General features: G+C 42.9%; 3 protein-coding genes across 6 annotated transcripts; 2 read left to right on the top strand and 1 right to left on the bottom strand.

Moving 5' to 3' along the window:
* The first annotated feature begins 13,581 nt into the window (after positions 1-13,581).
* LOC139434989 (uncharacterized) lies at positions 13,582-15,068 on the top strand. Its single transcript, XM_071205271.1, has 2 exons — positions 13,582-13,860; positions 13,920-15,068. Exons 1-2 carry the CDS (start codon positions 13,582-13,584, stop codon positions 15,066-15,068), a joined length of 1,428 nt encoding a protein of 475 aa, XP_071061372.1.
* Positions 15,069-15,846: 778 nt separating this feature from the next.
* On the bottom strand, positions 15,847-26,580 carry rhbdd1 (rhomboid domain containing 1). Its single transcript, XM_034098093.1, has 8 exons — positions 26,290-26,580; positions 25,431-25,594; positions 20,790-21,069; positions 20,470-20,602; positions 18,891-18,979; positions 17,783-17,848; positions 17,197-17,313; positions 15,847-16,544 (listed from the first exon to the last, which is right to left on the bottom strand). Exons 2-8 carry the CDS (start codon positions 25,581-25,583, stop codon positions 16,426-16,428), a joined length of 957 nt encoding a protein of 318 aa, XP_033953984.1. The 5' UTR covers positions 25,584-25,594; positions 26,290-26,580; the 3' UTR covers positions 15,847-16,425.
* Positions 26,581-30,525: 3,945 nt separating this feature from the next.
* Positions 30,526-82,669, top strand: eml2 (EMAP like 2). Of its 4 annotated transcripts, none has more exons than XM_034097301.2 (22): positions 30,526-30,808; positions 51,048-51,275; positions 51,687-51,804; positions 51,894-51,995; positions 62,806-62,834; positions 66,109-66,238; positions 67,100-67,249; positions 67,820-67,889; positions 69,249-69,359; positions 69,460-69,555; positions 69,716-69,850; positions 70,650-70,749; positions 71,282-71,436; positions 71,634-71,759; positions 72,093-72,224; positions 72,343-72,410; positions 72,752-72,840; positions 72,922-73,019; positions 76,787-76,874; positions 77,016-77,111; positions 78,106-78,236; positions 81,163-82,669. In XM_034097301.2, exons 1-22 carry the CDS (start codon positions 30,607-30,609, stop codon positions 81,283-81,285), a joined length of 2,577 nt encoding a protein of 858 aa, XP_033953192.1. In that variant the 5' UTR covers positions 30,526-30,606; the 3' UTR covers positions 81,286-82,669. The 4 variants fall into 4 exon arrangements, with proteins under 4 accessions (XP_033953192.1, XP_033953191.1, XP_033953193.1 ...); XM_034097300.2 differs by having other exon boundaries at positions 51,048-51,284; XM_034097302.2 differs by lacking the exon at positions 30,526-30,808 and adding an exon at positions 42,131-42,256 and having other exon boundaries at positions 51,048-51,284.
* Positions 82,670-106,345: the final 23,676 nt, after the last annotated feature.

Raw genomic sequence — 106,345 nt, 5'->3', positions numbered from 1 at the left:
GTAACGAAGACGGCTGTGGCTGCTCCGCCTCTGTGGGCGAGGCGGGCAAAGCCGGCGAGTCGGGCAGGAGGACGTTAGTGTCCACGACAGTAACGTAATGTCCCCATGATCTGAACTGTTATTACCTGCAGTAGATGCAGTGTATGCTGGCGAAAAGGGCTGGTTGTTTTAACCATTTTCTGATCCATCATTGACTGCTGTGTAAGCACCTTGCAGATGACGAATGTGCAGCGGCACAGGACACGCGCACCTGACATAATAACGTTACGTACCGTTTAAATTGATCAAATAAATGCAGCAGACAATGCTATTCAACCACAATATTCTTCTTCTTCTTCTTCTTCTTCTTCTTCTTCTTCTTCTTCTTCTTCTTCTTCTTCTTCTTCTTCTTCTTCTTCTTCTTCTTATTATTATTACTACTATTGTTAGTAATAGTAGGCAAAATGTAATATTTTTCACTTTTCATTTTTTTCACTTTTTTTTTTTTTACTTTTCATTTTTCAAATGAGGGTGCATAACGACTCAACTGAGGGTGCAATGCACCCTTATGCACCCCCTTAGAACCGGGCCTGCATCTAAAGTCCAATCTTTAGTACAGATCTCCCAGCTTTGTGTGCGAGTTTGTTAGACTCGCTGTACCTGAGAAGCCCACGGCGCAGGCCATGCTGTAGGACTGGTCCTGGGTCAGCTCTGTAGGACTGGTCCTGGGTCAGCTCTGTCAGTTCGAGAACCACTGCATTAGCATGTCATTACTATAAAGCACAATGGCCAATACGGTTTATTGTTAAAGCCCCTGCTGGAGTCGAACTTTACTTTAAACAAATACTCTGCATAAGAAAATATAATTAGTATAGTACAATCATTTCATTAGGTAAAGAAAACATATTTCCCTATAACCTGTTTTTTGGTTGCTTTAATGTGTTCAGTATGTTTAGTAATTGCTCTTTATATTGAGGCCTAGCAGGAAAAGTAGTGAACCACACTTGGTAGTGTGGGTATATTGTTGAACTGATGTGGCAAAGTACTTGCAGTACTTAATTTCACAGCATGAAAATGTGTGAGTCAGTGCAGAAGTGGGTCACCCATATAGCAGAGATGAATCATGGAACTCTAACTCTGTAGCTTACTGACAGACATGCCACATCTGATCTGTAGGCAACCCAGGAGGAAAGAGACAGTCTGAGATACAGAGAGATGGAGAGAATGCTGAGGCAAAGAGAGGTATAGTGAGATCAAACCAGAGCTGGATTGGGTTAGAAGAATCAAGAGACAAACAGAAAAAAACATCAAGGGAGGAGAAGAGAAAGGAGCACAAGGAGGCAGCGATACAGAGAAAATGGGGGAAGTGAGTGAGGAGGATTACAAATTCAAAGGGAGAAATATTCCTAAAGCAGTGGAGAGAAGATGCACATGCTGAGATGCAGCAGTGTAAGAGGGAGACTGTGTGACAGCAGCAGCAGCACACACAAAAAACGGTTAGAAAAGAAGTGTAGGAGTAGATTTAGGCTAGAGCCACACGAGGACAATAACGCAATAGAACCAAAATCGTTATCAAAAAAGTCTTCCATCCACACACAACAGGCACCAGAAATGTGTCCGTTCACACGGGACCGCTCGAAAGCGCTGGAGACGCTGTAATACATATGCCAGGCCTGTAAGTGGCGCTGTACTTCAGCACGAAACCGCTCGAAAGCGCTGGAGACGCAGTAGTACATATGCCGGGCCTGTAAGTGGCGCTGTACTTCAGCACGAGACCGCTCGAAAGCGCTGGAGACGCAGTAGTACATATGCCGGGCCTGTAAGTGGCGCTGTACTTCAGCACGAGACCGCTCGAAAGCGCTGGAGACGCAGTAGTACATATGCCGGGCCTGTAAGTGGCGCTGTACTTCAGCACGAGACCGCTCGAAAGCGCTGGAGACGCAGTAGTACATATGCCAGGCCTGTAAGTGGCGCTGTACTCCGGCCACAAAATACACCAAAAGTAGCGAAGAAGACTTCTCAAGCATGCATGGTTGCCATGGTCGCCCTTCTGTTTATTCTCCGCGCTGGATTTAGCAGCAGAGGTGGGGTTTCGCCGGTCAACATGTCCGTTAAAGTTTAAATCTTCCGGACAAAATTAGAAAAGTGCCAAAGGTCAAAGGTCTTCTTTGTTATTTATTGAGCTTTAAAACAAACGAATAACGACTCTATATAATAATATAAGAATAATAGACGGAGGACAGAGCCTCTCTTTTCACCCCCTCTCCTGACAGCCCGTCAGTATCTGTGGTCTCATGCAGCTGGCTGATCCAGTAATGAGTGACCCGACAGTACAAATAAACATATTTATAATTAGTTTAGGTAGTTTGAGAGGTAATTAAAATAGCTAAGGGTGATGATCTAACTTGAAGTGTGTGTGTTGTTCCGCTCATCGCTCCATCACAGCGGGCGGAGCTGCAGGGTATCATGCAGAGCTGCGTGTCTCCTCTCCTGTCCGATAAGACTTCACTCGCGTTTATGTCCATATCGATCAAATCTAGCTGGAAGCTCCTGCTGGGTGCACTGCGAGATACCGGGACCTGCCTCGAAACACTGGGGCTATTGCGTCATCGTTATCAGGAAATGATCGTAAAATATATTATCTCTTCGATTTACACACGGCATCTATTGCACGTCTGTCCGTCCTGGGAGAGGGATCCCTCCTCTGCTGCTCTCCCTGAGGTTTCTCCCATGTTCCCTTAAACTGTGGGTTTTCTCTGGAAGGTTTTCCTTGTACGATGTGAGGGTCTAAGGACAGAGGGTCTAAGGACAGAGGGTGTAGTATTGTCATACTGATATTCTGAACAATCTGTGCTGTTGTATTTGTTGTAAAGTGTCTCTACTGTAGGATATTTTTATTATATGTAGGCCTACAGCACTTTGGCTCGACCAAAAATCGTTTATAAATGTGATATAAATAAAACTTGATTTGATTTGAATCAGTCAGGTCGATACATACATCAATTTCTAAATAATAAACATGAATCATTTTTTTCATCCTCCCCTTTTTTTACCAATCAGAAAAAGGAGGGAGTTGAAATAAAGTTTTGGAATAGACAATTACTTACATGAAGCCAATATTTGGTATAGGAAGTATTTTAAATGTAAGGTGGAAATAACTAACTCATTTACTAAACTCAAGCACAATTTTAACAGTAGAATCAATTTTTTAGCATAATATTGCTGCAAAAACAATAAAAAAAAGGTCAGCATTTTAGCTATGCACCTCAGGACCTTCATTTGAAGTTAAATGCAAATCCACAGGTCTCAAAATAGACTTACTAGATGTCTCTAAGCATTTATACTTATTTTGGGTAGGTTCTCCTGGCGATGGTCCTTTGCGAAAAAAAGAGATAAAAAGAGCGAGCTTTATTTTAGTCATCGTTTTTCTCTTCCTTCCTCTGAACCGACATTTTCAAAAGCATGGTCTCAAGAGTTTAAACCTTTTAACAATGCTTTGACTTCACACTTTTTATGCCTGATTAGTAATTGTCCCAAAACGGAGAAAGAAGTACAGCGTTGTATCCCACACAATTGTTACTACAAATTAGATGTTGATGAGATTTACAAAGTATAATGACCACATTTATTAGGTATAACACCTTTTTAAGTTCCATCCATCCATCTTCTCCCGCTTATCCGTGGTCGGGTCTCGGGGGTAGCAGTTCCAGCAGAGAGCCCCAAACTTTCCTTTCCCTGGCCACATCAACCAGCTCTGACTGGGGGATCCCAAGGCGCTCCCAGGCCAGCGAAGAGATATAATCCCTCCACCTGGTCCTAGGTCTACCCCTCGGTCTCTTCCCAGCTACCTAGGGAGGCGCCCAGGTGGCATCCTTACTAGGTGCCTGAACCACCTCAACTGGCTCCTTTCAACGCGAAGGAGGAGCAGTTCAACTCCGAGTCCCTCCCGGATGGCAAGCCAAACCCTTAGCCAGCCACCCTGCAGAGAAAACCCATCTCGGCCGCTTGTATCCGTACGCCTTCTCCAAGTCTACAAAACACATGTAGACCGGATAAGCGTACTCCCAGGCCCCCTCCAGGATCCTTGCAAGAGTAAAAAGCTGATCCGTCGCTCCACGACCAGGACGGAATCCGCAGTGTTGCTCCTCAATCTGAGGTTCGACAATCGACCTGACCCTCCTTTCAAGTACCTTAGAGCAGGGGTGCCCAACCTTTTTTGAACCGAGAGCTACTTTTAAAGTTGCCAGTCTGCCGAGATCTACCAGTCCACATAGAGAGGCGTAGCTGTACTGACAGCCTACTACCAGGTAAATACACACTTCTACTTGTATAAAACTGACCTTTGTACGATGAATACTTCATAAAATACTGCAGATCCTTTATCTTACCTCTTTCTAATCTACACACATACAAGTATTTAACTGAAGTTACACAACAGTGTTGTTGATACAGAGTTGGAGTTTATTCACACGTCACATACTACAGTGGGGTCACGCCGGCCAATCACAAAGCTTTGATGCGTTCAAGTGCATTATTCTGGCAAAGCAAGATTAGACATTAACGATAAAACAGAATATTGTTGTTCTATTTTTAGACACATCTTGCGATCGACCGGGAATCTCCCCGCCCAATCGACTGGTTGGGCACCCCTGCCTTAGAGTAAACTTTCCCGGGGAGGCTGAGTAGTGTGATGCCTCTGTAATTGGCACACACCCTCTGATCCCCCTTTTTGAAAAGGGGAACCACCACCCCGGTCTGCCACTCCTTCGGTACTGTTTCCGACTTCCACGCAACGTTGATGATACGTGTCAACCATTATAGTCCCTCAACACCCAGAGCCTTCAGCATTTCTGGGCGGATCTCATCCACTCCCGGGGCTTTGCCACTGTGGAGTTGTTTGACGACCTCAGTGACCTCCCCCCGGGAGATTGGCGTTGATCCCCGTCATACTCCAGCTCTGCCTCTAACATAGAGGGCGGAGTTGTCGGGTTCAGGTGTTCCTCAAAGTGTTCCTTCCAGCGCCCTAACACTCCATCAGTTGAGGTCAACAGCGTCCCATCTTTACTGTACACAGCTTGGATGGTTCCCTGCTTCCCCCTCCTGAGGTGTCGGACAGTTTTCCAGAACAACTTTGGTGCCGCCCGAAAGTCCTTTTCCATGGCTTCTCCGAACCCGCTGCTTTGCCTCGGCCACGGCTGAGGCTGCTGCCCTTCGGGCCTGTCGGTACCTTGCAACTTCCTCGGGAGTCCCCCCCGGATAACAAATCCCTGAAGGCCTCCTTCTTCAGTCGGACGGCTTCCCTGACCACTGGTGTCCACCAGGAGGTTCGAGGGTTACCGCCCCTTGAGGCACCTTGAGACCACAGCTCCCCACCGCGGTTTCGGCAATAGAGGCTTTGAACACCGCCCACTCTGGTTCAATGTCCCCAGCCTCCACAGGGATGCCCGAAAAGCTCCGCCGGAGGTGTGAGTTGAAGGCCTCCTGAACTTGGGCCTCCTCCAGACGTTCCCAGTTCACCACTAGATGGTGATCAGTTGACAATTCCGCCCCTCTCTTTACCCGAGTGTCAAAAACATACGGCCTCAGGTCCGATGATACGATAATGAAATCGATCATGGACTTTCTGCCTAGGGTGCTCTGGTACCACGTACACTTATGAGCATCCTTATGTTCGAACATGGTGTTTGTTATGGCCAATCCATGACTAGCACAGAAGTCTAGTAACAAACCACCACTCCGGTTCAGATCAGGGGGGCCGTTCCTCCCAATCACTCCCCTCCAAGTGGGAGTTAATAGCTTTTTAAGTTAGCTATTTAAATTCTCTAAACTAAATAGTTTGTAGTATCAACATATGAATAGGCTCTAATGAATATGCCCTTTAACAAAATCTCAGCAGATTAATGTGTTTCTAGGAGAATGGATATAAAATACTTTAATTCCCAGGTCTCATTGACCTTGGGAAGACATGTCCCCATTTGTCACATTTTTTCAGAGGTCCTGATATATCCTCTAAACATGTATATGCGTGTGTGTTTGACCGACAACTCCCGCTCTGTCCTGTTGAACAGAGCTCTAATCAACGATAATGAGTGAAGACACTGGCGTGGGTGTACAGTAGGGCTGTGCATCTTCACTCGTCTCACGATTCGATTATCCTGTCAACGATTCGATTTAATTCGATATCCCGATGCATCACGATTCATACCAATGCGTTGCATCCTCAATTTTCTATATTACTGCACATGGCTTATTTTTCATCAATGCATACAGTAAATAGTAATACATATGAACTCTCTTTTTATTATTTAAAAAGTGCTTCAGAAATCAATAACATAAATGTCTTGACATTAATTTATAAACCAAAATAAATTAATTGTATAGGTCTAGCCTCCGTGTGTGAAGTTGTTCCATCCTCAAAAAAAAAAAGCTAATGCTTCTGCAGTCTAGCTGCAGCTTCTAGCCACGGTCTTCTGTTAAAGAAAGGACACTGAATGTCCTGAATGTGGCATCACACACAGGACTTGAGTCTGAACACAGCAGACAACAGGAGTATTTACAACAGCATATAACTAAAATAGTGCATGTGGGTGCACACTTACATTCTCTGTCTTACTGTTACATAAATCCCATGAATGTATGAGATTAAATTAGCTTCATTATATCTCAGTGATTAAGAGAATAATAATGTTTCTATCGGGTCACTATCAGCCTGTCACTCATTATTTTCAGGGAGGGGGCGGGGCTTGGAGGAACGGAGAGGAGACGGTGATCGCGGAAGCTTTTTTCCTCCTGCCTTCACAAACTTTACACACGTATATATCGTCTGCAAATTGCTAGAGGACATTCATACTCTGCAATCCAAGACTTAATTAAATCCACCAAAAACCTGACATGATTGTAACGCAATTATTTTTGAAAAACATAAACCCCTGTGTCTCTGAGCCGCAGCGACACGGAGTGATTCAGAGCGGGTCCTTCTGCTGTTGCTTCTGGACTGGTGGTGTTGTGTTGGTGGATAAAGCAGACTGCTCGGTGTTTGGTGTTGCTGTGCCGTTGTCACGTCTGTTCCCTGATCTCTGCGTCACCGACCGATTTGATATTAAAGTGACAGAAAAAAAACGTTATAGTAAAGCCGCGGCCGGAAAATCAGGAAGCAAATGTTACTACGCTATAATCGATTATCTTCCGTCACTGCATCGATACCGAATCGTCCACGTCCGCATCGCAATGCATCGTAGAACCGATTATTTTCAACACCCCTAATGTACAGGGCCTTTGATAGCGTAGCAGGAAGTTCCATTAGGATCCACTACAGGGCAGGGAAGAACAGGGAGAGTAGAGAACAAAGTCAGCAGGATAATTATAAATGAGGGTGTGTGTGATGGGGGATTTCATGAGATGATCCTATAAATAGTGTGGAAAGTTGCTTTAGGTATCAATGGCAGCTTGAAACTCTGGCACACGAGCGATACAACTGTTCTAAAAATGTGCCTTGGGCTTATACCTCTGCACAAGTTAATACCATTCTCCACGAGACTTTATGAATTGCTGAGCAGGATTTAAGTATGATGAAGTTAATCACTGCTCTGCGGGGAAAAAGAAAATGTGATCAAACGCTTGTTTCATTTGAACAGTGGTAAATGTATCGCTCCAGTGGGAGTCTATTGTGATCTCCGCTGGCTCAGGCAGATGCAGAGACTAATTGACCTTTACGTTGGATTGAGCGGAGGTCATTTTTTTTCTTACCCCTCGATTCCACCGGATCCGTCTGCATCGCGGGTCCGTCTGCGTCGCGGGTCCGTCTGCGTCGCGGGTCCGTCTGCGTCGCGGGTCCGTCTGCGCCACGGTTTTGTTCTGGCCTCCTCCGATGTCATACCATACCGGGTGCGTTTCAGAAGTGGAGCGTCTTGCCTGCCAGCTCACAGTTTTTGTTGATTTGGGCATATTTCCTGGACAGGCTACTTCGTACAGACAAAGTTAATAATAATTGTAATATTCCAGTTATAAACGACATTAATCAAAGATGTGTTGCTGTATTTTAGTGGTAAAAAAATGCATTCATCATCATAATTATTCTATATACACTGAACAAAAATATAAATGCAACACTTTTGTTTTTTCTCCCATTTTTCATGAGATGAACTCAAAGATCTAAAATATTTTTTATATACAAAAAATAACCATTTCTCTCAAATATTGTTCACAAATCTGAAAAAATCTGTGATAGTGAGCACTTCTCCTTTGCCGAGATAATCCATCCCACCTCACAGGTGTGGCATATCAAGATGCTGATTAGACAGCATGATTATTGCACAGGTGTGCCTTAGGCTGGCCACAATAAAAGGCCACTCTGAAACGTGCAGTTTTGCTTTATTGGGGGGGTCTGGGGGGGACGAAAACCAGTCAGTATCTGGTGTGAGGGGTAGGGTTAGGGTAATGTTGTGAATCGAGTGGCCTGTGTTCATCGTCCATAACATACGCCTGCCCATAACATAACCCCACCACCACCATGGGCCACTCGATTCACAACATTACTCTAACCCTAACCCTAACCCTCACACCAGATACTGACTGGTTTTCGTCCCCCCCAGACCCCCCCAATAAAGCAAAACTGCACATTTCAGAGTGGCCTTTTATTGTGGCCAGCCTAAGGCACACCTGTGCAATAATCATGCTGTCTAATCAGCATCTTGATATGCCACACCTGTGAGGTGGGATGGATTATCTCGGCAAAGGAGAAGTGCTCACTATCACAGATTTTTTCAGATTTGTGAACAATTGTTTGTGTATATAGAAAATGTTTTAGATCTTTGAGTTCATCTCATGAAAAATGGGAGCAAAAACAAAAGTGTTGCGTTTATATTTTTGTTCAGTGTATATATAATTTACATTTTACAATTTGTTCTCCCCAGTACACCAAACCTACTCTAGAATTGATTGTTTTTTTAATAGACCAAAAATGATTGCCCATAACTACACAGGTGGAATACAACAGTATAGTCATATCAGACCATTGCCCAGTACTTTTGAAGCTCCGTTTTCTGGAAAATATATTCTGCCAACGCGTATGGCGCCTTAATCCTAGGCTGCTTGCGGAAAAAAACGTTGTTGACTTTATAAACACAGAAATTGATTTCTTTCTCGAAACCAATGAGTCCCCAGAGATAAGTTATTTCACACTATGGGAAAGCATGAAAGCATATGTAAGGGGGCAAGTGATATCTTATAACGCTGGTGAAACTACAGGTAATTAAAACGAGCTACAGAAGAAGCTTTTGTGCCATCAACTTAAACAGTCAGCAACAGCAGGTTTTATATCTGCAATACAAGATGAGGAAGGTAATATTGTCACAGACCAACAAAACATTAATGCCCAGTTCCAGTCTTTCTATGAGAATCTGTACACCTCGGGGCAAGTAGCAAGGAATTAGTAGATGACTTCTTCAGTAAAATTGAAATTCCCTCCTTGGATGAATCAGACAAATCTGGACTGGAGAGAAATATAACCTTAACAGAGATTGGCAACGCAATTAAAAAAATTAAGCCCGGAAAAGCACCATGATGGTTATCCAAGTTAATTTTTTAAGAAGTTTGCCCCTAAACTACTGCCGCTATTAGTAAAGGTATTCGAGGAGGTCCTGGTTAGGAAGGCTCTTCCCCGAACTATGACGCAGGCCTCTATCTCACTATTACTCAAAAAGAATAAAGATCCGTTGTTGTGTGAATCATATTGCCTGATTAGTCTTTTATGTTGCGACTATGACATTCTAACCAAGGTCCTAGCAGGGAGGTTTAAGAGAATTATGCCTACATTGATACATCCAGATCAGACTGGTTTCATTGTGGGTAGACAACTTTCAAGCAACCTCCGCCGTGTGTTCAATGTTATCTACCAGAACCTGAACTTATACCCTTGGATGCACAGAAGACGTTTGATAGGATTGAATATAATTACCTGTTCACTGCGCTCGAGAAGTTCGGCTTCGGCCCTACTTTTTGTTGGCTGATCAAGATCCTTTATACAGCGCCTAAAGCTTCAATTCGAACTAATGGGATAATGTCTCATTATTTCCCACTTTTCCGTGGGACACGACAGGGTTGTCCACTGAGCACCCCGATATTCGATATTGCTATAGAGCCCCTGGCAATACTGTTAAGAGAGACCGCTAGTCTAACTGGAGAGCAAAGGGGGGGAGAATTGCATAAGTTGCTCTATGCGGATGATCTTCTTCTTTTTCTTTCGGATCCCCATGCCACTATACCTATTGCCTTGGAACTTATCGCCGAGTTTGGCCGGGTGTCGGGCTATAAACTGAACCTGAGTAAAAGTGTTCTATTTCCCATAAATGATAAAGCACGTAAAATGTCATATCAGAATTTCCCTTTCACTATGTGTAAGGACAGCTTTACATACCTAGGTGTCTGTGTCACGTACAAATACAAAGCTCTGATGGACAATCATTTGAAAACAGTGCTTGATAAGGCTAAACTGGATACGGAGAGATGGTCGACTCTCCCCCCGTCACTAGCTGGCAGGGTTCATTCTGTTAACATGACGATCATGCCCAGGTTCTTATTTCTGTTTCAGGCAATCCCAATCTTCATCCCTAAATCCTTCTTTAGGGAATTAAATAAATGCACTTCCACTTTCATTTGGAATAAAGCTGTACCTCGAATTAGGAAAGAGTATTTGGAAAGGCCAAAGGGGGAGGGTGGTTTGTCCTTACCCAATGATTTGTATTATTATTGGGCTGCCAACATCCACAAGCTGATGTTTTGGGTTGATGTGACGGACGAATCCCCAGTCTGGTCTGTAAAGGAGCAGCATTCAAGTAATCCAGTGTCACTTTGCTCTTTAATTTGCGCTCCACTACCCTTGAGTAAAAACTACTGGACGAATAACCCAGTCATCCAAGGCTCTCTAAAGACATGGACTCAGTGTAGAATTCATTTCAAACACAAACAGGCACTTATTGCTTCCCCAATTCTGGCAAATGTCAATTTGTCTCCATCTCTCACTGATCCATCCTTTCGGTTATGGCATGGGAGAGGGATTAGGTGTGTTAAAGATCGTTTTAAGAATGGACACTTTATTTATTTTGAGCAGTTAAAGAAGGATTTCAATAGTCATTTGCATTTATGTGAGGACCCACTTCTCTCTAGCAGCCCCACAGAGTACCTGGATTGATGACTGTTTAAATATGGATCCCTGTGACAGGGGTCTGGTGTCTGTATTATATGACAATATTCAGAGGGTCCCCGCTCCGTCGCTTAATCACTTAATGAGGCAATGGGGGGGAAGAGCTGGGAATAACTATATCAGATACTATTTGGCAGGCAGCAATTCAATTTGTCCACTCGTCCTCAATGTGCATTAGACATGGGCTGCTACAATTTAAGGTTTTGCATAGGTTACATCTATCTGCAAGTAAACTGGCCAGATTTTACCCAGGTCTAGACCCAACCTGCCTCAGGTGCAGTCGGGACGCGGCCAGCCTAAGTCACATGTTTTGGCTCTGTCCAAAACTGGCCCCTTTTTGGACTGGTATATTTAAAACCTTTTCGTACATGTGTAACCCGGCGGTGGATGCTAACCCATTGACGGCATTATTTGGCGTGGTCACACAGGATACACGAATATCAACTGATCAGGCTGAGGCTGTGGCATTCTCTACCCGACTTGCTAGACGTCTGATACTCTTTAGTTGGAAGAAGGCTGCACCGCCGTCTCACAAGCGCTGGGTAGAGGAAGTAATGTCCCATCTGAAACTTGAGCAGCTAAAGCACACTACCCGGGGCTCTATCGCAAAGTACTATAAGGTCTGGCAACCATTCCTGTCCTACGAACGAATTCTCTAACATTGAAATAACGTAGCTAACCCCACCCCACCACATTGTTTTTTATTCATTTATGTTTTCATTTTTACTTTTGGTTATTTAACCATGTCGTTTTTAATTTCATATTATAATGTATGTGTACGTTTATTTTCTATATACATAGTTTGTATCTCCTCTGGATGTCAATTGATATTTTGTATACTTTCTGTGTGTGCTGTATTTTTGAATGTTGAGTGCTGCGGTTTGTTATATGTGGAAAATCAATACAAATATTTGGATAATAAAAGCTGTATATGTTTTTTGGGAGTTTGATTTATTTTAAATTAACACAAATACGAAATGAAAACCTATAATTGCACACTAAAACCATTATTTCAAAAAAAGAACTATTTCACATACATTACATGGGAGCCCCCCATCGATTGATGCGCCCTTAGCATTCGCCTATACTGCCTATGCAGTAGATGAAATAGATTCTCTGTCATGGTGTTTGTTTACCAGCTTCAAGGTCACCATGTTGGAAAGATGACGTTTTAATCGAACATTGGAACTTTTTCAGTGCAGATCTCTATTAAATAACTTGTTATGATCTTTATCAGTTGAAATGATTTCTTCCACACCATTTTTTTTTCTTTTTTCTACATGACTGAAGGATGATGCAGATACAAGCAACCAAAATGCCTTTTTCCACTGCTATTTTACATAGAAAGGAGCCAGTTGAGGTGGTTCGGGTATCTGGTAAGGATGCAATCTGGCCGCTCCGTCCAGCTGGAAGAAGACCCAGGACCAGGTGGAGGGATTATGTCTCCACGCTGGCCTGGGAGTGCCTTGTAATCCCCCAGTCAGCGCTGGGTGATGTGGCCAGGGACAGCGAGGTTTGGGGCCCTCAGCTGGAACTGCTTACTCCGCCTACTGACTCCGGATAAGTGGATGAGGAAGGATGGAAGGATCGTTTTTTCTAAATATATATATATATTAAAAAAATATATTGATCAATCTTTTTCCCACTTATTTTAATTGATCAAACTGTTTTATATTGCCCAATAATAGGCTTTACTATCTGAACATAAGAAGAAACCTTCTGTTCTTAACAAACTCTCTAAATGTAACATGGCTGACTGTTTCCCTGATAGAGAAACATGTGCTCCTGTATTTACGCACCGGAAGTCCCCGTCTTGGTTTATTCAAAAAGGAGAAAACAATAAAATCACATGTATAAACAAGTTTTATTAAGGCCCAACAGCACTTTTTACACAAAAGCAGGTAAACAGTTTGCCTAATTTAGTAAGGTTAAGGGTTAAGGTTGTTATGATAACAAAAGTATGTTAAGACATTAATGAATTGTTGCCTCTGCGATTGGCTAAAGAAATAACACAAACCGCTTCTCATGTCATATTGTTTGTATTGTGCTTGCAACCATGACACCTGGAGTAGAACTCACACTTCACAGATATGAGCTTTTGATTGACTTCCATGGGTAAAGTGATTCAGGTACACTTGGCAGAGGGGAGTCAGAAACTTGCTGAAGGACTCTTCAAAAGGGCTCAAACCTGAATCCTTTGATGATAGACTATTGATGAAGCCACACTAAATGCTCAAATCAGGTATTTGTGTACCTCAGTTTCATCTCTGCTGCTCGGTGGCAGCAGGTTGAGCGATGTTCTGCATGTGTTCACAGACACGTGTGATGCACGACGCACGATGACAAACTGGTAAGAGTCATAAAGCCAGCGACACGTCGAGGAGCAGCTTTGGAATGCACTCATGCTACAGGCAGACGCCACCTGCTGTGAGCGGCGCTTTGTCATCCTGTCCCCATCCTGTCATCTCTCCGTCACTCTGCAGCCCCCACCCTTCATGTTCTGCAGCCCCCCCCCACCCTTCGTGTTCTGCATCCCCCCCCCTTCATGTTCTGCAGCGCCCCCCCACCCTTCGTGTTCTGCAGCCCCCCCCACCCTTCGTGTTCTGCAGCCGCCCCCCACCCTTCGTGTTCTGCAGCCCCCCCCCACCCTTCGTGTTCTGCAGCCCCCCCCCACCCTTCATGTTCTGCAGCCCCCCCCTTCGTGTTCTGCAGCCCCCCCCACCCCCCTTGTGTTCTGCAGCCCCCCCCACCCTTCATGTTCTGCAGCCCCCCCCTTCGTGTTCTGCAGCCCCCCCACCCTTCATGTTCTGCAGCCCCCACCCTTCGTGTTCTGCAGCCCCCACCCAACGTGTTCTGCAGCCCCCACCCTTCGTGTTCTGCAGCCCCCACCCTTCGTGTTCTGCAGCCCCCCCCCTTCGTGTTCTGCAGCCCCCCCCCACCCTTCGTGTTCTGCAGCCCCCCCCCACCCTTCGTGTTCTGCAGCCCCCCCCCACCCTTCATGTTCTGCAGCCCCCCCCCTTCGTGTTCTGCAGCCCCCCCCACCCTTCGTGTTCTGCAGCCCCCACCCTTCGTGTTCTGCAGCCCCCACCCAACGTGTTCTGCAGCCCCCACCCTTCGTGTTCTGCAGCCCCCACCCTTCATGTTCTGCAGCCCCCCCACCCTTCGTGTTCTGCAGCCCCCCCCACCCTTCGTGTTCTGCAGCCGCCCCCCCACCCTTCGTGTTCTGCAGCCGCCCCCCACCGTTCGTGTTCTGCAGCCCCCCCCCCACCCTTCGTGTTCTGCAGCCCCCCCCACCCTTCATGTTCTGCAGCCCCCCCCACCCTTCATGTTCTGCAGCCCCCCCCTTCGTGTTCTGCAGCCCCCCCACCCTTCATGTTCTGCAGCCCCCACCCTTCGTGTTCTGCAGCCCCCACCCAACGTGTTCTGCAGCCCCCACCCTTCATGTTCTGCAGCCCCCCCACCCTTCGTGTCTGCAGCCCCCACCCTCGTGTTCTGCAGCCCCCACCCTTCGTGTTCTGCAGCCCCCCCCTTCATGTTCTGCAGCCCCCCCCCCACCCTTCATGTTCTGCAGCCCACCCCCACCCTTCATGTTCCGCAGCCCCACCCTTCATGTTCTGCAGCCCCACCCTTCATGTTCTGCAGCCCCCCCCCCCCCCCTTCATGTTCTGCAGCCCCCCCCCCCCCCCCTTCATGTTCTGCAGCCCCACCCTTCATGTTCTGCAGCCCCCCCACCCTTCATGTTCTGCAGCCCCCCCCCCCCCCCCCCCCCTTCATGTTCTGCAGGGCCTCTCCGCTCGGCTCCCACGCTCCCCTCGGCAGCATGCAAAACAAACAGTCAAATCTGACTCATGTTAAAACTAGAAAACCTCTGATATTGGGTCGACGCTGAAAAAGCTGAAACGTTGACTTAATGAAATGTATTATGTGAACAGGTTTCACTTAACTGTATGAGGTTAGGTGAAAGCAATAACATTAAGTTGAACCTAATGTTTCTTATTTAAACTTATTATGATTGCTTCCAACTAACCTAATGCAGTTATGTGAAATCTGCTGACATCAGACATTTAATAAAATCAACGGTTCAGATTTTTCAGTGTATATTAATAAAATTGATTATTTGACACCCCCCACTCGTTCTTCTGATCACATGAGGATGCACGGTTTCATTGTGAATACTGCAGCATGGTTTTAGACCCATAATGGCTCGTTGGGTTTCTTTGCTCTAATTTAAGCTGTCCTACTTCCCATCATGCCTCAGGGCTTTAGGCGAAATGGAGCCAGCAATGTACTTCTTTCACGTCGATTTTTAAACTTTGCTTACAGCCACTGTCACTCTCGTGTGGGGATGTTTTAGAAAGTTTTGTGCTTAATCCACTTAATGCTATTCCTAAAAATGATGTATTGAGACGTAAGTAATGTATGTAGTAACAGCGAGTCGTGTCTTTGCTGAAGCCAAGCGGGCCGTCTTGAAACCAGATGTGCGCCATCGAGGCAGAATTACACGTGCCATTATTATGCATGGGGATTTGGCATCAGGTGGTGTTGTGTTTTGCAAATCAAACAAAAGCTGGTTTGAAGGGGAAGCTATCTTTTGTAAACGTTTGGGTATGGCTTGTGTCAATCAGCTTTACCGACTTTATACCTCATGAAAGAAAATGTAATTGGAGTCCATAATAGAATATTTTATTCTATATTGCATTTGTGAGAACAGAAAGAAATAGATTATTTAACCGTCTTTTCTCCACAATAAACAAGATCTGTAAAAAGATAGATATACTAGATAAGTCAAGATTGAGATACATATGTTTGGAAGATATGTTTTGCAAATGAAATGAATATTATGCAGATCTAAAATTGGGTTTTAAACAACTTTAGGGTTTATGAAAAATGGATTGCGGAGCCAATTCCCTTTGGATGAAATGAATTGCCGCATCTCATCATACTGTAGTTGCTTTTATGTGTATATGTTTCATACATACAAAATAATGTAAAAAATACAACGTCAAAAAAGCTTTACGGCATTTGATATGTCCTATTAATTCCCCATTGGAGTCTTCATCACCAGACAACCTCACTGGCTCATAAGCATCTTCACATGAGCAGCTTAGCGTAGCTCGGGTCAGAGCAGCGCTGTCACCGAGCTGATGAAGGGTCAGTCCGTGTGCGCGGACCTTCATCCTGTGAAGTCTGGAGCTTCAGGGGGAACGCCTCCTCTTCTCTTGTCACCTTCACTTCCTTCTTCCTCTTCACTGCCGACTGTTGCTGTCAAACCTCCTCAGTCTCCTCAACCTGATCTCCTCCACTCCGGCCTCACCAGAGAGGTGAAGACCGTAGGGAGGAGGAGCTCCTCTCTGGCTGCTTTGTCCTACAGAACAACACACCGTTAGATTGAGACACTGGCTGTCAGCTGACTCAGAGTGGCTTTATGAACCCGCAGGTCTGCTTTTTGTCCCCAGAAAAATAAATGGAGAAGCGGGGTTCAGTCATTATGCTCCATCTATCAGGAGCAAACTCCAGGTCCACTGTAACCCTCACAACTTTCAAATCCAAACTGAAAGCTTTTTTTCTGCCGGTTTATTCACTGGTTTGTATCTCACACTGAACTGTAACTTTTATTTCTGTATTTTACCAGTCTTATTTTATTTTAACTTTGCCCAAAGGCTTCACATTAAAAACAATTATAAGATCTTTTTAATGACTGTTTTTCAATGTATTTAAATGTAATTGTATATGTATTATATTCTTCTGTTAAGCACTTGGAATGGCCTTGTTTTTAAAAACAGCAGTGCTTTCACATAAACACATGGAAAACGTGAACTAAAACATATTTCATAAAATGAAGAGTAAAACAAATAGAATGTAATAAAACACAAGTACAATAACATAAAAGCAAGTTTTTAAAAGAGATTTAAAAGAAATTAGCAAAAAAAAAATAATTGAAACCTTATGAAAATCTTTTCATTAATGGAAGATAGTGTCATTAGAATCCCCCCCCCCCCCACACTCCCCTCCCTTACCCCCGTCGTTCAGACTGTTTCTGATGGCCGCCTCGAGCTGCTCCTCCTCTGTCAGTCCGCTGCTATAAGAAGCTGTGTGGGGGGGGGCGTAGTCTGGAGGATGGTTCTGACGGTATCCTGAGTATGCAAACACACACATGCAATATGGAATAAGCAATGAAACACAATTGAAAAAGGTTAAGGCTTGAGACCAAATGTCAGTCTTTCAATACCTTCTGAGTTCTATGTTCTGTGTGTGGAACTACTACTACTTTTGTTTTCACATTGAGCACCGAGGAGTTGCTTGCTCGCACACTGTCTGAACGAGCTTCACAGCGGCCCATCTGCTCAGAATAACAGCCTTTTTTATCTTTGTTATTGTTTCTGTCTGACAAACACGTCCAAAAACACGCTTTTCATCCCATTTCTGCAGTGACATCACATCAGTGGTGCTTTCCTGACAATATGTTCAACTGGAAACGCTTGCAGCGTCTGGACAACAATGACATGCAGCGGCATGCGCTCACCCTGCATTGGACACACAGATACAATCAAATTCTAGCTAAACTTGTGTACATGCAATGACTTTCCCAGAATGCTTTGGTACCTGTCGAGCCTGATGAGTTGTAGTATGCACTGGGTCGGGAGTCATATCCGCTCGATGTAACAAACCCTGGTGGAATATAGATAAAGAGACCATTTTAGGACAAACAGTGTTTTAATGTTTCTCCAGTATTGTTTTAACACATGAACTGTCACCTCGTAGTCATAGATACTAGGGGCGGGAATTTGAAAGCAAATGTATATTCCAATATTCGACCCTCAAAAAAACGGTTAACCGATTAACCGAAATGTACATATCCTATGAAAATAAATAAATGTGGGACAAATGTTGACAAAAATAAATAAATAAAAAATGTAATTTAGAAAAATAAATAAATACATGTTCAAATAGGTATAGAAACCAAGTAGAATGTGTCAATGTATTGAGCTGGTGATCACAGTGTGAACAGTTGACAGCTATAGGCCTGCAGCTTTCATGCCTAAAACATAACTGGGTTTTTAAATGAAAGAGGGATCAAACACGAACAACATAACGGGTCAGGGTAACGTAACCCGTGACAACAGAGATCGACCTGTAACAGGGCCTATGCACAGAATGCAGCTATTCAATACTCATTCTTCTTTAAGAATATGAGCATGTCTACTCAGGGGAGAGGCGGGTCAGAATCAGGCCAGCTGTAGAGAAGACCCTCTCAGCTGGGATGTGGGACTAAGATGAGGTTTGATCTGCGTGTGGGGAGGGGCAGCAGCTGCAGCTCTGCCCGCTGTGAGGGGCCGGTGAGCAGAGCAAAACACACCTTGAGACCTAACACGCTTAGCGATGGCACTGTCGTATACATTGAATTCTTCCATTTGATAATATATAATCAACTTAGGCACCCCTCCCAAAAAATAAAATAAAGATTACAATACAAATATTCATAACTCATATTCTAATATCTGAATAATGTTGAATATTCGATTAATCGTTCACATCCCTAATAGATACTGAGAGCTTCCATGAGGCTAGTATATGACCTGAATCACAACTAAATCTATTTAAAGAATTTAAGGAAGATGAAACCTTTATCTTTATTCATTCATATATTTGCTAACCAGAGAGTGGGTTTTGAACACGTTACAAGGCAACACAGAATCTGATGATTTCCGACCTGCACATTTCTTCATGACGGCCTTCAGGGGTCCTAACGTGTAGAGCAGACCCACCAGGATCCCAGCCAGGTGACCAATCAGAGAGGTCCTGAGGAGACACACAGTAACTCCTGACTACTCAAACACTGCCACCTGGTGGACACCTTCATTCGTAACAGCATGTAGTAACAAAAGGGAAACTTATCTAAAGAACAACTGTGATACAGTTTTTCTACCTTAAATACTTTAGCAACTTCAATTTACTCATGAATATTATTGACTTTTCTTAACTCTTTTTAATGACTAAATACAAATCAAAATAAGAAAAAATACACTCCGGACATTAAATTTATTTAAAAATCAAACTTCATGACATATAGTTTGCAATGATTTAGTTTCACCTTTTTTTTTAAAGTCCGACAATTGCCAAGTTGTGAGAAAATAGGGACAACCTTCTATCATTGAACTTCGAAACATGAGTGTTGTTTGGTGAGTAATGGATAAAACACACACAGACTGGAATACCTCTGATGTGCAATATAATATCTGTAAATATACAACTCTGTGCAATATATCCTCCTGCAATTCCACGTTTATTTATCTCAGTTTACTTACAGTTTGGCATACAGTACCAGCTAGCTCTTTAATTCAATATGGTCACTTTTCTTCTACCATGGTTAGGGATGGGTATCGTTTGAAATGTATCGATTCCGGTTCTTATCGATTCCCCGTTTTGATTCCAAAATTGTAAAAGAAAGAGGTCAAATGTTTAGATAATAAAAATATCTTTATTCTTTTAAGCTTTAACTGACATTTTTACAAATAAAAAATATACATGCAATACAAATGTATTGCACAATAGCTGTGCTTTATTTTAACTGAGCTGCCTGTGGCCAGCTATTAGCAGGCATTACACTGTGCCTCGTCTTTTTCTTTCTTAGTGTAGTGGAGCCTCACTTCAGAGCGTTTACCGCGACCCATCTTTGGTGTTATGAAGTGACTGAGCTCGTGAACTGTCTACGGGGGGGCGGGGGAGCCTCGCTGCGGGGCAACTGTAGACCTTTGTCGCCTGTCAGCGCAACTTACATGACGCCGTTAAGGGCGGTGCCGGCCGACAGCAAACCGAGCCGGCCGTCAACTTCCCGCTGACGACCGGCCGTTCTGTGATTCTCCAGAACACACAGATGGCCAGTCCGCCCCTGTATTCCACCGGGTCACCGCGGCGCAGACGGACCCGGTGGAATACAGGGTCTACCGCGTTTAGGAACCGTTAAGCAGAACCGAAATTGTGTATTTTATATGGGTACCCGGTATTCTCTTATCGGTTCTCACCTGGAACCGAGTTTCGGTTCTCAACCCTAACCATGGTGTACATCTCTGCTATTTGTTTTACTAATTGTGTTATTGACTTTAAGTCTACAGTATCTGCTGTTTAATAATGTACATTTACACGTTGCAGGACATATACAGGACTTCTGATTGATATGTGTTTCTGAAGCACTAAGCCCAGCAGGGTCATTGCTCTACAACATACATCAAGCGAGTTCTGTTATCTCTACAGCAGATCTGCGGAGTGAACACCTTTGACAGGTAACTCACCCAGGTGACATCATGTGGATCAGCACCAGCTCCACCCAGCTCACGTAGCGGTTAGACACCGGGAGGCCCATCACATGGGTCACAGCTCCAGGGTGGTAGTGGTTACTGAGCACCTTCAGAGCAAACAGGACACCTGCGCACGCACGCCTGTTATCTTTCAATCCATAACCTACTCATTTAAGAATAAATACTTCTCTGCATTATAAAGCTTCCCGTTTAAGACAATGTCATTTCTCATTTTCATTTTGTGCTACATCTAAAGTCCAATCTTTAACACAGATCTCCCAGCTTTGTGTGTGAGTTTGTTAGACTCACTGTACCTGAGAAGCCCACGGCGCAGGCCGTGCTGTAGGACTGGTCCTGGGTCAGCTCTGTCAGCGCGGCCTCCAGCAGCAGGTACACCCCCCCGGTGAGCAGAGAGAAGACGCACAGCAGGTAGAGGAACCAGGGGCCCCCCAGCCGCCGCTCCAGGTTGGTCCCTTTCCAGAGGAAGGAGGCCATGTTGAAGTAGAGGTGCCAGTCATCCACGTGGTGCAGCGGGGACAGCAGCAGGCGGCGCCAGCCCCCCTGCCAGTAGGCCTGCTGCACACTCACACACGCCTGAGAGAGGAAACACAGAATTAGTTTTTGTTAGAGCCAAGGATCATCCCAATGTCCCGACTCCACCCCTCTTTCTCCATCAGCACACGCCATATTGAAAGACGTCCCAGCTGCTGAGATGCAGAGGAGTCGAGGAAGGAGGAGGCTTCCAGAGGAGAGAGGAGTGAGGAAACATGGCGTGGGGAAGTGTTATTGCTACAAGCGTATCAATACTCCGCCCCACAGTTGTCTGGATGGCGCCTGTTGTGGACTCAGGATGATCAAAGTCATCAAATGTTTACTGTGCTTTCATTTCAGTAAAACATATAAATCCCTTGCATAAATAAACAGAAAAGTGTGTGTCAAATACATATATAAAACAAAGAAATCATTGCGGACTGCTTCTTGTGTCTTGTGAACTAGGATGCTGTTTAGGAGTGACGCAGTGATTGAGGATATATCATAACTGAGGACTATGGTCTTACAAGGGTGGAGCTGAGGCTGGAGCCACATGAGGACGATAAAGCAAACGGACCGAAATCGATATCAAAAAAGTCTTCCGTCCACACGCAACAGGCACCAGAAACGTGTCCGTTCACACAAGACCGCTCGAAAGCGCTGGAGACGCTGTAGTACATATGCCAGGCCTGTAAGTGGCGCTGTAGTCTGCCACAAAAGCAGCGAAGAAGACTTCCCGCGCATGGTTGCCCTCAGGGCCGGCCCTAGACTTTTGGGGGCCCTAAGCGAGCTTTTACTTGAGGGCCCCCCTCACTCTAGCGCATTCTCACGTAACAACACGGAACCAACTTTTGTCTTATGATGTTAGCATAAGCACACATATTGTATAAATAAGCATGTAAACACCGTGGACCTAACCTCCTCTAGGGGGGTCCTCACCTCTTCTAGGGGGGTCCGGGGGCATGCTCCCCCGGGAAGATTTTTTTTTTTTTTTAATATTGAAGTTAAAAGCATCGATCTGGTGCACTTGGAGAGCAAAATTAAGAGATCTATGGATACATCTCTCAACACCCATATGAAACATAACTGTAAGCAGATTTTTCTTTATGGATATTTTACAAATCACTTAAACTGTATTCTTGTTTTGTCATATAGTATTTCATAATTGTTTTTCATTTATTCTCTCTGGCTGTCCATCTCATAATGTTCACATATAAACTAGCTGTCAATAGGAATATCATTCAGAAGAATTATAATTTATTGCAAAAATCTGTCACAAAAAGAGGTTGCACATTTAAATGCAGGTGTTATGGCAACGTCAGTGGCCCAACAGCCACATTTACTGCTGCAAATACGTTCAAAAATGCTGTTGACACGTAAAGCAGTGGCAACTATGCCACCATTTCAGCTGACTTTTTCTCAGAAATACTGTCACATAACATCCATATATTTCAGTGCTAGGTTGATGCTTAGCTAAGCTAACTATGAAACACTTTAACTGACAGGACTCCGGATCAACTGGTAAGGTAGCTTCTAGCTTCATGTCGAACAGTAAGTCAACATTTCCCAGGGCTTTCTTTGAAATCACCAGGTAATGCTAAAAAACATTTATTTAATATTAGGGCTGTCAGTCGATTAAAATATTTAATCGCACGATTGTCCATAGTTAATCGCGATTAATCGCAAATTAATCGCACATTTTTTATCTGTTCTAAATGTACCTTAGAGGAATATTTTTCAAGTTTTTAATACTCTTATCAACATATGAGTGGACAAATATGCTTTATGCTAATGTTTATTATCATTTGAACAATGACAAATATTCTCATGAATATTAAACAACAACCTCTGAACATTACAAATATTCGTCTCAATTCAACCTAGAACCTCTCTCATACAATAATACAATACAAATGGTGTGTGTGTGTGCTTGTGCGTGTGCGTGTGTGTGTGTGTGTGTGTGATGGATCGTTGGAGCTATGTGCAACTCAAGGCATATGCTCGAACGGGAGCTGCCTGGACGGTGCAATCATGTTGCGCACTATCCGTGCTTAGTGTACTGACTTTTCGTACAATGTCCCGCTGTCTGGCTTCCTGCATAAAGTCAAGTGCTCGGCGCAGTTGTCGGCGAAATGTCGCTCCTCTGTTTTCATTTAAACAGCTCCTTATATCCGTTAGCGCAGCTAGCTAGCACCAGATGCTAACAACAACAATGCACGTAAGGTCTCTCTCTCGCTCGCTCGGGCCACACATACACACACCCTCCCGGTCCTCCCAATAGCCAGTCGGTGCCTGCCGGTGAGCGTGGAAGTGTGGTCTGCCACAAGCGGGCGGCAGGAGCGGGGCTGTCAGCATCAGCTTGTAGATGGTATATTAAACTCCATGCTCTCTGAAACTACGGGGCGGCCGAGGACAAAAAATATACATGCGTTAATTGCGTTAAAATAATTAGTGGCGTTATTTTTTTTTGCGTTAACGCGTTATTAACGCGTTAACTTGACAGCCCTATTTAATATATCTGGCTAGCTATAGCTACTTGCTAACGGTTTAGCTTACCACCGCGATTCAAAGTAACGTCAACGTAGCTGTAATTTATGCTTTGCTTACATGTTTGCATAACTTGGAAGTTTACTGACATTTACATACCTTGTTCACCCGGCTCAAGTCAAAAGACAACAATTCTCAAGTGGTGGCTCACACAACAACCCCAGAGCCACCACTTGAGAATTGTTGTCTTTTATAAGAACAAATGTTCTTATGTCCATCTTCAAAAACTCTGAGTCCGACTGACAGTTTAAACATTGTCACAGCTCACAGGATAGGTACCTGTCAGCCAATAAGACGATGTTTATTTCCATTCAACTCTCTGATTGGTCTGGTGTCTTGCCTCTGTTGCATTCACTGAACACGGGAAATTAGTGTCATGATGAGGTTCAGGTAAAGCACGGTTAATGTATTATATGATTGACTCAACAATATAATACATGACTTTGAAAGTAGGCAATCTAGGCATATTAACACAATTAATTAAACATACTTATCACGGCGACGGTGTACTGAGATTTAATTGTTTTTAATTTAAAAAAAATATATATATATATTATTATTTTTATTTTTTTGCTAGGGGGCTCCTTAGTGGCTGCGGGGCCCTAAGCGGCCGCTTATGTCGCTTAATGGGTCGGGCCAGCTCTGATTGCCCTTCTGTTTATTCTCCGCTCTGGTTCTTTTTCTCCCTCCCCGAAGCAAGCGTGTGCTCCTGCTGTATGTCTCTCCGGTAGTCCACCAGCAGATGACAAACACCCTCCTCTCGGCCTCTTCCAAGGGACGAGGGGACCGTGCAGCAGAGTTTCAGTTAGATTTTTTTTCGCCGGTCAACATGTCCGTTAAAGTTGAAATCTTCCGAACAAAATTAGAAAAGTGCCGGTCAGAGGTCTTCTTTGTTATTTATTGAGCTTTAAAACAAATGAATAACGACTCTATACAATAATACAAAACGGAGCCTCTCTTTTCCTCCCCCTCTTCTGACAGCCCAGCAGCTGATCTCTGAGCAGGAGAGGTGGGAGAGGCGGGGCTATTGCTTCAACGTTATCCGGAAATGATCGTATAGGCGTAAACACGGAGCCGTTTCCCGACCCAGAGCGTTTCGTTTGCAGATCTACCCACCTTGGGACCCGTTATCGTTTTCTGCGTTTCCATGTCGGCCGTCTTTCTGATAGTGAACTGTAGCAGATACGACCGTTATCGTGGCCAGGGCCTGAGATGAGAAGAAGAGCCCCAGTGGGAAATTCAGTAGTCTCGAGTGGAAGATAAGAGACTACAACTCCCACGGTGCTAGCCTATTAAGATGCACAGATAAGGACAACATGTGTGGAAGCAAGACACAGTTCGTAACCGTTTGTATTCCTTAAGGTTTATTATCTAACAACCAAGTAAAATATAAGTTTGCTTATTCTTTTAAATTGAGTTTTCGCCTTTTTTAAATCTTGTAAAGTTCTAATTTTTGTTGAATTAGATTGGATATAATTCTATTTTTTGTATTGATCACACAAAATGCATAATATAAAGCCAGCTTCACAGTCTTCACAAACAGGAGTAGAAACAAATAGGTTGAAAGGTGTGTGTTTAAAAAGGGGTCTAAAGGGGCTCATATTGAATAACCTTGATAGAGTATAAGACATAAGACATTATAGTTTCTACTTACTGGGAGAAAGAAAAGCAGCAAATTCAATCAGAAATCCTTCATTCATACCACAGCGGGGAACATGACATTGTTATAGCAAAGGTGAGTGTAAAGATGAAGACAAAATAAAAAAACACATTTACCAGAGGCAAACTCATATTAATAAAATAAATTGTAAGCTGTTTTCTACAACATGTGATGGTGTTATTTCTGTCCCATTAAAACTCTATCATCAGTGCATTACCTGCATGAGAGGCGCAGCAGGGAATAGGAACAGATACACGTTGAGTCCCAGCACAGCCAGCGTGACGGGGGGGATGTTGTCCAGTCCCATCTGGAACAGCTGGGAGGCCAGCAGCATCAGGCCCAGGTGGGACCCCCTCTGTCGGGGCCGCATGCTGAACGCAGCTGGGAAGAGACAACGTCAGAGTGTTACTCATTTCTGCGTGACAGGACTAATGGCACGGAGTAAGACGGTTTAGGACATGAGGGGTCATTTTAACCTGTATATATAATATATATTATTCTGAATGAATAATTTTGCTTTGGTCACTTTTTAGTTTATCAAGAAGCCAATACTTTTCTACTTTTACTTGAGTAACATTTTGAAAAAGATCTGAGTACTTCTCCCACCTCTGGTGTTTTGTAACCATGAGTCGGATAAATCAGTAAATCTGAATCAGAGGCTTCAAGACTTAAATGTACAGTTGTATTTAATCGAGCAACACTTTTATAAAGAGATAGTGACCACCTCTGTAGGCCCAGAGTGTGACTTTTACATTGAACATACACATGTTTAAAATTGGTGTATGCCCTAAATATCTATTAAACCTAAATGCAGCAGTCACACTCACTGACACACTACGTTCTGGAACTGCCTCAAAGTACATTTAGTTGTTTTTTTTGCAGTAAAATCACCAAGCTAGCATTTACTAACTGGAGGCTGTATACATTCATTTAGTTATTGAGGGTCATTTAACAACTTCTGAGCTAAATGCTGAAAGTTGGCTAACATCGACATTTGATAACACTTAATAAATACCTTAATAAAACCCTCCCAAACACATATGTATCCACATACTAGTGACTGGAAATGGACTTACTGTCAGTGGTGTCTGTGGTCGGGGAGCTGGCACACCTCCTCCTCCTATGATGCTAATGTTAATGCTAACGCTAAAATAAGTTTGCAGTTTTAAGCAAAGAGGTCTACAAGTCTGTTCAGCTCCACAAGAACATCGCTTTAAATGATTCAGCGCTATCAGGTAGCTTTCCGTGTACCTTTATACATCTGAGTCACACGTCAGCAGAGAGTGTTTCTCTATATTTCATCATTTTCTAGCAGCTTCAAGTAACTGCTTAAGTGGGTAGTTTGAGTCGGCTGTCACGTGACAACAACAAATCTACGTAACTGGCGCATGCGCATTATGGATACTTCCTATTCGTCTAGCTTATACATTTGTTCTGCACACTTCAAACATATTCACCAGTTGTTTTCCTACTCCTAACGCTGCTCGAATGTCTTATTTCTCCGCTTTACATTTCCACTATTTACAGAACCTCCACAGGTAATACGTAAACAAACCTTGCATTCCGTTTAACACGCTATGATCATTTATATACATACATTATTGTCTCTTTTGATCATTTTCCCCCTCTTACCGTTTCATAATAATACATAATTTCCACCCAGATGTCCATCCAGTATTTCTCAGCATCAATGATTATGTATTTTATTTTTTAAAGTTCTCACGGGAAGTGTTAGTAGACAGAACTTACCGATGACATCTAGAAACACGACTGCCATCTAACGGATGAACACCAGAATGCACTGCTAGCCCATAAGACAGCAAGGTTTTTATTTACTGATTTCAATGACGCAGATTCAGCAGTTACGCAACAGTACAGAGAGTAACAATTATTTGAGGTTAGTATGAACAACATTGTTACTTTTACATCTTAGTTTCTACCTTGACTCAGGTAGAACAGCAGTGTTTGTTTCTCTCTCATTCAAAGGTTAGTTACCGTGTAGAATTGAAAATGCATGCTGCCCTCTAGTGGTCGCAGTGAGGACCTATATAAAGGTAAAACGTCAAGTTAGACACGACCAGAGCTATTTAATAGAAGAGTTACGACACCGGAAGTCCAAAAACGGTTATCGTCACGTGGTTCATGTAGACGAGGGATCGTTCCCCGGAAGTTCATGGCGGGCAATGTGAATGCATTGATAACAGGAGATAGAACTACGATTTTTGGTAATTATTAGTGAATAAAGGTTTTGATTTGCAATATTTATACAACAAATCGATATGTGTATGTATTTACATCAATATGTTTTCAAAAATAAAATCGAATTTGCTAATATTAAGTGATAATATTAGGATTAGTGTGAACAACTAGTTTACATGTTACTAACAGTGCCTTGGTTAAAGAGCCTGTTGCTGTTTATTTATAGCTTTGAATTCTTTCAAACCAATATTATCTTCTTAAACTTGTATGGTAGTCAGGAGGATCACTTTCTAATGTTTATTGATACATTTAGAGGGAGGGGATCTAAAGTAATGCTTTAAAATTCAGATTGGATTCATTTCTACCATTTTCTTAAATTCATGGTAGTTTCAGTAATCCCCTGGTAATTGAGGACACAAGTTATCTAAATGACTAATGTCATCTTTATGGCTTTCAGAAAGGACAGGAGACCGACAGGATATGATGATGATGGTGATGATGTTAAATGTGTTGCTTTAGGAACATCCATTGCAAATACATGGAATTCAATAAACATTGAATAGCATATCATGCAGTTTGTCGGTGCCTTTTCCTCCGTGTTGTCCTGGTTTGCTGTGCTGCCTCCTAGTAGCCACCATGGTTTGATGTGCTGCCTCCTAGTAGCCACCATGGTTTGATGTGCTGCCTGGGGATGCTCAAATCGCTCAGAGAAAGGAGTACGAATGTACGGCTTCCCCACTGACACAGAGCGGAGGAAAAAATGGCTGGCTCAAGTCAGCAGGAGCAATTTCACGACCAACAGCAACAAAATATGTGATTTATATACAAACACTGCATTTGCACTTTTTCACAAAACGAAAACCACACCATTGGGAAAGCTTAATGTTTTGTTTAATACAAAAAAACAGGGAAAGGCTTGAAAAACACTGAGAGTTGAGACTCAGGTTGCAGGGTGAGGGTCTCAGTGCAGGTATTCAGGCTCCATTGAACCCCCCTCTGGTTCTTGTGCTGAGAGAGGAAGCAACAGACAGGAGAAAGGGTTATACACACCTATATAGCACACCTATTGCCTTGGGGAGATAAGGTGTTTACTTATATAAAACAGTAGTATTAAACGTACCTTGTGTTTTCACTCTCACTTAAGTCCCTCTCCCTTTGCCATCAATCCAGAATCAGCTGGGCTGCAACATTATACATAATCACAAGGACACAATATGGCTCTGCTAAAAACACTCACTTTTACACTCACCAAAGTTATATTTATCTAATATTTAACTCCCTCCACCCCCGCATACAATCCCGTTTAGAAGCCCCTCTTCTCTAATTCAACATGTTGGACGAAATGACATAGAGAGAACGGAATTTACAATTAAAAGGCTGTTCAACGTGTGTTGCTAACTTGCTTCGGTATGCTAGCTTAATCTGTTATCTGTAAACGTTCCCTAAATCTACTAATTTAGGGATAATCCACTGACATCCTTTAATACACATGTTCATTTGAATCAGATGTACTGATAATATCCGCAATATACATCTTTAAACTTCTTCTTACCTTTAAAAGTCCGTCACGAACGGTGTATTATGCTGCAACTCCACAGCTCTGCCAGCCTTGGCGCTAACTTCCGGGGAACGATTGAGAGGCTCCACGATCCGCCATTGCTGTAAAAAAGTGGTCCATTAGAGTGAACGGAGATGTCGTAACTCTTCTATTAAATGGCTCTGGACACGACAAGATAGTACGTAGCCTACTTCCTGTGATTTATTTAAAAAAGAACTCTATCTGGCAGAAGCAGTCAGCAATAATTCATTTTGCCTTAATTATAATTGTTCCATTTGCTGTAAACATTGTACATGTCCAAGCTTTATGTCAGATAAAGGATTTCTGATTTAATAAAAGATTCATGGGTTCATAATATTATAGACATCAGTGTGGCCTCATGTGACATTTAGTCAACTGAAATCAAAAACATATTTGAAATTGTGACAGAACGTGAATGTGCATTGGAGCCTGGGGGAAATGAACAGCATTTCAGCGAGAAGCCAATCCATGCCATGCATTATGGCCGCTGCGCAGGGGGTTTAACATCCTGCTCTGCTTAATGGTCTTTGGAATAAATTACGAGCACGTGTGTCTCTACAGACAGTCTATGGTTCCACACCGTTTCCCAATGAATTATTCAGGAACACAACTCCACACCGGTATTACCTTTCTCTTTTCAGAAACGTTAGCTTCAATTGCACGTAAAGGCAATCGACACCAGCAGTTCCGGTTTGATTCATAAAATATCAGCTACAGTCACGTTCATCTGCCTCGCTCCCGCCTCCAACAATCAAGAGCCGAAGCTGGTGGAGAGCCTGTTGCTATAGTAACAACGGTACGCAGGGCAGATAAGGCAAGGAAGTTTCGTCAAGCCAGCGAGTGTCAAATAGATTATTACCGGGAAAGTAATGGTTCACTCTTCAAAATAAAAGCACAGGATATACAAAAGATAGTATGGCTACACATCCATGAATGAATAAATGAAATGGTACATACTTTACTGAAACAAAAAATATCATACTTACTCATAGGATCAGCACAGATAATAAAGCTCAAAATGCAGAATCAATAAAGACCCAAAAGTGATCATGATATTTGTATAATTATGGAATAGAAATTGCTTTTAACTAGAATTATGTTGAAAACACAGAAAGGCTTTGACATAGTGTTAAATTCACATTATTAGGAGATTAATGTGATAGGCTAAAGTGGAGTGTTTGGCTGTTATTTTCTTTGAGTTGTAAATAATTGAAAAATCCAGAAAATCCAACCGATGGAAATAATTGAGCTCAGCTGTGAGGAATGAACAACATGTTCAGCATCAACATTTGAGAAACAGAACTGTTTTCATCTTTTTGTATGTTATGTTAACCTACGGAGGGAAAGGGGGATTCAATATTAAAACGTTTTTCAAAAAGAGATACTTTACGGATATGAATATTACATTTTGTACATTTGATTTAAAAATAAGAGTAGAGGAGCACAACGACAGTCCTGTAAATGGTGTGTTGTGCTTCGCTGTGACTCTTATTTTGAAAGTGCTAAGCGGAAGTGCAGAACATGACATAGTGTGGAGTTTGACGCTGGCAGAGAGGCAGGAGCGGGAGAGTGGAGGGGAAAAGGAGCAGGTACAGGTGTATGTGTCTGTCTGTTTATGAATGTGGGGGAGACAGGAAGGGCTGCCGGCGTGAAGAAGAGACGGAGAGGGGTGAAAGGAGAAAAAAGGAGCCGAGAGAGGGGCGGGAGAGCCGGGAAGGAAGCAGGAGTCAGAGGAGAGGGAATGATGTCGGAGAGGATCTCTTCGTGTGGGAGTCTGTATGACAGCACCAACCTGCTGCTACAGTACTGCAACAACGGTGAGCCCCCATCCAAACCATCACACACACAACACACACACATGTAGACATGAACGGGGATATGTGTTCAGAAATGTGCAAACATCGAGTACAACATTGACACTGTCATGCATTCGTTGAAAAATACTTAAGAACACATTTGCCATCTGCATATTCGCCTAAGTGACCGCACACTTGAGCCTGATTGGCTGCATTATACATGAATGCCATTTAATCTATGAATGAATTGTATCATATCGTCATTCAATGTGTTGTAGGTTTTTTGAAAGAAACAAGTATCCACCTTTTACATTTAAAAACAACAAACAAAATGTTTTTCTCAAGGCTTCCCCCCTATTCTATGTTCCAACCGTTGGAGTGAATTATGAGAGTTGTATTGTTGATCACGTGCTGTGAGGGTTATTTACCTGTGATGCGTTCAGGTGCCTCTCAGTCCACAGCTCTGTCTCTAAACCCACTCACCTGTAACACCAACACGCCTGTAGGGTGTTGGGTATCATGGATGAGAACATGGTTACATTTGCAACATTGCATCAACTCCTGAACCGGATACACTTTTGGTATTTGAATAAATGATGGCCACAGTCTCTGCCATATCCTGCTTTACAAATATCATGCAAATACCTGCTGAAGGAACGATCATATCTGTGGGGACAATGGAGGACTGTGGGAGCTTATTATTACATGTGTCTCTCCAGCTGTTTCACACACAACACTTGATCTCTCAGTGCTGCCACTGCTTCTTAGTGATGTACATATTACCCATGATGTCAATTGAATGCATGTAAACTGTTGTCTCCACAAACCATGGCTGCAGCCTGCTAAACTTCACAGACAGCCATATTGAGTGACAGGTGCAGAGCCAGCGGGATCATGGGTAGTGTGTTCCGATCCGAGCCGTGTCCGAGGCCTCCTGCCGCTCCTCAGCTCAACATTGAAATGAGACTGTAGGAGAGACACCCAGGATCTGTTTGGTGAGCCGCACAGGGGCTTAGTGCAGGTGATCTTAGAATACTATCCAATAGAAACTATGACGTGGATAATGTCAGCTGCAGGTTGAGTGACAGCTGGTCCTGCTGTGAGGGTCAGATGCTCCGGTGTGTCCAGGGAAGTGTGCCCTTGAGTCTGCAGGGTCTCTGCTAAGAGCTGCCATCAAAGTACACACTTCATGCTGGTCTTTATCTGCACTGATCACTCAGGTGTGTGTGTGTGTGTGTGTGTGTGTGTGTGTGTGTGTGTGTGTGTGTGTGTGTGTGTGTGTGTGTGTGTGTGTGTGTGTGTGTGTGTGTGTGTGTGTGTGTGTGTGTGTGTGTGTGTGTGTGTGTGTGTGTGTGTGTGTGTGTGTGTGTGTGTGTGTGTGTGTGTGTGTGTGTGTGTGTGTGTGTGTGTGTGTGTGTGTGTGTGTGTGTGTGTGTGTGTGTGTGTGTGTGTGTGTGTGTGTGTGTGTGTGTGTGTGTGTGTGTGTGTGTGTGTGTGTGTGTGGCCTGTATGTGTGTGAGTGTGAGGCCTGTATGTGTTCTCTGATATTTGCAGGCATTGTTTTGTTTGCCGTCTTCCAGGTCCCCTCATGTTGAACTGAATGGTTGTGTGCATGTGTCTTTGGTCAGATGCCTGAAGAAAGGTCTGTGGTTGAAACAAGCTGAAGACTGAGAGGATTTGTTTACGACATCCACGTGTCAGCAATCACCCCACTGCCAACGTCTGCAGCTTCTATGTTTCTTTAACACGGCGGTTGCTAACGAGTGTATAAATGAGACTGCTGAACGTCGTCATGCCAACACAAGTGTGCCTTAGCTTAGCAGAGGTGATATTACATGCAACATTGATGCAAGGAGAACATGCTGTCCCACAATGCCTTGCTGCAACATTAACCGTGACACAACATTCAGCCGGTCACGGAAACATCCGATCATGACCGAGACATGCGTGTTCAACGTTCAACACTATAATAATCAAATTGGAGAAATATGAACGTTACTTTCTTTGCTTTTTACTAGAGCCGGGACTCAATTAAAAAAATTAATCTAATTAATTAGAGGCTTTGTAATTAATTAATCGAAATTAATCGCATTTTTAATCAAATATACACATTTGACCTGAGAACAGTGAGAAGCAATTTCCACATGGACTTGACTCCAAGTGGTCTACAGTCGAGTGCATCCAGTGAGCCAGGGAGCTGGTTATTCTCTCAGACGTGGACTCACTTATCCTGGCCCTGAAACCAGTCATCTGGCTGAGTGTGGGTTGGGTCAGGGTGTGGTTCCTTGCACTCGGAGTCGGGCTAACGTCCACGCTAGCTGCTACATGCATTGCATTTAGGTGATGCTTTAGGCTTGATGTGCTGCGGTGATATGCAAATTATTTTTTGCATAATTTGCACACAACCGTGCTCTTGTCGACGCTTCCATCCGTCCGTTTTTTAAAACAAAATGTCCCATCCACGGGGCCGACCAAAGCGGTCTCATCAGCTTGTTCGTTCATGTTTGACTATTGATCACCGTGGTTTGTTGTTGTTTGAAGTCCCATGCGTTAGTTGGTGCTCCAGTATAATCGGTACGCCGGAAACTCATCCAGTGAGAAACGTTCCGCTGTGCAAAAATAAGTGCGATTAAAATGCGTTAATTTTTTTGTAATTAATTAATCTTAATTAACGCGTTAAAGTCCCTGCCCTACTTTTTACACATAAAGTCAACATTTGGCGTGTTTACTGAGCGGTTTCCTAAACGTTGGAATAGTGATATAGACAATAATGGATGTGAAGGCTAACACGCCTGCATAGAACACCATCGTAAGAGCGCACGGTGCAAAGTATCTCTAGATGCTCGTATCGGTCCTCTGCACAGGAAGCTCAGCAGACGCTCTAACATCCGCAGGCACGTCATCCATACGTCTGATAGCGTAAGTGCAGTCGGATTCTCTTGAAGCTCGTCTTTCACCAAGTCCTTTTGAGTCCTCCGTCCTAACCACTATTCCTTAGCCCGTAACGTTTCACACGCAGGTCAAGGAGTAGCGGTTAGGAAACGACGACATGAGCTGATCTTTGGACGGTCGGACCCCAGAGCGACCCATCCATCTGAAATGTGCTCCTACTGCTTTACGGTCTGGGGGAATGTTTCTATTATGTGTACTGCTTAGCAGAGAAATAAGCAGTCTATAGGACCGTATATAGCACATTCAATTAGGATTCCAAACACGTTTAATGAAAGGTGCGGAAATTGCTGATGAAAACAGGCCTGTGTGAGAAGTGATGAAGTCAGGGGGCGTTCCCTGCTGTGCTGCAGCCGGTGAGACTCAGACAGACGGCAGGAGGAGGAGACGCCATCACACACTGGGTCCCGTTGGAAGTCTCAGCGTCTGCAAAGTGAGCGTCATTCAACACCTTGTTTATTCCTTTCTTCTTCTTTTGCTTTCTGTCTTTCTTCCTCTGCCACCTGTCGTCTGTAACCAGAGGTCCTCTGCCACCTGCCGTCTGTAACCAGAGGTCCTCTGCCACCTGCCGTCTGTAACCAGAGGTCCTCTGCCACCTGCTCACATCTTCAGTCAATCCACTGAAGAGTTGTCTCCCTTTTCGACTTGTATTGTACGAACGATGTTCTAGAGTTTAGAACCTTCGTGGCTTTATCTAAATCAGTGCTTCTCAAAGTGCGGTCCGCGGACCACTGGTGGTCCGTGAGCGCCCCCTAGTGGTCCGTGAGTATGTTGGTAACATTTCACATTTGAAATAAATACATTTATTTAAAGGAATGGTCGACTCATTAGATAATTAATCAAAACTTCAGTATTTAGTGAAACGTTATGTTTAAACCATACCCTGAAGAAATCAGCGATATTCCCCGGTAAATAATGATTTTATAGCTCTTTTTTATCAAGACCTGTATATTCCGTCTGGCCGCCGCCATGTTTGCCATTTTCAGTAGTCACGTGATGGTCGTGACGTCATCTATGCGTTCACTTTGTCAACACACGGAAACATGGTGGAGTATTTCAGTTCGGACTCGTCAGCAGAGGAACAAGTTTTGACCAATGTGAAGAGATTGGATGGGGGAATTCAGCCATACATATCAGTATGACAATACGACACCCTCTGTCCTTAGACCCTCACATCGTACAAGGAAAAACTTCCGAAGAAAACCCACAGTTTAAAGAGAACATGGGAGAAACCTCAGGGAGAGCAACAGAGGAGGGATCCCTCTCCCAGGACGGGCAGACGTGCAATAGATGCCGTGTGTAAATTGAAAAGATAATACATTTGCAACATAGGTAGTCCAAATGTTTGGAAATGCATGTGTGTATAATAGGGGTGTAACGGTTCACAAACATTTTGGTTCGGTACGTACCTCGGTTTTATGGTCACGGTTCGGTTCGGTACGTTTTCGGTACAGCAGAATTTTTTTTCACAAAACAAAACATATATATATATTTTTTTTTATTATTATTAAACTGTGAATAATGTATTCACTCAAATAAATACAAAATATAATAAAATAAGCATTAAGGTGCAGCATTTCGATGAACTGAAATAATCTCTATTTGAACTTTACTGTACAAGTACTCACAAAACATAAACTATTAGTTTTGGGTTTTTAATTATTATTAAACTGTGAACATTCACTCAAATAAATACAAAATATAATCAAATGAACATTAAGGTGCAGCTTTTCGATGAACTGAAATAATCTGTATTTGAACTGTAGTACCTAAGCAGCCAGTTTGACATTAGGACTTGCTTGTCATTGTATTTTCATGTTGTTTAAAGAAAGATGAACTTGTCCACATTGCTTGCCGAAAGGGCAGATCTGCTGGCACTAGCAATGTCTCCTGCTGTGGAGAACACCCTCTCGCTAGGGACAGAGGTAGCAGATACAGCCAGGTAGCGCTTTGCTAACATGGCAACATAAGGATATTTGGCGTTTGTAATAGCTTTGGCTCGGTCTGAAGTTTTTGCGAGTGGTGGAGGCTAAATGCTAGTGGGAGTTGGGTTTGCACTTCAGTCTTTTTTCTTTTGGTACCGGTGATATTCACGTTCGGGTGATGCCTTTTCAAATGAGTGTGCAAGTTTGATGTATTGCCAGCCGCGTAACCAATGTTAGTTGAACAATGCCGACAAACAGCTTTGGTTCGGTCCACCTGTCTTTGTCCGTCATCCTTGTATGTAACTGCGAAACCAAAATGTTCCCCAACCGGAGACCTCAATGATGCTGGAGGATTTTCGAGCTCAACTTTATCTGCGTTCGCCATTAATTTTCGACAGTTCCTCAAATTACTGACTAAATTTGAACGCATCCCTCTGACCAGCTCTCATAGCATGCCCTCTCATCCAATGGAATGACTTGCTCTGACGCGATGAGCCCAATGTGAGGAAATTACTCTGAATGCTGCGAAGCAGCACCTGAGATTACTTCCAAGAAGTTGTTCACGTTCTCAATTTTTTACGTTTAACGTTATATTCGTTCGGTACACTTCGGTACACACGTGTACCGAACCGAAGGGCCCGTACCGAATAATTTCGGTACGGGTACGTGTACCGTTACACCCCTAGTGTATAATAGGAAGATGATATAAGATACTATATGTATGCATGTAGTACCACCCTTGCTAGCGATTCCCTCTCTAGTTTAGCATACTCAGCTTCGTTGTCCCTGGCCATAGAATCACGATTTTATGGGGCCGGAAAAAACTGGGGGGAAATACACACTAGTCGGTACTACGCTATATGGAAAGGCCACCAAAAACTGTCCTGGCCTGGACGTTAAAACGGGGCTAGCCGCTGCAATGGAAATGCGCTATAACATACCTTATTCTTACTCCGAGCACTACTTCTGCTCCTCCGTCGCTTCACACTTGCAGAGGGCGATTTCTCAACTGGCCGAACTGGTGTCCTGGTCGGTGATGACACCAGAAAGACCGATGGTACTGCATCTCCATTAAGTAATGGTTGTTCCATAAATCCCATGTTATGTTTTATCATACTCTCAGAGTAGTCGTCCGGAAATTTGAAATGTTCGCTGCATACATGAGCCTGTGAATCTCTCGGTTCGGGCCGGCCACATTTCGCTAGCCACTGCCTCCGAATGTACTTCTTACGCTTACCTTTTGGCAACAGATGGAACCGAGCATTCCGTGGATTGTTCCTATCAGAATTGTGGCAATATTTCGCGATACAGTGAGGCATATTTGAAGAGAGAAACTACAGTAAATAACATGGAGATCAACGTGTCTTCGAAAACCAAACGCATGGTTTACGTCACGTCCGGAAAATGGCGGCGCCCACAGTGTTGATGTTATTTCGGTATATAATCAGTTTAAAATCACTGATAATGTCATCGGATTAAAAAAAAAAAAAGAGAGACTGGCAGAGACTGGTCTGTTTTATCGGATGATAATTATTTAAAAATGAGTGTCATGAGCATACCATTCCTTTTAAGTTTTTCGCACTCTCGCGGGAATATCTCCGCAATGGAACGAGCTTAAGTTTCACTTTTGATTGCATGATATAGCCCAGCGCAACACCTTCGTCACACATGTTGCCACTTGTTTGTACAATTTTCAGGCAATTTGTAAAAAACGATGTGTTTTGGATATTTGTGGAGTTAGGTGGTCCGCGAGTGTTTTTATATTGGTTAAGTGGTCCTTGGTATGAAAAAGTTTGAGAAACACTGATCTAAATGATGCTGCTTAGATCAACTCCAACAACACTATTGCGTGTCCTGGCTTTGTTGGCTTTCTCTCAATGCCTGAACTTGAAAAGCTGGAGGGCACATCGCACAACTTCTTTCCTTTGTTCGTCTTCTTTTAAAGGCCCCCTATTATACTCCTTTCAACAGTATATTATAGGTCTGGGATAAACACAGAACATGTCTCTGAAGTGTTTGGATCTGACTGATGCTGTGCCTGAAGCTTTTAAATGCAAATTAACTGCCTAACTCTATAACACACATTTAAAAAATCTCCAATTTATTTAAGAAATTAACTCTGTTCAAATAAATTATGGAACACATTATTTTGACATATACTTATAGCCCTTAAACCATTAAGCATTAGTGTAACTCCTCATGTTAACTCAACACCAACATACTGCAGGGTTCGTACGGTCATTGAAAACCTGGAAAAGTCATGGAAATTCAAAATGCAAATTCCAGGCCCTGGAAAAGTTATGGAAAACGATGTTTTCCCAAAGTTTTGGAAAAGTCATGGAAATGTAACTAATGTTGCGTCAAATATAATTTACATTTGATCTAATGTTATGTGCCATCATGACGCGCATGGTGTTATTTTTTAATATATGAAGCGCGAGCTGTGTGCTCGAGTCTTCCTGCCTGTCGGTTGAACTCTGCTGCTCCGGTATTAGCTACATCAGCTACGGTGCATTCGTTAACTGTGCGGAGTCACTGTGGCACAGACTAGTGATGGCAAAATGAAGCTTTGAATGAAGCGTCGAACCACTTGGACAATTGTGTCGGAAATAGGTTAATTTATCGAAGCTTCAGTTACAGCGACCTCTCCTGGCGAAGTGCAAGGCTGCAGTGGGTTTAACGTATCTGTGCCTTGAAAAATATTCGATGCACACACACACTAAGACTGAATATCATGTTCTATTTGCAATTAAAGATTGATATTTGTGTGTATTGGGTTATTGAGAAGAGACTAGAGAGTGCTAGACATGTTTTTGGGCGAAGAGGGCCTTTTATCAGTCATTAAAGTATTAAAGTTGAAAAGCAAAGATTAAAAGTGTAACTATTCCGGGCTTTGAACCAGCTGCGCGGAGGACATCGCTGCATCCTGGCCACCGGCTCTATCCACTGGGCTATCTATTCCTTAGACCATTGAAGTGTTTTTATATTACTCATTTTCTTTTTGTTCACAGCTTCTCCACATTTTGAAGTGTTTCACGAGCCATAACGACCTATCTTTCTTCCTGGCTTGCTCTTTAATGATCCAATTCAAATGCAATGCCAACAACAACTCAACAACCCACACATTGCGCATTGTTTAGAACGGTTATAAAGTGAAGCACTCAAATTTGAAACTGTTTCAACCTGTCACCTGTCAGAATCGAGACGAGGCAGTGCATTGAATCGCGTGAATGGACCGTGAACCAGTCAAGTGATTCATTCAGGAAATGAAGCAGTTGCTGGTTCGGACGTCACGTGATTTGAAGCAGTTGCTGCTTCGGACGTCACATGTCACGTGATTTGAAGCAAGCTTTGAAGCACTGCTTCTATGAAATGGGAAGTCCAGGGTTGAAGCTCCGTTCGAAGCTTCAGTGTCAAACTGCCATCACTAGCACAGACTGCACCGCTGGTGAACAGCTGTTAGAACGGGCCGTGCAGGTGTTCAGAGCAGAGCGGCAGAGCGTGATGTGAACTGAAATGTTTTTCTGTCACAATATCATTAAGGAATTGTTGAGCTAGCTAGCTAGCATACATTGTCACTATCTGCTAACGTTAGCTTTAGCCTTCGTTTTCTAATAGTTTTTTTTCATAGGCTATAAACGGAGGTGGTATAAGTATAGATATTGTGCTAGAGTAAAAGTAGAAGTACTCAGGTCTTTTACTTGAGTAAAAGTAGAAGTACTCAGGTCTTTTACTTGAGTAAAAGTAGAAGTACTCAGGTATTGTACTTGAGTAAAAGTAGAAGTACTCAGATCGTGTACTTGAGTTAAAGTAGAAGTACTCAGATATTGTACTCGAGTAGAAGTACTCAGATCTTGTACTTTAGTAGAAGTGGAAGTACTCTGATCTTGTAGTAAAAGTAGAACTACTCAGATCTTGTACTTGAGTAAAAGTAGAAGTACCAGAGTGTAGGAATACTCTGATACAGTAAAAGTCCTGCATTCAAAATGTTACTCAAGTAAAAGTACAAAAGTATTATCATCAAAATATAGTGAAAGTAGCGACAGTAAAAGTAGTCGTTGTGCAGATTGGTCCATTTCAGAATAATATATATGATATGTTTTATAATGATTGATCATGAAAGTGTTCTCAAAGCTGGTGAAGGTGCAGCTAGTCTGAAGTACTTTGTAGACTGCAGGGTAGCTGGTGGATTTACTCCAGGTCGAACTAAAGTCTGATTTAACACTTGATTATATTTCACATCATTCATCCACATCTGTGAAGTAACTAAAGGTATTAAATACATGTAGAGGAGTAGAAGTACACCATGTACCTCTGAACTGTAGTGGAGTAGAAGTACACCATGTTCCTCTGAACTGTAGAGGAGTAGAAGTACACCATGTACCTCTGATCTGTAGAGGAGTGGAAGTAGACCATGTACCTCTGAACTGTAGAGGAGTAGAAGTACAAAGTAGCAAAACATTGAAATACTTAAATAAAGTACAAGTATGTCAACATTTTACCCACGTATAGTACTTGTTGAGTTTATGAACTTAGTTACGTTACACCAGTGGCTATAAAGATAGAAAGACTAAGCCTTGCACAGAGGCATGAAAATACATTTTCAAAATGCTCAACAGTGCTGCCAGAATTATAAACTGACTGCTACGCAATTAAAATAAATGCTTTTATATATTTCTATTAGATGTGACTCTTTGGCTTTTCTGTTATTATTGACACTGCTGCTTTCAGGGGGTCAGGGGTCGGGTCCTTGCCACCTTTTTCATACCTGATGACTTTGCCTCCCTGACTACAGTTGCTTTAGCGTGTAGAAGCTAGTAAGCCTACTATTTGATTTGTTTTAGATAGGCACTACATGTTTCATATGCAGACCTTATTTTCCTGTTCCATGTTCAAATAAACCATTTTCAGTGGGAATTTTTTTTTGGTCATGAAAAATGAGGTAAAGGTCATTGAGAAGTCATGGAAAAGTCATTGAAAATCATTGGTGAAAAAGTGTATGAACCCTGATACTGTTAAATCACCTGCTTTAAACATTCTGGCATTCATTTCCACATCCTGGTGAAAAAATATCATACTTTATATTTTCACAAAAGAAGTACAGAGCCTCAGAAGACGACCTTGCACCATTTGATGATGTGATTGTCCCAGCACATCGACCTGTGTGTGAAACCAGGCTCAAGTGCTTTCAGTCACTTCCATCTGCACTGCGCAAATGACCCAACAGCACCCCCACGTGGCGGCAGGAAGAGGGACACGTCAGGAAACCTCAGACCTGTTGTGTTCAGAGCCCGCAGGATTTCTGCGCTGTTGTTGGTGCATCCAGCTTTCTCTCAGTAGCTTCACTCTCACATGTCATTCAGTCAGCAGCAGGATAGTGTTTCTCAGAAGTGCTCATCCAGAATTACTTTGGGCTAGGAGGGTGTAATCAGTTTATTCTAATCCTATGCTATGATTCAGCTTGGTTTGAGGGCTGAACTCTGTACTCTGAACATGAACATGTACAGGGAGTGTGATGACCGCAGGACATCAGTGTGAAGTGTAGCATAGTCGACTCCAGGTGCATGCTGTGGCGCAGAGTACAACGTGTCCATTCAGCTGTAGATGGACATGAAATGATGGGGGCGGTGTATGCAGTGTTAGCATCAGTCGCTATCAGTCACAGCACGTTGCACTCAGTAAGCGGTTCACGTCGATGAAGTTCTGTTGGCAAAAATCATCACATCTGAGTAAATAGTGCATTGGATGTGTGTGTGGCAGCAGGAGGTGGGTTAGTTATGAACAGTGTGTGTTGATGTCTCCCAGTGCGACAGTGTGGCTGCCTGATGCTTTTATCAAGGATTTGGGCATCTACGGCATAAAGGAAGAAGATATCAGGGTTTGATACACAGACAACAGAGTGGAATATCTATACTTATTAGTTGTAGTCTCATAAAGAATGATTCCAACAGAGCCTGTTATTTAGGACCAGAATATCATTATTCTGAAGAACGCAAAGGTTGTGTTGCAATCGAATGTTGTCATTGATCCAGAGGCCGGCTCTGCAGCATCTGTGTGTGTGTGTGTGTGTGTGTGTGTGTGTGTGTGTGTGTGTGTGTGTGTGTGTGTGTGTGTGTGTGTGTGTGTGTGTGTGTGTGTGTGTGTGTGTGTGTGTGTGTGTGTGTGTGTGTGTGTGTGTGTGTGTGTGTGTGTGTGTGTGTGTGTGTGTGTGTGTGTGTGTGTGTGTGTGTGTGTGTGTGTGTGTGTGTGTGTGTGTGTGTGTGTGTGTGTGTGTGTGTGTGTGTGTGTGGCCCTGAGCCAGGCTCCACCCCTTTTGCCTGTGTCCTCCCTGCCTATAGCCAGAGAGGAGGAGGAATGATGGAAGTGAAGGAGGAGAAGAGAGAAAGAGGGAGGGGTCCAGGGTGAGAGGAGGAAAGTGGTGTGTGTGTGAGAGAGACAGAGTGGTGGAGCACTGATGGAGACGGAGAGGGGAGGGAGTACAGAAAGCCTCTAGGGGACGAAGAGTGGGAGCAAGTGGAGTGTTTGCTGTGGACCGGCCTGCTGGTTGATTGACAGGAGGAGGAGGGACCAGGCACTTAGCGTGGCACCATGGCAGGTAGGCGAAGCAGCTCCACCTTCACCATTACTCCACTGCACCATGAATATTTCAGAAGCCTTCAGTCTTCCTAATGCCCTGCGCCCGACCTCCCATTGTCCATCTCTCTGTCTCTGGCAGCATCACACACACACACACACACACACACACACACACACACACACACACACACACACACACACACACACACACACACACACACACACACACACACACTCCAAATGGTCCCCACAGCACAAGTGAAATGTCAGGTTTTGGACCCCAACAGGATAGAAAAACAAACACACCCACTGCATATCTTTCCATCTCTTTCCTTCTTCCTCCTCTCCATCCTTCTCTATCACTTGTCCACGTCCCTTCTTCCTCTCTGTGGAGTGTTTCCTGTTAGCAGCATGTGTGTCAGCCTCATGGCAGCTTGGTTTTAAGTAACACTGTACAGTAACGTGTGTGTGCTGGGATGGAGGGGGAAGTTGGCTTTTAAAATGTAAAGTGTGTGCGTGACGTGTGCGTGACGTGTGTGTGCGTGTGTGTGATTCAAGGGCACATTGGAAAGTAGCCGGCTCTGCAGCATTCTTTGAACAGGTGTCCTGACAGGGGAGGAGATGAAGGTGAACCCGGCTGATCTCTCTTTGCTCTCTGTTTCTCTTCCTGCTTGCGATGCAACACTTTTCTCTCTGTCCTTTTCTCTTTAGTTTACAACATTTGACATGTTTAGTTACATTTAAAGAAAGATACTATTAAACTAAATGCGCTCTCAACATGCCCAGACTTGTAGTGATTTTCACCTCTTTTAATACTTTTCACCTCATTCTCAAAGAAAGAGGTGAAATGTGCCAACGTGACGGCCATCTTGGTGTTGGTGACGTGTGCAAGACCAGAGATGTAGTTCATTCAGCGCTTCACACAAACAAAAGTGTAACTTCACAGTTTTACGACAATTTTTTTTTTTTTGACTTGCAAAATGATCTCTTAGATCGACAAACATCATATGTGTAATTCGTGGCACAATTCAAACGGGATCCAAAGATAATCTTTCTCTCTCCATTGACTTCAATACATATCATGCATTAGGAGGAAGTCAAGTTTCTATTTGTGTGTTATCAACCTTCAGAAGCTTAGAAAGGACTTCATTTGTATTGTTTTACTATTCAATATATTCATTACATTGCATTTAGCTGACGCTTTTATCCAAAGCGACTTACAATAAGTACATTCGACCAGGAAGACACAACCTTGAAGAAAACGGAATCATAAAGTACATCAGGTTTCATAGAGCCAAGTATTTCAAGTGCTCCTCAACTGGCTATAGATAAGCCAGTCCTTTATTAGTATATAAGTGCTCTGTTAGCAGTTCTTTGTTAATAGTTCTATCGCTCGAAGTGGAGTCGAAAGAGATGAGTTTTCAGTCTGCGCCGGAAGGTGTGTAAGCTTTCTGCTGTCCTGATGTCAATGGGGAGCTCATTCCACCATTTTGGAGCCAGGATAGCAAACCCACGTGTTTTTGCTGATGGGAACTTGGGTCCCCCTCGCAGCGAGCCGTTTGGTTGATGCAGAGCGGAGTGCACGTGCTGGGGTGTACAGTTTAACCATGTCCTGGATGTAGGAAGGGCCAGATCCATTCGCAGCATGGTACGCAAGTACCAGTGTCTTGAAGTGAATTCTAGCAGTTACTGGAAGCCAATGAAGGGAGCGGAGGAGCGGCGTGGTGTGGGAAAATTTAGGAAGGTTGAACACCAGACGAGCCGCTGCATTCTGGATGAGCTGCAGAGGTCGGATGGCACATGCAGGTAGACCAGCCAGGAGGGAGTTGCAGTAGTCTAGGCGTGAGGTGACGAAAACCTGGACCAGAAGCTGGGTCGCTTTCTGGGTCAGCTGGGGACGTATCCTCCTGATGTTGTAAAGCGTGTATCTGCAGCAACGGGTTGTAGCAGCGATGTTTGCAGTGAAGGACACTTGTTATCTAGGATCACACCCAGATTCCTTGCAGTCAGGGTCGGGGAGACAACAGAGGTGCCGATGTTGATAGTCAGGTCAAGAGTGGGACAATCTTTTCCCGGAAGGAAAAGCACTTCAGTTTTGTCAAGGTTGAGCTTGAGATGATGAGCGGACATCCACTGAGAGATGTCAGCTAAACAAGCAGAGATGCGTGCGACGACCTGGGTCTCTGAGCGGGGAAAGGACAGAATTAATTGGGTGTCGTCAGCGTAGCAGTGGTATGAAAAACCATGCGGGCTAATGACAGATCCGAGCGAGTTTGTGTACAGGGAGAAGAGGAGGGGACCAAGAACAGAGCCCTGAGGGACCCCTGTAGTTAATTGACAAGGGTCGGACTCGGATCCTCTCTAAGTTACCCTGTAGGTACGGTCTTTGAGGTATGAGGTGAGGAGGGAAAGTGCAGAGCCTGAAACTCCAAGTTCTTGTAGAGTGCGAAGGAGGATCTGATGGTTCACCGTGTCGAATGCAGCAGACAGGTCCAACAGGATGATGACAGAGGAGAGGGATATATTCATAGGATTAAAAACTTGAAATGGAAATGAGCTTTTGTTATTTCATGTCAAATGTAAGTATGCATTTTCAAATGTAATTTTCTTCTATTTATACTGTTTTATTGACTGTTGGAAGAAATATATTTGAGTTTAAACCGGATAGATTCATCTCATCTTCTCTTACCTAATATTTTTAGTTCATGGTCCCAGACAAATAAATGCAATACTTTTTATTTATTTGTTATAATAAATAATTTTTCAACACAATGTTAATGTCATTAGTGTAAGAACGGTGACGAAGGTAGAGGTAGAGTGATGATATGCTGCCGTCTGCATGCAGAGCTCCTCTGGCTTCCTTCCTGTATGTACATCTGAAGCTCGTTGCCCTGTGGCCCGGCTCATTTGACTGCACGATGTGATACAGTCACTGTAACAGTACTCTCTGTGTCCGGGTTTACAGGGCTGAACTGATGCATGCTGGGAGCGATGTATCAACTTGTGCTAAAGCAGTGTGGCTTATACAATCACTTTATACAGGGGGTCCGCGGGGTCTTAAAAAGTATTAAAAGTTGATCAATCAATTTAGCGAAAATTAAGGCTATTAAAAAGTATTAAAGGGCATTTTCCAAGGTATTACATTTTGTAGCTTGTTTCCAATAAGTATATAAATGGTCCAAAGAGGTTGTGTTCTACAGTCTGCCTGAATGTAATCATGGCGTAGGTGTGTAGTGTGATTCTGTGGAGTTTATTTATGGCATCCCGTTGGGTTTGACGTCATCTGAACAGGACATCGCACGCTCACTGCTTGATAGCAGGTCCGTTTACGCCGGTTGCTAAGCAACATCGTTATGGGGAAACGCAAGTGTTCGTCCAAATGGTTGGAAGATAAGGAGGAAGGACAATCAATACTGTATATAGTCAATGTGAGGTAAAGTGTGTCGCCAAGGCAACCGGTGAAAACTCAAAGTGGGGATGAGGTCTTAAAATGTATGGAAAGGGTCTTAAAAAGTCTTACATCTGACTTCAGGATTCCTGCATAGACCCCGTTATAAAATACTGTTGTAATGCTGTTTGTTTGGCCTTTTGTTTGTAAGCTTGTTCGGTTTTATTTTTCAAGCAGGCATTGAGAGAAATAAACGTTTTCTAATTTGAGATGTTTTTAGCTATATAGTGGTGCATGGATGATGTATGTGTGTTGGCCAACCCAGAAGTCAGTTTTGCAAGTTTCCCTTGGATTTTGGAATATTGCAGAAAAACCCGTGTATGGTAAACTTACACACGAGCTACGGCAGCATCATCTCCACATATTAACACCACCTTTTACAAAACGTGAAACACTTGTATATACCACACTATGTTGGGTTCTAACCAAAAACCCATCAACACAATGTTTGACCACGAAACGAGGTAGCCCTAAAATGTTAAATCATTTCTGGGTTTTAGGACTTAGGACTTGCACCACTCTTATGTCCGGCAGTGGCTCAGTCAGTAGGGTAAATATGGAGTGTGGACTGTTACTTGGAGAGCTCCCAGTTCACCTCCTGCCCTGCCGTGGTGCCCTTGAGCAAGGCACCGGACATCCCCCTTCTCCCCCCACTCCCATTGCTCCCCGGGCGCTGTGCAATAGCTGCCCACTGCTCCTACTATAGGATGGGTTCAAAGCAGAGAACACATGTCACTGTGTGTGCTGTGTGCTCTGCATGTGTGACCTTTAAAGAGGGTTTCATCCCTCCCATTCTATTCTATGGCTTGGCCTTCCTGATACAGCACATTGGACTAACTAAAGTCTTCACTGATTTGGAAGTCTGATACTGAAATACAGTAGCTATGTTATGGCTAACTGTCAGTTATGTTCTTAAATAGTACTGGTTACATTCTATGTGGAAAGAAACACTTCTGAAAAAGCTGGTTTGCACATGTTGTTGTTGAACATGTTTGCAACAGAAACCTCTGACACATTAGGCTTTTAAATAAAGACTACATTGTGAAGAGGAGTACATGCAGTATATTCAAGCATTGCTGTTAACATTTGACTGATTGAACATAACTTTTTCTTAGTAAGTAACATGTCTCTTTCTTTAATGATAATCTGTGAGGACACATTTGTGACAGAGCTGACTGTTGACAGAGAGGGGTCAGGATTTACAATTTAGGATGGATGAAAAGTGGACCCAGAAACATGCTGGCTGTAATCTGTAGACGTGGGCCACAGATTCATAATCTGCACTGGGCAGTTTGCCTCCAACACACTGATGATGTTATCATGGTGGGTGTGAGGGTGCTGGAAGATTAGGCTGGAAAGAGTTCAGGAAGAGGAATAAAGAAGAGGATGGAGGGATGTGAGGGGCCGGGACTCAGCAGCAGTGATGAGCAGTGTCTGCAGCCAAGTTGTACTTCAGCAAGTGTCTGACCTAAATGCTAACACGTTGATGTTTAGAAGGTTTCATCTTTACCATGTTCACACGAACATACCAGGAAGTGAGCTGGGCATTGAAGCAAATGTTGGTAGTGGCCAACTGGTGTTACTGCAACGTCAGTGTCGTGACGTCATTGGGCCCAAAACTACTATCATTTATAAATACCTTTGACTTATATTGAAAAACAGACCTTTTTAAATATTTTGATATTTTTTTCAAAATGTAAATCAACTCTAGAACAAACACTTTAATATATTTTATTTAAATTATTAGATTCTAAAAGTGCGCTGATATTCAAATCCAGGGTTCATTTCCCTCTCCATTGATTTGACTGAGCTGAGACCAGACAGGAGGCTGCTGTGAAGTAACTGGGTGTTTCTGAATGTCGAAGAAAGCTGCTCCAGAGCCACTATTTCAAGCATACTACGTCATGGAGTGCCACCGAAGGACTGTTCCAATGTCCAGCATACTTGGAATTCTACCGAGCCCGGCGTACTTCGTAGCGAGACATTTCGAGGCTGCACATGTGTAGACTCCGCGGTCTTTAAATCCCCACAATGCTTTGCGCACGGACCAATTTCCCCAAATCTGTGGCGGAAAATGTAAGACTCTCATATGACGCACACTTGCTAGCCTGTTCCACTCTTTGTTTTCCGAATGCCAGGAAGGATTCTTGCCTCGCTTCTGAAGGAAGTGACTCCGAAGACATGTGCTACCAAGCAAGCGTACTCGACATTGAGAAACACCCACTGATTGGAGCTCTGACTAAAGTAAAGGCACATGCACACGCTCTATGGGCCCAGACCCCCTTAAGATCTGGGTATTTCTGTACTTGAGAGCCATTTTGGCTTCAAGTCCCACTGAGCAACTTTCATAGGAACGAAAGGGCCCTGCCTCCAACACTGTCCAGTTCTCTTTATACATCCATCTCCCTTTTAGTTTAGCATGCACATATTTGCTATTAACACTAGAACCGCCAGAGGTCGCTGTATACCTATATCCGCCAACGGGTAAAGTTTACCCGCTATTGATTTCCAAGGTACAATGTACCATACAGAACGGTGAGTTTTGATCGCACAGGGATGACATGTATACCAATATAATCTGTGGACTCTCAGCTTTTCATATTATGTGACCCGCTCTATCAAAATCAGTCGGAAGTCGCAACGGCTCATTTCAGAGTAAACGTGGATTTACGTAAACAACTATTTTTTTCAGGGTTCGGGTGTTTTGTTTGATTTTAAACAAACAAAGTCTTGGCTTTCAGAATATGAAACTTTTATTTCCAAAATCACACGATAAATACATTTTTGAAGCTTGTAAAGGGACGAAGACAGGCACCTCTCACTCGCAATCTGCTCTTCCAGCAGCGCCGCCCCCCCCCCCCTCCGGCTGAAATTATGAACGTAAGAGTAAAGTAATCATAGATAACACGGCAGGGTCCGTTACAGTTTGTTTTCATCTGATTTAAATTAAACAAAGTCTTGGCTTTCAGAATATTAAACTTGTTTCGGCAAATTCAGATGATAAATATCTTCCCTCCGTAGTATTTTGATCATTTTGATCGCAAAATCAATAGCGCGAGGAGCGCTGCATTTCTATGAGGTAAATATTTCCCGCTGGCGGAAATAGGTATAAATATCCATTTTTTTTTTTGGGCGATTTTTTCAATCTGACTTCATATTGACCATTTTTAACAACACAGGGTGTTACATAACACACTTTCAGGAAAAGTCACGGACTGGGAGACGTTAATATTTTATTGAAAAAAAGTTACATACAATAAAAAAACAGCTGCGGGTAAAATGTACCCGTTGGCGGTTCTAGTGTTAAGCACTAAACAAGAGGTACAGCTGAGGCTATTAGATGTTCAGGCCGACTAAAGTATTGGTTAAATGGAAATGTTGGACAAAGACTTCTACTTTCAGTTCAAGTATACACATGTAGACATTCCTTTCCCCAACCTAAAGCATTAGCAAAACCAAACTTTCAAATAAAATCTGCTTTACATGTTTACAACATCTTTATTGTTCTCCTCACAGTTCCATGACTGTCCTATGCACTGGAACGCTGATGCAAACATCCAAACACAATCTGAATCTACCAATCAAAACATTGATACTAAAACTACACAACGTGCGTTTGACAATAAAACCTTGAACCTTTGATGGTTGAGAACACGACAGGGCACCTATACTTCTTCATGTGTCAGATTGTAATGAAGAGGACAACACTCTGTCTCTTCGGACAAACCCACCACAACCTGCTCTCTGGTGTCCTTGTCCTGTCTGAGTCACACATGCACATGGGGTCTGAATGATTCAAACCAAGTGTCCTGTATTCTCTCATGCTCTTGGGAAACTCTAAACCATTGATTCACAAAGCAGCAGCAGCAGCAGCAGGAGATATCTAACACTGCACCTAAACAGCTGCTTGTAGGGGTGTAACGGTATCCGTATTCGTCCCGTACCGTCATGGTTCGGACGTCACGGTTCGGCACATGCAGTCACATGGCGAATACGCCTTTTTTTTTAGACTGGGAAAAAAAGTGTCATTCAGGGCAGCATCCACTACACTATATATAATCCAGGGGGCGGTATTGCGCCTAAAAGCTGTTTGCCAGCCGCCCTTAAACAACAAATGAAGAACAAGAAGAAACACAACAACAAAACAACAAAATACAAGAAGAAGAAAAGTTAGTATGGTGAGTTCAGATAACACTCAGGAGCTAGAACCCACCTGCTTCTTTTAAATCAGCTGTGGGGGAACATTTCGGGTTCCCTGTGGACTACAACAACGATGAGGTGTGCGAGTGGTGGATCGGACGAGGACGGTGTGTCGGCGTTGTTCGATAGCGGTGCGGTATGCTAATGGTAACACACGCCAAACATGCTAAATCATGTCAGAAGGCATCACCCAGATTTGCCAATCACCGGAGCCCGGCAAAAGACAACAGCAGTTCAACAGCTGATCCCCGCTGTTTTTAAGAAGCCAATAGACATGAGAGCCGAGAGACCAAAATAAATAACGGAAGCTTTTGGCATATGTTTTTCAACGACTTTGCGCTCTTGAAACACTTTCTTATTATTTATGATTATCAAGACATTCTTTTTAGTTTTACAGCTTGATGAAACCTTTTTGTTTGACATCAGCCATTATAGATAATATGGCCACCTGAGTGTGTGTGGGACTGTGTATGGTTTGTTTTTAACTGTTTAATACAGTTAATTATTCAAAATGTCAGAGTTCTTTATTTTTAAACTGAAACTTGCACTACTGTTCAAACATAAATAACAACAAACCTGGAATTATGCATTTGGGACTTTTTTTTGCTTTTTTGTTGTTGTACCGAACCATGACCTCCAAACCGAGGTACGAACCGAACCGTTACACCCCTAGCTGCTTGTGTTTATATCTATAAACTATAGATAGTCCAACTGTTCAAATATCCAGTCACTCATGGTTCTTATACATTATCTCCTCTTATTCTTGTGTACACTCCCTCTGATGCACACACAGCTTCTTAATGTCTTTGTTTCTCTTATACACTCTAGTTGCTAATCTTCGTGTTGTAGCCACTTACTACCAGTGCTTATTTTCAGCACTGGATCAAATCAAGTGTTTGTCCTCTCCTTTTATTTGTTCATCTTTCTATTGCGTTGTTTAAAGGGGCATGGCATATTCATTTAGTATATCTTATATAATATCAAAATAAAACCCAGTCTGTTAAATACTTGACACAAGCACTTCATAGTTGTTATACACTTTTATAATAAACAGGAGTACAATAATTAGCACTCCTGCCAATCGGGACCCATTGAAGGCTGCCTTGTTGCTGCTAGTCTCTGTAAGTGGAATCTAAATGAAACCCTCTCTCCTCCGGTCCAGATGACACGGTGTCGGCGGGCAGTAACCTGGACATGGAGGACCGGGTGTCCCACCTGGAGCAGAAGCTGCAGCTGCAGGAGGACGAGATCCAGCTGCTGAAGGCCGCTCTGGCCGACGCCCTGCGCAGGCTGGGCTGCTGTGAGGAGCAGAGCCTGGGTCAGCTGCCGGGGGGCCACGCTGCTGGGAGGAGACCCCTGCCCACCACAGCGACAGCACATACCACCAAGGGTAAGAAAGGTAACCGGACAAAAGTGTACCAGCGCCCAGAAGCATCGCTACCTATGTTCTCATCAGTATCATCAATATGGCCAAGACATTCTCCTTCATGACATGGATCTGGAAAGCAGCAAACGCTAATTAAAGTCTTACTGCACATACTGTTGCAAGGCACATGTATTTATACAGCACATTCAAAGGGCTATACGAAAAGCATTCAAAGCATTGTGATGTAGTGCAACAAGTAACGCAGAATGACGTGTCATTAATCAAGATAATACAAAATAAAACCGAACTTTGCATGTCCTATCGGTCACAGTGCAGGGTCACCATGGCCTCACACACAGCACAAAGTCTCAGATTCAGAATTATTATCGTCTCTCAGTTCCCGTTTTGCTGATGAACATAATGTGTTCCTTTCAGTGCGTCAGCTGCTGCAGGCTCTGCCCTCCAGACCTCTGAATAACGGCTACGTTCAGCAGAAGCGCCTCCTCTCCTCCCCCTCCTCTCCTAAGAAGGAGGTGCTCCAGTCCATCAAGAGGTACACAAAACCAGAGTGTATCTTGGTTGAATAGAGGAGGAGAAGAAGTGTAAATATATGTTTTTAAAACACAATATTGTCTCCTTTAGGAAGAGTATGTCCACCGAGCGCCTCACTATGGTGAGGAGAGAGATGGGGGTGGAGAGTCGGAGTCGGACCACCTCCTCCAGCAGCTCCTCCGGAGGCAAAGGGTAACGCATCAGCCTCCTCCAGTGGGATACTGTACATGTATATTATTCACTGTTATCTAAAATACCCTCTTGGCCTCTGCAATACTAGAAAAGGAAAACAGCAGTGACATTTCACACAGAGGCAGAAGCAGGATCTGCGGTTAGTAAAGTCTCTCCAGGGTTATCTGGCTTTTCACGCCTACGCTGTTACTTCCCTTTCTACCAGAGCAGATCTCCTTGGTAACTTATGCTGAACAAGTCACCTGCTCTGAAACAGGTTATGTTCTATATAAGAAATGAAATAGAGTACAAACTCCACCTGCCGACCGATCAAAGCTTAGTGCAAGGATCCTAAAATAATACAACTTAAATATGTAGAAATGTAAGGCTCTCGAGTGGTAATCCAGGCTGAAGTGCAGGAAAGATGGCAATACATCTCCAACTGTGTGAATGTGTGAGTTAAAATAAATAATATTGCACATCTTCCAAACAATATGACTGCATTTCAAGTTAGCAGGCTTCCTTTAATAGTAGTAGTAGAGCATTTTAGATTAGGCTAACGTTGCATGTTACGTTTGTTTAAGCTAACGTTAGCGAGCTGAATAGCGAACTCGATTGAGGGATAATAATAATTGCAGGGGACAACCATTTCATAGGAGCGTACATATGTTATGTGCGTTACAGACGCCATCCTGTGGTCTTCAGAGGATGAAGCTCTAACGGCATTTCGTGTTATAGTCACGAAATATAATCTATTGATTCGACACAGAGCGATTTTGAAAGCGATGTATTTCTACTGGTAGTATGTTTCGTGCCTAAACCAAATGTGACTTGCTCTATCGAAATCAGTCACATTGACCCGAAGACACATTTTCGTTTGTATTACTGGTCTGGGGGAAGCTCGCGAGTGTGTGAGTGTGTGTGTGTATGTGTGTGTGTGTATTTTTGCGTTTGTGCACCGGGGAAACACTCACAAGAAACACCGGCTGCTGTTCTGCCTGCTGTGACGTTGCATTAGTCCGTTCTCTGCTTGTAATTATGCCGAAGCTTCAAAGTTGTATTTATCATCTGAATTTGCCGAAACAAGTTTAATATTCTGAAAGCCAAGACTTTGTTTATTTGAAAACATGAAAACAAACGGTCTTTTATATAAAATTGAAGTATTATACAAGTAAAACTACATTTTGCTTTAATCCCATGTATGAACACAGTCTTCCTTTGAAGATGTCTAAGTCGGGTGTCTTGAGTAGTCAACATTACCTGAAATCATTGGACACATTTGTAGATATTATTTTCCACTTGTTACCATTGTGAGTCTATTTTTATGCAGCTCTGCGTGATTTTGTGGCTACAATTCAGACTAATACACTACCAGAGGTGGAATAAGTACTCAGATATTGTACTTGAGTAAAAGTACAAGTACTCAGATCTTGTACTTGAGTAAAGTAGAAGTACCAGAGTGTAGGAATACTCTGTCACAGTAAAAGTCCTGCATTCAAAATGTCCTCAAGTGAAAGTAGAAAGTATTCTCATCAAAAGTGAAAGACAGTAAAAGTAGTCGTTGTGCAGATTGGTCCATTTCAGAATAATATATCTGATATGTTTTATAATGACTGATCATGAAAGTGTTCTCAAAGCTGGTGAAGGTGCAGCTAGTCTGAAGTACTTTGTAGACTGCAGGGTAGCTGGTGAAGGTGCAGCTAGTCTGAAGTACTTTGTAGACTGCAGGGTAGCTGGTGAAGGTGCAGCTAGTCTGAAGTACTTTGTAGACTGCAGGGTAGCTGGTGAAGGTGCAGCTAGTCTGAAGTACTTTGTAGACTGCAGGGTAGCTGGTGAAGGTGCAGCTAGTCTGAAGTACTTTGTAGACTGCAGGGTAGCTGGTGAAGGTGCAGCTAGTCTGAAGTACTTTGTAGACTGCAGGGTAGCTGGTGAAGGTGCAGCTAGTCTGAAGTACTTTGTAGACTGCAGGGTAGCTGGTGAAGGTGCAGCTAGTCTGAAGTACTTTGTAGACTGCAGGGTAGCTGGTGGATTCACTCCAGGTGGAACTAAAGTCTGATTCAACACTTGATTATATTTCACATCATTCATCTGTGAAGTAACTAAAGGTATTAAATACATGTAGTGGAGGGAAAGTACACCATTTACCTCTGACTATAGTAATCAATAATTTATTGAAAAGTTATTTGGCTGATTGCTGTATATCGGCTCAGCCAGGTTATATGGGAGGCCCAGTCTACGTACAGATCACTAATTTTGAAATATTAAACTTAGTTTTCTTTTCTTTAATTTTTCATCCTCGTGTAGAATGCTATCACGAAACACACATTTGGTTGTTTATAGCATAAAGAACATCTGATTATATGTGAGGTAGGGAAATAATAATTTGAGTATGTGTATATAAATATGTAATTTACAACAGCTGTAAGATGCTTGAAAAGCTGGAAAATGCACCTTGAAAAGTGCTTGAATTTGACTTTGGAAAAGGTTTAGAACCCTGTATTATGCTGTAGTGATGTGTCGGTCGCCAACGGCTTTTTTTTGTTAAGTAATACAAGACAGAATGATGATGATGGTGATGGTGATGATGATGATCTCCGTGCTACAGCTGCTCCGTGCATGCATGCAGTGACATGTAATATCCAAGGATTAGAGACGGTTGGATGCTGCTGTTTTGAGCATTGCAATATATTTATTTTCACTCTGTTATTTATTTATGATTACCCTTAGGCTCAGCAAAGATTTGATGTCAGCTGCTGCTGTCTTTTTTTCTATAGTTAATAGTTACTGAAAAAGAGCCCTGCTGTTTTGTCAGGGGCTTTTCTTTAAATATAATTTTAAAATGTCGATCCAGTAGCCCCTTTTTAAATGTCTATGCTTGAGTTTTTATAGGTGTTGCTATCTGCTTTGTGTAGCGTGGTTCTACAAGCAAGAGTGCATTCATTGGGTGGGATCAGAGAGGTACACGGGTCTGTAAATGCATTGAAAACATTTGGCCACAGCAAATCATTTATATTAAACATGTAATTTTTACTTTTGAATACTTCAGTACAAAGGATGTATTGAATAATTCAAGTGATATATGTGTACACATATAAATCATTCATTAGTCAAAACAGCGCTACATTTGATTTAATTATAAAAGGTATAATATGTGGTAAACTGAAGAGCCCTTTGGGAGCCGAAAGAGGCTATAGGCAATCTAATTTCCGGGGAACTATTGAGGGCTCCATGATCCGCCATTGTTGTAAAAAAAGTGGTCCATTGGAGTGAACGGAGATGTCGTAACTCTATTATAATTCTATTGTATGGCTCTGGCCAGACTGAAAAACCCTGGTTGACCTACAGAGATGGTAGATGGTGGGGTTAATATTTGAATCCTAGATATGTTCTTTAGGTGATAGTAGGCTGATTTAGTAACTGTTTTAATGTGACTGTTGAGACTCAGGTCAGAGTCCATGACTACACCTAGATTTCTGGCTTCATCTGTTGTTTTGAACATTGCAGACAGAAGCTCAGCGCTAACTTTTATATGTTCTGCCAAAAACCATTACCTCAGTTTTATCTTTGTTTGATCAGAGAAAGTTCTGACACATCCAGTCATTGATTTGTTCAATGCACTTACTCAGTGTTTGAACTGGAGCACAGTCTCCTGGTGAAATGGTTACGTACACTGAACAAAAATATAAATGCAACACTTTTGTTTTTGCTCCCATTTCTCATGAGATGAACTCAAAGATCTAAAACATTTTCTATATACACAAAATAACCATTTCTCTCAAATATTGTTCACACATTATTGCACAGGTGTGCCTTAGGCTGGCCACAATAACAGACCCGGAGGGGCTTTATCTTTGGTCATGTCACACACACCTGTTCCAATGTTTTTCTTTGTCTCACTTCTTAAAGGCGCTCTCTTCTGCTCATGTGCAGGTTGTATGTACTATCTAGTGCCTCTACTGGGACATGTCTGCATGCTTTAATGTTCAAAAAGCTATTTGTTGTTCTCTGCCTGTGCTGCAGCACCTCTTTTCACCCTCTGTCTGAAACCAGAGCCCAGTCTGCTCTGATTGGTTAGCTGGCCGGCTCTGTTGTTATTGGTCAACTGCTTAGAGATGTCCCGCCCCTTAGTCTATCACGTACAATGTGTTGGAGCGCTAACCAATAGAAGCACGAGTGTAACATAGTGATGTCACTTTGTAACATAAGTAAACAAAGGAGTCCAATGGAGGTGTTTCAGGCAGGGGGGGGGGTGTGTGGGAGAGAAACTCCACAGGGATGTTAGCCTTTGCAGACCATTCACATGCACACAAACCTATAGCACACACGACAGGAGAGGGAAACCCCACAGAGCATAATAAGGACTCTTTCATCGTTTTTTCATTTTCTTGACCACTTTGTTTTTCCTGTTTATTTTGTTGTGTTTCTCCTCCCTCTGCTTTTCTGTCTCTAATCAACATCCACACTTTCCTTTTCATCTGCGTCATATCTCCTTTCCTCATTTGCTTTCCTCTTTCCTCTTTTTTTTCTTCCATTTCTTCTTTTCATCTTCTCCCTCTCTGTGTTTCTGCTGATGGATCACCTTTCCAGCAGCTCTGGGTGAAAGGGGGATGGTCACCAGGCAGAGGGGGTGGGTCTGCACAGTCAGGAAATGCGTTCTGATTGGATGACAGGCTGAGCTAAAAGTTTGCTCAGAGAAGGAGGAAGTGTGTGTTGCTGGAGCTGTTGAGCAGGACAGGAACCACTCTGACTCTCCTCTGTTGACTGTTACTGTAACGGGAAGCTGCAGCCATGAAGAGATCGACGAGGTAAATGAAGACTTTACAACAGATAGATTCAGAGTAGGGGCAGAGAGGATATGCTGAGGAGAAGAACATATGTCTGTTCTTACTTATTCATAGAACTAAAACAAGTACAAGTATGTGTTTTCTGGAAGTCAGTGTTCAGTTTTAGTCTTCAAAAATGCATAGCTACTTTTAAAGTCTGCTGGGTGGATGTTTAACTTTTACTTAAATAGATTACAGATTGCACAATGAAACGCAGCGTGGTTTGGTTTCTAAAACGCTTTAACAGTTTAAGTTGTTGGTTGTTGTTCAGTCTAAAACATCTGTAGTCACTTGGCTGTGGCTGCACGAAAGCCTGAAGGAAGTTGTGTTGCTTTCTGAAACTCTGTTGTCACGCGAACAGTTTGCTCCAGTGCGTGTGTGGCTGTGGGGAGGGGCTGCAGCTTAGTAACACGAATACCACAGAAACGAGAGCTGGTTGAGTTTGTGGACCAAAAGGATAAATGGACACAATGCTGTTGAGGCGTGGTCATAGATTGATTGTGAAGCTGATGGCGTGTGTCCATGAGCCTAACCACTGCAGTGCTTCAGTCAGAGTGCAGCAGGACATGGAGAGCATGTGCTGCGGAACGTGCTACTCTTTTAGAAAGCTCTCAGGTCCACATGTCTTCAACTTAAACATTGAGTTTAATAGATGTCATAAATAAGTGTTGATGTGGTGCCTGTTTCTAAAGTAAATGTCACAGATTATTTCAGCATAGGGTTAAGTGTCCTAATGGCTCTCTTGTCTCATGAGGGTGGACTCAATGACATGTCACATGTGCGTGAGGTTATGGAACACACGCAGAATGTGGGATGAGTAAATGTGAAGGGACAGAAGACTGGTCCCGCTGTGCGCAGCAGTTCTGTCACTGATGGTTCTGTTGCGTCGAATTGATTCTGGCAGCAGACGGGAAAGAGCTGATCACAGCTGATGAGAACATAATACATATTACATGTAGAATATTTGCATGTGGTGCTCTTTTGCACAACCTTAATTGTAAGGTTCTTCAAAGACATTGTAATATATGTCCTAACCCTGTAGAGCAGCTTGGAACTGTGTGTATACACCCCCCCGCAGCACTGGTGCCTCAACCAGCAGCTGACGTGGCTCGGATTTACTGATTCCGCCCAGCTTGCAGAAACTCTCGATAGCATCGATTGGACCTGCTGTTAACATGCGACAGTGTGCATGACTCGCAGCAGGGATAGCCACATGACCAGTTTAGCTTTTCTTTAAATGCCTTTAAATGTAAGTTTGTTTATGTTGTACAAAGATACGAGCAATAGATGTTCCCCCTTGCAGTCTTATTCTAATGACTTTGTTTAATCGGACAGAAGAAGTAGATCCATAATGAGGTTACTTTACATTTACAATGGAAACAACATATTTTTATAATTATGGACTTCAAACAACATTTGTAAGTAAACACAATTCAACAACTAGAACAAATAAAGGTTTGCCCTGTTTCTGAAAAAAACACCTGCATCATGTTGAAAAGGATTCATCCTTGTTGTGAAATGGAATCTGTCACTTTCCTTCTCTTGTTATCTCGTACGTCTGAAGCCACAGTCACTTGAGAGCGGAGCAGTCTAGTGCGATGTGGGATTATGTATCTCAGTGTATTTCTTGTGTGTGTCCATGAACCTAACCACTGCAGCACTTCAGTCATAATGGAGCAGGACATGGAAGACCATGTGACCGTTTCACCGCTCGCACACTTCAGAGGCTAAGACCCGTCTGTCAGACCACAACATCCATCTTCTCTGCGCCTGCACTACTTTAATGACCGATATCCATCTGCAGTACTCTGACCAAGCACTTTACTAATAAGATACAATGATGAGGAATATCTTGTAATCATATCATGTAACTGAAGACAAAATATAAGTTCATTTATGGAAAGAATGGTCAGGATTAAAAACATCTGGCCTCGCACACACACTACTGAAATACTCTCACGTTCACTGGTGAACACCTCACACACACACAACTGAAAATTAAACAGCACGCACATACTACTGAAAATTAACCACACACACAACTGAAAATTAACCACACACACACACTATTGAAATACTCTCACATTCACTAGTGAACACCTCACACACACAACTGAAAATGAAACCTCACACACTTACTTAATTTTCAGTAGTTAATGTGTGAGGTTTCATTTTCAGTTGTGTGTGTGTGAGGTGTTCACTAGTGAATGTGAGAGTATTTCAGTAGTGTGTGTGCGAGGTTAGTTAGAATGTTGGCCTACACGGCCCCTCAATTATTGTTTTCTAATCCACGTTATCACTGGTCACGAAAGCACCCTCTTGCACCCTCTTGCACCCGCTTGCACCCTGCGCATGAACCTGAAATGATATTCTAACTTTAATAGCCTACATGTTTATTTATTTTACAACAGCAAATGTTTGTTGTTGATCTTGAAGCTAAGTTAAAGGTGGGGTAATTTTGGAGAAACCAGCTCGAGTGCGCTAGAATTAGAAAATACACAGCCGGAAAAAATCTGCCCCTTCCTCACAGAGCCCCTCCCCCAACACACAGGAACGCGCACATGACCAATGAGTGCACGAGATAAGTTTGTGCACAGTTGGAAGGCTGACAGGCAGGTAGGCCATCCAGTTACTTTAGCCGGGCCGGCTCAGATGATTGGTCGTGCTTTTTACAGAACTACGGCTTCCACAGATGACAATTTTTTATGTATTTGTTGTCAAAGCACTTCAGATATTCATTGCTATCGGATGTTAAGAGCATTCCATGGAATATAACAACAAGTGTATCTCGAGCCGGTTTCTCAGACTTACCTACCCCGCCTTTAAGGGACGTGAGGGTCCACTAAAATCTGATTCTGAAAAAAACTATTGTAGGAAGCTGAACAAATCGCATCTGAGAAATAAATCGGAACTGAGCGTTAAAGCCAAAAAAAAATCCAAACATTTTAGCTTTCCAGATGCCATCACATCTTGCAATCTCAGGACTGTACAGTAAGTAGATGCGGACAAGAAGCAGTTCTACATGGATACTATAATAAACCACCAACTCAACATCTCAAACTGGGATCAAATTGTAGATACATAAATCATTATTTACAAGTTGCTGGTCTGCTTCTAACCCTGTAGAGTTGTATAGGAATGAGACCTAGAAATGAGTTGGCATTGTGGGTTCCCTTATCATCAAGACGAACATTAGCCACCTTTAGCTTAGCACTGGTATACAGTTTATAGCCTACTGTTAGCTTTTTACTCCTGGCAAAAAAATGGTATGCTTCAAAACGATAAAAGTCATGTTAATATTATATTGCTGAACAAACGTGGAATCATCAAAAACGTGTGTTTTGATACAGATCTTATTTTCTACAATATTCCAAAATACAAATTTAAAGATCCCAGTGCTTTCTGTTGACGGAGCCCTTGGGATGCTAACTTCGTTCTTGGCCTACGCTGCTCATCGGTTCTAACACAAAGCAGTTGTTTGTGTGCAGCCAGGCGGAACATGCCGGCAACACACTGAGCGCTGCGTGGGAATGAGAGGTCTGTTTGTGCATTCCCTCTCGCTGGAAATCTGGTCTCTGGGACTACAGCCGTGAGGGTTTAAGATCCACAGTTATTTGCCCTGTCCGGCTGCCAGTTACCCAGCATGCCCTGCACTCATTACAGACTCCTACAGGCTGGCACTGTGCCATGCCTCATCTTCCTAGCAGACCACACACACACACACACACACACACACACACACACACACACACACACACTTTATATGGGGACTTTGAAGAGCCGACACCCAGGCTGGTCACCTCCAGCTGCCCAGAGACGGTCTCCTGATCTCCACATGCTTTGTGTTCAAACACACACTTACAGTGCAAGCCCTCATCTTCTCTGCCTCGTCATTATTCTCTTCTCTCGTGTGCCTTGTTATGGAAACACATGTTGCAGACCTACTTTACGGTAAAAGAGCAACAGTTCTAGGAAAACACTTCAGACCTGACGGGCTCAGAGACGGTGCTCTGAGGCGTTTCTCAGGGACAAATGCAACACACAGTTCATTGTGTTGTTTTAAGGTGTCGTGTTCAGTGTTTTTTTAACAAGCAAAGGTTTACATTCCGTGTTGCTCCCTAAATGGCACTGTTTGAGTTTGATAAACATTTGCTAAGTTGACTTATTATACCATCTTAAGTCCGCTTCGTCACTTCTTCTCTTTGCATTTCCACCACACACTCAGGATAGTCCAACCCATCGCCCGGACTCTCCTGTTGCTGAGCAGCAAGAGACAAGCCTTCCATTTCCCTTAAAAGTAAGGCTTGATAAGTCAAGCCTTACTTTTACTGCTGTTGCCATGGAGATATCCACCTGTCAGCTGAGGCAGCGCTCCAACAACTGATCTGATTGGTTGACAGCATCCTGCAATGCTCAGCGGGCAGTCCTGATCAGTCCTGACAGACGGCTGATTCAGGAACAGCTGAGGACGCAGCTGCAGGTTTTGATTGACAGCTGTAAATATGGATGTTGGCAATGTGGCTGACTCACTGTTGTAATGTTTAGATACAAGTGCATTCAGCCTTTTTATATGACCTTTGGGGACAGCAGGACTCTCTCTCTCCGTCTCTTTGATCGTCCTCTGTCTCACAGGTTGGCATTCTCTGTGTGTTCAGCTGATAACACTGTGAATAATAAGGCTTCTCTGTTTGCTTTGCGTCGGCTGACTCGATCAAACACTCTTATCAAACCGTCTTCACAGTCACATTAGTTTTCCATTTCCTCTTTTCATGAAAGGAATACAGAGCTGTGTTTTCAGCTCTGTATCTCTTCCAATAACAAAGACTGTTGAGACTAAATGAAATGTATAAGCAGGTCCTGGCACATCAACGAGCCTGGGGAGAACTGGCCCAACGTAACTGTGTGAGCCTGGACTCACGAGTGGACATGATGTCTCGCCTGTGCTGTGCTGCACTGTGACACAATGTGGATCTGTACAAAGCAAGCTTGGGATTTGTATCCAGCACAATACATTTGGAGCAGTTTGGAAAGCAAACGTTCAAGTTACAACCACTCCCTGTTTTATCACCCCGTGGCAGGAGCGTTCCAAGTAACAGAAATCATTTAAACAGGCCCTATTATACTTTCTGGGGTTTTCCCTGAGTGTGTTCTAAAGGTTTTAGTGCATGTAAATGGTCTGCAAAGGCTAACATCCCTGTGTTCCCTATACATATACTGTAGTCTCTGTCCCACACACTCCCCCCTTATAAAATACAAACATGAACCTTACAATGATTACAATAGGGCCCCTTTAATAACTTTTGATCTTCAAAGTAAGAAGGTAAAAAGGTTATGACCATATCTGACTCGGATTCAATCTGTAGGAGGAGTTTGTTGGAAGTACAGAGCCTGAAAATTGCCCCCAAAAAACACACAAAATGTAAAACTGTATGGTCGACCCCCTTTTGATTTTGGACAACAACCCCTAGAAACCTTTTAATGACACCTTTTCACATTGAAATGATACATGTTGATTTAAAAAAGCAAATCAGAAATATGGTACTGTTGCTTTCACGAGTGTGATGCATGTAGAACATTCTATTTCATCTGTACCCTTAATAGAAACATTATTTCCAAGCTTAATCCTGCCTCCAGAGTCCATCCTCTCAGACAATAAGTGCAGGGGTAAGAGCTGACCTCCAGGTGTCCATTCTGTGATGCATGGTCTGTTTCTGCTGACTCGGTGCTCTGAAGCTCTCACCGACATCCTGAGTGTCTGGTGGTGTGACGTGTGGTGAGGGGTTGCAGCTAACCATACATCATGTAGTATCCTGATGTTGTGGAACAAAGTGTTTGGAGCTTTTGAAAAAAAAACGATGATATATTCTGTGTGTATTGTTACATGTACTTACTGGTACTCCCATCATGTTCCCATCATGTTCCCATTATGGATGAAAGCCAAACCCAGAACCCTGCTATGCTCATCTTTATTGGAAACATTTAACTGATTTTTCTGTTTTCTGTTTCAGCAAAACCAAAGAATGCTCCTTTAATGCAGGTACGGTGTGTGTGTGTGTGTGTGTGTGTGTGTGTGTGTGTGTGTGTGTGTGTGTGTGTGTGTGTGTGTGTGTGTGTGTGTGTGTGTGTGTGTGTGTGTGTGTGTGTGTGTGTGTGTGTGTGTGTGTGTGTGTGTGTGTGTGTGTGTGTGTGTGTGTGTGTGTGTGTGTGTGTGTGTGTGTGTGTGTGTGTGTGTGTGTGTGTGTGTGTGTGTGTGTGTGTGTGTGTGTGTGTGTGTGTGTGTGTGTGTGTGTGTGTGTGTGTGTGTGTGTGTGTGTGTGTGTGTGTGTGTGTGTGTGTGAGATTATGATTATGATTATGATTATGTCATAGTCATTATGTCCTACAGTCCCATCACTTTAATTGGCCGAGGATGAGCAGCCTCTCATGTGTGAAATTAATTGGTGTTCAGGAGTCCTTGAAGTACTCTTCAAGGATTTAATATTTCTCATAAGTAATATTGAACATTCATTAGAATTACTAAGGAGGCTCTACATTGGCACAACTATTTGAGTGCGAGGGCAGGGTTTGAGGGAAAGAAATACATAATCTGAAGGTGTGTTGATCTCAACACACTGTGTTCATGTGTGGGCTTTGAAATGGAGACAACTCTCAAAAAAAGTGTCCCTTCACCTTCTTTTATTTCAATGTAATTCATTTGATCTACAAACAGCTTAAAATGAAGATATGTCAAATGGGACACCCCGAAAAACTACCCAAAGCTTCAGAATAGAGGCCCAGACTCTAAACAAAAGGTATTTGTGCAATAAATATTACTAAAACATCTAGAATTGGAAAAAAAACATGTATTATACAGGAACACTTAAGAGCTACAAATGAACACAAATACCCTTAAACTAATATAACCCTACAATAACTACTAAATGTTCCCAAAACATTCATCATTAAGTTTAAACATTGGATTCAAATAGGTCAAATATAAGAAACCCTGCAAGGTAAAATTACATTACATTACATTGCATTTAGCTGACGCTTTTATCCAAAGCGACTTACAATAAGTGCGTTCGACCAACAAAATACAAACTTGAAGAAAACAGAATCATAAAGTACATCAGGTTTCATAGAGCCAAACATTTCAAGTGCTACTCAACTGGCTTTAGATAAGCCAGTCCTTTATTAGTATATAAGTGCTCTGTTAGCAGTTCTTTGTTAGTAATTCTATCGCTCGAAGTGGAGTCGAAAGAGATGAGTTTTCAGTCTGCGCCGGAAGGTGTGTAAGCTTTCTGCCGTCCTGATGTCAATGGGGAGCTCATTCCACCATCTTGGAGCCAGGATAGCAAACCCACGTGTTTCTGCTGATAGGAACTTGGGTCCCCCTCGCAGCGAGGTTGCAGTGAGTCGTTTGGCTGATGCAGAGCGGAGTGCACGCACTGGGGTGTACAGTTTAACCATGTCCTGGATGTAGGAAGGGCCAGATCCATGCGCAGCACGGTACGCAAGTACCATTGTCTTGAAGCGGAGGAGCGGCGTGGTGTGGGAGAATTTAGGAAGGTTGAAGACCAGATGGGTTGTAGCAGCGATGTTTGCAGTGAAGGACAGGTTGTTATCTAGGGTCACGCCCAGATTCCTTGCAGTCTGAGTCGGGGAAACAACAGAGGTGCCGATGTTGATAGTCAGGTCAAGAGTGGGACAATCTTTTCCCGGAAGGAAAAGCAGTTCAGTTTTGTCAAGGTTGAGCTTGAGGTGATGATCAGACATCCACTGAGAGATGTCAGCTCGACAAGCAGAGATGCGTGCGACGACCTGGGTCTCTGAGCGGGGAAAGGACAGAATGAATTGGGTGTCGTCAGCGTAGCAGTGGTATGAAAAACCATGCGGGCTCATGACTGATCCGAGCGAGTGTACAAGGAGAAGAGGAGGGGACCAAGAACAGAGCCCTGAGGGACCCCTGTAGTTAATTGACAAGGGTCGGACTCGGACCCTCTCCAAGTAACCCTGTAGGTGCGGTCTTTGAGGTATGAGGTGAGGAGGGGAAGTGCAGAGCCTGAAACTCCAAGTTCTTGGAGAGTGCGAAGGAGGATCTGATGATTCACCGTGTCGAATGCAGCAGACAGGTCCAAAAGGATGATGACAGAGGAGAGGGATGCTGCTTTAGCAGTGTGCAGTTCCTCAGTGACAGCAATGAGAGCAGTTTCTATGGAGTGACCTGCCTTGAAACCAGACTGGTGCGGATCCAGAAGGTTGTTCTGATGGAGATAGCAGGAGAGTTGTCTAAAGACAGCGCGTTCAAGTGTTTTAGACAGGAACGGGAGGAGAGAGACAGGCCTGTAGTTTATAACATCAGACGGGTTGAGAGTGGGTTTCTTTAGGAGAGGGTTTACTCTCGCCTCCTTGAGACTGTTTGGAAAGTGACCAGATGTTAGAGAAGTGTTGATGAAATGGGAGAGAAACGGTAGAATATCAGGAGCGATAGTCTGAAGGAGGTTTGAAGGGATAGGGTCCAGAGGACAGGTGGTAGGGCGGGCAGAGGTAATGAGGGTAAGAACCTCACTTGGCGAGAGAGGGGAAAGGGAGGTCAGTGTGTGGGTGAAAGGAGGGTCTGGTGACCCAGCGGTGAGTAGAGGTGAGTCAGAAAAAGAAGAGTGAATATCATCAACCTTTTTTTCAAAGTGGTTAACAAAGTCGCTTGACAGGAGGGAGGAGGGGGAAGGGGCTTTGGGGGGGTCCAGGAGGGTGGAGAAGATGGAAAATAGTTTTTTGGGATTGGAATAGGAAGATTGGATCTTATCTTGAAAGAAAGTGCTTTTTGTCTGAGAGATGGAAGCAGAGAAAGAGGAGAGGAGAGCCTGATAGGTTAGGAGGTCGTCACGGTGTTTGGATTTCCACCGTTTCCGCTCTGCTGCCCGAAGGACGGTTCTATTAGCACGCAGTGCGTCATTTAGCCAGGGAGCAGGAGGGGACTGACGAGCCTGCCGAGATGTGAGAGGACAGAGAGAGTCCAGAGAGGAAGAGAGAGTAGAGAGGAGAGTTTCTGCAGCAGCATCATCAAAATAATGATACAAATTGAATGCGAGTAACTTGTTAAGAACTCCACAGACATTTACTGTATTCTAACTTTCAAATTCATTTTAATAACTGCTGCAGCTGTAAGCTCTTTTTAAAGACAGACACAGATCAAATACTTTGTTATAGTCTTATTTATCTCATTCCATACGTGTGTTCTCCTACTTCTCTCTGCACTTTTGTTTCTCTGTTTACTTCTCTCCACTGAACCTCCCGTCTCTCTCCCCCCCACCCCCTCTCCTGGCCTCCAGAGGACGGCTATGTGAGGATGTTCCTCCGAGGCCGCCCCGTCACCATGCACCTCCCTGACCAGCAGAGGGAGAGCTACAGCCTGGACCACAAGGGGGCGCTGCCTGATCGCAAGCTCAAACTGCAGTGGGTGTATCCTTCAGACCGCAGAGGGACACTGATGAAGCTTTGGATGAATGAATAAGAACTGAATGGATTATTATTGTGACCAGAGGATGTGACACCGGGAGTTCTGTGTCTTCAGTGACAGATTTGAAAACCTGAAACATAGATGAACAGAGGAATATAATTGAATGAATGCTAGACTTTATTAATAAACAGGGTTACATATACACTTTAGCTCGTACAACCTTCAGATGCTCCATCAGTCAGAGGCAAGGAAATGAGAGTGAACTGTTAAAGGTAGGTATCAAATGATCCTGAAATATGGTTTGTTACAGAAAGGAAAAACCCAATCAGTTTAATAACAAGCAAACAAATAATTGCATAGGTGTTGTCCATATTGAATAAGTCATTCAAACATTCACAGTGTAGGTTGGAAGGATGTGAGTCCCTGGAGTTCAACACAAGCTAATGAAGTTAGGAGGGAGCCGACTTTGTTTCAATCAGTGGAGTTGTGGTTTAATTTTCACTTTAATTACACTGTAGACACTAATTAGAAGAACACAGACTAAAACAGTAATGTACAGACGAATCAGATGATTAAACATGATCCTAAAAAATATATTTTATATTTATTTAAATTTTGTTGTAATCATTATTTGTAATACTTTCTGCTGACACTAGGTGGGCTGTGGCCCACCTGCCCCTAATGACCAGTCGCCACTGCCTAAAGCCAATATGCTTGGTTTCGTTATGGAAGTTGTAAAAGCAGCATTAGCTTCATTCCCTGTGGGTCTACCTTTCCTTGGAAATACTGAAGAACTGCATATCAGTGTTTTCTCTGCTGGTCCAGCTGCACCCCTCTTGTTCCCTAACTAAATCGTGGACCAGGTACGGCTACAGAGGTCGTGACTGCCGCTCCAACCTCTACCTGCTGCCCACCGGAGAGATCGTGTACTTCAACGCCTCCGTGGTGGTGCTGTACAACACGGAGGAGCAGCAGCAGAGGCACTACCTGGGCCACAACGACGACGTCAAGTGGTGAGTTTGTACTCCGTTCACACCGGAGTACTTTTCCCGTTTGGTTCCGTTAGTACCTCTTATTTTGCGTTCACACCAAAAAGAGTACTTAGTGCCGGGAACTTTTACCCCCATTTTTAGTGCTATTTAGAAGATATTAGCTTATATGGAACACATCATCACAGCTCCACGCCGGACGGTGTTTATCATGAATGGGATTTACTTGGTGAGTGGTACGGCATACGGACTGGAGCCACATGGATGTAAATACACTGAATTCCCCTGGGGCATGCTGGGAAAGCAGCTCCTCTCTGCAGGGAAACAACTCTCCCACGCCATCTTATCAAATACTCCTTCTAGTGTTGATTCTTGTAGTTTTAATGTCCGAGATAGAAAGCAGGTGCCAAATTAAAACCGCGTCAGTCGTGAACAAATATGAAGTGATGGTAAATCCTAAAAACATCTCCTGTCGTGACAAAACGTAGTGATTACATGTTCCCAGTGATATGTCTGATCCGAATCAGCTGTTTGAATCTGCATAAAAGCCAGAGGCGGGAAAGAAATGTACTCATTTGCATTTTCTCTTCGTAGCCTGAGTGTGCATCCTGACATGGTTACCATCGCAACGGGGCAAGTGGCTGGAAACTCTAAAGATGGAAAGGTACTGTGAAAGCACCGCTCACATCCTCCTACTGACTCTGTTTCACTCACTTAATACATTTGGACACAGATGACTTTAAAGGCAAACAGACCAAAATAGCTGATTGCAGAGAAAACCATACAAGTAAAAATACTAAGACATTTTATAAACATTTTATACACTGTATATACATGAGCAGATGTGCAGTCTGTCTGACACTGGCTAATCAGGTTTTTCTACTTCTATTTGTTTACTGAGAGAGTAAGGGTTTGATTACCGTATGATTACTTATAACGGGTTAGATCATTTTCATATTTACCAACATATTTTTTTAATTAATTAAAGAAGATGGAAACAAATAACTGTTGATGAAAAACAGTTGTCATAACAGACATTAACACGCAAGCAAACCCTCCCTTTGCACACACACACACACACACACCATTGGCGAACCGTGTCTATCACAACTGGACCTTCTGTAGACGCACCCCCCCCCCCCCCCCTCCGCGGCATTATAATGTCCGTCTTTTCACTGATTTGTCGCCTTGAAAAGGTACTCACAACGATTCCGCAACAACTTCATCTTCACCTGTTGCACTTGTCATTTCAACGCTAAAAACAATAAAACGGCATGAATTGCTTCGTCGCATTCATCTAGATCCTCTGTCTCGAGCCAGTGAACTAGCGGGCCTTCTAGAACACCCTGGAACCGAGGGGAACTCTGAAAGAACACGCCCATTGGCTACAAATCAATATCTGATTGGTTGATCAAACTGTCAGTCCAAACGTACGCTCTCATTCAGTGCAACGGCCAGGGCATTCGATCAAGGATGTAGAATACCTTGTTGAAGGATATTCTACCCAGAGACCCAGAACAAGATCTGATTGGTCGCTTTCTTTTCTAACACAAAACCACTGAAATGCGTAGTGCATGGTCCGAGAAGGACAAACAAATCAACGTAACACTGTAGTATTACAGATCAACAACACAGATACCATTCTCCTTTATTCATTGTATATACATTTTATTTATAAAATTAAATCGATTTTGTGTTTATTTTATCTGAGTGTTCCAGGGTATTCTCTGAACACCTTGAAGGCCCTGACGGTTCGCCACTGACACACACACACACGCACACACACACACACACACACACACACACACACACACACACACTCCATGCCATTTGAACTTTTCTCTTCTTCTGACATTGTTCCTTCAACTTCCAATTGGCTGAATGGAATGATTTATTAATGTTTACAATTTTGCATTTGTGGTTGCGTCCTTGTTTTTTTTTATTTGGTCAACTTCTTAGGAACTAATAACAAAGTCCTCCCAACGTTTGTGTGGATGTTAACGCTCTGCTCTCCTGTGTCCAGCTGCTGGCCCCTCACGTGCGCGTGTGGGACTCTGTGAGCCTCAACACGCTGCATGTGATCGGGATGGGTGTGTTCGACAGAGCCGTCAGCTGCGTGGCTTTCTCCAAGTCGGTGAGCATCCTGCAGAGCTGAGCTGATAATGAGCACAGTTCATATACCGTCCATTCATTTGATACAACATGCTTTTTACAAACTCCTTGTCTTCCCTCAGAACGGCGGCTCCTTCCTCTGCGCTGCGGACGACGCCAACGACCACGTCCTGAGTGTGTGGAACTGGCAGAAGGAGAAGCAACTGGCTGATGTTAAGGTACGCTGACCTGTGACCTTTGACAATTGAACCTCTTCATACAGGTGCATTATTATAGTTACCTGTTTATCATTAACAAACAGGAGCTATTATCAGCATGGGTTGCAGTATTACAAACGCCTGCTGAGGTAGAGAAACATGTTTCCTCCTGTCTCTGCAGTGCTCCAACGACTCTGTCCTGGCCACTGTGTTTCATCCAATGGATGCCAACCTGATTGTCACCTGTGGAAAATCTCACATCAACTTCTGGACCATGGAGGGCAGCACTCTGACCAAGAGACAGGGCCTGTTCGAGGTGCGGCGACCGGTCATACCACTCTCCTAAACATCATACTCTTAAAAAAGAAACATTCTAAAATATGTATTATGCTAATAGTGAACAACACAAATACTTGTATATCGTCTTTAGCCGCTAACTGCAATTATCAACTGCAGTTGTGAAGAAGTATTTAGGTTGCCTTTGCGCCAAAAACAGACGAGGAAAACTAAATATGAAAGAGAAAAATAATTGACGAGCTGCCTGATGAGGTGCGGCACAGAGTGGAATCGTGGCGGAGAGAAACCCTTTTTGAAAACAGTAACCCAGTCTGACTGTAAATAATAAGCCTGATGATTATAATAATAATGTTTAGTGTTTATACGGCACTTCTCATGAAATAATAGGGACAAATGCAAGAGCTACATGACTTGGCAGGACTTGAAGTGGATTCTGGGTCCAGTTTAGTGTAAATAAAGTATATCTAATCTGGCTTCCCCATGCGGCTGTGAGCACTGATCTGAATTAGATGGTTTTTGCAATTAAAGCCATTTGCATAGAAAGAGGTACATTTAACTCCAGATGTAAGCACGTCCCCTTATCTACATATTCACAACAGCACCGAGACGTCAAGGATGTGTTCCTTCCTTTTCTTTTCACATTAGATGCAGCTAACCAAACCCCCCCCCCCTCCTCTCTCGCGAGAGCTCGCTCTCTTCTCAGCGCTCTCTACTCTCTCTCTCTCTCTCTCTCTCTCTCTCTCTCTCTCTATCTCTCTCTCTCTCTCTCTCTCTCTCTCTCTCTCTCTCTCTGTCTATGTCTATGTCTCGCTCTATAGAAACACGAGAAGCCAAAGTACGTGTTGTGTGTGGCGTTCGCTGAGAACGGAGACGCCATCACAGGAGACTCCAGTGGGAACATCTACGTCTGGGCCAAAGGTGGAGCCTGAATGCATCACAGTGATACAGATGTTGTTTACAGATATTTAGAGATGCTCTCTCCGACACTAAAAGAAGTCATGAGGAAATGTTAACAGAGGTGGGAGAACTGCTCAGATCTTGTACTTGATTAAAAGTAGAAGTACCAGAGTTGACTTTACGATACGATAATATTTTAATGGTCAGATCAAGTCGGAAATTTGACTTACATCCCAGCAGCTCCATTTTTAACATCAACATGGACAAATATCAAGACACAATACATGACACAATCACTATCACTGAGAGAAGACATGCTCAAAGAACCTTTGGCGTGCATTTGATCTGGGATTCAGCTCTTATATTAAACACAGTAGTGGAGTAAAAGTACATTATGTACCTCTGAATGGGTGGAGTGGAAGTACAAAGTAGCATAACATGGAAATACTCAAGTATAGCACAAGTACCTCCAAATTGTACTCCTGCTCCCTGGCTCTGTGTCTCACTTGGAAAACATCTGGTTTTAGACTGACCTGTTTGTTTTGATTGACAGGTGGCTACCGCATCAGCCAGGTGGTGTCGGGGGCCCACGAGGGCGGGATCTTCTCTGTCTGTGTCCTGAAGGACGGCACCATGTTGTCCGGGGGGGGGAAGGACCGCAAAGTGGTGCTGTGGGACCACGACTACAAGAAGCAGGCCGACATGGAGGTGAGGGAAGAGAGACTGAGACATAATCCTGTTGAGGAGGAAACCAGTGCGTCTTTAACATTAGTTGGGAGGCATCTGTTGTATAGGTCCCTCTTTCTTGGCATTATTTTAAAGTGTGTGTCTTTCTTGCTGTATACAGGGTTTAAGATCCTATGTGAGCTGTCTGTAAGGGAGTGTGTGTTTGTGTGTGTGTTCAGGTGGGCGAGTCTCTGGGTCCTGTGCGGGCTCTGGCTGAGGGGAAACCTGGAGAACTCTTCATAGGAACCACAAAGAACGCCATCATCAGAGCCGCCTTCCCTGATACACTGACTCCTATTGTACAGGTACACACACACACACACACACACACACACACACACACACACGACACACTGTAAGCTTTAAGAAGAGCACATTTCAGTATCAGGAATACTTTATTTACCCCAGAAAAAATTACGTTTTGTGACAGTTCCATATAAGCATAAAATATAAGATGAAAACAAAAAATATGAATATAAACATCAGGAGTAGGAATGTGCAAATAAAAGAACAATATAAAACGAAATGTGAAAATAAAGTAAGAATCGTGATCATTTTGTCGTCAGTTAAAGGTGCTTATAGACATATCTGTGCACGCTGCAGTCTGGTGTATTAACTGAGACGTATGATGTGTTCAGGGTCACACGGACGAGCTGTGGGGTCTGGACGTCCACCCGTCCATGGAGCAGTTTGTCACCTGCTCTCAGGACAAACAGGTTCACCTCTGGGACACCAACTCCCATCAGCCCCTCTGGAGCAAGACCATCGAGGTGACTGTCTGCTGGGGGGTGGAGATGTAGTCTGGTCCTGAAACATCAGGATGTGAAGGACTGAGAAGTCTTTGTTACTAAGGGTTACATGTACTCATGCATGCTGTGTCTGCTCCAGGATCCAGGGAGGTCTGCAGGGTTCCATCCCAGCGGGGCGGTTCTGGCTGTGGGAACCATGACTGGAAGGTCGGCCTCACAGTCACACTGAAACACAACACTCGGAGCAGGCAGCACAACTATTATTCACCACAGCTCGGCTATAGTTCTGCAGGGGGGCTGCTTTAAGACGGATATCTGCATTGTTTTGTTTTAAATATCTATTTAGAAATACATATTTAGATTAGAAAAATATTATAGGCCAAGCAAAACGGGGAATTATTTTTCATTTACATGTGGTATTCAAACACACGTATGTATTGAATTTTAGTATAAAGAAATCATAAAAAATATGAAATAGAACTACCCTAACCTACATGTATGTACTTGTTGCATCTATAGATTTCATTATTTGTATTTGTGTGTTGCAGGTGGTTGGTGCTGGACACTGACACCCGGGATCTTGTTTCTATGCACACAGACGGCAATGAGATCATTTCCAACATCAAGTACTCTCCAGGTAGAGCATCAGCTGTTCACGCTCAGTCCTCGGTGTGTCTGTATGAACTCTTTAGACTAACTATTTCCTGATCTCCTGCAGACGGCAACTTCCTGGCTGTCGCATCACATGACAACTTTGTTTACATCTACGCTGTGACAGAGAATGGCCGCAAGTACAGCCGTGTTGGGAAATGCAATGTGAGTATATGTTTCTAAAATAACCATGTTCACAGGAGTTAGCATTACAGCGCTCCCTTGACCAAAAAACAATGAGATTTTTGTATTGGTTTTCAGAATATTGCAGAAAATAAGCTCCGTGGCAAACACATGTTTATGATACTTACACGTTTTGTGCAGCAGGATAATCTCCACTTTTCAGCAGAAGTGAAAAGCTAATGTTATGCTATAAAGCAGGGGTGGGGAACCTCCGGCCCCCGGGCCGTATACGGCCCGCGAGACAATTTGGTGTGGCCCTCGAGGTAATTTATAAACACACGCAAAAAAGAAAAAAATTAAAGAAATCTAGACCGCAAAATAATTAAACAAGTGAGTGCCTGTTTTTCCTGGCCACGGTCAGGGTCCTTGAACACAACACAAGCCTAACATGTCATCAGGTGGTATCTCTGACAGGGGTGTAGTTCTGACGGAGAGCACCAGAACGCAGCTCCGCTCCGGCAATTCCAAAAATTGCAGTATCCACAAGGATCCACATGCTGCAGTTTTTGCGTGGCTGTGTCTTTAGTTGAAAGCCCAGTGGCGATCTGTTCATCTGTCACACTGATCATACAGTCAATAACTTTGTTGTTATTAGCATCTGGTTAGCTAGCTATGCTAACGAATATAAGAAGCTTTTTCTACAACCAGTGAAGTAAAGGCACATCTTTATATGATCATTATAGTTATAAGAGAATAAAGTAAACAGGTATAAAATACTATATGACAGTAAAAAAAAGTTGTTAATAAACAGGAATCCAGTTTGAAAGGGAAGTGATTTGTAAAATATCCATAAAGAAAAAGAAAATCTGTTTACAGTTCTGTTTCATATGGGTGTTGAGAGATGTATCCATAGATCTCCTAATGTTGCTCTCAAAGTGCACCAGATTGATGCTTTTAACTTCAACATTTAAAAACAAATCTTCCCGGGGGAGCATGCCCCCCGGACCCCCCCCTAGAGGAGGTTAGGTCCCCCCCACTTAAATCATGTTCACATGGATAGGAAACTAAATACTTTGCACACATCTTGTGTCCATATCTTTCTGTTTGGGTGGTCATGCCACAACCGTGCATGCATATGCGAGTCATGGTGAGATATCTGGATTCAGAGGTTGCTTTTTCTTTGCACAGAATGAAAGGAAGGCCAAATGAATGGGCTGTGATTTCAGTTTTTTTAAGCAGAGGTCAATAATTTGTACGACCCTCGGAGGATGTTGAAAACATTGAAATGGCCCTTGAGAGGAAAAAGGTTCCCCACCCCTGCTATAAAGGAACTACTAAGGTGACATTACTTCAAGTCACCCGCGCTAAGCTAAAGGCGGCTAATGTGCGGCGTGATGGCGTTTAGTCGTCTCATTTGGATACTTGTTAGTAACCACTGTTTTTAAATGAAACCAGTTGGGTCTTTACTGACGTATCTTATGTCAGAGAACAAAACCTTAAAAGTATATATTTCAGACTTCTAACCACACAAGCGTTCAAAAACTGTTTTGAAAAGACTTTGAGGCGAGGAAACTGGAAGTGGTCAAATGCTAGCTGCTAGCTCATATCTGGGTTTTAGGACTCATTCCTGCAGCTCTCTGTTTATATCTCAGTCCCCAAACTAAACTTTAAATAGTTCAAATGCAGAAACATTAAGTAACGTAATTGAATATTGGTTGTGTGTTGATAACTTACAGGTCCCATGTCACGGCCATTTCTACTGATCATAATTCCATTGTTGAGGTCTACTAGAATAGATTTATATCGTTCAATGTTCCAAACTCACATTGGTTTCTCACAGCATCTCCGTCTGTATAGTCTGTGTATTCACTCTCTGTCCTAAACAGCTTGTTGGAGCTCCTGCCCCCCCCTCCCCCCCTCCCTGTGAGCCCAGTGGTCGTCTGCGAGACAGCAAGACACAGCGAAACCAGCCAGAACACACACACACACACCCGCAGCCTAGCTGGGAATTTGTGTGTGTGCTCACACACCGACTCACAGCCTCGCTCTCTGTGTGTGTGTGTGTGTGTGTGTGTGTGTGTGTGTGTGCTGTGTGTGTGTGTGTGTGGTGTGTGTGTGTGTGGTGTGTGTGGTGTGTGTGTGTGTGTGTGTGTGTGTGTGTGTGTGTGTGTGTGTGTGTGTGTGTGTGTGTGTGTGTGTGTGTGTGTGTGTGTGTGTGTGTTGTGTGTGTGTGTGTGTGTGTGTGTGTGTGTGTGTGTGTGTGTGTGTGTGTGTGGTGTGTGTGTGTGTGTGTTGTGTGTGTGTGTGTGTGTGTGTGTGTGTGTGTGTGTGTGTGTGTGTGTGTGTGTTCCAGGGATTGGTCTATTTGGACCAATGGGTCCATTTGGGTAAGGGCACGTCACAGAAACCAGGAAGTAAACAATGGGAAAAGAGAACTCTCCAACGAGGCGTTCTGGCAGCACAGACACTTCTTCTCTGTGTTAGAGCTTTACTCGCTACAGGCTGTACTCTGAGGGGTTGTGACAGGGCCGGCCCTCGGCATAGGCAGTATAGGCGAATGCTAAGGGCGCATCAACCCATAGGGGGCGCCACAAATTGGGGAGAAAAAAAAAAAAGTTAGAAATTAAAAAAAAAAATTTTTTTAAATTTCATAACAACACAATATCCCGATTTTGGATCAACAAAGTACATCTTATTATCTTATACTAACAGAACTACGCCTATATTGCGTACAGCGCCCATAAACTATGGCACACCTCCCCCCCCAAAATCAAGTTGAACTGCCCCAGCCCCAGTAAAAACCAGAGGTTTATGTGAAATTGTTATTTTTTTTTTTAAATAATGGCAGTGTGCAATTATAGGTTTTAATTTTATATTTGTGTTCATTTAAAATAAATCAAACTCCCAAAAAACGTACACAGCTTCTGTGTGCTTTTATTAACATTGGAATTTACTGTGTATGCGGCCGCGGGGGGAGAGCTTTAGAGAGCTCTCTACTGAAAGACTGAGAGGCTCTGATAACCTCAGCTCAGTGAGGTAAAGGCACACCTTTATATGATCATTATAGTTATAAAAAAATAAGAGAATAAGTGAAAAACAGGTATAAAATAATATATGACAGTACAAAAAAGTTGTTATTAATAAACAAGAATACAGTTTGAAAGGGGAGTGATTTGTAAAGTATCCATAAAGAAAAAGAAAATCTACTTACAGTTCTGTTTCATATGGGTGTTGTTGAGAGATGTATCCATAGAGCTCCTAATGTTGCTCTCAAAGTGCACCAGATTGATGCTTTTAACTTCAATATTAAAAAAAAAAGTCTTCCCGGGGGTGCATACCCCCGGACCCCCCTAGAGAAGGTGAGGTCCCCCCCACTGTCAAATGGATAGGAAACTAAATACAGTTGCACACATCTTGTGTCCATATCTTTCTGTGTTGATGGAAATGCCACAACCATGCATGCGTGAATCATAGTAAGTGTAAGTGTCTGCATTTGGGGGGGGGCGCCAGCTAAAATCTTGCCTAGGGCAGCAAATTGGTCAGGGCCGGCCCTGCGACCGTTCACATGCAGAACAACCTTCATGACACAAGGGGACGGGTAAGAACCGGAAAAGCATGACATGGGACCTTTAAGAAGTTACTACAGGAATAAAGATGTCCCCTTCATAGTTAGATGGATAACAAGACAATGTAACACTTCTTCCATTCCGTTTAACCAAACTCAACCCACTGACTGATGTGATGTCATCAATGAAACCCTGTGTGACCTTTAATAAAGCAATATAACCTCCTCCTGCCCCCCCCTCCAGGGTCACTCCAGCTTCGTCACCCACCTGGACTGGTCCTCAGACAGCCAGTTCATCGTCACCAACTCAGGAGACTACGAGACCCTCTTCTGTACGTTCCCCTCCTCCCTCTGTTTACATGCACCTGTACAGTAGCTTACTCTTTAAATGCATTGCAAATATAGGACATTATAATAAAATATGTAAGACTTAAATATACAGACAAAATGTAAATGTGTGTTTTGTCTCTCAGGGGAGGCATCCAGTGGTAAACATGTGACCAGCATGGACACGATGCGTAACCAGGAGTGGGCGTCCTCCACCTGCACCCTGAGCTTCAACACCTTCGGTGGGTCACGCTCTCTTCAGCGTCTGGGTGGGATTTCATCGTCGAGCCTACGAGCCCGCCTGAGACGAACAACATGTTTTTCTTCTCGCAGTGTCGTTGTTCTTTACACCGTGCGTTTTAGGATCGCATGGCTCTGAGCAGAAAGCAGAAAGGATACGTGAAGATAAAACGATAAGATCATACGAAACAATAATAACATATTGCCATATAATAATAATAATACGATACGATTTTTTTTTTTTTTTTTGAACTCTAGCTACAGTGTACAAAGGGCGCTGGAGACCTTAAGTCCAGAGCTCCTCCCAACATTGCAACATAGGTATTTAGGACATAAAACAAATACAAAATAAAATAAAAATAGTACAAAATTAAACAGATTAGAATAAAATAGTGCAGATTATGTTGCAAGACCAATGTGCAAGTAATGCAGATGAAGTAAACTATATACAGGTCAGAAAAATACATACGTACAATAAGCTTATTGATGCTGCGAATGTTGAAAGTGACCAAAGCAGCTGTCTTTATACAATAATAATACGATATGATAATATGAGGCGAGGATACGATAATATAAGATAAGATGATACAATCATACGATATGATAATACTTTATTGTCAGATCAAGTCTGATTTTTTCTTTCGTTTGTTTTTATCACAGCAGCTCAAATTGCAAACTCTACAAGAACAACAATGTAAGACTAGCAACAAGAAAGCGGACTAAATCTGACCCAAAACAAATGTGCACGATGGCTGCTAATTTGAACTAAAGCAGTCCAACGCACCTTTTGAAATCAGGGTGTTAAACCCCAGCGCTGTGGAAAACAATGTGTGTGTCCTCACTTCAATTTTGACATGTCAGTTGTGTTGGAGGAGTGTGTCCAGATTGACCTTTGACTCGGGACATGTAGTGAATCTCAATGTTTGACGGTTTGTCTTTCTCACCCTATCGCTCACCCTTTTTCTCCCCCCCCCCCCCCCCCTCTCCCCCTCTCAGGGATCTGGCCGGATGGAGCAGACGGCACTGACATTAACGCCGTGTGCAGGTCACATGACGGATCCCTGCTGGCCTCTGCCGACGACTTTGGCAAAGTGCACTTGTTCTCCTTCCCATGCTCCCAACCAAGGGTCAGTCATGTTCATTCACACACACACACACACACACGCACACACACACACACACACACACACACACACACACACACACACACACACACACACACACTGTGTGTGTACACTTTTTCAGTGACATATTAATAATAAGCTATAAAACAGTTTACCCCTGCTGTTTTTGAAATGTCTTCTGCTCTGCTCAGAGCCATACAGCCACAGTGTTCGGCCCAGTTCCAAACCAACCCCTATACCCCCCACTCTGTGACAGAGTGAACTCCGTCTGTAGTCCCTATCAGCTGAATGAGGCTCATTCTTTTAAGGTGGAGGGTGAGGAGACCAACTCTCCTCTGTCCTGCATGAAACAGGACATGAGAAACCTTGGGAAGCCATAGTTTTGTATCAGCATCTCTCAGACAACAAGAAAAGTCCTACTGGCCTTTTTAAATCTAATGCTTATGAGCTCCTTGGGATTTTGTCAGAGTCCCTTTTAAACATGCGGAACTTTATAATGAAATAAAAAATTCCAGACCAGACACAGGTTTATATGATCCTAATTAAAACAATAAAATTGTACTTCGAACATTTTTAATATCTGTATAAAAAATATAGATTGTTATTTTGTCTGGTTTACGAGTACATGTTTTCTGGTAGGGCATTAGGTTCATCTGGACCAATCCAGACGTCATGCTAGACGGTTTATTAAGTTCCTGCTGGAGGGGTTATAACTTTCACTTTCCACTAGTTGGTTTGAACAGCTGTGGACCCTCCACACAAATACACAAACATAGTGGAAGTGCAGAGGGGAGGGGGTATGGGTCGGTTTGGAATTGTGCCTTCTCCCCTGTGTTAATGAGCGCTCAGACAGTGAAGCTCAGCAGGATTAAGACAATCCTCACCCACAGGCTCCCAGTGTGGGACCACCACCAATCTCTACCAGGTGTTTATGTCGTGCTCACAAACGCGTTACGACTCTTAAGGTATTTTTTATCAACTTTAAATGTACACCCAAGGCCATTTTAACTGGAGCTGTAAAGTGAATTTTCCGCCCAGACGAGCTGGCAGCCATTAGCTCAGAAAGCCTGCTGTAAAGACTACCGCACGTTGTTATTGTTTAAGACGCTGGTGGGATGCAGCTCGTTTGCACAGAGTAAAGCTGAGTGAGGTGCAGCTGAGTGAGGTGCAGCTGAGTAAAGCTGAGTGAGGTGCAGCTGAGTAAAGCTGAGTGAGGTGCAGCTGAGGGAGGTGCAGCTGAGTAAAGCTGAGTGAGGTGCAGCTGAGTAAAGCTGAGTGAGGTGCAGCTGAGTAAAGCTGAGTGAGGTGCAGCTGTGCTCCGGGAAGAAGGGATTCTGAGGCAGAAATTGTAGTCACTGTAAAATATTCGTATTCTTACGGTCAGTGTTGCTTAGCCTCGGGGTGGGACCCCCCAAAGTTCCTCTTAAGATAAATCTGAAGGGTTAAGAGATATTTTTTAAAGGTATAAGAATATTTCTGCTAGAGCAGCATGATTTGGAAAAATTACGTGATCATTTCAACTTTACTGCAATTGTAATTGTGACAATATTGCTGGGATTTGTCATTTCTGCATTATTACTCTCTAAATCATTGAAAAATATATAAAAAAATTAGGGCTGTCAAGTTAACGCGTTAACGCAAAAAAAAATTAACGCCACTAATTATTTTAACTCGATTAACGCATGTGTATTTTTTTCCCTCGGCCGCCCCGTAGTTTCAGAGCGCATCGAGTTTAAAATACCATCTACAAGCTGATGCTGACAGCCCCGCTCCTGCCGCCCGCTTGTGGCAGACCACACTTCCACGCTCACCGGCAGGCACCGACTGGCCATCGGGAGGACCGGGAGGGTGTGTGTCTGGGTGGCCCGAGCGAGCGAGAGAGAGACCTTACGTGCATTACCGTACCGCAGTGTGAACGCGGCTATTGTTGTTGTTAGCATCTGGTGCCAGCTAGCTGCGCTAACGGATATAAGGAGCTGTTTAAATGAAAACAGAGGAGTGCTCTATCCACACAACTGCGCCGAGCACTTGACTTGATGCAGGCATCCAGACAGCGGGACATTGTAGGAGAAGTCAGCACACTCATGATTGCAGCAACATGATTGCAGCGTCCAAGCAGCTCCCGTTCGAGCATATGCCTTGAGTTGCACATACGTTGCTCCAACGATCACACTCACACACACTCACACACACACACACACTCACACTCACACTCACACCACACACTCACACACACACACACACACACACACACACACACACACACACACACACACACACACACACACACCATTTGTATTGTATGAGAGAGGTTCCAGGTTGAATTGAGGCGAATATTTGTAATGTTCAGAGGTTGTTGTGTTTAATATTCATGAGAATATTTGTCATTGTTCAAATGATCATAAACATTAGCATAAAGCATATTTGTCCACTCATATGTTGATAAGAGTATTAAAAACTTGAAAAATATTCCTCTAAGGTACATTTAGAACAGATAAAAAATGTGCGATTAATTTGCGATTAATCGCGATTAACTATGGACAATCATGCGATTAATCGCGATTAAATATTTTAATCGACTGACAGCCCTAAAAAAAATATCATGGGGTGATTTATAAAAAAATTAAAATGTAGAGGATCTCTACCAAACACGATATTTTATTAAGTCCGTAGAATAGGATTTGTAGGCCTGGCATCACAACACTTAATTCACTATAATATTTAGACTGATGTTGAATGCAAGATCGGCTCTGCTGCAATTTTGATATTGCACAAGCTAATATTGCAATTAAACATGGTTTAACATGGTTACTGTTGTATTCTCCGTAGTTGTTTTCAATTATTAGGAAATTAGAGTAACGTTAACAAAAGTGAATATATTTTCCTGAAAGACATGTCACTCAGTCCCTCCTCTGCCTCTCGTCTCCAGGCTCCGAGCCATGAGTACGGGGGCCACAGCAGTCACGTGACCAACATTGCCTTCCTGCACGACGACAGTCACCTGATCTCCACTGGAGGGAAAGACACCAGCATCCTGCAGTGGGGGGTGTAGGCGGGGCTTCATGCCCACACCTCCCCCCCCCCCCCCCCCCCCCAACAGGCTTGGTCCAGCATCCTCTCTGTCCTGTCTAACAGAATGCGTCCCACAGCTGTCCCCCAGGATGAGATCATGAGTATCATTGTAATACATGGAATATTATTTAGTGTTTGTGATAGAATGTAGAGACTTGTTGCCATGCAGGAACTGTGTCCACCCCCCTCATCTGGTCATTAGCATTAGCACTACTGTGCCTAACTGTATTTATCTTCCATCCCTTTAATGGGAAATCCACCTGTTTTAAAGGAAAAGTGACTTTTTGCTCTTTAATAACAAATCATGTACACTTGTAAATGCTACACTGTTATATTTTGGGTTACATATATATATATAACCGGGTTTAATATTAAGGTACTTGTTTCTAAAATTCCAAGAAGCTATTGGTTTCCATTAAGTATGAAAAGTACAGACTGTTAAAACATTTCAGATCAGTCCCCAACATCCACAAAAATAATACAGATCCATGTTGACTAATTTATTTCTCACCTAACATATTTTCAAATAGCTTTTTGCATGCACTCAAGAAAATAGAAACTCACAGATAAATATAAATCAGCAGCTTGGTTTGCACATTTCTTTCAAAAGTGTACAAAATGTGATATTAGGGTTAAAACATGTGGTATCACATTACCCTTTAAGAATTCATGTGTTTCTGCCCCAGGCGAGCGTAATAGATTATTGTGATAATGCAACACTCTTCTTTGTGCTTTGTCATGGAGATACATTTTCAGACCTGTGATCAACTCGCAGAGATGTAGTCAAATGATTGTCATATTTTGAAGTCGGTGTATAATTGGCTTCAAGAATGAGTGATGCATGTTTGTAAAGAATAACTGACCTGTCCTGGGCAAAGGAAGATTGTATTACAATTCCTAAAATAGGTGGCATTTCCCTTTAAATACTAATATAACCTCATTGCCTTGTTATCTAACACTTTCCATCCTTCAGCCGGATTCAAAACTCTTGTTCTCAGATTGTAAGTATTACAGATTGCTGATGCAGAATGTAAATGTTACAAAGTGGCTGCCCCCCCTTTTCTGATTGTACTACTGCTGTAGCTTCCACTAGATGGCGCTCCAACACAAGAGAAGAGCATGACTGTAGAAGCTGTTGATGTAAAGGTCTATAGAGTACATTTATATATTATGCATTATATCTGAGTGGCTGTGTTATTTGAATATTTAACCGTTACGATGATGGATGTTATTATTATTATTCTAGTGGCACTTTTAGCGGTGGACAGAAGGGTAATGTAGGCTGCTGTGCTGTTGAAGTGAGCTTACGCTGTGCTTTGCCTTCTTCTGTTTTGTTAATAAAGTTTGTACCCGAGCAATACAGAGTGGAGGCTGTTTGTCATTTATTTGATCACTATATTGCATAAACCATGTCATACTCAAAGCAGCTGAAAAATAATACATATTAAGTCAAAGATCTTAGTGGTAAATACAAAGTAATAACTGAGCTGATTGTGGGCATGTTGTGGGGACATTGTTTGATTTATTGAAACATACCCATGCGAAAGTTTTATCATTTCAATTTTACAAAATGTGTAAAGCTCTGTGCTCCTACACTTAAAACATTTTTTATTGGGCACTATTACTTTGAGAAACCGTCTCGAGATACACTTTTTGTTATATTCCATGGAATGCTCTTATCATCCCGATAGCAATAGGCGCGTTCACACCGGAGTACTTTTCCCCCGTACTTTTCCCGTTTTGTTCCGTTAGTACCCCTTATGTCGCGTTCACACCAAAAAGAGTACTTAGTGCCAGGAACTTTTACCCCCATTTTTAGTGCCTGGTGGTACCAAAAAAGTACCAATTTCTATTGGCTGGGCGAATTGCAAACCATGCCCCGTAAAACTCTGAAAAGTGTTTTGAAGCCGCCAATAGCCGCGTTCACACCACAGTACTTTTCCCACTTTAGTTCCAATATAGTTCCGAAATGTCGCGTTCACACCAAAAAGAGCCGGAACTAAAATTAGTTCATCAGAACCTTTTTTACCCCCTTTAGCCGGCCCGGCTAAAGTAACTGGATGGCCTACCTGCCTGTCAGCTTTCCACCTGTGCACACACTTATCTCGTGCCCTCATTGGTCATGTGCGCGTTCGTGTGTGTTGGAGGAGGGGCTCTGTAAGGAAGTGGCAGATTTGTTCCGGCTGTGTATTTTCAAATTCTAGCGCACTCAAGCTGGTTTCTCCAAAATTATCTACCCCACCTTTAACCGTGCTTTGCCTGAACCTCATCATGACACTAGAGAGGACGGCAGGATTGTAATTTCCCGTGTTCACTGTTCAGTGAATGCAACAGAGGCAAAACACCAGACCAATCACTAGAGAGTTGCATGGAAATAAACGTGTCTTATTGGCTGACAGGTACCTATCCTGTGGCTATGACAATATTTCAGTCGGACTCAGAGTTTTTGAAGATGGACATAAGAAAAAAATGTCTTAAAAAAGAAGACAATTCTCAAGTGGTGGCTCACACAACAACCCCAGAGCCACCACTTGAGCCGGGTGAACAAGGTATGTAAATGTCAGTAAACTTCCAAGTTATGCGAACATGTAAGAAAAGCATAAATTACAGCTACGTTGACGTTACTTTGAATCGCGGGGGTAAGCCGTTAGCAAGTAGCTATAGCTAGCCAGATATATTAAATAAACACTTTGTTATACAATCTAAATGTTGTGTTTTTTAGCGTTACCAGGGGGGTATACTACGAAGCAAGATTTTCGCTTAGCGGGCTAAATTCAGGGAACACTCCGGCTGTCCGGTCCTACGAAGCTGGTTCTCTTTTTAGCAGGCTAGATCTCCATGGTAACTTATGCTTAGCGGCTAACCTGGTCGGGACCAGGTTAGGTTGCAGGCTAAGAGCTCAACTCAGTGAAAGCACCGCCTGCTGACCAATCAGAGCTCAGTGTGCGGAGTTTAAAGCGATCAAGTCATATTACAGGGGAAAGGAAATACAGAAAGACTGCCGTTGCAGGAAAGACGGCCGGCAAAGATCACCGACTGTGTGAACGTGAACATTAATAGAATATCACCTCCATCTTCAGAGCAATCTGACTATTATAACATTAGCGTTAAGAAAGCTTACTTAAATATCTGCCACGACATCAGTAACCGGATCAGAGTACATTAAGTACAGTCCGCGGCATATCACTTCATAATGTATCATATATCTCCTTATCTGAGTCAGCTGAGCCGTATCTGGCCGTGCAACACTCACAGTGTCACAGACTGTATGCAGAAGGATTATTTTAAGCAACACATAAGTTGACGAAACACTCGAGACAAACGTAATGAAAGTCAGATCGTGTTTTAGACGGGCAGTGATATCATAAACCTGTTAATGTACACATTCAAACACTTGTTCTGTTACCAGCTGTGTTCACCTTGCAGGTGCAGCTCTGTGGCTTTGATCCTGGATAAAGTGTTTAAGTCATGGATGTTTAAAGTTTAACTTCTTCATATTTGACTAGTATTAAAGTTCACTTTTCATTCAGGAAGTATGACACTGCGCTGTCAGTGCGCTTCTCCATGTTTGTGATTGGTCGAATGCTCCAGATACCACCCCTTCATGTGAACGCGCACCTAACTAGATGGCTTGAGCGATCCACTTGATGACCCGCGTCGTAGGACAGTTTAGCGAGAGCGCGTATGTTTTGGATTAGGCCAACCGGCTAACTCAAACATATCCAGGTTAGGTTGAACCAGCTTCGTAGTACAGGCCCCTGGTGATTTCAAAGAAAGCTCTGTGGGAAATGTTGACTTACTGTCAGTGTTCGACATGAAGCTAGAAGCTAGTCCTGAGTACAATCATTCCTGTATTGTGAATTATTGTACTCAGGACAGGAGTTTAACCAAGTATTACTCAAAAAGTACGGAGTACAAATGTTTGATTGTACTTGTGGTAGTAGTCCAAGTAGTACTGAGTCCAACAGTATCAATTTCATGTAGAATTTATGGTAACAAATCTTTTTATCCCTCAACAAATATAGCAGAATACATGAATGATTGTACTCAGGAGGGTAGTTTGACAGAGAATTACTCAAAACGTACACAGTAAAAGTACTTCATTGTATTTGTGGTTGTAGTCTAACAAGTACTGAGTCCAACAGTAAATATATATCCTTTATTTAACCAGGTAAAAAGACTCTGAGATTAAAATCTCTTTTCCAAGAGTGACCTGACCAAGAAGGGCATCATGAACGAAGTTGCAACAAATAAAACACAGACAAGACAGGCAGACAAACACAGCTGAAAAACACAAATCAAATGGTACATTAGCCAGTCAATATGCGAAATAAAACAAACTATTAAAAATCATTAAAAAACTGGCAACATTTAAAACGATTTTCGGATATACGAGCACTCACATCTACCAATGGTGTTAATAACTTATGGCTAAAAATAATTATATCCCTCATCAAATATAGCAGAAGTGGCTTGAATTTGTTCTTCGGAGGGGAGATTGACAGAGAATAACTGAAAAACTACACAGTAAAAGTACTACCCATTTTATTGTTGGTAGCAGTCAAGTACTAGTAGTGAGTCCAACAGTGTCAGTTTATCAGCAGCTCTTCATTTGTGAGTGTGCGATTAATGGCGCACTCACAAATGAAGAGCTGCTGATTTGACCAAGCAAACGCAAGAGACGGCTGAGCTGATCGCAGTGTTGCCCTGCACTCCGACAGCACTGAGCACTACATCGAGATTAAGATTAAACACATTTATTTAATTTGGGAACACACACATATACCGATGGAGTGTAAATTACTGTTCATGGTAATTTTAAAACAAATGCCGATGTCGGACATACACAAACACACTGAACACACACGTCATGTGCCTTGTGGACCGGACATCTCCTTCATAAAAGTAAGAGTAATAGAGGGAATAATCGGGCAGTTCGATGTGTATAGAGGTGTGTGTGGCTTTAACGAAGTAGCCTGCAGTCGCTCTTTAGCTGTCTAATGAAGGTAAACACAGCGAAGATTGTGTGTAAAAGGCACAGCTCCACTCGTCACAAGTTAGACACTCTCCTGTCATTTCAGATCCCGCCTTCCTCCAGGCCCTTGTAATCAGCTCACTTCCCTCACCTGGTCTCCCCAGCCCTTCCCCTCACCTGGTACTCATTCCCTCATCACTCCACAGTATTTATACCACCTCACTATCACTTGTCCTTTGCCAGATTGTCTTGTCGTTTCCGCCAAGCTCTCCAGTGAGTGTTGTGCTCTAGCCTAGACTTTTGTCCTGCCCGGTTTTTGATCCCTGCCTGTTTACGGATCTCGAGTTCCTGCCTGCTTCCTGTCTGACAGATTTACTGGTTTTGACCCTGCCTGTCCCTGACCTGAATAAACTGAACATTGCTATACACTGGTTGTATCTGAGTCGTGCTATTGGGTTCTGATCTGTACCTGTGATCGTGACAGTACAATCTGGCCAACATGAACCCAGCCGACTCAGCGACAGAACCGCCTACGCACGATATCATGTTACAACGCCACGAGCAGCAGCTTACCTTCATGGCTGAAGCAATGCAGGAGATGGCCGCTCGTCCCGAACGGACCTTTGTGAATCTCCGTGATCATCTTCAGATCCTTCCTGCTACGGTCCAAAGTCCGGAACTAACTCCAGCTTCCGCTGTTCGAATCCAGAGTCCTCCGGCATCGGATGCACGCCTGCCTCCTCCGGAACGCTACTCTGGAGCCCCAGGTTCGTGCAGACCATTCCTGGTCCAATGTTCCCTCGCCTTCGAGCTTCAGCCTTCCGCCTTCCCAACAGAAAGGCTCTCCGAGGCAGAACGACAGCGCCGCCTGCGGGACAACTGCTGTCTTTACTGCGGCCAGGAGGGTCATCTTGCCTCCTCTTGTCCTGTAAAAGGCAGGGCTCACCAGTCATCCAGAGGGCGCTGGTGAGCCGTATGATGAATTTAGAAATGCCCTCTCGACCCCTAACCCATGCTCAGCTGAGCTGCTTGGGGAAAATGCACACTGTGGCAGTTCTTATTGACTCTGGTGCTGATGCCAGTCTTTTGGACATAACACTGGCCTTTCAGATGGGACTTGGTCGGGAGGTTCTGGAGAAGCCCATCAATGCTACAGCTCTAGATGGTAGTCTTCTCTGCAGAGTAACACACCGTTCAACTCCAGTTCAAATGAGCATGTCAGGTAATCACAGCGAAACACTCTCTTTTCACCGTATCCATGCACCACATCAGCCTGTCATTTTGGGGTTTCCTTGGTTAAGGAGGCATAATCCTCATATAGATTGGGCTTCAGGGACTATTAGAGAGTGGAGTGCTCATTGTCATGCTGTCTGCTTAAGATCTAGTTCCTCAATTGATTCCAGTCAGCCGAGGATCTCTGAGTGTCAAGACCTTTCTGGTGTTCCCAAGGATTACTGGGACCTTAAAGTGGTCTTGTTTTGTGGACTGACCACAAACATTTGGAGTACATCCGTTCAGCTAAGCGGCTGAACTCTCGTCAAGCCAGGTGGGCTCTGTTTTTCACACGCTTTGATTTTTCTCTTTCATACAGACCTGGTTCTAAGAACATCAAACCTGACGCCCTGTCTCGCCAGTTCCAGCCAGAGAGCTCTCCATCTCATTCTGAGAATATCATCGCTTCTACATGTGTCATTGGTCTGGTGACCTGGGAGGTGGAGGATAAGGTCAAGCGCTCTCATACTGAACACCCAGCCCCAAGTGCCTGTCCTGTTAACCGTCTGTTTGTTCCTGCCACTCTCCGTACCCAGGTTCTCCAGTGGGGTCTTAACTCTCGCCTGGCTTGTCACTCAGGAGTGAAACGGTCCCTAGCCCTGATTCGACAGCGATTTTGGTGGTCTTCCACGGAGAAGGATACCAAGGAATTCATTGCTGCTTGCCTAGTCTGCTCCCAAAATAAGACCTCACGCCTAGCTCCCTCCGGTCTTCTTCATCCCTTGCCTATCCCTCATCGTCCCTGGTCCCACATCTCCTTGGATTTTGTCACTGGACTACCACCCTCAGACGGTAACACAGTCATACTCACAGTCATAGACCGGTTTTCCAAGTCTGCCCGGCTTATTCCATTAACCAAATTACCTACTGCCAAGGAAACGGCTGAAATTATGCTACAACATGTGACGTGGTGTCTGATCGGGGACCACAATTTACTTCTCGTTTTTGGTCCGAGTTTTGCAGACTGCTGGGAACCAGTGTCAGTCTCTCGTCCGGATTTCATCCCCAGTCCAATGGTCAAGCAGAGCGAATGAACCAGGAGATGGAGACTGCCTTACGCTGTCTAGCCTCCTCCACTCCCTCCTCCTGGTCGAGGCAGCTTCTATGGGTTGAGTATGCCCACAACACCCTTCCTAGTTCTGCTACTGGTCTTTCTCCATTCCAATGCTCCCGCGGATACCAGCCGCCCCTTTTCCCGGCACAGGAACGGGAGGCCAGCGTCCCATCTGCACAGGCGTTTGTAAGCCGATGTCGACGCATGTGGTTAACCCTCTGGAGTCTAAGGGTATTTTCTCGAATTTTTGATGTTTTCTTAAATCCCCTTTTAAATGTATTTCTTCTAACATGGCACCCCATGTGTTAAATATCAAAATGTTCAGGACAATCTCTGGTATTGCTATATATGCAAATTACTCACCTTAGAGCACTGTTTGATGAGATAAGTAGCTCAAAAGCTTAAAATGTTACATCCGATTTTCGGAAAATCTTCAAAACTCTTATGAAAACACAAATGTACTCATGTGATCGAAATGTTTTGGTGTTTTAGATTTGGTTACCAAAGTCTTAGGATCACAAAAGCAGTGAAATATTTGAATTACACTGTATATAAATGTGTAATTCATGTCTAAAATGAAAAAAATGTAATTCGAATTTTGAGTAAAACAGGTGTTTATCACTCTACTTTCACCACAGCAGGGACTGAGATACATTAGGACTGAATAATGACTTCATATTACATACCAAGGTTCATGTGATGTGTACAAATACAAATTGAGCATTCAACTTTTTTTTTCAGCCAACAATTTATTATAAATGTTTTTTTCAACCAACTATTTATATAAATATAAGAAACTGGAAAATATAACTATTTACAATATTGAACATCAAAACTTTCAACCAACTATTCATTATAAATGTCAAGACAGTGTCAAGGTCTTTGTCTGTCTTCCAAGACAGTGGGTCTGGCTGCTGTGTAGGTGGGGGTGATGGTGCATGGGCTGCTGTGTAGGTGGGGTGTACAAGTGCTATACGAGACCTCCAGGAGACCTCCTTGCTGGCTGGGTTGAAGGTGATGGCTGTGGTGGAGCCTTTGTGCTGAGGTGTATCTTGACCTGGTGGCAGCCGCAGATGGAGGTGGAGGCTGCTGTAGTGATGCTGGTCTGCTGGTCCTTGGTGGTGATGGCTCTAGTGAAGGCCCTTGAGCCACAGTAGATCTTGACCTGGGGGCCGGCACAGATGGATGTTGTGGCTGCTGGATAAACGCCGCCTGTGTTCATACTTTACATTCAGTATAAAATCACAGACACACATATACATAGGCTACATCTGATTACAAAGTCTCATCTGTACAGGACGGTCAAATCACAGGCACACATAAATAAATCTATGACAGTCTCATCTGTACAGAACAGTATGATGAAAAAAAAAACATGTCACTGTAAATGTCTCCGTTGTGGGACGAATAAATGATTAATTTAATCTACACATGTAATCTCACTTTACACACCAAAATAACGTTAACACAGAGTAAACGTTTGCTAATGGAGTCTATTTTGTCCCAAGAAAAAGTTCATGACTATCGATAACAAATATATATCAATAAACCTATTGTTCATTTTCGCGGTATTCCCCACACATTGCCAGTACACTCTTACTGTAATATTTACACTTACCCATGTCCAAATGGATCCTTGTTGTTGTCTTTGTGTTCTTCTTCTTCAGAAGAGTCGAAGACTTCAGGTTCTGAACATCTGAGGCTCTATCTTCACTGCTGCTAGCGAAAAAAATCTCGAGTGAAGTCGGCAACTTTTTTTAGCCTTTTTAGCCATTTTCTCTGTCTCTCTCTCTCTCCACACAGACGTAAACTGATGGGAGACACGTGGTTTATGTTTTTTTTACTTGGTGGGTAGGTCCTTAGTGATTTCTCGATGTCCATTGGTCATTTCAGACCATGATGTCTGCCGGCTGAGATTTCCTTGACGGACACACGAATCCACCAATCCCACACAGTGTAAAGTCAAGCTGCTTTGAGCTATATTGGCTGTGCCCTGGTTACAGTCTCACAGGAGATACTGCTGGAAAGCTACCCTTCCAGCGATTCCGCGGATATCTAAATCATGTTTCTACTCCTTATAATCGAAAATATACGATTAATTATGTAAAATTATGCGTACGTGGACGTGCCGGCGCGTCCACCGACTCCAGAGGGTTAAAGGCCCGCTCCGCGCTCCTGTGCTCTTCCGACCGTTATCAACGGACCGCCAATCGCCGTCGCAAGCCAGCTCCACAGTACTCCCCAGGGCAACGTGTCTGGCTCTCCACACGGGACCTCCCTCTCAGAGTTGAGTCAAAGAAGTTGTCTCCCCGTTTTGTAGGCCCATTTCCCATAGCTAGGGTCATCAATCCTGCAGCTGTCCGCCTGCGTCTGCCCCCTTCTATGAGGATTCATCCTACCTTCCACGTGTCCAAGATCAAACCAGTTAATGTGAGCCCTCTTCAGCCCCCCTCTAGACCCCCACCACCACCCCGGACTATCGACGGGGAGACTGTTTACACTGTCCGTCGCCTCATCAAGTCCCGGCGTCGTAGTAGAGGGTTGCAGTACCTGGTACACTGGGAGGGTTATGGTCCTGAAGAGCGGTCATGGGTGCCCGCTCGCAGTATCTTTGACCCATCTCTCATTACTGACTTTCACTAGGCTCATCCCGATCAACCACGTGGGACGTCAGGAGCCGTCCATAGAGGGGGGGGTTCTGTCACAAGTTAGACACTTGTATTATTGTTTGTTTGGTGGCTCATCTAAACTCTCCTGTCATTTCAGATCCCGCCTTCCTCCAGGCCCTTGTAATCAGCTCATTTCCCTCACCTAGTATATAGTATAGTATAGTATAGTATAGTATAGTATTCGTTTATTAGTCCCCGAGGGGACTGGTCTCCCCAGCCCTTCCCCTCACCTGGTACTCATTCCCTCATCACTCCACAGTATTTATACCACCTCACTATCACTTGTCCTTTGCCAGATTGTCTTGTCGTTTCCGCCAAGCTCTCCAGTGAGTGTTGTGCTCTAGCCTAGATTTTTGTCCTGCCCGGTTTTTTGATCCCTGCCTGCCTGTTTACGGATCTCGAGTTCCTGCCTGCTTCCTGTCTGACAGATTTACTGGTTTTGACCCTGCCTGTCCCTGACCTGAATAAACTGAACATTGCTATACACTGGTTGTATCTGAGTCGTGCTATTGGGTTCTGATCTGTACCTGTGATCGTGACACCACTTCCTACTTGGTGAACCTGTAACTTTCTTGTGTGCACGAGAACGTATCTCTTGCGCACAAGAAAGTATATTGCAAAACCGTGTCACTGGCCCAGGTGGTTTCCACAGAACGGACAACAACATGTTTAACGATCATGAACACACTCGTACCGTCCATAGGTACCGGTGGTCTATCCACCAAGACAAACTTAAGTTTGTGTCAATCACTTGCTCGTCACTTCTGGTATGATGGGCATTCTCTTTCCGGTTTGATTCTCTAGTTTGTTAAAGTGTTTCGGGAAATGTTAAAGTGTTTCGGGAAATGTTAAAGTGTTTCGACACTTGTAAATTGTCTCTAGCTTTATAAAAAGTGTTTCGCATCTTGTTAACCTGTTCCACCCTGAGCCTGTTTTAAGGTCTCAGGCTCGAAAATGACATTCCCAGAACAAATTACCATATCTTCCCTTCTAAAAGGGTTAAATTAATAATCTTGTTCTCAAAGTAATGATAAACCTGTGAGTTGGATGTAGAAGAGTCAGAATCAATATAGATGTTTTTTATTTTAAAGAAAATTCAGATTGACATAGTAAAAAACTGTAAATTATAGTGTCCGTCCAAAGATTCTTTTTTACTTATAGTGAAAACTACCCTTGGATGATGGTAAGGTAGACTAAAAGCTTTAGGAATCCAAAGTACAACATATAATAAGTACCCTGTATCAAGGTTGATGCAAAACAAGTGAAATGTGCCTTATTAGAGAGATTTAGCAAAATAAACCCACTTCTGGGTCATTTGGGTGGATTTTCCATATTTCTGGCCCCCCTTGGTTGATTTGATGAATGAAATGTCTTTATAACCGCTAGAGCCAATGGAATCGAGGGGAAGTTCTACACACACCAACATATTAACAAATAGGAGTGAGGAGTGACGTGTGGCCAAAGCTGCATACACTCTGGTGGCTACCATCAGCTAACTTCTTTGCTCCGATTTTTACATAAATAGAATTATGGATTATAAATCATTTTTTCAAAGCCACAGATACATGATCAACCTATGGATCAACCGATTCAGCTGCGTTTGTTCTCGTTTTAATGCCATTGAACACGTGTTTTGATCACATTGACAGCTACGGTGAGATGATCTCCCGTAAAAGTACATGTTGTGATGTCTGTGTTTGCTTCCCCTGTTGCGAGATCGGATCGCTCAGTGATGATACTATATACCTAAATAATCTGTGGAACCTCAGCTTTAATCGGATATATTGTATGTGCAGTTTCGATAAGTAATGAGGGTATCTTTATTTTGAGTTCTGTGCTAAAGTGCATTAGCATTTTTTCGCTTAGTGCTAATTCAGAGGCTTGGTATTACCCTTGTGTTTTGTTTTGTTAAAATGGTTCATATCTTCAGTTAGCTTAGATTCTTCCCGTTAATCTGGTGCTACACATTAATAGTTTCATAAATGTTAAGAAGCCCTGAGACACAGTCTCGAAAAAAAACCGGTGGGGGGGGGTCCATCGTCCTTAAGAGTTAATTTGTTTTTGTAAATGTTAAATCGTTTTTTTCTTTGGTTAAAGTGTTTTGCTAATACAATTTGTCTTATAAAATGTAAATTTGTTTTATAAAATGTAAATTTGTCTCAAGCTTCACACTTTGTAATTGTCGATTGCACCTTTCAGCCACCGTATTTAAACCAGTCATCCCTGCAGAGATTTTCTCCACTTTCTTCATTTTTTTAAATTTATACTGTCAACTGAAGATGTTTACAATATAGTAAGTTAGAAATGTCATGAAAAACTATTTATTTACTTTTGTTTTCAAGATTGGATATTTTGTGTTTGTGGTGGATTCAATCGAATATCGAGTAAATGATTTATGTAAAAAATTGTACTTACATTTGACTTTTTTACAGTTTTATATTTACCTTAAAATTACGAAGAAATATCTTAAGTCTTATAATAGTAATACAATTTTATATTACGAGTTACACATTTAATTACAGATTAAAACAATTATTTATGTACATCTGCATGTATTTTCTGAAAGTGCAAAAATACTGTATATATTATATAGTACATTTACTTTAAAAAAAGTTATTTGTTGTTATTGTCAAAATATGTTAAATAATGTTATTTAAAAAAACATGATAATTACTATAACAATGTACAGTTATTTCCTGTCAAATTAGGATATTTGTTTACAGTGCAGCCAGGGAAGCAGTCGCATGTCGAAGTTTAAGTTAGAGCTAATTAAAATATACACTATATGCATACTATATGACTGGGGAGCAAAACAGTGGATATGGTCAGCTTTAATGACAGCGAAATAGCAGATCCACATAGCAATGATTTTTACAGATGTATTCCCACAGGAATATCCTAGAAGCACAGGGGACACAGAACAACTCAATTAGAAAGAGGTCAGCTTCAGAGAGAATTCTAGTTGCTTAAGGGTCACTTAGGTTTTGCGGTTACACTTCCAGCTCATCTTGGACAGCAACATTTGATTCTTCAGAGCAACAACCAGTTAACTCTCCTCCAGCCTGCACAGCTTTCATACAAATGATTATCTATGGGAGATGTATTGCAAACGAATGTTTATCCACTTTCCCGTCAGATTCCAAACAAATCAAATCAAGTTTTATTTATATAACACATTTATAAACGATTTTTGGTCGAGCCAAAGTGCTGTACTTATAATAAAAATAGCCTACAGTAGAGACACTTTACAGCAAATACGACAGCACAGATTGTTCAGAATATCAGTATGAGAAAAATGACACCCTCTATCCTTAGACCCTCTGTCCTTAGACCCTCCGTCCTTAGACCCTCTATCCTTAGACCCTCACATCGTACAAGGAAAAACTTCCGGAGTTTAAAGGGGAACATGGGAGAAACCTCAGGGAGAGCAACAGAGGAGGGATCCCTCTCCCAGGACGGACAGACGTGCAATAGATGCCGTGTGTAAATCCAAGAGATAATACATTTTACAGCATATAGACCGAATGTTAGGAAATGCATGTGTCTGTAATAAGAAGATGAGTCCACGAGGATGTCTGCTACTACTGCACATAAACTGCACCCCCATGGTGCTCTCAGACAATCACATAAAACACTGAGTGTGTACTAAGTATATATCATTTGACAGTAGTTTTTCTTTTAGAAAATATACAGAAAAGAGCTCACCAGATTTCACTAAATCATAAAGTGTTCCTTTGCATTGGTAGAAGAACAACACAAACTGAAGTAAGTACATAGCATACATCTTAATGAAAGTAAGAATGTATAATGTATTAGTTTCTTAATAATGTTTAACATTTAACATGTTTCCTTGACAAAGTTTAAAAAAATAAAATGTTATCAAAATAATTGATTGATTTTCTGACAATCTTTAAGAATGGTTAAAAAAGGTTCCAGTGCTAGTCTTCAGCAGCCATCTCCCCCCTATGTCCTGCTTCACAATGCAGTACTATTGTGAGTAATGTTGTGTTGTGATTGCAATTTAGCTGCAGATGAAAAAATCTGTATTTTCTGCCAAACACTGAAGAAAGCGGCTGAAGCCTGGCACAACAGTGAAGTGAACGTAAAGCAAATCAGTGAAGACGTGGCTGTAATGTATTGATTGGACTGGAGTGGAGCCGTTTGCTCTGGCTGCCATTCTCTACTGACAACAGGGTGATGGAGGAGGCTGCATATTGGAGGAAATTAACGCAGTCATACTGTTAGATTCCCTCTGATAGGACCAACAGAGCAACACTATATTTGGCATGCGTCACCTCAGTGGAAGGGAGCGGCAGATCAAAGATGCATTTCAGAAGTATTGATCCAAACGAATGTGAGATGATGAGTAAACGTCAGCGTTGCCACTTTAAATGATCAATAATGAAACAAAAGCACTTTTTGTAATCTGTATTGCGTTGTTGAAGCCTTCCCATCTTGTGTTATGGAAATAACAAAGCATTGACATATAACTTGTTAAAACTGACAGAAGCACTCTTAGCACGTCGATTTTCTTTGGTGGCCGACAAGTCGTGAGAACTGAAAACAGTCCACGTTGTTCTCAGAGACAAAATAGCACAGGATGGAATATTCTCACAGTCTGGGGTCTCAGCCACAACATGGACAACCCTGAGGCTAATACACACAAACACACACGATACACACTTTATAATTATCTTCATTATTCTGGGACAAAAACAATAAAAGGATCAGTGTTGGGTGTAACGCATTACTAATGAAATGTGGGTAATATATTACCCGCTCAGTAACGCAGTTAGCACACATTTTAACCCGAAATTAAATGGTGTTTTGTTTTTTAAGAATGTAACACAGCGAGACATTCCGACACCAGAGACAACTTGTGCGGGTAGATTAGTAAACCTGGTGTTTACTCTTCAGGCTTCGCGTCGGGATCTCCGGGGCAGTTGAATGTTATGCACCCTGTATTCAAAAAAGAGAACGGAGCGAAACATACTAACAACAAATTGTGTCAGGTGCGCGTGACCTGCTCCGCTGCGCGTGCATCATTTCCAAAGTGCTTCCACAGCAGTGACACACATCTGTGAATAATCATTTATACGAAAATGCTTAAAGCAACCATCACTAAACGCCAGCAACACTGCATCTACTGCAGACCGTAGCAACAGGTCAGATGGGGACATCACGTGACCCTCCGTTGTGGACACTAGCTTACTCCCGCCTGACTCGCCCTCGCCCCCGGAGCAGCAGTCTTTGTCGCCTGAAACTAACGCCGCCCCTCTGTGGCCCGCAGGTGCCAGGAATCCACGGCAAAGCAGAGCCTGCCCAGGTATATCTAAACAAGTACCCGCCTGTACAGTGGGGTTAGGCGGTCATTTTGCAGCTCGTGGTATACAAATAGACAAGAGAATATTCATGTGAAAATAGTGCCATATTCTGCCATGCCTGTAGAAATGTTGGGTCAAAAATAATGCATACACTAGCAACACACTCTCACTCCCTAAGCGTCCAGGAGCGACGTTTGGGTCAGTGTCCGTGGCGTGCAGTTGTAACGCTCCTAGGCTCCTTCAGCTTCATAAAGGGACGCAAATAGCTTTCAACTGATTGCAATGTATTCCCATCTGCGCGGGATTTGACGCTCATGGAACCACGGCATTCGTTTGTGTCGGCTGCCCTTAAAGGCAATGTGAGCGTCCATTCCCATTGGATAACGGAGAATTGTACACCCGGAAGTAAGTATTCCCCTTACTGTCGATTGATTTTACAGTGATATCTGCACTACTCATCGACTAAAAAACACCAGATTATCCTTTTAATACACAATATGATTGGTTTAAATTGTGTGCAATGCTTTTGTATTTTTCCCCTTCGATTCGGAGAAACTAATATTTTTTCGGAGTAAAGGATGGCAGAAGACACTACACTACCCAGAATCCCCAGCTATCGTTTGGACTACACCATGTGCTCTGTTTGACAATCCCCGAGATAGTCCTCAAGCTCTGTGATTGGAGAGTGTGCTCCAGGGTTACCGAGCCTCGAACAGCACTTGAAATGGGATGGAACCACGGCAGACTGTCCAAAACTGGATTTGAACGGGTCCAAATAAATATGCAGTGGTGTTTATTTGTAAATCATTTAGTATAATCACACAAATTCTGTGTTTTATATTTAACAATTCTGTGTTCTTTATTTATTGATTGTTCAATATCTGACAAGGCCGGAGATGAAATATCTACATACATCTTATAAGAGTATAATACATTATGTATAATATCAGTTAAAATAAGTGCTTCAACATAGTTAACATTGCTGGAGGTATGCACAAATATTGATAGATGTCTTGTAATGCAGTATTGAGGAACCTGCGACCCAAGTTTTTCATTCAGTGCAGAACTACACCACAGTTGTGTAGGCCTATATGATATGTCAATAAACCTTAGAACATCATGAAATCTTGAAAGGGATGTGCAAAATAGTCATTATATACAGTCTTTAATTAACTATTAGTAGAGAATAACGAGTAATGAATATACTTTATAGGGATCGTATTAATATCTAATAATAAAAATAATTAAATTCAATAACATGCTTTAACCAACAGGTGTCCCTTTATATCAGCTGTGCACCTTTATGGTGTAAATACAGCCTATCTACCAATTGGATCAGCAATATAAAAGTCAAGCCGAATTAGTGTTGATACTGCAAGGAGACGTATTGTGTGAAAAGAAATGTAAGATGTTGTTTAATGGCTGATATATTTATGATCCACGTCACGTTTTCAGTGCCTCATGTTTGTCTAGAAGTCTTCTCATCAGGGCTCTATAAATACAGAACTACGGCAGATATGTAATATGTAATGCAGCCAAACCGTGTTTTACAATGCCGTTATGTGATGACTTCCAAAGAGAAAAGCAAGCACACACGGAATAAAGTATTATTATTTTTTTTTTTAAATGTTTTCGGTCTGTTTCCGGTATTTGTTAATGACGATGTGCTGTGAGATGTGAGACTGGAATTGCACAGGGGAAATAACGTAGGGTATCTTTAGATGCTGATTTTGTTAAACTAATATGTTTGCGCTGTGGAGCAACACTATACATTGACGGGGAAGGGGGTAGCAATAAAGATAACACCATTAAACAGTTACACAACATAACAGAAATAATATCGATAGCAGCGTCCCTAGCAACCACCTTGGTAACAATGAAAACGTTCTATGGACACAATTTCCGGAAGTAATCTTCGTAATAACTAGCAAACTAAAGATAATGTACATCCACTGTACACATAATCTGAAATAACAACTCATATTTCTCGCATCAAATGACATCAAAACGCATTTTAATGGCCAAACTAACTTTAAAATAGGCATTTTACACCGAGAATAAAACGAAGTTCGGCCATGTTTTCTTTTTCTGCAGGGAGAAATTTGAAGATCACGTGACATAGACGCCAGCCATTGGAATGAATGGTGGAAAAAAACGGGGTTTGTCAAACAGAGCACATGGTGTAGTCCAAACGATAGCTGGGGATTCTGGGTAGTGTAGTGTCTTCTGCCATCCTTTACTCAGAAAACATATTTGTTTCTCCGAATCGAAGGGGAAAATACAAAAGCATTGTACACAATTTAAACCAATCAATGTTGTGTAATTAACAAGGATAATCTGGTGTTTTTTTAGTCGATGAGTAGTGCAGATATCACTGTAAAATCAAGTCGACAGTAAGGGGAATACTTACTTCCGGGTGTACAATTCTCCGTTATCCAATGGGAATGGACGCTCACATTGCCTTTAAGAGCAGCCGACACAAACGAATGCCGTGCTTCCATGAGCGTCAAATCCCGCGCAGATGGGAATACATTGGCAATCAGTTGAAAGCTATTTGCGTCCCTTTATGACGCTGAAGGAGCCTAGGAGCATCACAACTGCACGCCACGGACACTGACCAAACGTCGCTCCTGGACGCTTAGGGAGTGAGAGTGTGTTGACAATAGCACCCTTCACCCACCACGAATGGCTACAAAAGATCGCATATCCCAAGCTGATCAACGAGCTAATCTTGCAGCTGAAATGTCTCCAGGTCACAAAGTCAACCTCACATGATGATGTGATGCCAGTTTTCACGCACAGATAATATTCTCTTCCCAGAGTATATGATGGACCAAGGTGATGTTTAGTAGGCTCCATGGTTTTAATAATACTTTGCTTTATGCAATGTTTGTCATTTCAAACCATGAGCTGTTCAAATAATATTTGCCTTGATTTACAATATCTCCTCATTTGTGTATCAGTAACAGTTTTGAAGCTTTCGTGCTTTTCTTTGCCATAGTCCACTTTGGACTGTTTGAGATATTTCAGGATTTGCACTTTTAACTCACTTGAAATGTTCTCACTTGCTTGGTTTCAAAACATAACAAATGGCCATAATCTTTTCATTGGGGACCAATCAATGCTATTTTCATTGCTGTTGCCAGCCACTACTGCTCATGTAAACCTACTACTGCTGCACCCCCTGTAACTCAGAGGCACCCTGAGTCATGTTGTGCTGGAACCGGGCCTGCACACGGCCATATACTAAACAAACTACAGAGCCCACTCCGTGTCCTGTCAGTGTTTACTTCCTCTCTGCCTTCTTCTGGTGATTTATCTGACGTCCAGCGCTCCGTCTTTAACCTCTTTTCTCTTTCTCTTTCTTGATCCTCCTTAGCAACCTTCATTATAGTCCATGACAGTGGTCTGTACTGCTGGATTAACACGTGTCACATGTTAAGAATTTACAATCAGATGGAGTATTCAACTAAACCGTGTAATACAAGTTGTTAGTAGCCTTAAACTGTTGTTATGCACAACACACATTGCCCTTCACTGGATAATGAGCTGCACTAAACTACATTTTAGCAGCATTTAAAAATACCTAGCCATTCTTTTGCGGTTATTTTGGTGAAAGTAACTCAAAAGTAACTAAAGTAGTGTAACTCATTACATTCAGAGACAGTAATATTGTAATGTAACTTATTACTTTAAAAAGACAGTAATAAGTCATATGTAATATATTACATTTTGGAAGTAACTTGCCCGACACTGAAAAGGATACATGAACATGTTTCATGACTGAGATGGTAACTATGATTCACTTTGAAAAGATGAATCACACTTCTACCCACTACACAAATAACTTGACCACAAATTGCTAAGCATTTACCTCAATAGATTTACTGTCGAATTATTCTGTTAAAAGTTTCCAACCATGACCAAAACAGTGGGAGGAAATATCAATCTAGGTTAACAAATCCTAGCCTTAACAGAAGACTTTTCTACCATCAGTGGCACTGTTTCAATGGATCCCAGTTGGAGGCGGGTCCCGTTCATTCCTAAAGCCAACCGCCTGACTTCAGAGAACAAAATCACCCAGATCTTCAGAGGATCTTCTACATGGAGCAAGCACACTTTCAATTTCCTTAAGCACCGCCTCCCATCCACAACTGCTGTGTTAGCTAAGTGAAATGGATGTACTGTAGAAGGAAAATAACTCTGGTTTCCGCTTTTGGCACATTTTACAACTTTAAGACCCTAATGATTTAAAATAAAAATAAGGGCTATTCAAGTTTTCGCCCCTGCAAGTTTATTTACATAGAATACATTATCTGCTGATATACAGATCAGTCTCTTTCCCAATGCAATTCAATGGGGGAAAGTATTTCTGCGCCCAAATGTCATCATTCGAAACCCGCTCCTGCCGCCACTGCGTCAGGACGTTGTGTCCTTGGGCAAGACACTTCACGTGGATTTGCTCCTGTGGGTATTGTCCACAGTACATGTATAATATCAATGTGTACTTGTAAAAGCGCCTCGAGGCGTGAAGATGGACGGGTGTGGCGCAGTGCGCTGTGCAATGATCATCAGATCAAGGGGTGAAACCCGCCGTTGCTGCGTCTGTAAAGCCGTTGTGTCCTTGGGCAAGACACTTCACCTGAACTTGCTCCTGTGGGTATTGTCCACAGTGACCATTGCATGTATAAAACATATGTGTAATGTGTATCTGTAAAGCGCTTTGAGCACTGGAAAAGCGCTATAATAAATGTAAGGAATTATTATTATTATTATCATGGACTGACAAGGAATTGTAGTACCACTGTTTGATCACCACAAACCTTTGCTTAAACGGCTTTTGCCCTGGTGGCTTGATTGGTTTGGGCAACAGGTTGTTTTGTGTTAAAAAAATACGTACGTCTAGGTTTTTTAATTTGGTAAGAGGCTTTATTTCCTTTATGGTCAGGGAAACAAACTGACAAATGATATATTTGGATATACCAATGTGAAACATAGGGGACACGAGACTAAACTCTTCTCCTTTTCACTTCCTCTTACCATATTACAGCGTCCTGCGACATGCAGATTTTGTACATTTGAAACCTGTTCCTGTTCTAATTTAGTCCCTGTTGAGAAAACAGTGGTGTCTGTGTTTTCCTTTTAAAGTCATAATGAGGAATAAGATTTTGTATCATCAATAATGACCCTTTAATACTACTGCAGTCTCCTCTTGTACTGGCAGCACTTGGGTGTAGTTCTTTCAAAATACCGTTCTGAAAAAATATTGCCTCTTTTGGTTGTCAGACATGATTAAATTATGAAGTTGGTTGGATCCATCATAATCTTTTCAATAATTATGATTAAGCTTTCAAAAACACGAAATAACATTATATCCATGTTTCTGGCTAACATAATAAATCAATGTTTATTGTACAAGATATTAAGGGATCATTTTCCATTAATTCAGCTTTTGTGAAACAATATTTTTTAAGTACTTGAGCGTACCAAATCTCATATCCCTGTTTGTGTGAAGCCCACACACAAATCTCCAGCATCACACAAAAATGTATCATGTGTGCATGTGTTACAGTTCAGCTCATACACCACAGCAGCTGCCAATATGTTGTGTTTGGGACTATGCAAACAAACATCGATTAATATTCCAAACACATAACAATATTAGACACAGATTGAGAGAGAGAGAAAGTGAAAACTTGCACTAAAAATACTTATTGCTATACACTATTGTATTACTGCTTTCTTAAAACTGTGTGGAATGTAAAACAATGTTAATACTGTATCAGTATGTGCTTTGGCCATCTACAAAATACATTACTTTGAACACATATGGTTTATTGTGTTTACTTCACGAAAACTGTCATACAAAGATTAACAACATAATCAATTGTAAGTGACCCTAATGTGTATGCTGTTGGTGGAGTGCGGTGATATATCTGTGTAGCCTGACCCAGAGTTAGCATCACAAAGGCTCTCTCCACAAAAAGCAATGGGATTTTTCCATTGCATTTCAGAATATTGCAGAAAATGAATCTGGGCAAACACACATTTATGATACTTGTTTTGTTTAGCAGGTTAATCTCCACATGTAGCGTTTTTGAAAGCTTAGTAAAAATAAGTAAAAAGCTAAAGGTGGCTAGCGCTTGACGTGAGACGCTTAGTTGTCTAATTAAGACACATTTTAGCAGGCACTATTTTTAAGACCACAAACCAACATACGAAAAACAAGTCGAAAGTAAAGCGACTTCGAAACACGGGAACAGGAAGTGGTAAAATGCTCACTCATTTCTAAGTTTTAGGACTTATTACTGCACCACATTATGTTCAAGGACAGAGTCCACAGCCAGAAGAGGTACAGGGGGCAGAATGGGTCAAATATTAGATTTTTACACGGGAGGCGGGTGTTTGTTTATTTTTCCCGATGATTCAACATTAAAAAACCCTATGTCGTCATTATTGTTACCATGACGACAAAGGTCTTATTATATCCTTTAAAATCCTAACCAAAACCCTAAAGAGGAACAAGTCGTTTTTGGCCAAAAGTATTTTGACATGAGATAAGTGAATACATGAGGGGCATTCTGCAAGAAAGAGTTTCACCCTGTATGGATCCTATGATATATGAACTGTATTTTCTGAACTGTTCAAAGTTTTAACATTATCAGATTCAGAATGTCTTTGTTCATCCCACAGTAATAAATAAAGACATATCAGTTAACTGATAGTGTGGAGGTTGGGTTGTTTGGCAAACAGAAATACAGGTATGTCTATGTCACAGCATTATTTGAAAGAAACAAACAGTAGGGTTTTCTGTGTGAAAAAGGCTGAAAAGGAGCAGTAAAGGAAACAAACAGAAAGATGGAGAAAGCTGAGATGTGGGATACAAAGCCTGTGAGGAGGGAGCTTCTCCCTGAGCTCCGAGGAAGAGCTCAGGGAGAAGGTCAGGAATGCAGATTTTTGCCTCACTGTCTATTCTATGTAACACCAGGGGTCTGCACTGCTGCCGACGGCCTGTTGAGCAACCTGTTGATGTATGGGGCGGTGCAGGATAACAGGGGTTTGGGTGGGAAAAAACATGAGAATCGTTTTTTATGCACAGCAGGTTTCCAAAGGCTGCTGTAGCCAAAGCATTTCAGATCTAAAGAGCCACTCTTATCCAGCGTCACTGCTGTGTAAGCATCTGTGCTGCTGGAGAAATACAACAGATGCAGATAACATGTGCAAGATGTGGGTTTCAACCTACAACCTATATTATGTCACAAATCGCTCGTAAAACTCCTAAAAAAGTAAGCCCAGTTGCCTAATTTCTAAAGCCTTGGCCTGGGAAGGTTGCTTACGAAGGACAAAGCAAATAAATACGCACAGACATTTTCCGATTCATAAAAGACTGCGTACCGGCGAGGAAAGTGCGTACGGCACATCCTACGCCGGTTTCCCTTTAAATCACAATCAACTCGAAATGCGGCGCAGCTTTTGCGGGCTTCACCTAACGCCCATATTTGCCTATAAATAGTCAAAGAAACGCCCATTCATTCATTCTGACTGACTGCAGGAAGAAGATCGCAAGAAATGACGACAGAACAGCTAAAAAAGACGTCTCACACCGTGTCAGATTCTGCTTCTTTTGGGGAGGTGGAGATAAATCATATTGTTTGGTGGATGCAGTTTGAACCAGAGTAGCAGCATGGAGGTCGGATCGTCACCAAAATAAATAAATAAGTGGTCCGAAAAAGGTTAACCCTTGTGTTATGTTCACATTTCGCACCCTTTGGTAATGTTCTGGTCAAATTGACCCGGGACATATAAAACTATATTGATGAAGGGACGCTGCAGAACATCATGTGAGTCAATGGGCAAGTCCATTTAGGAAACACATGATGTGCAGAACTTCTTCGTGGGTATAGCACAGATGTACTTGTTGCCGTTGCTGCATGTAGTCTGTGTCTTGGAGTCCTTTGAGGGTCCACAGGTTGTAACACCTCACAGCGCTTCCTTTTGCCGGCACAGGGTGCAATCTAGAACAGTAACATATGTATTGGTTCAGAAATTGTTTTCACCACATCTCCTAACACTGGAAAACACACACACACACACACACACACACACACACACACACACACACACACACACACACACCCACACACACACACACACACACACACACCACACACACACACACACACACCACACACACACACACACACACACACACACACACACACTGTAATGTGAGGTTATGTCTCTGTTTAGTCCCTCCTCCGGCGTGCAGGTGGAAAGTGCGAGAAAATGTAAAATGTTTATACATTTCTGGAAGATCTAAACAGTTTATAATGTTCTAGGATAGTTTTTTGTACACACTACAAAGGGTAAAGATCAAGGGAAAACAGGATCAAACTGCTTCTCTATGTGTGTGTGTGTGTGTGTGTGTGTGTGTGTGTGTGTGTGTGTGTGTGTGTGTGTGTGTGTGTGTGTGTGTGTGTGTGTGTGTGTGTGTGTGTGTGTCTTTAGTTTCTGTGTTTCTGTGTGTTGTTCTCTGTCTCTCTGTCCTGGTATTGTATCCGGGTCAGATTGACCCGAACCTCATGAAGGACTTAAATGCGGGTGGGCATTTTTTCACAAGTGGAAACAAATAAAAACAATTCCACATGTCCTTCACAATAAATAAGCCCCGGCCATTGAGTTTCAGGTTGAATGAAAATATCCTTATATTTTTTTGTATTCATTGAAAATGGAAATCGGGTAAATTTGACCCGAACACCACATAAGGGTGACAAAACAAATACACATAGCCTTCCTCAGGCAGCGTGTTTGTACCGGGGACAGGAGACCCCCCCTTGATGAGAGACTGTAAGAAATGATCGGGGAATCCCTCCGGAGTGGAGTCATGACGACTGGATCTGAATTATGTTTTTGTATTTGGTGGTTTGTGTCCCAGGTGTCGATCAGCAACTATATATCCATGATCCACCAGTTAAAGGAAATACAATGTGTTGTGTTATATTAGCTGTTCAATGTACCACACATGGTGTTCTTAGCTTCCATACCTCCTGTGTTTTACGAGCGACTTATCAAGTCTTGGCAAACGGCATAAAACACGATTAAACGTGATGGTATATAAAACCATGCTCGTATCTACAACCTATAGAAATGCAAAACGGCGTCAGTTTAGACGTAATTCTGTCCTCCTGCTCACCGCATCATTTATGAGAAAACATTTCATAACATTAACACAACATATTCGAGGTGGTTTTAAATAACATATCCGTATTTATTTATTTCTCCAAGTTATGTTTTTGTGTGCGCTGAGGACTCTCAAACAGGCGTTTGTTAAATCATTTTAAGGTTGGCTTTAATCAATTTGTGAACATTAATTCTTCCTATATGATAAATGAGAGGTAACATTTTATTTATGGTATTATTTCCACATATTTCTCTCCACTCTTCCTTCTGCCAACGGTGTCGCAGTTTCTCGTCTCTCCCGTGTTTGTGCTTAGTGCGTACGCATGGGTCCGAGTTTGCGTGGAGGACCGCACGTTTTCCCGTCACGTTAGTATTTTATAAATCGCAAACATTGCGTAGAAACTGGCGTACGCCATCTTTTGAGCGTACGCACCGTTTATAAATGAGGCCCCAGAGCCTGTGGATACAACATGAAAAAAGCATGGGTGCCACAGGTGCCTCAACTTTCCAAAGGAGTCCAGCTGCAGAACACATGTTGTTCAACGTGATGTAATAGGCAAGGCAAG

This window comes from Pseudochaenichthys georgianus, chromosome 13 (assembly GCF_902827115.2).
Source record: "Pseudochaenichthys georgianus chromosome 13, fPseGeo1.2, whole genome shotgun sequence".
Taxonomy (NCBI): domain Eukaryota; kingdom Metazoa; phylum Chordata; class Actinopteri; order Perciformes; family Channichthyidae; genus Pseudochaenichthys; species Pseudochaenichthys georgianus.
The sequence above is the reverse complement of the archived record's forward strand: the minus strand, read 5'-3'. Positions and strand labels throughout refer to the sequence as shown.

Coding starts and splice junctions, on each gene's coding strand:
- rhbdd1 (XM_034098093.1), bottom strand. CDS start 25,583: ATGCGGCCCCGACAGAGGGGGTCCCACCTGGGCCTGATGCTGCTGGCC. Junction 21,070..25,430: donor CTGCTGCGCCTCTCATGCAG/GTAATGCACTGA, acceptor TTCCTCTCTCAG/GCGTGTGTGAGTGTGCAGCA. Junction 18,980..20,469: donor ATCCACATGATGTCACCTGG/GTGAGTTACCTG, acceptor GTGTCTCCTCAG/GACCTCTCTGATTGGTCACC.
- eml2 (XM_034097300.2), top strand. CDS start 30,607: ATGAATGTGGGGGAGACAGGAAGGGCTGCCGGCGTGAAGAAGAGACGG. Junction 30,809..51,047: donor GCTACAGTACTGCAACAACG/GTGAGCCCCCAT, acceptor CCTCCGGTCCAG/ATGACACGGTGTCGGCGGGC. Junction 70,750..71,281: donor CATCTACGTCTGGGCCAAAG/GTGGAGCCTGAA, acceptor TTTGATTGACAG/GTGGCTACCGCATCAGCCAG.
- LOC139434989 (XM_071205271.1), top strand. CDS start 13,582: ATGCTACAGGCAGACGCCACCTGCTGTGAGCGGCGCTTTGTCATCCTG. Junction 13,861..13,919: donor AGCCCCCCCCCACCCTTCAT/GTTCTGCAGCCC, acceptor TGTGTTCTGCAG/CCCCCCCCACCCTTCATGTT.